Genomic DNA, 127,021 nt, shown 5'->3' on the forward strand with positions numbered 1-127,021 from the left:
TGCAGGGTGGGAACAATCTGAGGAAAGTGTGCCAAACAGGAAGACAAATTCTCAATCCGGTTTGGGGATTTAACTTGTAGTTTGGTGTTCAGGCTTTAAACTGTCTTCGGCTTGGAGGTGGGGCTTCACCAGGGACCTGCCCCTATCTGCCCAGGCGTTTGGCTGCCTCCTGCTGCTCTCAACAGTGAGCTAGGATCATGCCAGTGCACTCCAGCCTGGGCAACACAGTGAGAGCCCATCTCAAAAAAAAAAAGAAAAAAAAAGAAAGCAGTTTCCTCAGGAGAGAGCCACGTTTCGGGTACAGCAGGAGGGGAAGAGAATGGAAAAGAGGTTGAGGAAATGGTGAATTATGCTGATAATAAAACCAAGTTCCAGAAATTTCCAGATGGCACAGTAGAAGGGTTTTTGGACTTGGTGAAGAGTGAGAAGTGCCTACTCTGGCTGACTTAAGCACAGAATTTGAGGGCAGGATATGTGAGGGCCCTTGGGAGCTTGGAGAACTAAGCCTGGAAAACAAGAGCAAGGTCATTGCCAAACTCATAGCACAGACCTGGACTTGTAAGACACCACTGCTGCAGTTGGGCCTGAGGGCCTCGGAGCCTGCACCGTCCCTGCCAGCCAGGGACCCTGGCCGCTGCTGCTGCTGCCCTTGAAACTGCCGACCGACACCCTTCTCCTCTGGCCTGTTTCCTTCACCTGCTCCCACTGTAAAGGCTGGGTTGGTGCACCTGAGTTGCTGAATGGAGCTCACAGGCCTTCACTCTCACTTCCAGGCAGTCTGGGGAGTGGGCACAGGGCATTTCCAAATTCTGCAGTCGATGCAGTTCTTCCTTCTACCAACACTCATAAGGCGGGTATGCGTTATAGGGTTTTTATTACAACTACAGAACTTCCTCTCAGCCATATAAGCAGAAAGGGGCTTACTATAGGACATTAACAACACACAGAATCTCAGGGAGGACAAGAGATGCAGCTTTGGAAACTGTATAGCCAAGAACAGCACAGTGACCTCAGGCCACACCTTGGTGCAATTTTAACAAAGCCACCGCTGTGCCCCAGCGTGGGCACCAAGTACACTCAGGACCAGAGCGGAGAAGCTCAATCACAGCCTCCCCAGAAAAATTAGATGTTGCTGCTTCTGCCTTCGCCGAAAGAAAGTTCCTGCTCACACAGCTGTGGCTTTGGGCTGCCCATCCCCATTCCCAAATCCCTGGCAAGTGTGCCCAATTGGCAGAGCCTGTGCACCTGGCCAGCATTAAGGAAGCCTGAGCAACATGTTGTTTGTGGATTCTACTGTGAGAAAGTAGAACTCAAAACAGTAGTAGTTCTCAAACAGTGAGAACTATCAAAATAGAAGATGTTCAAAGGATGTTGTGTATCTCTGAAGCAGAACTTCATCACTGCCAGATGGAATCTTCCCTTCTCTTCTCTTCTCTTCTCTTCTCTTCTCTTCTCTTCTCTTTCTTTTCTTTCTTTCTTTTGACAGAGTCTTGCTCTGTTGCCCAGGCTGTGAGTGCAGTGGCATGATCTTGGCTCACTGCAACCTCTGCCTCCTGGGTTCAAGCAATTCTCCTGCCTCAGCCTCCCAAGTAACTGGGATTACAGGTGCGTGCCACCACACCCAGATAAGTTTTGTATTTTTAATAGAGACGGGGTTTCCCCATGTTGGCTAGGTTGGTCTCCAACTCTTGGCCTCGGGTGATCCACCCGCTTCAGCCTCCCAAAATGCTGCGATTACAGGTGTGAGCCACCATGCCCGGCTGGAATTTTCTGTATGTAAGAAAAGGTTATAGATGTTGGGAAGCTGGAAAATGACAAATAAGAAAAATGGCAAGTAGCCACCACCACTATTCCCAATCTCATTCTTCTCACTGCTCCAGAAGCCACCAGCCACTGCTATTTGAATTCATTATTCCACTAAAATGGAAGATCCTTGACGGCCCCTATATTTGTCCGATTTATTTAACAATTGATCCCAAGTGCCTAGAACAGTGCCTGGCACATAGAAGGTGCTCGATACATATTTGTTGATGGAATGAAAGACACTCGTTCATTTGCTGCATTGAAAAAAGGACAAAACTTCAAGTGGTTTGTAGGTTTAGAAAACTGCCAGAGGTAGCTTTACTTTGAGCTCCATTAAAGTATCTACAGTAGAGAGAAGCAGCAGTGTAAAGTCTTCCCTCTCAACCCCTAGTGGTTAAACAGATTTTATAAAATAGGGTTGGACAATCAAGGACTAGCAGGAAGTTGCAGAAGGCATAGGAATGGCAGAAAACCCAAAATAAACCTTAATGAAGTCACTGTACATTCATTATGAATTTAGTGATTGAAATCAGGTGTAATTTATAAATTTTCACTACTACATTAGCCATCTTTTATGATTCATGCTATCACCAAAAACATATTTCATAAATATTAAAATTAGAAGACATAGGGGTTAGGATTTACATTTCAAAAAGCCACCCAGTTCCCATAGCCCTGCTGGGTAAGCCCTTATCTCTCTGTACCTTAGTAGCAGAAAACACAGGAGAAGCATGACCATGAAAAAGGGCAAAGTGCAGTGAAATGCAATTGAGACCTTTAATCTTTGCCTAAGCAATTCAGCCAGAAAGTTCTGTAACTCACAAGGCATTATAAAATATTCCACACCAGAGCTATTTACAAGTTAACCGCTCCTGAATAAATAAAAGTCCATGTGATAGCTTCATGGCTTTCTCTTAACCAAAGAGGAAAGTAAAACTCATATTTCTATGTTTTTAAATTTTTCTTCTCAAAAGGGGGCTTTATGAAATCTAGTTCTGTAGGTATGTCGTTCCTCTACACTTTACTGCTTGTATAATTATATTTATGTATTCATAAGCAATACTGTGCCAGATGCAGAATTCAGATGCAGGCAACAGAAATCACTGTAGTTATTTTAAACAGAAAGAGAAGAAATGGATTTAAGATGAGAGACTGCAAGCCTACACAATCTTTGAACAGAGTGGAGGAGTGAGCTCCAGACTGGGCCTTTAGGAAGGACTCCCAGAAAACACCACCATAGAACTAGAAGCTGCTATCTCTGCCTCAATCAGCGGGCCACCACTAGAAACACGAACATATGGTTTGGCTGGGAGCCAGGGATCTGGAAGCAACTCCGTGGTCTCGGGACTGAGCCACTGAGTCAATGGGGATGCCAGTTTGTAAGACAGGGAACACACTAGGAGGAACAGGCGTGGGAAGTAGAAATGGAGCGAGAGTTCTGTTTTAGCCATGCTAAATTTGAGATGCCTGTTAGACACTCAAGAGAAGATGTTCAGTAAGAAGTTGGATATTGATGTTGAGCAAGATGTTGAGTAAGAAGTTGGCAAGTCTGGAGCCCAAAGGAAACTCTAAGTTGGAGATTTAATTTTTTTTTTCTATTTTTTGGAGGTAGAGTCTTGCTGTGTCACCCAGGCTGGGGTGCAGTGGCACAATCATGGCTCACTGCAGCCTCCACTTCCTGGGCTAAAGTGATCTTCTCACCTCAGCCTCCTGAATAGCAGAGACTACTGGCATACACCACCATGCCTAGCTAATATTTTATTTTTATTTTTTTATAGAGAGAAGGTCTTGCTTTGTTGCCCAGGCTTGTCTCAAACTCCTGGCCTCAAGCAATTCTCCCACCTCAGCCTCTCAAAGTGCTGGGATTACAGGTGTGTGCCACCAAGCCCAATCTGGAGATTTAACAGGTTTCATAGTATATAGGTCAGGCTGCAATTTGCTTTCTATTTTTTAAAATTAAATTATACCTTTGAGATCAACTAACTTCACGAGAAACTAGCTTGCTGTATTCCCTTCTCTGCCAATCTTTCAGTCTTCAAATCCAGAGTAATCTAGCTTCTACCACAAAGGGCCCACAAAAAGTATTCTGAAACATCCAGTGTCATCCAAGTCCAAAATTGGACAGCTTTTTTTCAGTTCTTCCTGTAACATTTGGCAGTGTTGGCCACTCTCTGCTTCTTTGGCAAGAATCTCAGAAAACACTAATAACTGCTCCAGGCAGGAGCCTGGAAGAGGTTACCAAGCTAGAGAAGGAAGCAACAGCACAGCTTGCTAAGGGCAAACAGCCCAGAGGAAACCCACGGCTCTGGTCAATCCTGTTGTTGATTGCTAGATCCAGAGACTGTTGTAGACCTCCCAGTTACAGTGAGGTATCTGACAACCTCTCACAAGGTTCTTCTTTGTTGTTGTTGTTTGTTTTTATTATTATACTTTAGGTTTCAGGGTACATGTGCACAATGTGCAGGTTTGTTACATATGTATCCATGTGCCATGTTGTTTTGCTGCACCCATGAACTCGTCATTTAGCATTAGGTATATCTCCTAATGCTATCCCTCCCCCCTCCCCCAACCCCACAACAGTCCCCGGAGTGTGATGTTCCCCTTCCTGTATCCATGAGCCCTCATTGTTCACTTCCCACCTATGAGTGAGAACATGCGGTGTTTGGTTTTTTGTCCTTGCGATAGTTTACTGAGAATGATGTTTTCCAATTTCATCCATGTCCGTACAAAGGACATGAACTCATCATTTTTTATGGCTGCATAGTATTCCATGGTGTATATGTGCCACATTTTCTTAATCCAGTCTATCGTTGTTGGACATTTGGGTTGGTTCCAACTCTTTGCTATTGTGAATAGTGCCGCAATAAACATACGTGTGCATGTGTCTTTATAGCAGCATGATTTATAAAAATATGGAACGCTTCACGAATTTGCGTGTCATGGTGGAGGGTGTCTTGGATATATCCACAGAGACACATTCAAGAGTAAATTCTCCACTGTTGCAGGCCTCACTCACTGTTTGGTCTCCACCAAAGACATGGTTTTTAATGCATGGAGCTGCACTACAACAGCTCAAGGACTCCCAGCCAAAGTTTTAGTTTTTCTAGAAACATAGATGAGCCAATAGTGTGGAAATCGGTGATTAAAAACCTCGCACATTTTAAGACAGAATTATTACAAGTAGCATGTACAAAAGGAAAATAATAGCCTAACATTTAGTTCTTCTAAGCCTCATTACACAAGAGATTGAAATCGAAGTATTCTGGGCTGGCACAGCATAGCTGGAACATCATATTTTATTCTAGAAACACATTTGCCTTGGCAAAGAAGAGCGTGCCTAGAGGAGTGGTCAGGATAGTGAGGGATCTGTGATCCTTCGTTCTGAATCTAGAAAAGTCACTGGATATGCCCCCTCCCCCCGACCCCCAACACGGTCTTATGTTCTGAATATAGAAGTCACTGGATATGCCAACACACACACGCACACACATACACGCACACATGGTCTCATGTTCTGAATCTAGAAAAGTCACTGGATGTGCTGACACACACACACACACACACACACACACACACACACACACACACGGTCTGTAGCCTCTTTCCCAGGCATTCCAAGTCCAGCAAGTTCGCAGGGAGCCGTCAGCCCGTCCAGGAAGGCCTGGGCCTGGGTTTGCCTCTTCAATCAGCTACTGCAGGGGCGTGGGGAGGGGGCATAGGCGACTTTGGACTTTCCTTTGAGACAGTAGAAGGCGTTACATCCAGAGGCGAGATTCTAGCCTGGGGTCTCCGCCTTCCCGGCCTCCTCTACCTCTCCCTCTGACTCCCTTTCCTGTGCCCCTCCCGCTGCCTCTTTCCCGGCCGGACAGAGTCCAGCCTTAACCCGGGCAGGGGGCGGAGCCCCGTTAAGGCTCCGTGGGGAGGAGGCGGGGCCAGGACAGGGGCGGGGCAGAGCCGGGCCAAGCTGGGCGGGTCCTGCGCCCTGGCCTTCGCGCATCTCCCGGGTTAGCTGCGTGTCCGGGTGCTAGGCTGCAGACCCGCCGCCATGACGCTGCGCGCAGCCGTGTTCGACCTTGACGGGGTGCTGGCGCTGCCAGCGGTCTTCGGCGTCCTCGGCCGCACGGAGGAGGCCCTGGCGCTGCCCAGGTAAGGGGGCCCAGCGCCGCCGCCGCAGTGGGTCTGGGCCTCAGGAGGCAGATCGCGCTGGGCTTGCAGCCCTGCTTTCAGATTGCTCCCGTGCCGGAGCCCTGCAAATCATGCGAATCATGAAACTGAAGACCTGGCCCTGAAGTCCCAGTGCATATGAGGAGGTCCGTTGTCTTTCCAAATATTCATAATTAAACGTTGCCAAGGACTCCAAAATTGCTTTCTGTGAACTTTTCCAAAAGGGAGAGGAGTTACGGAGCTTTATGCTGCTGCTGCGTCCTGTCTAATGGGGTGGCGCTTAAAAGATGCCAGCTGAGATTCAGGAGAGCAGAAATTCTCTCCCCAGGTGTGGGTTGCAGGTTTACTTGTGTAATAGCAAACTGCAGCAACCGCCCAAAGCCACATCACTGGGAAATGGTAGATGGGGTGTGCAGAGTGAGAGCTCAGGGACTTGGGAAAATACCTGTTCTACTACATGAAAAAAACAGCCCACCAGAATCTGAAGCTATTTATACAATATGGTTTCAGCTATGGAAAAAAGGTACATGCAGAAAAATGCCTGGAAGAAATAGGCCAAAGTACATCAAACGGGATTAGGAATAATGTAATGATTTTCTTTCTCTCTCTTTTTTTTTTTTTTTTTGTAGTTTCCAACTTCTAAATTTACAAACAATGTATTCTACATTCAGAAAGGAGAGAAGTATACTTATTTATAAAGTGAAAAAGAAGGCCAGGCATGGAAGCCATTGTTCATATCCTCCTTTTACATATGAGGAAACTGAGGCACAGAAAGAAACCAGCTGTCCAAATCGCATAGCTGTTAAAGAGCAGAGCCAGAAATCCAACCTCAGTGGTCCATGTCCGGAGCCTTTGCTTTTAATATAGTTAGGAAGATGAGATGGCAAGTAGCTTGAGGGAAAGGCCTGTAATCTCTGTACTTTCGGAGGCTAAGGTGGGAGGATCACTTGAGGCTGAGAGTTCAAGAACAGCCTGGGCAAAATAGCAAGACTCTGTCTCTCCAAAAATAAAAATAAAATTAGCTAGACATTAGTGCATGCATGTAACCCCAGCTACTTGGGAGGCTAAGGCAGGAGGATTGCTTGAGCCCAGGAGTTGGAGACTGTAGTTGTGTCCAGAGTTGGTTCCTGCCGGTGGGTTCGTGGTCTTACTGACTTCAAGAATGGAGCTGTGGACCTTCGCAGTGAGTGTTACACGCTTAAAGATGGCGCAGACCCAAAGAGTGAGCGATAGCAAGGTTTATTGTGAAGAGCGAAAGGACAAAGCTTCCACAGCATGGAAGGGGACCCCAGTGGGTTGCCACTACTGGCTGGGGTGGCCAGCTTTTATTCCCTTATTGTCCCCTTCCATGTTCCATTTCTGTCCTATCACAGTGCCCTTTTTTCAATCCTCCCCGTGATTGGCTATCTTTAGAATCCTGCTGATTGTGCGTTTTACAGAGCACTGATTGGTGCATTTTACAGAGCGCTGATTGGTGCGTTTTACAATCCTCTTGTAAGACAGGAAAGTTCCCCAAGTCCCCACTCGACCTAGGAAGTCCAGCTGGCCTCACCTCTCAATCCCCCCTCCTAACAGGACACCCCACCTGCTACTGGGACCTGGGTGATGACCACTGTAGCTACTTCCTGCTGGATGGGGCAAAGAAGGGGCCCTGCAGTTGTAGTGTCCTCCAGAGGGGAACTCTCTAGGCCAGTCAAAGGGCCAGTGGGTCAGTCTAGCAGTCCTTGGTAGAAGTTGTGAGTTGAGCTCATTTGGGGTTCCATTTGTAAGACCATCTGTAGCTTGATGACCTCGATCCTGGAGGAAACAAATTTGACAAGGAGGTTAAAAATACAGGGACCGAAGATGAGTAATAGCAAGATGGCTGTCATGGGACCTAGAAAGGGGAGAAGCCAAGTCACCCAACTCCAGAGGTTGGTATAAGAGTTCGAAAGGCGTTGTCTGGTTTCAGAAGCCTTTTCCTGTAAATGCCAGGCAGCGTCTTGTACTATCCCTGACTGGTTAGTTTAAAAACAACGCTCTTCCCCTAAGAAGGCGCAAAGTCCTCCTTTCTCAGCAGTGAGGAGGTCTAGGCCTTAGCGGTTTTGGAGAGTCACTGTTGCCAAATATTCTATTTGGGATTGTAGAGTAAGGATCGATTTATTTATTGCAAACTGTCTGAGAAATCCTTTGAGAGTGTGTGGTAGTAGGATAATGAATAGCCAGTTAAACTGGCTATTCCGGTTCCTGTAGCAGTGGACATTCCTAGCCCTATAAGTAGGGGTCTTAGTTGTATGGTCCTGTGCTGACAGACTTGAGCTTTGAGGGGCACTGATAGGGTCTGATTTCCTGTGGCAATGTCAGTGTTGAGACTTAGGAAAACTAAGGTGCAGGTGCCTGTCCAGCTGGCGGGGAGGCAGATATAGGTTGAAGTTCCATATAAGAAGAATATACCTTGGCTGGGTAGAATGAACTGGTTGTGTATGTTAAAAAGGTGTGTGAGTTTGTTGTTTTCATTTTCCCGCACTCCTAGAGTACTTGCCAAGGTAGCTCTGGTGAGCAGCTGGAAAGGGTGTTGGGAGCAGACTGAGTGGCTCCCTGTGTTCTGTTTTCCCACTGGAGAAAAAACCGTTTTGTATCTACTAGGAACCATTCAAGAGAGTAATTGAAAGGGGATAAGAAGGCATTCACTAGTGGTGGGGGCACTGCTGCAGGGAGTCCAGGGGTGAATGGTCATGCAGGGAGTATGTTTGACATTACAAAACCCAGACTGTTTGTTAAGCGAGAAGGAGGTGATGATTTTGGGGGGCCCTGAGAAGCAGACAAGCCATCTGAATGGAGCTGTTTGGGTGACTCAGGAGTTACTATGATCAGTTGGGGCTTGAAGTTATAGGGTATAATTACACTGATGGGATAGTAGATGCCTCAGGGGCAGGCCTGATAACAGGTTGTGTTGGATGCATAAAGGGGCTTGGAAAGTTAAGATGGTAGTCAGTATTGGTGGTTACAAGGTCTTGTATGGGCCTTTCCTGAGGATTGTGGCCTCCAGGCACAGTGAAGGTGATATTGTGTCCCTAGCATCCTGGAAACTCCCTGAGTTATCATGGCTTTAAAAGCCAGACCATTGTCACTTTGTAAGCTTTGGGGAAGCCCAAATCTAGGAATTACTTCATGAATTAGGACTTTAACCACTTCTTGAGCCTTCTCTGTCTTGCAGGGCAAGGCTTCATCCAATTTGTGAACGTATCAACCAGACCAACAAGTGTTGAAATCCCCTTGACTTAGGCATATGGATGAAGTCTAACTGCCAGTCTTCTCCTGGATAGTGCCCTATTCTTTGTTCCCCCAGAGGGGCCTTGTGATGGACCAAGGGATTATTCCTTTGGCACACCTCACAGGCTTTGACTACTTGTTGGATGGTCCGAAGGAGATTTGGCCCTGTAAATAGGGATTTGGCCATTTGATGAGTGTTCTCAATACCCATATGAAAAGTTTGGTGGAGGGTCTTAAGTATTTTCCACTGGCTGGCTTTGGGTATGAGTACCTTTCCCTCTTCTGTTGTTAACCACCTGAAGAGGAGAAAACTATGCCCCTGTGAAAGTCCTCATTCTGTTTCGGTCGGAGAATACTGGGGCTTAATCTCTTGCAGAGGGTTGTTCCATACCAAGGGTCCTTCCATAGGTATTTCTAATGAGAGGTTCCACTTGGCAGCAATTTTGGCCTCAGCGTCTGCCTGATGGTTTTCTTCTGCCTTTTCTCCTTCGCCTTTCTGATGGCTTCGGCAGCGTAAGACTGCCACCTCCTTGGGTTTTTGCACTGCGTGCAATAACTCCATGATTTCCTTGTGGTATTTAATGGGGGTTCCCCCAGACGTTAGGAACTCCCTTTCCATATTGCAGCATGGGCATGTAAGATTAGATAAGCATACTTGTTATCTGTATGCACATTTTTTTTTTCCTTTCCCAGTTCTAAGGCTCAGGTAAGCACCACTAGTTCTGCTAACTGGGTGCTGGTCCCTGGGGAAAGAGGCTTACTTTCAAGTACTGTTACATCACTAACTATGGCATAACCTGCCCTTTGTATCGCATTCTCCACAAATGAACTTTCATCGGTATATAGGTTAAGGTCAGGATTAGCTAAGGGGACTTCTAAGAGATCCTCTCGGGCGGCATAAGTCTGGGCTATAATTTGTTGGCAGTCATGCTCGATTGGTTCCCCATCCTCTGGGAGAAAAGTGGCAGGGTTCAGGGCCACACACAAGCGCCTGGTATCTAAGCAGGCAGTTGTCTGAGAGCCATAAATTTCCTTTGGGACCTAGTATGCCATTTACATCATCAGTAGTCCAGACAGTGAGATCCTTTCTTTGTATTATTTTGATAGCCTCCAATACTAAGATGGCCACTGCTGCAACTACCCATAAACAGTGAGGCCAGCCTTTTGTCACTACATCAATTTCCTTACTTAGGTATGCCACTGGTTGTGGGGTTGTCCCACGAGTCTGAGTAAGGACTCCAAGAGCTACTCCCGCTCTCTCTGTGATGTATAAAGAGAAGTCTTGTCCTTTGAGAAGGCTTAAAGCTGGAGCTTGTACTAGGGCCTGCTTTAAGGTTTTGGATGCTGTTTCTGCCTCTGGTTCCCATTCTACTAGATTAGTGTTTGCCCTCTGGGTCTCCTTGATTAGAGTGTAGAGTGGCCTGGCCATCTCACTGTATCTGGGGATCCATAGTCGGCAAAAGCTGGTGATCCCAAGGAACCCCCATAACTGTTTTAATGTCTTAGGGTGAGGACAAGCCAGTATAGGCTGTATTCATTCTTTGCTGAGAGCCCTGCTTCCTCTGGCTAAGATTAGGCCTAGATATTTGACTTGTAGGCAGAGCTGGGCCTTCAGTGTAGATGCCGTGTACCCTTGATTAGCTAGAAAGTTCAAGAGATCTAGAGTAGCCTGCTGGCATGAGGCTTTTGAACTGGTAACCATAAGTAAATCATCCACATACTGAAGGACCAGAGTGCCTGGACTTGAGAAGTGGCCTAGATCTTGGGCCAGTGCCTGACCAAACAGATGAGGGCTATCCCTAAACCCTTGAGGCAAGACCGTCCACGTAAGTTGGGACGTGTGGTCTGTGGGATCCTCAAAGGCAAAGAGAACCTTGGAGTCAGAGTGCAGGGGAATGCAGAAGAAGGCATCCTTGAGGTCCAGAACAATGAACCATTCTGCTTCCTCTGGTATTTGAGAGAGCAGGGTATAGGGGTTGGGTACAGCTGGATATAGAGGAATTACTGCCTCACTGATGAGTCTAAGATCTTGTACTAGTCTCCACTGAACGTTGTTTTTGTACCCCTGGAATTGGGGTGTTGCAGGGACTGCTGCGTTTTCTTACTAAGGCTTGAACTTTTAAATGTCTAAAAATATCCTGTAATCCTTTATGAGCTTCAGGCCTTAAGGGATATTGCCTTTGATAAGGAAAAGTGGTGGGGTCTTTTAGCCTGATTTGGACTGGGCTGGCATTTTTTGCCCTTCCGAATTGTCCTTTCAATGCCCAGACTTCAGGGTTGATTCCCTCCTCAAGTAGGGGACAACAAATGGGTAACTTGTTTCCCATATTTATATAGATAATAGCTCTAGCTTTGGCTAATATGTCCCTCCCTAATAAGGGTGTGGGACTTTCAGGCACAACAAGAAAGGCGTGTGAAAAGAGCAAAGTCTCCCAATTACAACTGAGAAGGTGGGACAAATACATGGTTACAGGCTGTCCCAGGATTCCTTGGATGGTAACAGACCTTGAGGACAGCCATCCGGGGCAGGAGATTAACACTGAGAAGGCTGCACCAGTGTCCAGGAGGAAGTCAATTTCCTGGCCCTCAATGGTTAAACTTACCCAGGGCTCAGTCAGGGTGATGACATGAGCTGGCACTTGCCCTGGGCACCCTCAGTCCTGTTGTTGGATCATCTGGTTGGGGGCTTCTGGCCCAGAGAACCTTTGTCCTCTGGGGCAGTGTGCCTTCCAGTGATTGCCTTGGCATAGTGGACGTGGGTGAGGGGGCAGCTTGTTTCTTGTTGGACAATCTTTTTTAAAGTGTCCTTGCAAAACACACTGATAACAAGCCCTACTGAGTGATTGGCCTGCTCCATTTTCTGTCTTCTCTGAACCACCAAGGTTTGTTTGTCTGAGGGCCATGACTAAGGCTGCGGCCTTTCTCTGATCTCGCTTTTCTTTTTGGGCCTGTTCCTCTTGGTCCCTATTATAGAACACCAAGGTTGCCAGGTTTAATAATGCCTCCAAATTTTGTTCAGGGCCCAGGGATAGCTTTTGGAGCTTTCTCCTGATATCTGTGGCTGATTGGGTAATAAACTTATCTTTTAGAATCAATTGACCCTCGAGGGAGTCAGGTGACAGGGGAGTATATTTTCTTAAGGCCTCCTGTAGCCGCTCAAGGAAGGCAGTAGGATTTTCTTCCTTTCCCTGAGTTATGGTGGACATCATTGAATAATTCATGGGCTTTTTCCTAATTCTCCTTAGTCCTTCTGGAACACAGGTCAACAGATGTTTGCGACTCCAGTCCCCATGATCTGAGTCTAGGTCCCAGTGGGGATCCATACTGGGGACGGCTTGTTGACCAGTAGGGAATTTGTCCCTTTCTTCGGCTGTCATTCTATCATGTACTTGACTAAGATACCGTTTACTTCACTAAGATACTAACCTCTCAGGCTGCAGCTAAAGCCACGTTCTTTTCATTAAAGGGCAGGGTTTGATCTAACAATAGCATGACCTCTCTCTAAGTGAGGTCGAAGTTTTGCCCTAGACCCTGTAGGACATCTATATACCTATCAGGATCATCTGAAAACTTCCCCAGGTCTACCTTGATCTGCTTTAAATCAGAGAGGGAGAAGGGGATATATACCCAGGTTGGGCCAAATTCCCCTCCCCCTACAGCTTGAAGGGGACATAACCGATAGCCTGGGGATTTTATGGTCCCTTGGAGATTTCTTTGCTTGTTTCCTTCTGAGTAGGGGAGATTAGAGGAGGCTTATCATTAACAGGAAGAGGAGCTGGAGCTAGGCTAGGATATGGAAGTAAGCTCATGTTTTCCAATACCAACAATGTTCTTGTTGTATCAAGTGGTTTTTTTTTAATGACCACCTGCCCTTGTTTTATAGATTCAGTGGTATCTTCTTCCTGTATAGTTATATTCTTTCCCTAGTTCCTCTTCTTTTATCATCCCCCATTCTCCAGGAAGAAGAAATAATTTTCCCCTGTTTTCCCACTCACCTAGTGTGTTGTAGTTATTTGTTTATACCTTGCCTCCCTTGTTCTTCTATGAGCTTCCTATGAATAGCATAATATTTTTCCACTTTTGCATCACAGCACATAGTACAATGCCTCATACACCTAAGGTGCTCAATAGGATTGTGAAGTTGAATATTGCATTGCTTCTTAATACTGAGGAGCAGATACTGAAAGGGACCAGGAGTCTTTTGGAGGAAGTGGAAATGTTCTAAAATTGGAATGTGGTGATGCTTACACAACTGTAAATTTACTGCAAATCACTGAATCATCCTACTACGTGAATTTAATGCTATGCAATTGTCTTAGTCCATTTTCTGTTGCTTACAACAGGATATCTGAAACTGGGTAATTTATAAAGAAAAGGAATTTATTTCTTGCAGTTATGGAGGCTGAGAATTCCAAGGTTGAGGGGTTGCATCTGGTGAGGGCATTTTTGCTGGTAGGGACTCTCTGCAGAGTCTCAAGGTAGCACAGGGCATCATATGGTGAGGGGGCTCAATGTGCTAGCTCAGGCCTCACTTCCACTTCTTATAAAGCCAGTAGTCCCAATCCCATGATAACCCATTAACTCATTAACCCATTAGCCTATGGATGAATTAATCCATCCATGAAGGTGGAGCCCTCATGACCCAATTACTTCTTAAAGGCCCACCTCTCAATATTGCCACATTGGGGATTAAATTTCAACATGAGCTTCAGAGGAGACAAACATTCAGACCACAGCAGTAATTATACCTTAAGAAAGCTGTTTTAAAAACCAAAAACTGTTGGCAAAGGTATGGGAAAACCATTGCTGACATTGAAAAGTTGAGCAAGGCCACAGATATTAGGTATATGTCTCCTTATAGTTGGTCCAGAGCTGACCACTGTTACCTGCAAGAGGGTGTCTGATAAAAGGTATACTTGACTATTATCAGAAATAAAGCTCCCAGGATGGGGATATTTGTTCTGTTACTCAGGGCTGGTAATTTTAACTGGCTTGCCACTTCAACTGGAATTCATCTGGAATTGGCAAGCCAGTTAAAATTACTTTCCAGACCTGAGTAATAGAACAAATGCATTTGTACACATAAATACATTTGTTCTGTTACTCAGTGTATTTATTTACTGGGGCTGCTGTAACAGCAAACACAGACTGGATGGCAACAATAGAAATGTTTTCTCTCACAGCTCTGGAGGCTGGAAGTCCAAGATCAAGATGTCAGCAGGGTTGGTTCCTTCTGAGGCCTCTCTCCTTGGCTTGTTTAACAGTGTTCTTCTCCCTGTGTCCTCACATGGTTGACCCTCTGGGTGTGTCTGTGTCCTAATCTCCTTATAAGGACACCAGTCCTATTGTTGGATTAGAGCCCACCTGTATGATCTTATTTAACTTAAATTACCTCTTAAAGACCCACTCTCCAAATACAGTCACATCCTGTTGGTATTGGAAGTTAGAACTTCAATGTATGTATTTGGGATGGGGGCATACAACCCAGCCTAAACACAGTGATATGGTTTGAATTTGTGTCCCCACCCAAATCTCATGTCCAGTTGTAATCCCTAATGTTGGAGGAGGGGGTTGGTGGGAGGTGATTGGATCATGGGGGTGGATTTCCTCCTTGCTGTTCTCATGATGGTGAGTGAGTTCTCATGAGATCTAGTTGTTTATAAAAGTGTGTAGCACTTACCCCTTCTCTCTCTTCCTCCTGCTCCAACCGTGTAAGACGTGTCTAGCTTCCCCTTTGCCTTCTGCCATGATTGTGAGTTCCCTGAGGCCTCCCCAGCCATGCTTCCTCTACAGCCTGCAGAAATATGAGCCAATTAAATCTCTTTTCTATATAAATTACCCGATCTGAGGTACTTCTTTATAGCAGTGTGAGAACAGACTAATACAGGAAACTTTTTAAAGGTTAGAAGATGAGATTAAGATAAAATAGAAACTAGACAGGCAGAATCGAAACCAGAAAAAACATATTCCATTCTTTTTGAAGAAGATGAACTCATGAAAAAGTTCTTCGAGACCATGCCTGATGCACACGAGGACAGTAATGGCCACGTGCCCACTCTTGGTTCTGACCGTTAAATGGTAAAGTAGGAAGCACCTCTGGTTGAAGCTGCTATCAGGTGTTTTCCCATGGGCAGCTTCTCCGTGGAACATACTGTGATTTACTGTATGGTCTCATGTCCTCAGCTGGATGGCTCCTTGCAGGCAAAGATCCCAATTTGAACTGCGTTTGCATTTTCCAGTTCCTGGCAGTACGCCTTTCTAGTAGCTGCTTCTCAATGAATATGAACAGTGTCTGTTTCCATGTGCTGCCATGACAAAATCCACAGAATGTTCCTGATGTGCTTTGTGTTTTCCAGAGGACTTCTGAATGATGCTTTTCAGAAAGGGGGACCAGAGGGTGCCACTACCCGGCTTATGAGAGGAGAGATCACACTTTCCCAGGTGAGGGGACATCACCACACAGAGCCCTTTGGATGGACGTTCTCTGCCTGCGTGCCCATCTCCCCGAACTTGGGGCCCACCATAATAGAAAACACCCACCTTTTCTGTGAAGGCAAATGTTGTATTAATGGGAGTATTGCAGTCACCTTAAAACATACTTGCTAATATATTGTGGCAAATGGTAAACGAAAACTGTGATGAAACTATTGGGAAGAACATTATTGAATTATTGACTTTTTATTTAATCCATAAAAAAACCTCAGTAATATTGTTGGAAGGTAAGAAAGAGGGAAATGCTGTATATTTTCTTATTATTATTCTTTCTTCTTTCTTCTTTTTCTGAGACAGGGTCTTACTCTATTGCCTAGGCTGGAGTGCAGTGGCATGATCACGGCTCACTGCACCCTTTACCTCCTGGGCTCAGATGATCCTCCCATCTCAGCCTCCCAAGTAGCTGGGACTACAGGCACACATCACCATGCCCAGCTGTTTTTTGTATTATTATTATTATTGCTAGAAATGGGGTTTCACCATGTTACCCAGACTGGTCTTGAGCTCCTAGGTTCAAACGATCTGCTCACCTTGGTGTTCCAAAGTGCTAGGATTACAGGTATGAGCCACCATGCCCAGCCTATATTTTCAATGAACATACAGAATTTAGAGTGAATTTCTAGTAATTGCTATGAAAATCCTGCTGTTTATGAGCCACCCAGCCTCTGGCCTTTTGTTATAGCAGCTGACATGGGCTAAGACAGGGAGGGCTCTTAGGAATAGCACTGCTATGACTGTGGGCGAATATAATACAGTCTATCCATTCTGCTGTTAGTGGGCATTTGGGTTGTTTCTGATTTAGGACTCTTAGGAAGAGTACAGCTATGAATATTTTTGGCCATGTCTTTTGGAGAACATATGTTGGCATTTCCAGTGGGTATGTGTCCAGGAATGGAATTGCTTGGACACAGGGAATGTATATGTTTACATTTAGTAGACCCTGCCAGAGCTTTTCTGAGTGGCCATACAAATTGTCCCCTCACTTCACTTTGACAGTGGATACCACTCATGGAAGAAAACTGCAGGAAGTGCTCCGAGACCTCTGAAGTCTGTCTCCCCAAGAATTTCTCTGTAAAAGAAATCTTTGACAAGGCGATTTCAGCCAGAAAGATCAACCGCCCCATGCTCCAGGCAGCTCTCATGCTCAGGAAGAAAGGTAAGGATCTGATACTGGCCAATCTCAGGCCTGACCACACAGAACCCTCAGGAGCATTAGGTCAGAATCCACTGAAGTGAGTTTTGAGATCACAGGTCTTCTGAGCCATGATGGAAATCCTCTTTAAACATGGCCCCAAAGCAAGTTTTATCCAATGGCAAAAGCAGCACTATTAGAAAAGCTGGAAAAATGGCAGAATTTTACTTAATAAAGCAATTGATGCCCATGACTGCCTTGTGAGCATCATTCTCCCCTTCAATGGCACTTTAGTAATGACCCAAATGACATGATCTTTTGTCACAGTGATTAAAAAACAAGGCCTTTTTAGCAACTGGGATTTTCTCAGCCTCTGGGTATCAGAGTGTCCAAGCTATGAGTTGGCTGACAAGGGCTCAGATTATGTCACATAGTCTAAGACATGTCAAGTTCATCCATAGGCGTTGACTTTGTGTGAACACCTGACTCTTGTCATAGGCATACTTGAAACTATTCCACCCTCTTATCAGCAGACTTACCTAGTTGTGGCTGAGCCATCCCATGTCTGCAATTCCTCCCTCCTATTGCGTGGGAAGAGTCTCACCATCAACTCTTCAGTGTCTTCTTTCCAGCATTGCCTAGTTCTCACCCTCGTTGGTTAGGCAGATAAAGCCAGGGGATAATCCTATCTCTATGTACACTTCTCCAGTTTTGAAATAGGAACCTAGTCCCTGATTGCCAAGGCAGGTATTCTGGAATTTAGTCAAGCAGTGTTTTCAGTAGCGTGGACTAGAAAGAACGCTGGACCTTCACCATGTGGCTCTGGGCGGCTTGTAACTTGTCTGAGCTTCTTTGCTGATCTGTGAATCTGGGAGGGTAGGATCGGCCTTGTCCACCCCTGAGGTGGTAGAGATCAAAATGAGCTGATGAATGTAAAAGTGCTGCTCCACTGTTGTCAAGGAGGAAGGAGGGTAGTTTCTCCATCTGGGCTTCTGAGGGCCTTGAATGAACCCAGCTCATGCTTGTGTCTGTGTCAGAGGTGTTCATGGGTCAAGATGATTCTTTTCCAATTTGTCGGTTGAAAGTTGGGCATAAGAGATTGATAAAAGTGAGCACAACCTGCTTGGCCCATCATTGGAGTCCCCTGGGGGTATCTGGAGCATTTCAGGGCAAAGGTCTGTAGCTGGTCCATCTACTGGTGGCTTTTTGCTCAGGATTCACAACTGCCATCCTTACCAACACCTGGCTGGACGACCGTGCTGAGAGAGATGGCCTGGCCCAGCTGATGTGTGAGCTGAAGATGCACTTTGACTTCCTGATAGAGTCGTGTCAGGTGGGAATGGTCAAACCTGAACCTCAGATCTACAAGTTTCTACTGGACACCATGAAGGCCAGCCCCAGTGAGGTATGGATACACTTCCTTATGGTGGAGAAGGATATTCAGAGATATTGCAACCAGAGAAAAACTGAGGAGTGAGCAGGTGGGATACATCTTGGGCCTGGCAGGACAGCTCTGAGTCCACTTCTCCCAGACCACGTCTTCTCCTAAAAGACTATTACCCATTCTTTGATCTAGAAAGTTCTCCCAGAGGTGGGCATTTGGCTCCATTGTATAGCTCTTACAGAACTTTGGTCAAAACAGGCATCAGCAAAAGCTGTTTTAGCCCAGCTGCCTCAGTTTACTTACAAAGAAATGGAGATCCTGGGAGACTTGCAAGGCCACAAGACTAGTAGTCAGGTTCATCCCCACAAAGGGTGAGTGAGGACAGGCTCTGGTATTGCCACGGTCTCCCACCAGACCCCCTGTGCCCTGAGCCTGTCTCCAGAGATCACCTATCCTAAAGCTCTCTTCTCTTCGTGTTTCCCTACTTTAATCTGCAAAAGGTGATTGAATGGAAATTAAATTCCTTTCCCTCACATATCCAGCCCCCCACCTCCCCACAAGCTGATCAGAGCAAACCCTGAACTCTAGCCTTGGAGTCCTTGCCATGCTCCATCCTGGGACCTCCCCTTTCTCCTCCTGGACTTTGCTTCTGCTCTTCTCAGTGCCTGGAGTCAGCCTGAGAGCAGGGCTCCCAATCTAAGCCTGCACAGGAATATATCAGTCTTCCTATTGTTGGCTTCCAGGTTGGATGAGCTGCTTAGAATTCTAGACTTCCCTTGTCCAAGATGGTAAATGCATGCACCCATGCTTTCTATGACTTCCAGGATTTTTCTTCTCTTTTTATTTATTTATTGTTTAACTAATTAATTTATTTTTTCTTAGAGACAGAACCTCACTCTGTCACCTAGGCTGGAGTGCAGTCTCAAACTCCTGAGCTCAAGTGATCCTCCTGCCTCAGCCTCCCAAGTAGCTATGACCACAGGTTCATGCCACCATGGATGGCTAATTTTTTACTTTTTGTTTTAACGGGGATCTCACTATATTGTTCATGCTAGTCTTGAACTCCTGGTTTCAACCAATCCTTCCAGTCTCCCAAAGTGCTGGGATTACAGGTGTGAGCCATCAAGCCTAGCATTTTCTTTCTTACTACCTATAAATTTTTGATTCATTAAGAGTCTATTTGGGGGCAAGATATAAAGTAAGGATCCATTTTATTCCCCCAAACAGTTAACCAGTCATACCAAGGCCATTAAACAATCTTCCTTACCAATTGGACATGACACTTTTCTTAGAAACTAAATTCTTATTTGTATTTGGGTCTATTTCATAGATATGTCTGTTTCCTTTCTAGTGCCAAATTTCTACCTTTTGTAGCTTCATCAATTGTTTGACTCCCTGCCCTCACTACAGTTCTTTTCCAGACACATTGTTTCGTCTACTTATGCCTGTTGATTTTCCCGGAAGAATTTTAATGTCACCTTGATAAGTGTGTATCCTCTCCTAATCCTCTTGCAATTTCAGAAGTGGCTGAAGCCAGTAGGTCTGTGTGGGGTCATATGTGCCTTTGTTTTCATGCGTATGTTGTGTAATTAAATGCTTTTCATTTTAGCAGTAGATGATTACAAAAGAAAAAGAGTTTTTAATCTCCTTATCATAAAATAGCCCCTGTTTGCATTCTGGTAAGTTTCTTTCTGGGATTCTCCCATGCTGTTTTGGGCTCAGGTCGTATTTTTGGATGACATCGGGGCTAATCTGAAGCCAGCCCGTGACTTGGGAATGGTCACCATCCTGGTCCAGGACACTGACACGGCCCTGAAAGAACTGGAGAAAGTGACCGGAATCCAGGTAACTTGACTTCCGAGCGAGCCAAGCTTCCTGCACTCATCTGTGGTTTCTGGACTCAGGAGAGAACCACGAGCAGAGAAGCTGCTGTCCATGGAGTCCGTGAATGACTCCCGGGCACTGCTGGTTGGGAGTCTATCACCCACTGTGCAGTCAGCACGATGTCCCTAAGGAGCGTCTTGCCTCTTTCTCTGCAGTCAGTGAACAGGGAGACAAGAATTTATACTAGTGTTAGTGCCAGGGCCAGGGAACTGGCAGCAAGAGTGGGATGTTCAAGGCCATCCTGACCTCGATTTTGAGAGTAATTGTGGAGAACGTTTACCCTAAGGATCAGGGCCCCTACCTGGCATGCCCGAGCATGCCTCTGGCACTCAAGTGCAGCCCTTTAGTTCCACCCAGCTCAGAGGGAAGCCTCTTAAGAAAAGCCTGTCCCTCCCTGAGGTGGTTGGGACAGCCGCCATGATGTCCCTGGGGTTGCCTGGGGATTAGCCTGCTCCTCCAGGTCTGAGGCACCTTTCTTTTTTGGAGTTGACCTAAGATCACTGATCTCACTGAGTCCACAGCCTTCTGCAGAAGTGCAGCACCCTCATCCTGTGGGCACAGGAGAGAAGAGGCAGGAGAGAGCTGGCATTCAGCTGAGCCTGCCACACGTCCAAGGATGCACAGCCATTGCCTCAAAGGGAAGTGGGTTAGTTTGCTCGGGCTGCCATAACAAAGTACTACAGGCTGTGTGGCTTCAACAACAGACATGCATTCTCTCACTGTTCTGGAGGCTGGAAGTCCAAGATCAAGGTGCCAGCAGGGTTGGTTTCTCCCGAGGCCTCTCTCCTTGGCTTGCAGATGGCCACCTTCTCCTTATTTCCTCACTTGGTTTTTCCCTGTGTCTTTCGCTTCCTAACTTCCTCTTTTTATGAGGATACCAATCAGATTGCACTAGGTCCCACCCAAATGACCTCCTTTAACCTTAGTTACTTCTGTAAAGGCCTAATCTCCAAATACAGTCACATTCTAAAGTATTGGGGGCTAAGGCTGGGTGCAGTGGCTCACTCCTGTAATCACAGCACTTTGGGAGGCCGAGATGGGTGGATCAGTTAATATCAGGAGTTCGAGACCAACCTGGCCAACATGGCTACACCCCGTCTCTACTAAAAATATAAAAACTTAGCCAAGCATGGTGGTGGGCACCTGTAATCCCAGCTACTCGGGAGGCTGAGGCACAAGAATAGCTTGAACCCAGGAGGTGAAGGTTGCAATGATTCAAGATCGTGCTACTGCACTCCAACCTGGACAACAAGAGCGAGACTCTGTCTCCAAAAACAAACAAACAAACAAACAAACAAAAAAGTATTGGGCACTAAGACTTTAACGTGTGAATTTTGAGAGTGATACAATTCAGCCCATGACAAGACTGATTTTTTGTCTTTAATGAATAAATTAAAATGTACACCCAGTGACTCCATAACCTTAAAGCATCTTGCCCAAGCTTTGTTCATTTGTCCTTCTACAAACCTGCAAGTCCCAGGCAACAGAGAAGAAAGCACATCAGACTTGGGCTCAGGGAACCCATGTGCCTGTGCCACTGGCTAGGTCTGTCCACTCAGCATACCTGAGCCACAGATACCTGTCCTGTGAAACTGGGAAAGTAAAAACCATGTCTCACTTCTCTTTGTCTCAGGGGTATGAGGAAGAGGAAGATAGAAGGAAAAATGAACATCATCCCCCTTGTATTTTTTCATTGTGGAAAAATACATGTAACATAAAATTTGCCATCTTTGTGTGTGTGTGTGTGTGTGTGTATGTGCGCACGCATGTGTGTGTGTGGACAGTTCAGTGATGTTAAGAACATGTACATTGTCGTGCAGTCATCACCACCACTCACATCTAGAACTTTTTCATCTTCCTTACATGAAACTCTGCACCATCAAACACCAACTCTCCGTTCAATGGCATGCCCTGGCCCCTGGCAACCCCCATCCTGCTTTTTTTTTTTTTTTTTGCTAGGGCTGCGTCTTGTATAACACCTTCAGCTGCTACCTACAGCAAGCTGCCATAGACTGTGTGTCCTGGCTCCTGGCAACCCCCATTCTGCTTTTTTTTTTGGGGGGGGGGCTAGGGCTGTGTCTTATATAATACCTTCAGCTGCTACCTACAGCAAACGTGCCATAGACTGTGTGTCCTGGCCCCTGGCAACCCCCGTCCTGCTTTTTTCTCTATGAATTGGACTTCTCTAGGGACCTAATGTAAGTGGAATCACAATATTTGTCTTTTTGTAACTGGCTTATTTCACTTAGCATAATGTCTCCAAGGTTCACCCATGTTGCAGCATGGGTCAGAATTTCCTTCCTTTTTAGGATAGAATACTAACTATTCCACTGTAGGGATAGATCACATTGGGTTTATCCACTCAGCTATCCAAAGATGCCTGAGTTGCTTTTGCCTTTTGGCTATTGGGAATAATGCTGCTATGAATGTGAGTGTGCATGTATCTCTCTGAGACCCTGTTTTCAGTGCTTCTGTGTGTATACCTACGATTGGAATTGCTGGATCATATGGAAATTCTATTTTTCTTTTATTTATTATTATTTCTTTTTTCAGACAGAGTCTCGCTCTGTTGGCCAGGCTGGAGTGCAGTGGCACAATATTGGCTCACTGCAACCTCCACCACCCAGGATCAAGCAATTTCTGGCTAATTTTTGTATTTTTAGTAGAGACAGGGTTTCCCCATGTTGGTCAGGCTGGTCTAAGTGATCCACCCACCTCGGCCTCCCAGAGTGCAAGGATTACAGGCGTGAGCCACCGTGCCTGGCCAAAATTCTATTTTTAAATATTTGAGGAAATGCTGTGCTGTTTTTCATAGCAGCTATACCCTTTTATATCCCCACAGAAAAATTACCCCTTCTTAAACAGGGGAGCCTGCATCTCTTTCTCAGAGGAAAGCAGTGGGCGTCAGTCATGAACAGACTTTGTAAATTGCACAAACATATAAGAGGATTATTAAAGTAGGAACCCCCCACTTTTCCCACCCCCAAAAGCAGGGGCATCCCCTGGCGTATGACCTAGGAAACTGAGGACACATGCCAGGAGGGACCCTAAGGGGCACCGGCCCTGCTCATGGGCCTTGGCTCCCCCCCAACCATGGGCTCAGAGCCAGCAGGAGACACCAGCTGGCCCTCCCCCGTCACACTGAGTCCCTCCCTGCCCCTGTCTTCTCCAGATGCCATAGAGATGGGAGGACTCACCTCCTGTGTCCCCCTCTGCAGATGCCCAGGCAGAGTCTTCCATGGTTATAGAGGAGGTAGATTTCTTAGCTTACATCCCCATTTTAGAGGTCACAAAACTGAGTCACTGAGGAGAATGAATTTTTTGTTGGGTTACGCCTTTAGGACTAAAAGTGACCAATCCAGCAGTAGGATTCACAGCGTGTGCAGCAGCAGAGTTGAGGCATAAGGCGATTTTCACGTACATATGCTCAGTAGTGGGCTCCTTGTCATTTCTGCCTCAGGGAACCTGAGTCCAGTAAGGTACAAAAGCCTCCATAAGGACTCCTTGTTCAAGAATTTCCTATTTACTGAGATGGGTTAGTCTAAGCGCTCACGGACTCCTGAGAACAGGCCTGGGACCTGCCGGTGGAAGGCTATTAGGGGCTAGACTGTGTTCCCCAAAATTAATACAGTGAAGTCCTAACCTCTAATACCTCAGGATGTGACTGGGTCTGAAGAAGGGGCATTCAAGGAGGTAATGAAGTTAAAATCAGGTCACAAGGCTGAGCCCTAATCTCATCTGACTGGTCTCTTTAGAAGAAGGAGAGATTAAGGACAGGAGCCGTGGCTCACTCCTGTAATCCCAGCACTTTGGGAGGCCAAGGTGGGAGGATCACTTGAGGCCAGGAGTTCGAGGCCAGCCTGGGCAACATAGTAAGATCCTGTCTTTAAAAAAAAGAAATAGCCGGCCGTGGTGGTGCACACCTATAGTCCCAGCTACTTAGGAGGCTGAGGTGGGAGGATCCCTTGAGCCAAGGAGGTCAAGGCTGCAGTGAGCTGTGATCACATCACTGCATGTCAGCCTGGATGACAGAGCAGAGACCCCCGAAAAAGGGAGAAGAGGCAGAGATTAGGACACACACAGAGAGGTACCCGGGGCACGAGGACACAAGGGAAAGACCATGTGAAGACACAAGGAGAAGGTGGCCATCTGCAAGCCAAGGAGAGAGGCCTCAGGAGAAACCAGCTCCACCAGCACCTTGACTTTTGACTTCCAGCCTCCAGAACTGTGAGGAAATAAGTATCTGTTCTTGAAACCACATAAACTGGTATTTTGTCATGTCAGCCAGAGCAAACTAACACAAAGGCCCAGGGAGTTTGATTTGGGCTGACTTGAAGGAGAGACCTTTCAACAAAACTGTGCTGGAGTGACTGCTGTGTGAGCTTCGCATGGTGTCCCACATGAGCCTGGGCAACCATCTGAGGAGCTGCCACAGAAGCAAATAATATTAATTAAAGTCCAAATTCTCTGGCTTAGAGCAAGTGATTTTTGCTTCTTGCTTATATGGAGTTCAGTGGGCAGTGGCCAGGGGCTTTACTTCATGCAGTCATTCAGAGACTCAGGATGATGGAGGATGCACTGTCTTCTACCTGTGCTTTTCGAGGTTACACTGGACACCTGGCTGGAAGATGGGGAGTTGAGAATGTAGAGAATCATGTGGGGGGCTTAATGTGCCAGGCAGGAGGCTGCACTCTTCCATCTGCATCCGTTGGCCAGAACTCAGTCTTGGGGCTCCACTCAACTGGAAGGCAGGAGGGAGAATGGAGTCTGGCTGTGCTGGCAGGAGAGGGAGATGGGCTGGTCAGCCACCAGGAGGGCCCAGGATGGAGTGGCAAAGGTGATTTCCGAGGCCTCCCCTGGCACCAGGGCTGAGGAGAGTCTCTCACAGAAGGAGGCTGCGGCCGTCTCTCTCACTGTACCTTTCCTGCTTACAGCTTCTCAATATCCCGGCCCCTCTGCCAACCTCTTGCAATCCAAGTGACATGAGCCATGGGTACGTGACAGTAAAGGTGAGTCAGTTTTGTCTCTCAGTTGGCTGAGTGCTTTCCCACCAGGTCACCTAAAACGACCTGCAGAGATACTCAGGAGGCTGAGCTGGGAGGATCACCTGAGCCTGAGCCTGGGAGGTGGAGGTTGCAGTGAGCCGTGATTACACCACTGTACTCCAGCCTGGGTGATGGAGTGAGACCCTGTCTCAAGAAAAAAAAAAAAAAAAAGTGACCAGCAGTGACATTTGTTAAATATCGAGGGTGGTTGAACATCCACTATTTATAAGGAAGTGGTATTTCCCTCAAATCTCATTCCTCAGAAATCAGTGAAAGACAGACCCTGTCTCGGATTCTGTAAAGCAGTGTGACTGATGTGGCCAAACCCCCATAGAACAGCAGGCTAGGGGGCTTGGGCAGCCTGGGAGGCTAAAGCATGCACACAGCTGGCCTGTGTTGGGGAAGAACATGTTTTCATTCAACAGGCATTTATCGAACGCTTCCTCTGTGTCAGGCACAGGCCAGTTACAAGGGGTGCAGTGATGATCAAGACAGACCTGTCCTCAAGGAGCCCACATTGCGGGCAAAGAGAGGGAAAGGGTCATTACAATGTTCTTTTTGTTTTAAAGGGTTATCGTAAGGCCAAGGCCACACACAGAGGGCCCTAGCTCATGGCCTGGCTGAGAGATCTAACTTGGCTCACTGACACAGAGCAGGGGTTTAGTAGGTCCTCATGGATTCACTTTGGGATCTTTCCTCTTTTGTCATTGGCCTCATTTAAATATGAAAGGATCTAAAGCAATGGGTCCTCTCATCAGCAAAAAAGGCCAGACAGCCACTGTGCAGGCAGATAAACCCAGCTGGAATCTTGGTTTTGCCACTTAACTGAGATTGCAGCCTTGGACAAGCATCTTATCCCAGTGAGCATCAGTATCCACACCTTTATAATGAAATGATGATGATATCTCTCCATGCCGTTTCTGTGAGAATTAAATGAAGTGTTGTATGCAGACCATGGGGCATAGTATCCAACAGCCACGTGCTCCATAAACAGCAGCTGACAAACAGGAGAGCTGGAGGCTATGGCTGTGCTGACCTTGGAGACCCTGGGGACCTTTGCTGTCCTGGAGGAGAACCTTCAGAGAGAAATTCTGAGATGAATGGAGGGTCTTCCATGGTCCCAGGGATTTTACATTCACAACCTCGGTGGTTTGGTTACAGCAAGGATGAGGTGCCTGCTCAGAATGGGATCTGTGCTCAGAATGGGTTCTGCCAGGGTTCTGCTGGCAGCCACCACAAATATAAAGTGGGCATCCAAGCACGAGTGGGTTTGCATAGTAAGAAAAGGCTTTTCTGGGACTTAAAGCTACTGCTCAGCACCACTGACATCCCTTCTATAACTCTGGGTTCTCCTGAAGGGGTGAATGTTTAATCAGAGCCTTCAGGTCTCATCTCTCTGGTGGAAAGAGGAGTGAGGGGCTTTTCACCCAGGGCTGGGGGCTGGGTTGTAACCGTGGACAGGGTTATTCTCGTAATTCCCTTAGGGTTTGCATATCCAGCCAGTTTCAAGAGATTCTTTATTTGACTTGAAGGAGTCTGATCAGAATCGCTTTACCCCGCCTTGTCTTTCCCCCACCCCATATTTAAGAGCTGGCAGTTAATTTCTGGGGAGTCCCAGCTGCGCCAGGCTCTCAGGGGCCTGTTGTATTGATTGCCACTGAATCCTAAACTGGGTTGATAATAGATCTTTCTGTGTTCTGGCTTTATGGACATTTTTCTTAACACAGAAAAAAAATGAGATGGGAAAGGACATGCGTTTGCTGGGCTACTCAGCTGAGTCAATACGAAGCTGTGAGCCTCAGTATCCACAGCTTCATAATGAGATGATAAAGCTCAAGAGTGAGCTGTTTAGTTGGCATCTGTGCTAGAACACAAGTGAACTAGGATCATTTTGATCAGACATAAGTGTGAAACATTTCTCAGTGTAAGGTAGATCAAATTTAATGTCAACTTTTGCCAAGTGCTGAAGGAAAGACTATGGAACAAACTTTGATAAACACTGTAGTCCATGAGAGGGTCTGCCAGATGCCCACCTAATGTTTTCTTGAGCAAAATAGCTTGTTGGGAATTATGAATGAAACTTCATGTGGGGCTGGGTGTGGTGGCTCATGCCTGTAATTACAGCATTTTGGGGGGCCAAGGCAGGAGGATCACTTAATGCCAGGAGTTCGAGACCAGCCTGGGTAACATAGTGAGACCCCCATCTCTAAAATTAGCTGGGGTGGTGATGCGCATCTGTGGTCCCAGCTACTGGGGAGACTGAGGTGGGAGGATTGCTAGAGCCCAGGAGTTTGAGGCTGCAGTGAGCTATGATCATACCCCTGCCCTCCAGCCTGGGCAACAAAGTGAGACCATGTCCCCCACACTGCCCAAAAAAGAAACTTCCAATGTGGGGCACAGCTTGGAGTCATCTAAGATACAGCCAAGTGGAATTGTTCCACATGAATTTCTATAATGTGACTCTGATTGTTCTCCTGCATTTCCTTTAGGATAGTGGAGATATGTAATTGGGGTAAGAACAGGGCACTTTGATTATTTGGTTCATTTGGCTGGACCCCACCATAATAGTCAAGGCTGCTTAGTGGCTGTAACAAACACCCTGTCCCTTTCAGTGGCTTCACACCAAGTGTATTTCTCGCCTACAGCACAGTGCAGTGCAGTGGACTCTGTCCACACAGCCATTCAAGCAACCAGGCTCCTTCTCTCTGCTGCCTCCACCTTCCTCAAGGCCCATGTCATTCAGGCAGAGATAGGCAAAGGGAGGGAGGCCACGCGCAGGAGGTTCTTGTGAGCCCGGGATACAGCACCTTTCCTCTGCTTGGGAGACAGCGGCCGGAGCTCACTTGTGCGGCCACACCAACTGTAGGACGGGGAGGTGCTCTGCGAGATGCTACCATGTGTCTGGAAGAAGATGGGAACACAGACTTTGTCAAGCCTTCACAGTCTCTGCCACACCCATAGCCCCCAAAAAGACTATGGGTGTGGCAAAGATTGAACAGATTTCGTATTTCAGAAGTAAACAGCTCTTAATGAAACACTCATGGTATTGAGACAGCCAGGTGGGAGGGGGTCCCCAGAGAAACTCCAAACAGCCTATGCACTGGGGTGGAGCCTCAGGAAGTTCTTGCCCTTTGCAGCAGGGAGGAGCCTGGCCCCTCCTCTTCCTGCGTGGAAACTGGGATTCCAACAGCGAGGCGGGAAGTGCTCTGGCAGGGAACTCTGGCCTTGCAGAGAGTCCCTGTTCCCCGCTTTTTTCCTTTTCACCTAATAAAACCCTGCTCTTTACTCACGCTTCAAACTGCGAGCCTATATTTTCATGACCTTGGGAACAAGGACCCCGTCTTTAGCTGAACTAAGGAAAAATCTTGCAACGATATTCTGCACGTGACCATGCATATTATGCTCTGCACAGTCTCAGCCCCATGTTTAATATACTGAAAACACATCACAACAGCACCAGAAACTGCGAGAGTATGGGGGCCTCGTAGAGAGGAAGGAGAAGTGTGTTGTTTTGTTGTATTTTGTTTTCCAACATCATAATCTTTGCAGAATTCTTAGGTTATGGTAAGAGCCACCTGTTTTTATTGAGTAGGTTGGCCAGAGCCTCTTCTCAGCCATTTTCATGTAACATTGGGGTCTTTCACTGAGAAATCTGGGTCATGCACAATCCAGCAATGGACGGAAATGGCCCTGGCATTCTGCAGACGCTGTGGGGCCTGGGTCCACTGGGCCTGGTGCTTGGTCACTGCCCGCTTCTCTTTCCCTTCCACAGCCTGGGGTCCGTCTGCATTTTGTGGAGCTGGGCTCCGGCCCTGCTGTGTGCCTCTGCCATGGATTTCCCGAGAGCTGGTATTCTTGGAGGTACCAGGTGAGGAAAGCTGGGGAAGATGCAACCGGTCAGGTTGAGGTCGGGGGAGTCTAGATGGTGTGGCCCGACGTGGACTGTCGTGAGGAAGCTGAAACCCGACAGTGGAGCATCGTCTCCAAAGTGTGACCAGGTTGGGGCAGGAGGGTGACTCCAGACCTCAGGGCTATGCTAGGCCATGAGGCACTTTTGCAGATTAGAAAAGGGCAGACTTCTTTAAGACACTCCATGCCCCCTGCTGGGAAGTCTCTGTAATGAGTATAGAAAGCTGCAAGAGCTTTGCCAGGGAAGATGCTGTCTTAGATGTGGCATTTCTCCCGTGCACAAGCCCCACCACTGTCCACAGCAGCCCTGTATAAATGGGCTCATCTCAGCCCCATGGCAAAGATACCGGGCAGTGCCCTGTGGCTCTTGGTTTGAGCCATTTACAGGAAGAAGGGGATGGAGGGAAGCAAAGAGGGAGTATCTGCCTAGGACTCCCATGCTGGAGTGTGCCTGTTTGTTTTCTAGATCCCTGCTCTGGCCCAGGCGGGTTACCGGGTCCTAGCTATGGACATGAAAGGCTATGGAGAGTCGTCTGCTCCTCCTGGTGGGTGCGCTGTCTTGCAGCTGTCTTGTGCTGGTCTTGCCTTCTACCTGCCTGAGCGCTCCATGCCTCGGTGCTTTCCCTGGTCCCAGATCGGAGTAGCCTTCCCCTTAAGAGAGTCTGACTTCACCTCTTTCCTCTCCTACAGTGCCCTGTGTCTCTGCACTTTGGGCCTCAGATGCCCCTGCCCCCCACACTCTGAATGAATACAGCAGCCCCAAAGGCTCATGCTCCAAGGGATCTCCCACTGACCATGGGGGATGGCGGACATAGAATGTACCATCCATCTCCAGAACATTCTTCATCTTGCAAAACTGAAAGGCTGTATTCAGTCCTCAGTTCTTCCTCTCCCCAGCCCCTGGCAACTCCCATTCTACTTTCTGTCTCTATGAATCTAACTCCTCTAAAGACCGCATATAAGTGGAATCATACAGTATTTGTGCTTTTGTGTCTGGCTTCTTTCACTTAGCATAATGTCCTGAAGTTTCCTCCATGTTATAGACGGCACCAAAATTTCACAATTTCCTTCCTCTTTTTTTTTTTTTTTTTTTTTTTTGAGGCGGAGTCTCACTCTGTCACCCAGGCTAGAGTGCAATGGCGTGATCTTAGCTCACTGCAACCTCTACCTCCTGGGTTCAAGTGATTCTCCTGCCTCAGCCTCCCTAGTAGCTGGGATTACACGTGTGCCACCACACTTGGCTAATTTTTGTATTTTTAGTAGAGACCCACTTTGCTGGGTACATTTATCTTTCAGTTCTTGTAACTTTTCATTAATTATTTCTTTGATAATTTTTTCTTGTATTTTCTCTATTTTTGTTGTTCTTTTTCTTTTTGCTTTCTGGAATTGCTATTGTTAAAATATTGTTATTGTTAAAATTGCTATTATTTTTTAAATCATACTACCCATTGATTTGGGTACTCATATGACCCAAAGTAATCTACAGATGCAGTGCAATCCCTGTCAAAATCTCAATGGCATTTTTAACAGAAATAGAGACAGCAATTCTACAGCTCTTATGGACCCACAAAAGACTGCAAGCAGTCAAAGCAACCTTCAGAAAGAATAACAAAGCTGGAGGCATTTGAAGCACACTTCCTGATTTCAAACTATATTATAAGTCTATAGTATGATACAAACAGTGTGATACAAACATAAAGACAGACGTACTTCAGTGGAACAGAATAGAAAGCCCAGCAGTTGATCCACATGTATGTGGTCAACTGATCTTTGACAAGGGTACCAGGAATACAGAGTGGAGAAAGGACACTCTCTTCAAACAAATGGTGGTGGGGAAACATGAATGAAATTGGACCTTTATCTTACACCACACACAAAAATCAACCCAAAATGGATGAAAGGCTTAGATGTATGACCTGAAACTGTACAGCTTCTAGAAGAAAACACAGGGGGAAAGTTTGACATTGGTCTTGGCAATGATTTCACAGATGGATATGACATCAAAAGCACAGGCAACAAAAGCAAAAGCAAACACTTGAGTCTACCTCAGTCTAAGGATTTAATAAGTTTTTGTGGGTTTTTGTTGTTGTTGTTTGGTTTTTGGTTTTCTTTGCAAAAGGGCCCTTTTGATATGTTGATATATTTTAAGTAACATGAATGAAATATGTTTCTTTTATTTTTAATTGCAGAAATAGAAGAATATTGCATGGAAGTGTTATGTAGGGTAAGAAGAATCTTGGGTAACATCTTCCCCATCCTGCGATTTTTGTTGCTATAAACCCGAAGCTGGGGTATCCATTCAAATTTTAGGGAAGCATCATTTCACAGCCTCTGGGTATAAATTCCTACTGAAAGTCGAACAGTATTTCCAAATGATAGCCAACATGTATGCAGCATTGACTGTGTGTCAGGTCTTCCTCCAAGCAACTGATAGAAGAGAAAACTGAGTCATGGGAAGTTAAAGGTAATTGCCTGAGGTCAGCAGCCGGTAGAGCCAGGTTGGAAGCCTGCAATACTGCATTCTATTGCCTCACCATCTAAAGCATTGAAAAAAGTCACTTTCTTCTGGTAAAGACATTGTTGGCCAGACCTAGGCCAGACCTGTGCAGACTGTGACCAGCATGGAGTTCCTGCTCTGAGACAGGTGTAAGCACCATCCTGGAGAGGGGCCCCTCACTTCAGTGCTGGCAGGGGAGGCCGAGGCCAACGTGAGGAGAGACTGGGTCCCAAACCTCCACGCAGCTCAGGAGCAAAAGCAAAAGCTGGGGGAGCCCAGGGGAGGAAACAGCCCCCAGGTTGGCTGGGGAACTAGTAATGCTGCTGGTGACACTAGGATTACAAAAGCCTCCATCTCTGTCACAGCCCTGTGGGGGCTCCTCCCCCTCATGTGTGCCCCCCAGCTTCATGCACTGGCTTTGGCATCTCAGAAGCAATCATGGGTAAAAGTTCCATTTCCAGGCAGGGCTGCTCCTCCTTCCTCAGTTTTCCAGTCTTTGCCTCTTGCACTCTGCTGCTCCTGATCCCAAGTGTCTCCCCCAAAGTCGTACCAAGGTCTCACCAATGACCCCAGGAGCCCCTATCCTGCTGTTGTCCTCTAACCTGGACCTTGCTTATTTCCATCAAAATCCATTCTTGAGACAGGGACATTGGGTCACTTAGGAGAACTGGTCTCTTGAAGAAAGTCCTTTTACCAAAAGCAAACAAGATGGTGCTCCCATCCTACTGTTCCACCTTTGAAAAATCACGAGTACATCCACAGCTAGGTATTTACCCAAGAAAATCAATGACATATGTCCACAAAAATACCCAGATACAAATGTTCACAGCAGCATTATTCCTAACAGCCAAAAATGGAGACAACCCACATGTCCATCAGCTGATGGATGGATAAATAAAATGTGGTCCATCCCTACAGTGGGACACTGTTCAGCTATACAGAGGAATGACGTGCTGGTGCAAGCTTCAGTGGGAATGAACCCTCAAAAGACAATGCTCAGCAAAAGAAGCCAGTTTCTGTGTCAGGACAGTGGGTGGTGGGGGCAGGAATGCATCATCCCCAGGGTGGAATGAGCCTCTCACTGCTCCCCTGCAGCAGCACGAGGGCAAGCTCTACAGGGCAGCTGTCTTCCATCCCCCTCCAGGGAAGAGCCCAGGCTTGCTGTCTTACAATGGTGATGGGATAGTTAGGGATATGTATTGGCGTACACTGAATAACTCACTGTGCGTGTTTGGAGTCAGCTTGGTTCCTGAGAGGATGCTGGGAAGGGAAGGGTGATGTCATGAAGACTGATGAATGATGGACGGCTGCACTGCTCAGCCTGGCTACTGTAACAAAGCACCACAGACTAGGCACTTCAATGATAGACGTTTATTTTCTCACAGTTTTGGAGGCTGGAAGTCTAAGATCAAAGTCTCGGCCTCCCCTGCCAGCACTGAAGTGAGGGGCCCCTCTCCAGGATGGTGCTTACACCTGTCTTAGAGCAGGAACTCCATGCTGGTCACAGTCTGCACAGGTCTGGCCTAGGTCTGACCAACAATGGCACAGTTGGTTCTCTGAGGCCTCTCCTGGGCTTGTAGATGCCACCTTCTTCCTATGTCCTCACATGCTTGTCCCTCTGTGTGTGTCTGTGTCCTAATCTCCACCTCTTCTGTTTTCTTTCTTTCTTTCTTTTTTTTTAATAAGCAACAGCATCTCCCTATGTTGCCCAGGTTGGTCTTCAACTTCTGGGCTCAAGGGATCCTCCTGCCTCGGCCTCCCAAAGTGCTAGGATTACAGGTGCGAGCCATTGCACCCAGCCTAATCTCTTCTTCTTTTTTTTATATTTTTATTTTCTTTATTTTTTTGAGATGGAGTCTTGCTCTGTTGCCCAGGCTAGAGTGCAGTGGTGCGATCTCAGCTCACCGCAACCTCCGCCTCCTGAGTTCAAGCGATTCTCCTGCCTTAGCCTCCTGAGTAGCTGGGATTACAGGCGCCTGCCACCGTGCCCAGCTAATTTTTGTTTTGTTTTGTTTTGGGTTTTTTTTTGAAATGGAGTTTCACTCTGTTACCAGGCTGGAGTGCAGTGGCATGATCTTGGCTCACTACAATCTCTGCCTCCCGGGTTCAAGCGATTCTCCTGCCTCAGTCTCCCACGTAGTTGGGACTATAGGCATGCGCCACCACGTCCAGCTAATTTTTATATTTTTAGTAGAGATGGGGTTTCACCATGTTGGCCAGGATGATCTTGATCTTTTGACCTCATGTTCTGCCCGCCTCGGCCTCCCAAAGTGCTGGGATTACAGCCTTGAGCGACTGTGCCTGGCCTAATCTCCTCTTCTTATCAGGACTCCCAGACCCATTGGATTAGGACCCACCCATATGGCCTCATTTTACCTTAATCACCTCCTTAAAGGCTATATCTTCACAAACAGTCCCATTCTGAGGCCCTGGGGGTAGGACTTCAACACAGCAGTTTTGAGGATGAGGCAGTTCAGCCCGTCATAAAGGCCGAGGCAGGCGGGTGCGGTTGCTGATTTTGCCTGTGTGTGTCTTCTTTCTTAGGAGATGGTAACCTTCCTGGATAAATTGGTAAGTCATTATTTTGAACTGATATCTTTGGAGAATTCCTTTGGGGCCTGGGTAATTAAAGAAAAGGCGTCAGCTTCGAGCAGAGGTCACGGGCAGGGAGGGCACATTTTTGGGGCAGTTTAGAGCAGAGTGGGCATGGGCAGGGAAAATCACAAAAACAAATGGCAAAGAGCAAGGATTGCTTGGAGAACAGGATGGAGATGAGCTCGTTTATTTGTCTTTTAATGAAGGGCAGGTTCCAGGGAATGGGACCAGGGAAGATAGCCTTGAGTATCAGGTAGAGAAGTTTGGAAAATAACCCATAGCCTAATATTTCTCAGCTCTTTAAACTTTCATCCCTTCTGACACTCCTAAAACCTCCTGCTTGCATTTGACATTGTCGTGAATGTCAAACCCAATGATACCAAATGAAAGCAAATCAGCAGTGGTGAGCTGAGAATGCGCTTTTGCAGAGTACACTTCCCACTCCCAAGACTGCATGGTATAACAGCCTCCCCTTCCCCCAAGTGAGGTCAGAGGGGCAGAATGGACGGAGGGGTCAGGCCCAGGCAGAACAGCAGCAGTGGAGGACAGAGAAGGACTATGGAGCTGTGGGACTTAGGGCCTCTTAATTGGATGTGGGAGTCAGAGAGGATCTAGGAGGCCAACCTCTGGTTCACCAGCAGGGCGCTGTGCCTGACATGGCAGGGAAGAGACCGTGAGAATATCATGGTCCCTGCCCTCCGCAGATTCCCAGTTTCCTGGGATTAGGTTTGGAACTTTTGTGTGTGATGGGGACAGGGAACAGGGCATAGCCCAGAGTAGCCACCCAGTCTTGACTCTGTACAGCCTTCTGTCTAGAAGCATGTCCCTTATTGTTAAGAGAGTGACTCTGGGGTTGCTGCCAGTGGGGTCAGTGTGGAGGGAGGTGCGGATAGGCTCTGCCATCTAGGTTTCACTTTGTGATGTTTGTATGATGAAACCACCTGACACATTTCTGAGAACGTGTCCCCCTTGTTAAGCGACACGTGGCTATAGCTGTTCCATAAAGGGGAGTTGACGTTGTCATTGTCAGTACCGGCAGCAGAGAGAGATTAAAGATGCTTTGGGCCTTTAATGGTTGTTTAAGGGAGGAGAGCTTCCATAAAAGTGGGGTTGTGGGGGGTAGAAGCATAATCATTTGATAAAAGACGCACATGGAACATGAAGAGGTAAGTTATACTTCTCTTAAGATAGAAGGGAGGAAAAAGGAGAAAAGAATGAAAGAAAATTTGATTTGAGAGAGGGTAGAGAGAGAGAAGGAACCCATGGTCTGTGGCCTCGGTCTCCTAAGCAGATGTAAAAGGCCGGCTATTTTTGTTAAGGGTCTGTGGCTGGTGGAGGGAGGAGAGACTTGAAGGGTGGGCATTTGGAGAGCTGCTGTGGGTCAGGGGAGGAGGCCCTGTTGTCAAGGGGCTGGCTGAGGGCTGAACCTCTCAGCACCCCATTCCAGAAGCCTCCCCACATTCGGCTTCCTTCTTTTTCCTTCTCTAGGGCCTCTCTCAAGCAGTGTTCATTGGCCATGACTGGGGAGGCATGCTGGTGTGGTACATGGCTCTCTTCTACCCCGAGAGAGTGAGGTAATTGGGCCTCGGGCAATAAAGATTTGGAGGAGGCTGGACTTGAACTCCTGTGAGAATTGTTCCTCAGATCTTTAAGCCCAGAAAACCTCTCAAAAACAAGTAGGTAATCTGGGAAGGTGATGTCTTCACTCTTTAGTGTCTGGTGACACATTAAAAAGAGGGCCTAGCTGGGCGTGGTGACTCATGCCTATAATCCCAGCACTTTGGGAGGCTGAGGCAGGTGGATCACCTGAGGTCAGGAGTTCGAGACCAGCCTGGCCAACATGGTGAAACCCCATTTCTACTAAAAATACAAAAATTAGCCGGGCATGGTGGCATGCGCCTATAATCCCAGCTACTCCAGAGGCTGAGGCAGGAAAATCGCTTGAACCCAGGAGGTGGAGGTTGCGTGAGCCAAGATTGTGCCATTGCCCTCCAGCCTGGGCGACAAGAGTGAAACTCTGTCTCAAAAAAAAAAAAAAAAAAAAGGGGAGGCGGAGCTTGCAGTTAGCCGAGATGGCCCACTGCACTCCAGCCTGAGCAACAGAGCGAGACTCCATCTCAAAATAAATAAATAAATACATAAATAAATAAATAAATATAAAAATAAAAAAAAGAAGGCCTAATGAGCTAATATGTTAGGAAGCGGCACCTGTTCCAATTACAGGCAGGGCCCTTCATGTCTAGGCTCCCCACTGCCTTTCTGTTGTTATTTTCCAGCATATCCCATTCCATGGCTGGCCTCTAGCCACGCAGACTCTGTGCTCCATTGAACACAGCCTCAAGCTTTGCCCCCTTCTAGAATTTGCTCAGGGTACCTTGTGTTGTTCCCCTCCCAGGCCTTGTTCCCCTCTCCAACTCTCCCCATTCTGAAAAGCCAAGTTCAAATGCTTCCTTTTCCACAGGGTCCTCCATGATGCCCAATTCAGGAATTCCTTATCTCCTTCCAACTCCCATGCTATTTTGTGCTATTCTATGGCTCATATCATAGTCATCTCGTAAGGTCATTGTGTGTTTTTCTATTTTTCCTTATTAAATTATAACGAGCTCCTTGAGGATAGAAACAATATTTTATTCATTTTACATTTTCTCTCCCCTAGTATATACCATAGAATTATGCTCAATCCAGAGGAGACACAATGAATGAAGGGAGGAAAAAAATGAATGCATATTTTAAAACTAGAGAGAGATTTGTGTCTCCATATTCTATTCAGGGTTGCTATAGTATGTGTAGTGTGTGTGTGTGTGTGTGTGTGTGTGTGTGTGCCTGTGTGTCTAAGGCAAGTTGGTGAGATATACTGCAGTTTAGTGGGAAAAAAACCACTGGACTAGGAATCAAAAATCCTGAGTTCTGATCCCATTCTCCCATTATATGACCTTGTGCATAGAATGTTCCCACTCTGAGCTTCAGTTTTGAACTGCAAAGTCCTTTCTGGCTCTTGCAAGACTGTCTTCTTACGGGGGCTATGTCTTGCTGCCTCTTATTTCTGTAGGGCGGTGGCCAGTTTGAATACTCCCTTCATACCGGCAAATCCCAACGTGTCCCCTTTGGAGAGTATCAAAGCCAACCCAGTATTTGATTACCAGCTCTACTTCCAACAACCAGTAAGTGTGGCACCAAGGGCAACAATGGGAGCATTAGTGTTTGCCTTTCCCCTTCCTGTCTCCTTCTTGTTTGCTTTATCACTGTCCCCTTTAATTTTATGTGGCATTAGTCAGAAACGATTTTACAAATGGGCACAGGTGAAACCGGCTGCCGTGCCCAGCTGGTCCTTCCCAGGCAATGGCACATTTCCGTGTGTGTTTGGGTGGTGAAGGGCCGGGGGATGTTGTACCCTGGGGGGATGGCTTCTCTGGTGTCTCTGCAATTGCAGAGTTTTGGGGCTCAGTGCTCAGGTAGAGCTGCCCCTTCTGGTTCTCTGGTTGAAAGGCTGGTGATTATGGCACCAGGATCTAAGAGTCTTGCAACAGGCCCCGTGTGTGCTCTGAAGAATCTGAGAAGTTTCTAAGTATCAATACACGTGCCACGAAGATGCCTTTCAAAGATGCCCCCAGATGTGGCTGATATGTGTATTGGGGCATCCCTGCCACTGTTAACTGGAATTCACTGAGAGCAGCATCAGGAGTCAACGTCACCTGGCCTGGTGCCCGCCTGCAACTGCCTTCTTCTGTGGGAGGCTTCTGCTATGCATCCACTTGGGGGCATTATCCAGAGAGAGTAAAAGATGTTTCCTGCACACTCCAGAGAGAGAGGAATGGAAGGAATTAATTAATCAGGAATGTGAGAGTGTCTCCCACGTTCCTCTCCCAGCTTCCACCTCTGCTCCTCTTAGGAGGGACCATTTCCAGCAAGACCACAACCATCCCGGTTTCGATTCAACGAGTAACTCTTCTCCAACAATTATTTTCATGGATGAGACAGCATCTGTGTGAAAGGAGCTTTGCGATTCAGGCAATAACTGGACTCATTCACCAAAAGCTCAGCGGCATTTTGAAGAGACCTCAACAGGTCGCATCCCACATCCTACGGGGAGGCCTGGGCGCTACTGTGCCACAGCCTGGTGTGTGGGAATCCATGAGCTTCCTTTGGCCTGAATGAAAGCACAAGGTCCTTCATTAGTGTGAGATAGTCTCGATGGTGAGACTATGGGTATGGTGTGTGGTGTAGAGGGCATATTATTTTGCTGGGGCTGCCATAACAAAGGCTAGGTAGCTCAACAGACTGGGCAGCTTCAACAACAGAAATTCACAGTCTTACAGTTTTAGAAGCTGGAAGTTCAAGATCAGGGTATTTGTAGAGTTGGTTTCTCTTGAGGCCTCTCTCCTTGGCTTGTGGGTAGTCCTCTTCTCCTTGTGTCCTCATATGGTATTTAGCCCACTAAAAAAAAATTTTTTTTGAGACAGGATCTCACTCTGTCACTCAGGCTGGAGTGCAGTGGTGTGATCATAGCTCACTGCAGCCTCGACCTCTCCAAGCCCAGGTGATCCTCCCATGTCAGCCTCCTGCGTAGCTGAGACTACAGGTGCATGCCCCCACACCTGGCTAACTTTTTGTGTGTGCATTTTTTATTTTCATTTTATTTTATTTGAGACGGAGTCTCCCTCTGTTGCCCAAGCTGGAGTACAGTGGCACAGTCTCAGCTCACTGCAACCTCCACCTCCTAGGTTCAAGCGATTCTCCTGCCTCAGCCTCTCAAGTAGCTGAGACTATGGTGCATGCCACCACGCCCGGCTAGTTTTTTGTTTTTGGTTGTTGTTGGTTGTTGTTGTTGTTGTTTTTGTATTTTCAGTAGAGATGGGGTTTCACCATATTGGCCAGACTGGTCTCGAATTCCTGACCTCGTGATCCACCTGCCTCGGCCTCCCAAAGTGCTGGGATTACAGGCGTGGATATATAGAGACAGGGTTTCACCATGTTAACCAGGCTGGTTTCAAACTCCTGGGCTCAGGTGATCCACATGCCTTGGCCTCCCAAAGCTCTAGGATTACAGGTGTGAGCTATTGCACATGGCCTAAAATATTTTTAATTTTGGTAAAATACATGTAATGTAAAATTGACCATGTTACGTATTTGTAAGTGTGCAGCTCTGTGGCATTAAGCACATGTACATCGTTGTGCAGCCATCACCACATCCACCTCCAGAACTTTTTCATCTTCCCAACTGAAGCCCTTCGCCCATTAAACACTAACTCCTCATCTCCCCTCCTCCCAGTGTCTGGCAGCCACCATTCTACTTTCTGTCTGTATGATTTTGACTCCTCTAGGAACCTCATAAAAGTGGAAGCATGCAGTATTTGTCCTTTTGTGACTAGTTTCTTTCACTTAGCATCATACCTTCAAGGTTCACCCATGTTGTAGCAGGGGCCAGAACTGTCTTCCTTTTTAAGGCTGAATACTATTCCATGGTGTGTATAGACCACATTCTCTTAATCCGGTCATCTGTCAATGGGTTACAGCTACAGCTGTTTTTGAGCTCTTATATGCCACGTGGTTCTAATCTTCACAGCAACACAAAGAATCCTCTCCTATCTTCTCAGCTGAGCAAACAGAGGCTCAGAGGGCTTAACCCCAACTGGCCCAAGACTAGGTACATGATTGGGTCAGGATATCGACCTAGGCTTGTTTGACTCCAAAGCCCATGCCTCCAGCTGTGCTGGAGGGGAGCTTGGGCTTTGTTCTGTGTGCTATGGGGAGTCAAGCAGAGAGAGGAGGGACAAATCGGGGTAAGCTCAAAATCCTGATCGCAAAAGTGACCTTAGGAGAAAGACGCTTAGTAATTACAGCCCTTGTCAAGGCACAGTTTTTCGTTTCAAAGGTTGTTAACAGTTATTGTGGAAAAATCATACCTCTATTCTGTTGTAGCAGCTGGGTTTAAAATCTGCAGTGAGAGTTTTGGGGACGGTTTTGTTCTTAAGAACAAAACGCCTTGGCAGGGAAATGTTAGATATTCAAATTAGTGATCTGGCCACAGGAAGATACCCAGCAACCAGGTTGGGCTGCATCCAGCCACTGGAACCACTCAATAGGCACAGAGCTGGGACTGGGGGAGAAAGCACTCACAGGGGTTCCTGCCAGCCTGCCTGGTACCTACTCTCTAAGGAACAAGTAGGCAAAGGTACTTCCCATCTCTGGCCCTCAGTTTCCTCATCTGCAAAAGGTTGGTTTTGGGTGGTTTTCAAACAGGTAATAGCTTCCAACTTAAGCTGATTCCAGGTCAGCAAATAAAGCCATTAACATGGAGAACAGCTCTTGGATGCATAGTGGGTGCTGGGAGTTCCTCCTTCCTGCCACCTCCTAACCCGCTCCCTCCCTGGCCAGGAGGAGGCATTTCTGACATCTCCTCCTTCTCCCTAGGAGCACTGAGATTGTTCCAGACCCATGCAGCCTAAGGAAGACTCCTTCTGTGCTGTGGGTGCACCCGTCTCCCCCACTTATTTTTTTTATTATTATTATTTGAGACAGAGTCTCACTGTATCGCCCAGGCTGGAGTGCAGTGGCACAATCTCGGCTCACTGCAACCTCCAACTCCCAGGTTCAAGCAATTCTCCTGCCTCAGCCTCCCGAGTAGCTGGGATTACAGGCACCCACCACCATGCCTGGCTAATTTTTGCATTTTTAATAGAGACAGGGTTTCACCATGTTGGCCAGGCTGGTCTCGAACTCCTGACCTCAGGTGATCTGCCCTCCTGGGCTTCCCAAAGTGCTGGGTGAGCCACTGCGCCCAGCCCCATCTCTCCCACTTCTGGCTCATCTCTGCTGAGCACTGCAGGGTGAGGCTTAGATTAACTCCAAGTTTAGAGTCAGCTCCAATATAGCTCTTTGAACCCTTAGCCAGCGTGCTGAATCTTGGCCTGGGAATCTGCCAAGTCTGCTGGAAGCAAACAAGGCTTGCTTTTCTTTCCTTCTCGGAGAAGAGGTGACAGCTTTCCATGTGTAGAGTGAGAAAGCATGAAGACTAGGCAGCTCTGGCAGCGAAGGCCAGTGGAATCGGCTGGGTCATTTCAGCTGAGCTGTTCCATGTTTTAATTCTGAGGATTCCCAAAGTCCTCACTTGGCCTGGGGGATACTCACACCCCCTTATGCCCCCCCATACCAGAACGTACCTAGGATATCCTGTGAACCCTGCCCTCTCCCACCTCACGACACTGGTCCTCTTCACTTGTCCTTAAACCGTGCATGTGTATTTTTATTTCTTTGAGGAAGACTGGGTGGCAGGCACCTGTGTGTGTGTCTGGGAACATGGCAAGCTAGAGGCAGATTTCAGGCAAAAAAAATGCTCTTTTGGGCTGGGCGTGGTGACTCACATCTGTAATCTCAGCAGACAGGCGGATCACCTGAGGTCAGGAGTTCGAGACCAGCCTGGCCAACATGGTGAAACCTCATCTGTACTGAAAATACAAAAGATAGCTGGGTGTGATGGTGCATGCCTGTAATCCCAGCTGCTCGGGAGGCTGAGGCAGGAGAATCTCTTGAAACTGGGAGATGGAGGTTGCACTACTGCACTCCAGCCTGAGCAAAAAAAAAAAAAAAGAAGAAGAAAAAAGGCCTTTTGCTTAAGTATTTAACCAGATGAGAAACTAAGGATCAGAGAGAAAATGTAGGAAAAGAAAAATTATAGGCAAGAAGTTTTACCTGGCTGAAAATCATCCAATGATTTTCTTTCTCCTCAAAACATTGAGTCTCTCTCTCTCTCTTTCTCTCTCTTTTTTTTTTTTCTGCTGTGTTGCCCAGGCTGGTCTCCACGTCCTGGCATCAAGTGATCCTCCCACCTCAGCCTCTCAGACTGCTGGGATTACAGGTGTGAGAGCCGCCATGCCAGCCTAAATGTTGAGTCTTTCTTAATCTCTAGAACACAGTAGCTCCTTCAGGCCATGGGGACAGCTGGTGATTAGTTACAGAGTTTGTTTTTTAGGTTTTGTTTTTGTTTTGAAATTATGAAGTAATTCATGCTTGCTATTAAAAAAAGTCCTGAGTTGTGTAAAGTAAAAAGCTGAATCCCCCTTTGCCCACCGACAAGCTACTAGTAGCTACTACGAATAGTCTGGTATTTCCCAGACATTTTTTGAAATATTTTAAAACTATTTTTGAATATTTTTAAGCAAATATATGTGTGTATGAGCACACACACATATATAATTTCTCATATAAATGGAACCATGCTGCTTTTTCATTTAATACATATTGCACAGATTTTTTTGTCAGCACATATAGATTTATTTCATTCTTTTTAATGGCTACATGGGGTTTTGTAACAGGTAGACTATGGATTATGTAATCCTCTGTTGAGGGACATTATTTTGATTATTTTTCACAGCTGAATAATATAGTTTAAAAGAAAGTGCCACTGTTTGCTACCTTACGCACCAAGCTATTGTTACTTCAACTTTTTTTTTTTTTTTTTTTGAGGTGGAGTTTTGCTCTTGTTGCCCAGGCTGGAGTGCAATGGCATGATCTCAGCTCACCACAACCTCCATCTCCCGGGTTCAAGTGATTCTCCTGCCTTAACCTCCCAAGTAGCTGGGATTACAGGCATGCACCGCCACACATGGCTAATTTTGTATTTTTAGTAGAGAAGTGGTTTCTCCATGTTGGTCAGGCTTGTCTCGAACTCCCAACCTCAGTTGATTTGCCCGTCTCGGCCTCCCGAAGTGCTGGGATTACAGGCGTGAACCATCATGCCCGGCCGTTACTTTAATTTTTATGCCCTTTATGGAGGAAACCCTTGGCAGGGTTATTTTCATTGTCTTAAATTAGCAGTGTTGTGTTAGGTTGTGGTGAAAAGAACCAAATATGGCAGGGTTTGGTGTCCAATGTTCTCATTTATAATCTGCCTGACCTTCAACGAGGCACTTACGGCTCCTGACCTGAGCATCTTCCTCTGTGAAATGGGCTGCCCAGCTCAGTGCTGTTATGGACAGAAAGAGCTGGCACCGTCAGCATGTGGCAGGCAGCCCCCAGTGCCCTGGGTCCCTGTAGAGCCCCCTAAGTCTTTGCTGTCCACCTCTCTCTCATCTGACCAGCCACGCCACAGAGTCTCAAAGGCCAACAGTTTGCTCTCTGCCCAGATTTCGGATGCTTCCAGCCACTGGCATTTTTGACCTCAGGGACAACTACCCCACTGTTTCTCCTGGCCTGTCTTGGAGAATACTGGCGCAGACTTCCAGAGGAATTGGAGTCATTTTTGTCAAGGTAGACGGAGCATGAAACAGAGTTGCTGGCCCAGCCCGGTGACCAGCGGAGGCTTCACCTCCCCTCCTGGATGGTGTCCTTTGGCGTTAATTGTAAAGGGCGGGAGGGATGAGTGGGGGCTTCGTGGACCTGCAGTTTGGCTTCAACAGCTGCCTCCATTGTCTCACCCACAAAACAATAGCCACAGTTAAGTGCAGCCTCTCAGCAGACCTGTTCTCTACCTTGGAAAGGACACAACAGAAGATTAAAGAGGAGAGACTCCTGGGATGGTGGAGGGGAGCTCTCCCTGTTTGGAGGGCTGAGCACAGGAGGCAATCCTGTGCCCCCCACCAATGTGGGGGCACCTCCATGGCAAATTAGGTGACTGACAGTGCTGCCCCTACCAGCGCTGAGTGGAAAGTCTAGACAAAACTCCATCTTCTCTGTGGCGTCCTGCATTTCTGGGGGCTCCTGACAGTGCGCTGAATATGCACATGGGAAGTAAATTGAGAGGATGAGGGAAGTCCAGGGCACTTTGGATCCTGGGACCCTCCAGACCCCCACCCTGCGGTTGGCACACCTGCTGCCTGTTGCTCCTGGGGGCGGTGCCTGGCCCCCCTGAGCCCAGGGTAGTGAAGATCCTGGCCCCTTTCCCTCCTCACCCTCTCCCCTCAGCTCCCACATCAAGATACTCCCTGGAGACATGCTTTAGTATAAGCTGGGGGCCAGAAATGGGAGGAAAATAACAGAAGATAACATTTGTCCTCTGCTTATGTGCTTAGCTGAGACCTCCTGACTCTTTAATCTACAAAGGTAAGACCGTATCTTTAAATCCTACAGACCAATGACAAATTTCCTGTCTGCTCTGGATAGGGGCTCCTCCTTTTGTGTTCCCACTCCCAGGGCTGCCGTAACAAAGTACCACAAGCTGGGTGAGTTAGAACCACAGAAGTGAATTCTCGACAGTTCTTGAGGCTAGATGTCCAATATCAGGGTCTCGGCAGGGTTGGTCCCTTCTGGGGGCTCCCAAGAGAGAGTCCGTTTCATGCCTGTCTCCCAGCCCCTGGTGGTTGCTGGCAATTCCTGGTGTTCCTCAGCTTGTAGACGCATCACTCCTGTCCCTGCCTCCATCTTCATGTGGCATCCTCCCTTCTGTGTCTCTGTATGTCTCAATTTCCCTCTTTCTCTCATAAGGACACAGGTCATTAGATCTAGGGCCCAATCTAAAGCCAAGATGATATCATTTAAAGAGCCCTAATTAGATATTAATTTAAAATTTTAAAAAATCAGCCAGGTGCAGTGGCTCACGCCTATAATTCCAGCACTTTGGGAGGCCAAGGTGGGAGGATCACTTGGCCAGGAGTTTGAGACCAGCCTGGGCAACATAGCCAGACCCCATCTCTACAAAAATGTTTTAAAAGTTAGCCAGGCATGGTGGTACGCACATGTAATCCCAGCTCCTCAGAAGACTGAAGCAAGAGGATCACTTGAGTCCAGGAGTTTGAGGTTGTAGTAAGCCCGTGATTGCACTACTGCGCTCCAGCCTGGGCAACAGAGCAAGACCCTCTCTCTAAACAAATAATAATAATAATGGAGATAATGATATTAATATTTATTGGCATGCCTCTTGCGTGTCAGGCACTGTAAGAAATGGGCATTATCTCATTTAATCCTTACAAAATCCCCATTTTACAGATGAGGAAACTGAGGCTGTAGGGAAAGAAGTTCCCCAGCTAGTAACTATCTGTACTTGGGCTTGAAGCTGTGTTTATTGGATTCTAAAGTCCATCCTTTAACTTCTATGTACAGGAACACAAAAGGAGGAGCCCCTATCCAGGGTAGACAGGAAATTTGTCATTGGTCTGTAGGATTTAAAGATACAGCCTTATCTTTTGTAGGTGAAAGAGAGTTGGAAGGTCTCAGCTAAGTGCATAAGCAGAGGACAAATGTTATCTTCTCTCCTTTCTGGCTCCCAGCTTCATCCTATTCTTTCTGTTGCTCTGCTGCACTTTTATGTGAGTGAACAGATTTATTTACCTTTTTTCTCTCTGATTTTTTTTAAGAGACAGGGTGTCACTCTGTTGCCCAGGTTGAAGTGCAGTGGCACAATCATAGCTCACTGCATTCTTGACTTCCTGGGCTCAATCAGTCCTCCTGCTTTACTCTCCCTAGTAGCTGGGACCACAGGCACGCACCACCATGCCCAGCTGATTTTTAAAATATTTTTTGTAGAGACACGGTCTCTATTGTTGTTCAGGCTGGTCTTGAACTCCTGGCCTCAAGCAGTCCTCCTGCCTGGACCTCCCAAAGTGCTGGGATAACAGGCTTGTGCCACCACACCCAGACTCTCTTTGATTTTCTTTACTGACTTTTTGACATCGTTTGCCCTTTTAAGGGTCATTTGAGGCAAAGCCCTGTCCAGGCTTCCATGAGTTCTTTCAAACACTGAAATGCACCCCTGGGCTCATGAACAGCAGCTGTTTCTGGGATAAGGACTGCTCTCAGTAAACAAGAATGATGACCGACAGCCACACACACAGAGCTGACCAGGGCTTCCATCCATTACTTAAATGTGCTTCTTCCCATGGCTGTTTCTTGCTGTGGGCATTCATCATCATGTTGTAGAAGGCCGCTACTGGCACCATTATAATTGAATCTTACAAAACGGAGGGAACTGTCATTAACAGGCAGACATGGCTTTCATCAGAAAATCTCCAACTCTAGATCCAGCACCGCCGGATGATCAATGTCTCCATTTCTTCTGTGCTGCTGCTGCACAGATCCAGAGCTCTCGTGAGGAGTGATGAGCAGAACAAAAAAGAGAAATGTCTCACCGGGCATGGTGGCTCATGCCTGTAATCCCAGCACTTTGGGAGGCCGAGGCAGGTGGATCACTTCAGGTCAGAAGTTCGAGACTAGCCCAACCAACATGATGAAACCCTGTCTCTACTAAAAATACAAAAAATTAGCCGGGTGTGATAGTGGGCCCCTGTAATCCCAGCTACCTGGGAGGCTGAGGCAAGAGAATCTCTTGAACCCATCTTGGCAGTGAGCCGAGATTGTGCCACTGCACCCCAGCCTGGGCAACAGAGCAAGACTCCATCTAAAAAAAGTAAAAATTAAAAAAGTAACCTCTCAACGTGTGCAAGCACTGAGGACTGCAGGTCGCTGCAATGAAAGCTTTGTGGATGTGGCTTTAGGATCTTCCTCTCCTCTGACTCTATCTCAAAGGCAGCCACAGATGCTGCTGAGAACAGGATGAGTCCCCACCACTAAGGGGATCCCAGGAGAGCACACTCAAGGCTCTGCAGCATCCAAGAAAAGCAGAGTTACCCCTTGGTGGTGGGAAAGGTGGAACCTCACAGAGAAGGCAGTGTTCCGGTCCGGTGTTGAAGGCCAAACTGATAGAAGTCCATGCTCTTGGCGAAGGTCACAATGTGTTAAACCAGGGAGGCCAGCAAGTAGGAAGCCCGCTCAGAAAACACCTGCAGAACAGTTCAGCTGATGTTTGGGTGCATGCAGGTGGGTGGTTAGAGGGAAGGAGAGGAGATTCAGTTGGCATCGCCACACTTAACTCAATTCCCTCCGGTAGCACTAGTCCCTCAGCAGCAGCTGTGTTGCAGAAATATTTTATTTTATTTTATTTTATTTTATTTTATTTATTTTGAGATGGAGTTTCGCTCTTTTTGCCCAGGCTAGAGTGCAATTGTGAGACCTTGGCTTACCGTGACCTCTGCCTCCCGGGTCCAAGTGATTCTCCTGCCTCAGCCTCTGAGTAGCTGGGATTACAGGCATGCACCACCGTGCCCGGCTAATTTTGTATTTTTGGTAGAGATGTGGTTTTACCATATTGGCCAGGCCAGTCTCGAACTCCTGACCTCAGGTGATCTGCCTGCCTCAGCCTCCCAAAGCGCTGGGATTACAGCGTGAACCACTGTGCCTGGCCAAGATTTTTATTATTTCTGAGTGGTTGCTCCTAGTGGATCTCTGCCTCCAGTACAGCTGTTTTCTCCTAAACTACGTCTGGAACAGCTTTCAGGTCCACCGTCTTTCAAATTCTGGAAACGACAGCTTGAATTAAAATTGTCCTCTTATGCTCCAAAAAGCCATGAATCAGGCTACCCCCACTAGGAGAGTAGGATCCATGGATAGATCTCTTGTCACCTTCCAGCCATGCCCCTGTTCTTGGTGTCTGCTTTGCTGAAGTGCTCCTGGAGGGGGTTGGGGTAGGAAGGAGAGGGGAAGCGGGAGAGGAAGACTCCACACCCTGAGTCTCCAGTAGGAATCTCCTCCCCAGCCCTCAGCACACGACATTCAGTGACCTGGACACTTCACTTTAGTCCTCATCCAAGCCCCTCCCCCATCCTCTGGTCCACCAGGAAGGTTCTGGAGCCTATTTTGTACATTGGCATCTGTTGGTCCAGTTTGCCAGAGAAGGAGCTCAGTGTCTGTGGAGCTAATGAAGCAAGTTCAGGCCAGAGAATTCCCACCATACACAAGCCAGAGACCTGGCAACAGCCAGAGAACTGTGTGTCGACTAGCTAATTAAACGCCATACTGCTCTCAAGAAATGGAAGGACCTGGTCATTTGTCACCAGGAAGGCTATGTGTCCCAGCTCTTTAACAGTGGAAACCTTGCTGCCCTGTCTGTGGAATACAATCCATTGGCAATCTAATGGTCTGTAACAATTAAGACCCAAATCAAAGGAGTTGGTTTTGAAGTTTCTACAGCAAAAAAAAAAAATTGTTTAAGTTTCTTTGTAAAGATAGGGTCTCGCTATGTTGCCCAGGCTGGTCTTAAACTCCTGGCCTCAATATAGCGAAATTTAGATGCCTGAATGGAAGAGCATTTGGCGTATAGTTTTTGGCTTTTCTGCTTGGTTTCTCAGAATCCTTGGAGCCCCTCTCCTTAGCACCAGTCAGCCTCCAACCCATTCCTCTACCAGCCCCCTCCCAGTTCCTTTCAAGAGATTATTATAAGTAGTACCTTCTCATTATAGGAATATTGAAAAACACAAAGAAAGTGGCATCTATAAACCTGCCCCCTGTGGGGAACTACGGTTAGCATCCTGTATTTTATGCTAACCTTTTTTAAAAACATGTTTTATGATGAAAATTCAAATGGATGCTATTCTGATGAAACTTGGGCTGGATGGGGCACAGGTAGGGGGCTTCTTGCTTTCAGTCAGATGAAGGAGGGGTACAGTTTCCACGATTTCTAGGGGGTCCTTCATTTTGCTTTCTTGATTGTTTTAGGGAGTGGCTGAGGCTGAACTGGAACAGAACCTGAGTCGGACTTTCAAAAGCCTCTTCAGAGCAAGCGATGAGGTGAGGGGTGGGGACGGGGGCAGAAGAACAGAAGGGGGCAGTTGTGGAGGAAGTAGGGTACCTAGTGTGTGGCAGGGACCAGGAGTAGCAATCTGGCCTCCTTTTCTTTCATTTCTGTAGTCAGGGTAATTGAGGTCCCCACTCTACTGGTCCGTCCTTAATGGGAAAATTTACATCCTCACTGACACACAAGGTCAGAGAACGATTATAATAATGATGGTTGGGAAATTATGCTATTACCATTACCATTTTAACATGCATAATTGGCTTACCCAAGTCCAAAATTAATTGATGTCCCCAACCCTCTTCTTGAAGCAGAGGAGTTTAGAAACCTTTAACTCTGTAACCTGCACCCTCCTGTCTTATGTGACCTGCACCCTCCTGTCTTATGTGTTAGGAGTCATCATCACTATTGTTGTTTTATATACAGTCAGTGCCTGCTCAAACTGTCCCATATTTTCCACTTTCTTTACTGATCACTTCTTGCATCTCACTCATTTGCACTGAGTTCAGTTTCTTTCTTCTTGAAGCATCCCCTTTAGTAGTTCTCTCAATAAGAGTCTGTTGGTGGTAAATTCAGATTTTGGTGCCTGAAGACATCTTAATTTTAATCTTGAAGAATCATTTATCTGAGTATAGAATTTTAGGTTATTTTCTTTTAGAAACTTCTGTCATTGCTTGTGAGTCAGCCTCGGGTCTAACCTCCTGTACGTTAATTGTCTTAGCCAATTAATTGTCCTGGACACTGCAGTGTCTGATCTGCAGTTTAACCCGTCTTTGAAGTTTTAATTTCAATAAATAGTTTTTTTTTAATTTGTGAAAGTTTTGTTTGATTCTTTTTCAAATCATTCTGATCTCTTTTGATAGAGTCTTGTGTTCTTATTTTTCAGTTCCTTTTATGTTTTCAATTATTTTAATTATATTCATTTCTAATTCTCTCTTTTTTCTCTCTCTCCCTCTTGCAAGCTCTATTATTTGATGTTTTTGGAGAGTCGTATTTTACTGTTTGCTGCATTTTTTGCCTCTTGCTGTGGAGCCTTGTTGTGTGAGTGTGGGTTTTGTAATTTTGGTTTATAAGCTCATCTTCAGCAGTACTCAATCTGTACCCATCTGCTTCAATTGGGCTTGAGGAAATGACCCCTTGAGTGGTTAAGGATTTCTTCTGCCAGGCATCCTGGTGGCATTACCAACCCAGGCTCACTTTATTGTTATTGTTGTTGTTGTTCTTGTTTACTTCACACCTTGGGGGTTTCCAGATCATGCAGAGAATGCAAACTCAAATCCAAGCACTTGGGAAGGCAGGCCTAGAGCTATGAATTCCCAAGGGGGTGTCTTTTGGTTTCCTCTTAGTACCAAGCTGAAACAGACAAACTCCTTTAACATCTTTATCATCATGAGGGGATTTTTTTTCTAATCAATTTTTTCACTGAGGGTATAGCATGTCAGAGACCCCAGATTTACTGGATTTACCATGGAGGGGCATGGAATATCACATCTCCAACTTCTCATCATAGGCCAAGGTCTCTTTTCTTGTTCCCATTGGCTGATAAACCTAGGTCTTCATATTACCAAGGTCTGCAAGAGCCCTGGGGCAGTCTCAGCCCAGAGCTTTGGTTGTGAGCTCCCTCTTTACTTGACTCCTGTGAGGGGGTCCCTGGCTGTCTTGGGAGTTCCACATGTTTGTTACAGTCTGCATGGTACTCAGAGGTCATTTGTTGCAACAGGGTTTTCAGATGAGCATATTTCCTTTGTATCACCCATGACATCATTTGTAACTCTTTTCTTTTCTTCCTTCAGACTGTTTTATCCATGCATAAAGTCTGTGAAGCGGGTAAGAGACATGCTTGGGAGAGCCATATCCGGAACCAGATGAATGTTAAGGGGATGTTTCTGTCTCTGACTGCTATGGGCAGAAGCCCTGAGCTCTCCAGCTCTGAACTTTAAGTTGCCCAACCAGGGTACCCTCGGCATGCATAGGGCTGACTGTAACCCCAGGCCTGAGCACACAGCCTGGAGTTCCTACCCTCTAGGGAGCTGTGGCTTCAAGATCTTAAACAGTAAGAGCTTGGAGGAGTCTTAGAGCTTGTCCAGGGCAAAGTCCACCCTCTACTGATAAGGACCCCAGGATTGAGAGCTTACCTCTATGGGGGTCACCTGGTGTATGCAGGCAGAGTGGGGGTGGGGCCCCTGCCCAGGTCTCCTCCATTTGCAGTCCACTGGCCCCTCTCCATCCAGGCGCCATGTTTCCAGTTCCCCCACGTGGAGCTCATCCTTGTCTCCCTCCTGGGTTGGGTATGAGTGAAGGGTCAGAGTTGAGATTTGATTTGAGCTCATCCCCATGGCCCCTAGATCCAGCACTCTTCCCACAAGACCTTATTTTTGCTGCAGCACTGTGGCCTTGACATCATTCACTTGTATTTTTATGAATAATGATGACCACTGTCACTTGTTTGGGCACGTGCTGACCATCTGTATAAAACTCTGGACTAACCCCCTTTAGATAAATTATTTGTGATCCTCGAAGCATTCCGAAAAATGCTACTATTTTTAATTTCCAAAGAGGAAAACAGGTCTCAGAGGGTTAAGTAACTTGTCTGAAGTCGCTGAGCTGGGGTTAAACTCCTCTGACCCTGCAGGCCATGCTCTTGTCACTGCTCAAAGAACATCTCCCTTCCCTCCCCCATACCCACATTCCCTTACTCCTTCACACCGTCTGTCACTCATTCATTCACCCATTCATTCATTCCTCAAATGCTGTGAGCACACGCTGAGTATGAGGCCGGGGCTGCATGCTCAGCTACCCAGACACACGAAGCAGGGTGGCCACCCTCAGTGAGCCCACGGTCTCACGGGAGGCAGAGCAGCTGGGATGCTCGCAGAGGGGCCCTGAGGTACAGTGAGTCTGGAGTACCCGCCTGGCGGGGAGGCTCAGGGTGGCTTCATCACAGGGTGTCATCCTCGTCACATACCCCTTTGATGTGTCTCACAAAAGCCTGGAATGACCAGTTCCTGTGCCTCCGGGTCTTCGTGAATCTGAAAATGCTGACGAGCCCTGTTCAGGCACCAGCATTGAGGCTGTGCCCTGTGAAATTGCAGTGGTCCCTGGACTGCCAGGGGTCATCACAGGCCATCCTCTGGGGGGACTGTGCAGCACCCTGAAGACAAGATAGGGGTCCACAGTGGGATACCACAGAGGGTCTGTGCGGCACGCGGGAGGTGACAGGACGCAGCCACCTGGCCTGGGTTCTCTTCCTGCCTAAGAGGAAAAACAGAGCAAATCCTTATGAAAATTCCAAGAATCTCTGGCGATATCTCCAAAGGGCCACAGTTAAGCTGGCTGGGAAAGGTTTAGACAAGGGGAGAGCAGGAGCTGGGGGCTGGCAGGGTCTGGGATATAGCTGCTGTGTGCCTGAAAAAGCCGGCGACTGTGGTTGGTCCAGGAGCTGTGATAATAGCCCGTGAAGTCGTGGCTAGGTGGGAGGGAACATCAGGCTCCAGTGTGACTGTGAGATCACAGCTTTGAGCTTTCGAGGAGATGGGCTCGATCTGGCAAAGGATAAGGGAACAAAAGATGGAGGCGCTCACAAGGCCTTGTGCAAGTTCAGATGGTCTGCGAGAGGCAATGAGGTGCCCGCCTTAAAATGCAGACACCTGGCCCGGGGATGGGAAAGTCAACAAGTGGCTTTTTTTGCAGGAGGACTTTTTGTAAGGAGCCCAAAAGAGCCCAGCCTCAGCAGGATGGTCACTGAGGAGGAAATCCAGTTCTACGTGCAGCAGTTCAAGAAGTCTGGTTTCAGGTAAAGACAGCACAGGGCCCAGACACAGATGAGAGATGATCGACAGATAGGGATCTTCAGCCCTCAGGGTGGAGGGTGAGGCCCAGTTCTCCTCCACCACAGCCCTCATTAGTGCCAGGCCAGCCTCTCCTTCAATGCCTCCAGTGTCGGGAGGCTCACTACTTTATGGTGCTCAGCCTGCTCTAGTTTGGGACAGGTCAGCTTGTTCTTCCTTATGCTTATGGGGTCCCCAAAGGGCATAGGGTTTTAACTACTTTTCAGTCATGGCTCCTCGGAGAATCAGATGGCAACTCTGGGCTCTTTCTTCAGAAAAACATAAAAATCCACATAAACTCAAAAAGTGCATACATTTTGGTGCATTTGCCCTACTTCCCGATGTCATATTAGGAGGGGGCATCTTTGCTCCACCTCCCAATGTCCCTCTCAAGTGGGCTCCCTGGGGCAGACGAGTGGCCTCTGGATGGTGAGGCTGCTAAACCAAGTTCCCCACCATCAGCAACCTCCCCAGCCTCCAAGGTGACACGATGACATTCCCTGGAGGGTCCTGTAGGGCCGGCTTCTATGTGTCCCAAAAGACCACCCAGAGGCTGCCAGCTCACTCAGTGGAGTCCTGTGTCCTTGCACAAGGCCTTGCTGCTAGAGCTTGGCAACTGCGCCCGACGGCAAGTCGTGGGTCCTGGGCTCTATTCTCTTGCCCCTGCAGGAGGCTTTGCTCTTCCCAGGATGACTGGCTATGCAGAGCAGGTTTCTGTTGGTGTCTGTAGCAGAGCCGTCTACTTACCGCCTCCCTCTTTTTACTTTCTGATCTCTCCCCAGAGGTCCTCTAAACTGGTACCGAAACATGGAAAGGAACTGGAAGTGGGCCTGCAAAAGCTTGGGACGGAAGGTGAGTGCCAGGTTCAATGTAATCTCCTCCGCACCCCAGGACCCACCCGCGGGGCTTCCCATTGGCCTGAGCTGATATGACCTGGGCCAGAGCTGGTCGTGGACAGACCTGCCAGCCACCTCCTTTCTCTTTGGGGTTTGGGAAGTGACTCCCTTCGGGGGTTTCCCTAGGATCTTTCTTGCTGGTGCTTCCCTTGGGATGGTAGAGGGTGACGTTGGGGATGGAGCTGGGGTGTGTCCAGGGAACTGCAGCATCCATCCGGAATCCCCAGGTCCCCTGGTGATACCCCAAGGCAGGGCTGCAGATGGCCCGGGGCACCTCCCAGAAGCGACATGGATACTGAAGCCCCCAGCCCGGAGGAGCGTTAGGTGCTCTCAGAGACGTGACTTTAGCCTCTGGTTGTGTCATCTTGCACAAGTCAATCTCTGAGCCTCAGTTTCCTCATTTGTCAAGCAGAAGATGAGTTTCCAATCTCTGGGTCTGCAGAAGGAGTAATGGAGGTTCCCAGTTTACATTCAAAATGTTAAAAAATCTAAGGGAAATCTGTTCCCCAGTGTGACTGCAGAGGTAGCCAGGCCTTCATCAGCTCACTCAGTAGCCATGGTTACCTTGTTGGTTCACTCTGTAAGTGAACACACTGCTACGTGCCAGGCTTCCTGCCAGACCCTGGGATACCATAATGCTTAAACAGACCAGGTCTTGACCTCCCGAAATTAGGTCTTGAGGCACTAGAGTATATAACATCGTGGTTAAGAGCAGGCTGGGAAGCACATGGGCTGAGTCTAATCCCTGTGTGACCCTGGGAAAGGTACTTAAAAAGGTACTTAACCCCTCTGATCCACTGTTGGTTCTTCTGCAATATGGAAGTGGCAAGAACAGTGCCTCCCTCATAGAGCCGTGTAAGGATGAAATGGGTGAAGGCACGTGACCTGTTACAAGCAGTACTGGGAACCTAGTAGCTCCATTAGCATTCCTTGTCATCATATGATTGATGAAAATGACCAAACTGCAGTTGGACAGACAAAATCTCTCAAAGCCTGGAGGAAAATATTGACAAAGGCACTGGAATGGTGAATCCCAATGGTGCTAAGGTCAGAAACCCTCCTCTTCTGCAGTTTTTAGTTTTGTTTTGTTTTTTTGGAGACAGTCTTGCTCAGTTGCCCAGTCTAGAGTGCAATGGCATGATCTGAGCTCACTGCAACCTCTGCCCCCTGGATTCAAGCGATTCTCCTGCCTCAGCCTCCCAAGCAGCTAGAATTACAGGAGTGCGCCACCACACCCAGCTAATTTTTTGTGTTTTAGTAGAGACGGGGCTTCACCATATTGCGCAGTGTGGTCTCAAACTCTTGAGCTCAGGAGATCCACCCACCTCGGCCTCCCAAAGTGCTGGGATGATAGGCGTGAGCCACTGCGCCCAGCCTCTTTTCTGCAGTTTCAGGCTGGATCTTCCTCTCTCCTCCCCCACCTCCTCCCATCCCGCCCTCCGCCCCCCGCCACCCCCTGCCCAGTTCACATTTTAGCTTAGAACATTCTAGAGTTTACAAACCTCAGAAGCCTCAGGGTTCGTTTTAGACACAAAATCATTTTTTATCTTCTCCTGGCTCCTGGTTGTGGGGGGAGGGAGGGATGTGGAGAGACACCCATCACTCTGTGTGTAAATGAAAATAGTGCAAGTTCCTCAACCAGGAATGGGTCAAAGCTACTTGGAAATTAGGGTAATGGTGGAGCGAGAACAACGAAAAAAACACAGAGGCTTTCCTGGCCTTCCTGTGCATGCCTCCCTGCGTTCAACTCATTTGCCAGCAGTTGGAAGTTACTTTGCTGCCATTCATGTCACATTGATAACTATTGTGGCTGCCCCCATTCTCTCTGAAACCTTGGCCGCCCCTTTTAAGCATCTGTTTAATTCAGAGAAGAGGAATCTTGATCTTCATTCAAGGGTGTCTTCTGCCCTCTTGGTGCCGTCAATTCAGTTCTCCCAGTTACATGCAGTTCAGCACACGTTCTCACTCACACACGTCTGCACACACAAGACCCATGTTAGCCTCTGCACTGCTGAAGCTGTCATTTTAAAGATCTCCAATAATAACCACTAGTCTGTTGTGCAAAGTTTGGCAGATACAACATCAGGACCACAGCAGGGCAGCGGACAGGGGTCTTTCAGGGGAGGAGGGAGGGCTTCCTTTGTGGAGTGCTGGCCACTCCTGTTTCCTATTCTCTCCCCAGATCCTGATTCCGGCCCTGATGGTCACGGCGGAGAAGGACTTCGTGCTCGTTCCTCAGATGTCCAAGCACATGGAGGACTGGGTGAGGGAATGGCCCTGTACAGGGGTCATCAGTGCACCCCGGGAGAGGGCACGGGTGCTCAGAGGGAAGATGGCAGCGGAAGATACACCTTGTCATGTGGATGGGACCATGATTGAAGCACTTCATTAGTAACATCACTGTCCCCCCCTTGCAAGCAGCAGCCATGACTGTACCTTCCTTTCCCCTGCATGGATGTGGGGTCTCATTGACTCATTATTCCCTTCCTAAATCATGCAGGGTTTGGGCAGGGTGGCCGGCAGGGAGCAGAGAGAAGGTGTCCATTGCCCTTTGCACTAGCCAGAGACACACCCATCCGCCTTCTTCCATTTACCTTTCTGCATGGGGTTTCCTTTCAGATTCCCCACCTGAAAAGGGGACACATTGAGGACTGTGGGCACTGGACACAGATGGACAAGTAAGGAGGTTGGGGGCTCCTGGGGTCGGGGAGAGTAGGGCCCCCTGTTCACCTTCCATAAATGCTTTCCTCGTTTCATTGTGGTGGCTTTGGCCTGGCTTAGCCACTCATGTCACTCACCTCTGCCTTCGAGTTGGCTGGGTAGGCACAGACAAGTGTGAATGGCTTTTTTTTTTCTTTCACTTCTCCCTTTCCCCCAGGCCCACCGAGGTGAATCAGATCCTCATTAAGTGGCTGGATTCTGATGCCCGGAACCCACCGGTGGTCTCAAAGATGTAGAATGCAGCGTGCGCCCATACTTAGCAGGTGCGCCGTCCTTCCGCCTGCCGGGGCACCATTCTTAGTACACAGAGGTGGCCTTACACACATCTCTCAATGATGGCAGCATTGTTCTGAAGGGGTTTGCAGAAAAAAAAGATTTTCTTTACATAAAGTGAATCATATTTGACATTATTTTAGATCCCAGAAAAATCAGGTGTGATTAGTTCTCCAGGCATTAATTCATCGTCCCTTTATCTCTAAGAACCCTTAGTGTCCTCAGGGGGGGACAGAATGGGGCGGCCAGGTGGTGATTTCTCTTTGACTAACCAATCCATAGTTTGGCAGAAAAATCAGCCGTTCATTTAGAAGAATCTTAGTAGAGATTGGGATGCCTTACTCAATAAAGCTAAGATGACTATGCTGCTGGCTGTCTTTGTTCTTGGAGAGGTGGAGTGACTGTTCAGGGAGAATGCATGGCGTGGGGATGAACCCTTTCCCTCTGCTTTTGAGCCCTGTTCTGGGCTCCAAGGTGCTGCATGATCTAGGCCGTGCTGGCCAGGAGACAATCCTAGGGGGATGGCAGTGGTCTCTTGTGCTCTGTCCCCTAGAGCAGTCACTGGCCACAGGTAGCCACCTGCCTTTCTCCCGGCTTCCCTAGCAGAGTTTGCTCAGGCACAAATGCGCACCTGGAGCATTTGAAATGTGCTAGTGAGGCTGAGGAAGTGAATTTTAAATTTCATTGAATTGTAATCAGTTTAAGGTTAAATAGCAGCAGCTGCCATGAGGCTCAGGCAGATCCAGCCCATCTTCCCCTCTGCCCCCTCCTCCCTATCTTCCCCTCTACCCTCTCCTCCCTCCTGTCACATCCAGTTAGGGGCCCGTCTCACTGATGTGTCTCCTGCAGTGGTCTCTCCCCGCCCTGCTTCTGGCCCCAGAGTCCTGGAGCAGCAGCCTCCTCACGGGTCTTGCCGCCCACATGGTTGGATCCTGAACCTTGCAGGGCCTCCCCGACTGCCCCTGCCCACCCCCAGCCTGGCCCCATCACCCTCCAATTCCTGACCGCCCTCCAGCAGCACACTTGCAGGTGCTGATCCTCCTTGACCCTCTGCCCGACTTACCCATTCTTTGCCTGGAATGTTCCTCCTGCCACCTCCTCTAAGCCCATAGGCTTGGTCCCGAGCCCTTTCTCCCTGCCTCCCTTGCATGGTTATCGGGCTCACAGATACACACACAACGGCCTCACTGCACTTGCGAGAGGAAGCAGTCCCTCCAAGCTGAGTTCGGCATGATGACGGGCATGAGTTGGCCAGGCCACAAGGGCCTGAGTATCTGTGTATGGGGAGAAAGCCAGTGGAGGTTTGAAATGGAGGCTGCTGGCATTTCTTCACTGCCCTAGTGCAACTGGAGTCTTCCATGCACCACCTCTGATCCTTCCAGAGAGTCCCTCCCATTTAACAGAGAGGGCAACTGAGGTTCAGATAATTTGCCCAGGCCTGCTTGGATAGATGGGGGCAGAGCCTGGATTCAGAAGCAGGCTCTCTGGCTCCTAAGGCTGAGCTTTTTCTACAAAAAAATGTTCTCCTCGCACCATTGCACTCCAGCCTGGGCAACAGAGCGAGACTCCGTCTCAAAAAAAAAAAAAATGTTCTTTCTAAATCTGGAGCCAGACCACCTAGGTCAGGCCTCCGGTCTGCTGCATACTTGCCGTGTGACCTTGAAAAAGGATATCTGTGCCCCAGTTCCTTCATCTATAAAAAAGGGGACGTTAGTAGGACCTAACACATGGGTGGTTGTATCAAGTATGTTAATATGCACAGAGTTCTAGAACACTGCTTGGCATGGAGGAAGTGCTATAGAAGTATCAGCTATAAGATTTCCAGTTTGTCTTAGGACAAGACCTCTAAGGGCTTTCCATTTCCAGCCACACCACCACCATCTCAATCCTTTTGCATCTGAGAATTAAAGGGCTCATTTAAAGGCAATCATGAGGCCTGGGGGAAAGGCTTACACCAGATCACATTATTTTCCTAACTGGGTGTATTCAAGCTCATTTGTAAGGGAGCAGTTGGGGGAAAGGAAATAATCAAAACCTAAAAGCGTCCTTTACCAGAAGGAGCACAAACAGCAAACCTGTCTTCCTGAAAGTCTCGCTTTTAATGTTCTATCCAGTCATCTCCATCAGCCATCAAAAAGGCCTCAGAAATTCTGCTCCTTTGGCAAATAAGAGTTGAATAACTCCAGTCCATAGCACTGCCAGAAAAATATAACCGCTTATACAAGATTGAGGGCTGTATCGGTCTGTTCTCCCATTGCCATAACGAACTACCGGAGACTGGCTACTTTATAAAGAAAAGAGGTTTAATTGGCTCACGGTTCTGCAGGCTTTACAGAAAGCATGGCTGGGGAGGCTCCAGAAAACTTACAATCATGGCAGACGGTGAAGGGGAAGCAGGCACATCCTACGTGTCTAGAACAGAAGGGAGAGAGAGAAGGGGGAGGTGCTACACACTTTTATAAACAACCAGATCTCATGGGAACTCACCATCATGAGAACAGCAAGTGGGAAATCCGCCCCCATGATCTAGTCGCCGCCCACCAGGCCCCTCTTCCAACATCGTGGATTACAATTTGACGTGAGATTTGGGTGGGGACAGAAATCCAAACCGTATCAAGGGCCATAAATGACAGTGGACTGGAAGAGGTCTTTAGGTTTTTCAAGAAGATAGCAGAATGTCCAGGGCTATGTTTCCTGGTCTGCTTTGAGGACCTTTGGGCCACATGTCAACTGTCGCAGTGGTGGTATCAGGGCATTCCCTGGAACAAGCAGGGAATTTTCAGATGCCATTTTAAGTACAAATGGCAAGGAGTGTGTCCAAAATGATTTAATTATAAAATGCTATATTTTGGGATTGAATTTAATTTTTTAATTAACATACTAGTTGTACATATTCATGAGGTACATAGTGATGTTTTGGTACATACAATGTGTAGCAATCAGATCAGGGTAATTACACCTGTCATCTCAAACATTTATCACTTTTGTATTGAGGACATTTAATAACCTCCTTCTGCCTATTTAAAACGATATATCATTGTTGACTGTAGTCACCGCTCAGTGCTATACAACGCTAGGACTTACTCCTCCCACCTAGCTGGAATTTGACATTCCTTAACAAATCCCCCCCATCCCCCACCTCTTCCCCCAACGCTTCCCAGCCTCCTATCCTCCGTTCTACTTTTTACTTCTAGGAAATGAACTTTTTTTTAGCTTCTGCATATGAGTGAGAACATGTGGTGTTTCACTTTCTGTTCCTGGCTTATCTCACTTAACAGAATGCTCTCCATTTCCATCCGTGTTGCTGCGAGAGACAAGATTTCATTCTTTTTTTTGTGGCTGAATAGTAAAAATATGTTATTTTTATGTCATGATTACAAAGGGAATAGATTACAAGTATATTCCCCTCTGCTAAAAGAAATTGGCGCTTTGAAAAGAGGTGCAGCAGTCTTCATATTCTCTCTCACACTCTCCAGCAGTGGGTTGTGCTGCTCCCGGGAGGAGGCTGAGATCATTCACATATTCTGTCAAGGAAGGACCACTTAGTGGCTGTCAATTAGCAACATCCAAGGTTTCCAGGAGACCCGTCTTCTAAAAAGTGAGTCTATTAGACTAGACAGGACAAAAAGCTATTTCTGTCTGTCTTGGGGTATAGGGAACCCATGGTTTTAGACCTTGACATGACTGTCCGCCAGTTTCCATATCATTCACAGCCACATTACCATCAACACAAATTAAAAGCAAACAATGGTTAAAATATCAGAGGCTCAAAGGGTTTTTTCCAACAGGAATTGGGTGACAAATATTATGCCTCACTGTTCAAAGGACTCCATCTGGCCACAAATGATAAAATACTTTCTTGCCTGAGTAATTGTAGAGTGTCAACTCCAGCACCCAAATGTGTAACTGTCTGTCTCCCTGTTAGACTGTGAAGGCCCTGAGATCGAAGGCTGCCTGTCTTAAGTAATTCGTCCTGAAACCCAACCCAGCACTGGCCTGGCATATTGAAAATGCTCATTAGACGTTTGCTGAATAAATTGGAGAGTAAATGCATAAATGGATGAATGGACAAATGCATTAGTTTCAAGTTAAAATAATTAAAATTTGGTCGGGCATGGTGGCTCACACCTGTAATCCCAGCACTTTGGGAGGCCGAGGTGGGCAGATCACCTGAGGTCAGAGGTTCGAGACCAGCCCAGCTAATATGGCAAAACCCCATCTCTACTAAAAATACAAAAATTAGCTAGATGTGGTGGTGAGCACCTGTAATCTCCGCTACTCGGGAGGCTGAGGCAGAAGAATCGCTTGAACCCAGAGGCAGAGGTTGCAGTGAACCGAGATCACGCCATTGCACTCCAGCCTGGGCGACAAGAGGGAAATTCCATCTCTATAAATAAATAAATAGCCTAATGGCCTCGAGGTTCATTCATGTTGTCGCATGTGTTGGAATTTTCTTTCTAAGGCCAAATAATATTCCATTGTATGTATAGACCACGTTTTGTTTACCTACTCATTCAGCAATGGGCACTTGGTTGGCTTCCATATTTTGGCTATTATGAATAATACTCTGAGCATCAGTGTACACATATCTCTTTAGGGCTCTGAATTCAGTCCTTTTGGGTATATATCAAAAAATGGAATGGCTAGATTATATTGTAATTTCTGTGTTTAATATTTTGAAGAACCACCAGATGGTTTTCCATAGCTGGTTTCCATTTTCTGTTTTTTTAATATATAGAATGGCCATGTGATATCCCATGATGGTTTTATTTGAATTTCCCTAATTATTAGTGATGTTGAATATCTTTCATGTGCTTATTGATCATCTATATATATCTTTGAAATGTCCATTCAAGTCCTTTGCCCATTTTTTGTTGGGTTGTTTTGTGGTGTTGTTGAATGTTAAATCTTGCATATTCTGGATATTTATCCCTTATAAGATATATGATTTACAAATATACTCTCCCATTCTGTGGGTTAGACTGTGTAGGGGTGGAAGGTATGATACTTCTTCTCACCCAACATAAGGGTCACGGCTGATTCTTCTATAGCAAAAGACAGTAAACAAGGGAAAAGCCTACCACATTTATTTAATCACAATTTTACACGACAAGGGAGACTTCAGAAACGAAGACCCAGGAAAACTGTCTATTTTCATGCTTACGTTCTATGAAGAATGGACAGTCCAGTGGAAAAGTGATTGGATGAAAGGCTATGACCTCATTGTAATAGACTAAGGGGGAACCCAGCAAGGCCTGTGGGTTCAGATTCTTCTTGGCCTTTCCGTATAGCATTCCTTCCTCCCAGGTATAGGGCAGGACCCCTCTGGAATGAGGGTCTTCGAGGGAGAGGGGAGAAAGTGATCTAAGTTTTATGGCTTGCTTTCGGGGAGAGGAGATCTAGAGTATGGCCGCCTCGGGGGAAGAGGAATTCTAGTTTCTGTGACCCCGTTTCAGGGAAGAAAGAGGACCAGAGACAGAAGGGCAGGAGAAGGTCCAATAGCCCATGCTTTAAGGCCCTTCCAATGTGACTATGTGGGCTTATGTCAGAGTTTCAAAGACAGAAACTTTTTTTTTTTTTTTTTTTTGAGACAGTGTCTCTGTTGCCCAGGCTGGAGTGCAGTGGCACAATCTCGGCTCACTGCAACCTCCACCTCCTGGGTTCAAGCAATTCTCCTGCCTCAGCCTCCCAAGTAGCTGGGATTACAGGTGCCCACCACCATGCCCAGCTAATTTTTGTATTTTTAGTAGAGACGGGATTTCAACCGTGTTAGCCAGGCTGGTCTCGAACTCCTAACCTCAGGTGATGCACCCGCCTCGGCCTCCCAAAATGCTGGGATTACAGGTGTAAGCCACCGTGCCTGGCCCGACAGAAACAACTTTTTATTTACGCAACTCAGAGTAAGCGAATTCCTGAGAAAGCCCCAACAGTGGTATTCATTTTCATTTGAATGTATTAAGGTATAAATATGTATTCATCCTCTTTATCAGTTATCTTGGATTCAGATGGAAAAAGAAATCTGGGTACATTAGGCAGCCTCGTCTACTTTGTCTCACATGTGCTGAAGGAATGTTATGCCCTACGTTGTATTTTAAAGAGAATGTGCTGGCAGAATGAGGCAAGGAAGGGAGACCTGCAGACCAGAAATAGTTAAACACCCTTCACGATGTCCACGGTAAGGACACGGGTGTTTCACAGAAATGCGTTAGGTTCCCAGGTACAAATGGTGTATTAAGGAGTGCGTTCTCAATGATTAACAAGTCTGGGAGGGGGAAAGATCTAAAAACAAGCCCTTCGGTGACCACTAAGGCAGCAACATTCATTTTCCTTGCCAAGAAATGTTTGTAAAAGCTAAGACTCAGCAAGTCCAGAACAGGCTGAGTCCTTCAGACAAGAGGAAATAAATAACCCCTCGATCACAATCATGGGACGGTGGCAACACAGATCGAATGAACTGATTCACACGATTTTTGCTGAGTTTCATATTCTCATGTAATTTTATTTTTTTCAATAAAGGCAGTTTATAAAATTGATGTGCTTGGCTTAGGGTGGGTGTAGAAGCATTCCATCCAAGGGCAGTAATGCCGGGGGAAGAAAGGAAACTTCCTGCATGGATCCAGGCTCTGGAAATTTCAGGGGAGGAGGGCAGAAAGTCCACAAGGGTCCCAGGGCTGTGGAATAGACCAGGCCCACTCACACCCCCCAACACTAGGCTCAAAATGTAGTCACGAAAAGAGGAGTGCTTGGACTGGACTATAGCTGAAAGGGGAATTTGTGGGTGGAGAGGAGGATGTACTTTCCTTGAAATTGTGAGGACAGGGTTTGATAAGGAAGTGAGGAGTTAGAAAAGAAAATAACTTTTATCTGAGGAACACAATCCTTTTAATGACCAGGCCCAAAGAGACATTAAAACGATACAGCAATCATGCCCTCCTCTGGCTTTGAGCTCTGTCTCCATCTCTTGCAGCTGCTTGCTTCTGCCACAAGTACCTATAAATTAACCTAACACTGCCACACTGGACACTCTGACCCATACCCTATAGCTTAACAATGTGTAGCTATTAGCGAACTAATCAGCGTTATTTCTGTAAAGCAAAGAGAAATCCTGACAAACAATTTTGTATCAGTCCACTCCCTGTCCCCCTTTTTTGCCTTTAAAAGATGATGGCCTCCAGCTGCATCCATGTTGCTGCAAAGGGCATGATTTTATTCTTATTTATAGCTGCATAGTATTCCATGGTGTATATGTACCACATTTACTTTATCCAGTCAACCATTGATAGACACTTAGGTTGGTTCCATGACTGTGCAGTTGTGAATTATGCTGCAATGAATATACAAGTGCAGGTGTCTTTTTAATATACTGACTTCTTTACCCTTAGGTAATACCCAGTAGTAGGATTGCTGGGTCGAATGGTAGTTCTATTTTTAGTTCTTGAAGAACTCTTGATACAGTGTTCCATAGAGGTTATACTAATTTACATTCCTACCAGCAGTGCATAAGTGTTCCCTTTTCTCTGCATCCTTGTCAACATTTGCTGTTTGGGACTTTTTACTTTTATTTTATTTTTGTTTTTATTTTTTTGAGATAGTCTCACTCTGTCACCTAGGCTGGAGTGCAGTGGTGTGATCTCGGCTTGTTGCGACCTCTTCCTCCTGGGTTCAAGTGATTCTCTTGCCTCAGCCTCCTAAGTAGTTGGGACTACATATGTGCGCCACCACACCCGGCTAATTTTTGTATTTTTAGTGGAGACAGGTTTTTGCCATGTTGGCCAGGCTAGTCTCAGACTCCTGACCAACTGATCCACCCGCCTTGGCCTCCCAAAGTGCTGAAATTACAGGTGTGAGCCACCACACCCAGCCAGGACTTTTTAGTAATAGCCATTCTAACTGGAGTATTACTGGCTTTTCCTGTAATAGCCATTCTCACTGGAGTATTACTGGCTTTTCCTGTAATAGCCATTCTCACTGTAGTTTTGATTTGCATTTTTCTGATGATTAGTGATGTTGAGCATTTTTTGTATATTTATTGGCAGTGTGTGTCTCTTTTTGAGAAATATCTGAGATCTTCTTTTCACATTCTGGCATTTTCAGAAGAGGCATTATCACCCACTAACCCCACCAATGTGGACAAATAGATGAGAGTAGCCAGGAGGGTGAGCGGGTGGGTAAGAGAAGGCTAGAGGAGGCTTGTGTGTCCTTCACCCTCTCCCCATTCAGCCAGAGCAGCCCCAGGTCCCATCTTCTCTCTCTGGGAAGGCATGAGGTGAGATTTCCTAATCATTGTCACATTGGGTTCAAAGTGGGAGATGTGGAGCCTCTGGTGTCCTCCAGCCTCCCTCAAGGGCCCTCGATCTGCACTGGAGGAACCTGCCACATCCCTGCCCTCCCATCTTTTACCTGTGACAGCACTGTGTGTGAGCTGAGGACAGCTGGGCTCTCGGGAAGCTGTCTCACAGCTTGTGAAGCTCCAGGCACCTGAGCCCTTGGAGGTCTTCGGAAAATATCTGTTTCCTTTTCCTTTAAGTTAGGGCTGAGATGACTCAGAAAGTTCCTGGAAAGTAAGATTTTTTAAACTCCTGATCCGCTCTTCGTCCTTGACCTTGAGATCAGCAGGTCTTTCTAATTCCCGCCCCCATGGTGCACGCCTCCCAAGGGGTACTGCGTTCCTTTCATGATCTTGTCCTCCCGTGTACATGGAAGCCTCCTGTTATTCCTTCTAGGGCCTGGAACGCCAGGCTGAGGGATGAGGCCTTTCTCCTGGAGCCGCTGAAGGTTTCTGAGCAGGAGAGGTGACAGGGCCTCCTCCTCCTCCTTTCTCACCTCCCCAAACCTTTCTGGGATGTTTATTTGTGAGATTTGAACCAGGCTGGTTCCACGAGGACGTTGCAGGCCTTGGTAGGCTGGGTACCTAAGAGAAGTCTTAGCAGGAGCATTTTGGCCTTTGATTGGTGGAGAGGGTATTTATTGTTGGCGGATGGAGGTTGGAGGAAAGGAAGAAAGGGGTGTTGTGGGCTGCAGAGACCCCCAAAGCCAGGAAGGCAGGCCTCCCCTCAGCCCTGAACCATGTCACCACTGGCTCATCTAACAGGCCACTTAGATGAGGAAACTGAGACCCTGAGAGAAGACAGGCAGGCCACGTCACACAAGCTAAGTCATGGCAGATTTGGGATGAGAACCCAGACAGCACTGAATAAACTTTTCTGCCCTGAGAGGTCTCGCACCTCAATCTGTTGTGCCTGGGAGTGTGGCTGCTGCCCCGGGAAGCCTAACTGGCCTCGTGTCCTTTTTGCTTCTTCTTGCTGAGCCCAGCCTGGGCATGGTGGTAGATGTGACTGTAGCTGGCGTCGTTGGGTCTGGAATGCAAAACATGGGAATCGGGCCTGGCACCCCGGCCAGCCAGGTGACTCCACCTGCTTCCCCTGCATTGCTGGCTCAGCTCTGTGGGGGCCTCACACCCAGCCCAGCTGGCCCCCTTTGGCAGAGATGCAACAGGTGCCCTCCAGGTGTGTCACTGCCTTCTCTGGCTGACAGTCACGATGAGGAAGGGGCCCTCCTGCATGTTGGTGCTCTGACAGTTGCACAGTGCCCTCCCACCTTTGCCTCTTAGGAGCCTCACTGCCACCCTGTGGGAAGGGATGGGCAGGGATGGGGTGCAGGGAAGGGGTGCCATCTCCACTGAAGATCTGAGCCAGAGCTGTGCAGGGGATGGGGCTGTCCAGGTTAGCAGGTGCAGGGAGGGGTCAGGATAGGAGCCCAGTGCTTGTGGACCTGGAACCCCTACTTTACAGTCATTAAAAAGCATTTCTTACACTTCACAAGAGACCATTTGGGGAACCAGTTAAGAGCACAGGTCTGAGACTCGGCCCTGGGTTCAAAGCCTGGCTCCACCACTCACTGGGTGTGGAATGCACATTTGGTTGCTTAGCTTCTCTGGACATCCTTGTAAAAAAGCATCACCCCCAATGGGGAGAGTAATCCTCAACTCATTGAAGAGGAACTTAGATAGCACATGTTACATGTGTGGCCGACCAGAGGACAATTCAGAGGATGCCTGTGTCAGGAGCCACCCTTTGGAGGGCAGTCACCTTGAGCTTTCAGTATTAGGAGGGGCTTCCTCTCTGCCAGGCTGGGCCTGCCTGGAGCAGGCTGCTGGGGTGCTTACAGAGGCTGGCTGCTCATTTATCGGGGATGTACAAGACACTCCTGTGCCGGTGCAGTGGTGCACACACTCAGCTGTGCTTTCTTTCTCCTGCGTGAGCCCATTTGCACTAGGGGCCATGTGGCTCTGGCCCCTGGAGCATCGTGGCTAAGCACTGGGGCTCCACCACTATTGTCTGTGTAACCTGGGGCAGGTCTCTTTACCTCTGACTACCTCAGTTTACTTACCTGGAAAATGGGAATGCTCATGATAGCCGTGCATGTGAGGGACTTAGAAGAGTGTATACAGTTAGTGCCCAATAAATGTTTGTGATGGCTTTGCTTGTAAGACAAGGCCTTTTCCAGAGCCCACACTTGGTGCTGTCTTAGAAGCTTCAGCATTGCCAGGGGTTAGACCACATGGGTCATCTTAGTTTCCTCTCGACTACACAAATTTCCTCTTGGCTCTGCATACGTTTCCTCTCAACTAAGCACACCCTGCCTTCTGCAGGGGTTCTGATGAAGGCAAGCAGCCAAGCAAACACTGTTTGACTGACTTCTAGGAGTTTGACCCCAGGTAGTCCAGGCTCAGAGCAGCACTGAGACCAAAAGCAAACAGCCCAAGGCTGGGCATGATGGCTCACGCATGTAATCCCAGGATTTGGGAGGCTGAGGTGGGCAGATCACTTGAGCCCAGGAGTTTGAGATCAGCCTGGCCAATATGGCAAAATCCCGTCTCTACAAAAAAAAAAAAAAATTTAAATATTAGCCAGGTGTGGTGGCACATGCCTGTAGTCTCAGCTACTTGGGAGGCTGAGGTGAGAGGATCACTTGAGCCCAGGAGAGTGAGTGCAATGAGCTGAGATCACACCACTGCACTCCAGCCTGGGTGACGGAGTGAGACCCTGTCTCTAGTAAATAAATAAAAACAGCCCAAAAGCAATTTCTAGGAGACACACTTTGTTTTTATTTGTATTTCTTGAATTCTGTGAAGGGAAACCTAATACCCAGTGACTGCTCCTTAAAACTCACTCTGCTTTCTGTTGGGCATCACATACACACCCTGGTTGCTCCTTGCCCTTCTCCTCCTCCCTCTTTTCACCACAAAATCCTCAAAACATCACCAAGTAAGATGGGAGCATCTGAGGGGATGGGGCTGCAGAAGGGGAAGGACCGAGGCCATTTGCATCCATCATTCTTGCGCCCTCCCAGGTAAGAAGCTTTGCAGCAAAGCATAGAGGGATGTGTGGGTCCTGATTCCCCAGAGCCCAGCATGGACATTCTCATTGCCTCCCCAAAGCTGGGTTCACTGCCCGAGGGAGCCCAGTGGTAACTGAGGGTGAAGGATGACATGAGAGCCACCCCCTTCCTCAAGACTTGGCCCCAGTCCTAGTCCACTATCCAGGACTCATGTCAGACCAGTTGCCTCAGTTTCTACAAAATGATCAGCAAAGTATGAATGTGATTGAGGCTGGGTGCGGTGGCTCACCTGTAATCCCAGCACTTTGGGAGGCCGAGGCGGGCGGATCACCTGCAGTCAGAAGTTCGAAGCCAGTCTGGCCAACGTGATGAAACCCCGACTCTACTAAAAATACAAAATATTAGCCGAGTATGGTGGCGGGCACCGGTAATCCTAGCTACTCGGGAGCCTGAGGCAGGAGAATAGCTTGAACCCAGGAGACGGTGGTTGCAGTGAGCCGAGATCTCACCACTGCACTCTAGCCTGGGCAGCAAGAGCAAAACTCCGTCTCAAAAAATAAAAAAATCATAAAAAAATAAAAGAAAAAGAAAGTCATTGAGTGGCCACAGATCAAAATGCACACAAGAGTTTCCGGCTTTTCTCAGGAGCACAGCTGAGCAGGCCTGGAAACCAGTGGAAGGGGCCGCTGTTTTTTTTTCACAACTTACCCTGATATTCCCTTATTTTATCCTCACCTCAATAGTTATAACTATTATCCCCATTTTATAAACGAGGAAACAGAGAGGCTGAATAACACACCCGAGGTCATACAGCTAGCAAAGACAGTGCCTGTTGTGCATTGGTTCCTGGATCCTGTGGAAGTGTTTTGCAGGCCAGCCCTCGTTTGCTTCTCTGGATCTTAGACAAAAGCTAGCTTTTGTAAAACTCATTCTGATGCCCTCACCCCGCTCCCCAGGTGCCCCATTTCTGCCAATTTCCTATCTCTGGTCTTTGCTCACTGTTAATGAGAATTAGTTCAGCTTTATGTGTTCTCTCACCCCAAGCTCCTGGCCACCAACTGCACATATCAAAAGCAATTTCCATCAAAATTAGCAGGTAGCGGAGTGTGAAGTGCTTAAACAGCATCAAGAGAGGTTTCCTCTGGAGATGCCAGGGGAAGGTGTAGAAGTCAGTCATCAGATTTCCACTGGGCACCCTGGTCTTTGCAGAAACCCAAAGGCATCTGGCTGGGTGTGGCTGAATGGGAGGATCCAGTTCCCCAGGTGGATGGGTCCGTGGATGAGGGGAGGGACAGCTTGGCCAACACGTTGCCCAGGAAGAGCAATAGGCAGAGAAGTGCCTGGGACCCTGGCTCCTGGGCTGGCCTGACCCCAGATGCACACACATCCTCATTTTGTCTTCCCAAGGCCATTCCCCCAGGAACCCATGGCTCCTTGAAGCCTAGTCTCCTCTTAGAGCTGCCCTGGGCAGAGGAGGCTTTGCTGCATCCTGACTGTGAGGCCCACGGGATGCATGGGCAGCGGTTCTGGGAGGACAACCCAGGTCCCCTCATGCAGTGTTGGGCCCACTCCCTGTGGGGAACTGATGCCCACTTAAGCATAGCCTCCCTTTCCCCATCTCTACTCCTCTTTCCCATGACAATGAGACCCCTCAGGTTGTGACAGTAGACCCTGGCTCTTCAGGCCCCCTGAACTGGGGCAAGGGAGATGACCTCACCACCCTTTCCTTGGCCGTAGGGACACTGTGGCCAGGACCTTTCTGAGCAGGTCAGTGAACCTGGAGGAACTGCAGGAGGTAGCAGAGGTATGGGCAGGAAAAGGGGTTGAGTAGAGACTTGCCACAGGAGACATGGGGCTGGTGTGAGCTGCCGCTCCTGGGAGGGTGTTAACCCTCAGCTGCACTGAGCCCCAGAGGATATGCCTGGGATTCCCTTTATAATGGTTTCTTCACAGCAAGGTGGGTGGAGTCATTTTCAGGCTTATTTGGCTGTTTAAGGTTATATGCAGGGTATTTGGATCTGGATAACAGGGGGCTTTTAATTTAAAGCAGTGCTTTTTGAATGAATGAAAAACAGTGTTGTATGGACAAATGGATGGATGGTTACATGGATGGATGGATGGATGAAGGACTAGATGGGTAGAGGGATAGATAAAGGGATGGATGAAGGGACGGATGGATGGTTGAATGGATGAAGGGATGGATGGATGGATTAATGGATGAATGGATGGATGGATGGATGGATGGATGGATGGATGGATGGATGGATGGATGAATGGTTGGTTGGTTGGTTGGAGGGATGCATGAAGGGATGGATGGATAGATGGATGGATGGATGGATAATGGATGGATGGTTGGATGGATGAAGGGATGAAGGATGGACAAAGATGGATGGATGGATGGATGAGATGGATGGATGGATGGTTGGAGGGATGGATGAAGGGATGGATGGATGGATAAAGGGAAGGATGGATGATGGATGGTTGGTTGGATGGATGAAGGGATGAAGGGATAGATGGATGGATGAAGAGATGGGAGAATGGATGATGGATGGATAGATAGATAGATGAAGAGATGGATGGATGGGTGGGTGGTATGCAGCATACCTGAAGTGCCTGGAATCCTAGATCCATTCTTCGTATTCACTAAGCTATAGAACTCAAATCTATGGTTTCAAGTTCCTTGAAGTTTGGGCTCTTCACTAGTCATATTGAATAAGGATTCAATATGAGCAGATTCTCTGTGCAGATGGAGTTGGCAATAATGTGAGCAGTACTGACTCAACATGATGAAGATCACGGGCTTTGAAATCAAATGAACCCGATCTTGAATGCTGGCTCTGCAACTCCTAAGCTGTGAGCGTGTGCCAGTCATTTAATCCTGCTGAGCCTTAGTTTCCTCATCTGCCGAGAGTGTTAATAATGTCTACCTTAAAGTATTGAATCTGAGGATTAAGCCAGATAATACACGTAAAGCATCTAGTTTGGTGTTCAAACATGCCCCCCATGGCACTCGGTAGGTGATAAACAGAAACTTGTTTTCTAGCCCCCAGTCTAAAATCCTTCCCGCTGGAATTTCTAATACTTTAAGACTTGGAGCAAAGACCTTCACTCCAGAAGCCCCATCCTCAGAGGCCTGAGTTTGGGGAAAATCTTTACCCAGAACTCCCAACTGGTGATTGAAGAAGTGATTCCACAGTTCCCGGGGTACAGCATGGATCCCTGAGGTGCCAATGCTGGGCCTGCAGAAATCATTTAGCAAATGAGATGCCTGATTTCTTAGCCCAAGAGAGTGGGGCAAGTTCAGGACAACGGCATTCCGTAGAATTGCTGGGCTGTGAAAAGGCATGCCTGAGCCAAGGAGCCCCGTGAGGAAAGGGGCAGGGAGGAGGACACTGGAATGAGGAAGGGAAGCTGGATGTTCACTGGCCCACATGGCTCCACCTGGAGCCATCCCAGACTCTGAGCTTTTTGGGGTGACCTTGGGTGTGCTTCAACCAGCCACAGTCCCTCAGAGCAGTGCTAAGGGGTTCACCAAGGCCACTTGTTCACACCAAACAGGGTTTAAAAGGCATTTTCATATTCTGCCCAGTGCCAGGCATGCTGATTGAGAGGGATTGTGGATTCGGCATTTGGGGCTCATATGACCCATGGGCTCACCTTGAGCGCCATGAAATACCATTCTGAGCTCCCACCATGAAAATAGAAGAGATTTTCCTCCAGCTCTCATGCCTCTGTTGATCCTGGCCTTTCCCCTCTCTGTCAGGAGTGAATGCTCCCTCCTGGCTACGCAGCAGAATGTGGCAAGGACTCCCACAGAGGTGCAACCCAGGGAGGGACCTTTGTCAGGCCTGTGCTGGGCAGCCCAGTGACCCTTTCTTCTCTTCAACAGCCCCCTCCAGGACAGCCTGCATCTCTTCCCCTCAGCAGCTCCTGCCATAATCTCTGCCCCTCAGGGTCCTTCTGGCCTGGACTGGACTGGCTGCAGAAGTGATAACAGGTCCTTTGCTTGGCTCATTCCTGCTGTCTCTGAACCAAGTACACCAGCCTTTCTCAGTTAAACGGTTTCTAACATACAGGAAATTATGGAAATAGCATGCAGCGAGGGGTCCCAGAGCAGCCCGTCTTGGTCTGTGCGCTGAGGTTAAGCACTGCGCGTGGACTCGTGGAGGAACGGCAGCCTTAGAGCTGGGCCTCCAGGACCAGCAGAGGAGCCAGCCTGCCCTTGGGGCTTGAAGTTGAAGGCAGTATCCAGTGCAGAGGGCCTACCCAGGAACCAAAGAAATAATTCAAGCCTGGCAGAGACGGCCGAGGCAAAGACCATGCCTCAAGTCCGGAACATGGGAAGGAGGTGTGGACGAGGCTGGGCAGAGTGGGCGTGGCCTAGAGAGGATCCAGGGGGCTGGAATACAGAGCCAAGTCCATTTTCTCAGGGTCCATGTTCAAGAGATATTTAGGATGAGGAACCAACAGGACTCGGCAACTGAGTGTGTGGTGAGGTGGCAGGAAGGAAGAGTCAAGGATGATGGGGCCACCATCAGTAGAGAATCCAGGAGGCTCGGCAGGGGGAACAAGGTGATTGCTTCCTTTGGGAACTTGAATTCCAGGAGTCTCAAGTGGAGGTGTCAGGGCAGCTGCTTTAAAATTCAGGAACTCAGGGGCTGGAGGTACAGATTGAGATGTCATATTCACCAGCTAGAGAGGCCATAGCAAATACCACAGGCTGGGCAGCTTCAACAGCAGATATTTATTCCTTTGTGGTTCTGGAGGTGAGAAGTTCAAGGTCAAGGTGCTGGCAGGTTTGGTTTCTCCTGAGCCTCTCTCCTTGGCTTGCACATGGCCACTTTCTCCCTGTGTCCTCACATAGTCATCTCTCTGTGTGCCTGTGTTCCTAATCTCCTGTTCTTATAAGGACACCAATCACATTGGCTTAGGGCCCCTTCATATGACCTCACTGAACCCTAATCACCTCTTTAAAGACACAGTCTCCAAAGACAGTCACATTCTGAGGTCCCAGGGGTTAGGAACTCAATGTAGGACTTTGGAGGAGGCACAGTTCAGGCCATAACAGGGGTCATCAGCTCCAAGACAAGTGACCACAAGAGTGGAGGGGACACCCAGGGAGAATGGGTTTGGGTGACAAGAGGGCCTTAGAGGACAGAGGCATTCCATGGATGAGAGGACACAGAGGCTGCCATGAAGGAAACGAAAGGGATGGTGAGAGAGGAATGAGGACCACAGGAGGGCGGTGCTCTGGAAGCAATGGTGCCAGGTGCCCAGGATGGAGGTGTCAATGCTGCAGGGAATCAGGGACCCGCACCTGGAGCTGATTATTCACAGCCATTGCTGACCTCTCTCTGTGAGAACAGCTGGAGTGGGGCATTGGGCAGGGTGAGGGGTGAATGACCATCACAAGCCAGGAAAAGACAGGTAGCAGGACCTCTTTCAACCAGAAAGGTGCCAAAACCCTGCCTAGTTATAGAATCAATTTTTCTACTTCACTCTCAGATCAGAATTTATTAATCTTTAAGCTGAATCTTTTGACCCAGAGATAAAGGGATGCTTCTTTTTGCCAGATGATTGGCTTTGCCCCCTCTCTCCTGCTAGGATATTAGAGGTGGGTGGAAGATGGACGGTCTCCTGGTACCTGCCCACCCTCTCTCCGCCCTCTCTTTGACCTGGCTGAGATGGGCTGAGATTGATTACAGCCAAGTCCTGTTTCTATCAGAGCCTAAGCTTGGGCTGCCATGCACACACACACACACACACACACACACACACACACACACACACACACACACACATATAACTGGCCTTTCTGTCTGTTCAGAGCTCAAGATTGTGGCCTCCAGGTCATCTCAACATGGACGCTTCTCACTTAAACATGACATCCTTGAAAACTCAAAGTGACTCTTAGGCAATAGATTACCTTCCCAAAATTTCCAATTTCTTTAACTTTAGAAGGCTGTGATGCATGAGAAACAGCAATTATAATCTCCCCCACAGAAGACAAAATACACAATTGCATGCATGTGTGCACCTACACACAATTGCACAACCAAAAACTCTCAGCAAGGTGCAACGGCAAGGACTCTGGGAAGGGAGGCAGGTGCCCGAGCCCTGCTGTGCTGCTGACTCTGTGTGACCTTGATCAAGTTCCTCCAACTTTTGGGGACTTGGTTTCTATGTCTTTTAACAGTGAGATTGGATTGGATAATTCCCTGAGGTCACTTTCAGCTCTGACCTTCCATAAGCCAGCACAGCACTAGGATGCAAAACTGTCCCCCCAACCTTGTTGCTCCACCCTGGAGACAAGGCCATCTCTGGCATTACTGTTTCTCTTCCTTCAAGGATCTGGTGAAAGTTCTTGGGCTACCCCTGAGGAGGACGTGAACCCTGTTGGGAATGTCGCTGCAGTCCCCACTGCTGACCCCAGCTCATCCCAGGGGGCTTATGGAGCAGGACTTTGCTCTCCTGCTCACTGATCTGTGCTTCAGTGCACTCTGGATGGATTCTCTTCCCTGCCCTGAAGTGGCAGCTGCTGCCATACCCTGCTTTGCAGACCCAGCACCAGTCTTAGAGGCCATCCTTAGTTTCTGTCACCGCCCCCCCCCCCACCTCCATTGGCAGGCCATAAACAAGGACTGCCACGAGAGTGGGTGGCAATTTCAGCCCTGTGATTTACTGCAAAGGGTGTGTGCAATAAATAGCTCTGTAGTTAATTGCCTTTTGCTTGCCACTCAGAGCAGCCTGTAAAGGGCAACTGTGAGGAGCTGAGAGTGCTTGGGATGCACCAGGGCGGGGGCGGGGCAGGAGTGGGGAGAGCTAAGCTGAAGATGGACAAACACAGCACAGGCCTTGCTCCCGCAAAGGAAAAAACTCCATAGAGGAGCGGGAAGGATGGGTTTCTAAGTCAGGAATCAGAAAATTCCTATATGCGCTCTATCTAGGGGCTGCTCCGGGATGCATACAGCTCCCCAGCCCCAGGTCCCCTGTTTAGCGTAGAGCTGCTCTCTTGACAGTCAAGCTCTCCAGGCAGGTGGGTCCTGAGTCACAGGAGGAAGTTGTGAGGAGCACAGACGCCTGGACGAGGAGGCATGGCGATTGCTTCCTGCGCATGTAGTTAGGGTTGAAGATTCAGCTCTTCGGCCATTTATCCTTCCCTTATATTCCCTTCCTTTCCTTTCCCATTTCCTTCCTTCCATCTAACACATGTCTATAGAATCACTACAGTGGATCTTCCGCACCAAGTTCTGGAAGTGCCCCAGGAGACCCATTAGGAGGGTTGACCCCTTAGTGTAGCAGTCGAGGCAGGGGGAGATCGCATCTCCAGAGTCAGACCATCTGGTCCCCACCAACCCGCTGTCACTCTGCACAAGTCCACCAGCCTCTCTGGGACCTGGATTCCTCACCCACGTGGTGGATGAGAGCTCCGCTGTCCTCCTGGGACTCTGGTCAGGCTGAGAGGGAAGACTACACAGAGATCCTTTGTCTCGCTGCCCTTTACAGACAGCCTGAGAGAGAGAAACCTGCAATTCTACTTCTGACTCTTTCGGGAGATAATGCCAGACACCGGGCCCAGGCTCTGTGGGGTTGTGTGGGTTCTAGGATCAGAGTCAGTGCTGGGCTTTCCTGGCTGGATGTGCTGGTTGCGCCCATTTTGCTCATGAATGTTGTCATCTCCTCCTGGCGTTTGTCCCTCCCTCTTCCTGCTGGATGGTCAGTTTCTGGGGGATGGAAGTCTTCTCTGAGGCAGTTTTAGCTCTCCAGGGTCCACTAAGTACTCTTAGTCTAAGATGACTCAATGGTCAGTTGATCAAGAATTCAGTAAAAATCCATCCTTTTCTGGGACATTCCCCATACACTCCCACCCATGCTGTCTGTGGTCCACGTTCCCCAGTACTGAGTCTATTAAATGCATCTCACTATGACTGTGAGTGCTGCTCAAAGCCCTGTTAAGGAAAGGGATCATTCTCAGACCCCAGAGAGAATTGGGATTCGTGCTTCAAGATGCAGGGCAGTGGGGTGAAGACAGACATCTAGTTCAGTTTTGTGAAGGTGGTGCTGAGATCGAGGCTGCCTTGTGGCTTTTTATGACAGATTCTCAGCATTACCAGTTCTTGGTGGTCTGGTCAGTATGGAATCACAGCTGGAAGACGAGGATTTTAGAAATCATTGTCAACCTTTATGCCACCCAAACCATGACATGATTCAGCGAGTGTAGCTGGCTGCCTGAATCACCCCCTCCCCAGACCCCAGAAGTAAGATTGGAGCTGGGGACACACCAGCTTTGTTGGCTCATTCCCCTAGGAATCTCCCTTGATGATGTTCCCAGGAGATACAAGTCAGATCCAGGGACTCCATGAGCCCAGGGAATGCCCTTCCCCAGACAAGACAGTTTGTGAACCCCGATGAGAGGGTGTTGAATTCACAATGGGATGGGCCTTAGCAACCACTCGGTGGTAGGTCAGGGGCCGTGGAGGGCACTGTACCTCATCTAGCTCTAAGTGCTTATCACATGGTGGAACCACCCAAGTAGGAAGCTGGACATGCCTCTCTCAGGAACCGCAGCTGAGAAAGGGGCACCCTTATGGTTACTGCTGGGATCCTAGACCTGATTCTAGAAGTTATTCCAAGACCAGTGCTCTTCTCCAACCCCATAGCAAGCCCTAAGTCTATACTTGGGCTCCACCCTCATCCTGTAACAGATTGCTGGGTTTCAGGGAGGCATGATTTGCTCTGTGATATTATGTGGATGTGTGCAGTGATTAGCTCTAACACAGCAAGACTCTCCTGTTCATTTTATTAAGGACCCACTATCTGTCAGGGGATAAGAGATGATGATTACAACGTAAGAGGGATAGTACTACAGAACTGGGTACAGTGGCTCACACCAGCAGTCCCAGCATTTGGGGAGGCAGAGGTGGGAGGATCACTTGAGCCCAGGGGTTTGAGAACAGCCTGGGCAGCATAGCGAGACCCCATCTCTACAAAATAAAAATAAAAGTAGCTGGGCACGGTGGAGTGCACCTATAGTTCCAGCTACTCAGGAGGCTCGGGCAGGAGGATTGCTTGAGCCCTGAAGGAGCCCAGGAGTTTGAAGCTTCAGTGAGCTATGATCACGCCTCTGCCCTCCAGCCTGGGTGACAGAGCAAGACAGGCCTTTCAGAGAAAAAGAATAATAGCACTAGAAGCAGTAGCTGATGCCTATATATTGCTTACCATGCGCCTGACCATTGTAAACACCTTCTAGGCATTAGCTCATTTACTCTCCATAACAATCCTGACATGGGTACTGTTATTAACCCCATTTTACAGATGAGGCACTTGAGGCCCAGAGACATTAGATAACTTGCCCAAACTCACACAGCTAGTACTTACTCAAGCCAGGACAAAGAAAAAATCACTTCTGTCCTCTAAGCTACTCTGGGAAGTCATCGTGTAAGTGGACCATTTGAATACCCATCGTCTTATAAGACTCATTCCATGCTATTTGCAATGTTATGACATCTTTAAGTATTCCTTTTGATGAAGAGAAACTGAGGCACACCCAGGCTCTGGCTTCCATTACTCGCACCACCTTCTATGGCCAATGTAGCCTCTCCCTTTTCCTCCTGCTGAGGTCAGGTCCTCCATATGCTGGACAGCATTGGAAGAAATCTGAGGACTTCTGCTTCCTCTGGTTCCCACACAGCAAGAATGTCAGTGCCATCCACCAGGACCACACCAGCAAGGCAGCTGCAGTGCCTGCCTGCACCTGTTTGTATTCTAGTTTTATGAATCCCCAAATAAGAAATGTGTTAGTTTGGCTTTGTGAGTGAGTTTTATCCATGTTGCTGAGAGGGAAGACTGTACTGTTCTAATTATTTATTTTTCACTGTATATATTTACCACGGTGTATTTGTCCATACTCTTGTTGATGGACATTGGGGATGCTTCAGGATTTTTTTTTCTTTTTGCCGTTACATATAATGTCGCGGTGAGCATTCTTGGGAACTGTATGGCATATTCTCTGTCTCAAGGACATACTCAGAGGACATTCTTGGGCCATCAATCAGGAGCATCTTTCAGTTTTATCAGAAACCAAATTGTTTTCCAAAGTGTTTACAACAAATTAATCCCCAACACTACAAGCTTCCCACACTTGTCAAAATTGGAGTTGTCAGACTTTCAGATTTTCATCTGGTGTGTATTAAACAATATCTCATTCTGGTTTTTCACTCTTATCTCCCTGGTGATGAACAAGGTATCACATCTTTTCAGTTTATTGATCATTGAAGTTTCCTCCTCTGTGCAGTGTCTATTTATGTATTTTGCCCTTTTAAAAATTGGGTTGTTTTTCTTGTTCTCACTGTTTTACAGGGTTTTATTTACATATATTTGGAATACTAGTCCTTTGTTGGTTGTATGTATTACAACATCTTCTTTCTGTTTGTGTTTCGTCTTTCATCTTTATGGTGTCTTTTGGTGTGCAGATGTATTTGATTTTAATACCGTCAAATCTACCCATCTAATATTTTATCTTTGGAAATTCGGGGTCTTATTGAGAAATTCTTCTCTAACCTAAGGTCATAAAATATTGTATTTTTCCCTAAAGTTTTAATTGTGCCTTTTCATGTAAGTCCTTAATACCCCTGGAGTTGATGTATGCCTGTAGTTTAAAGTAGCAAAGCAATTTCAATTTTTCCAAGTGGCTAACCTATTGTCTTGACACTATCTATTTAACAGTTTTTTTGTTTGGTGTTTTTGTTTTTTTTTTTTTTTTTTGAGATTGAGTCTCGCTCTGTCACCCAAGCTGGAGTGCAGTGGTGTGGTCTCAGCTCACTGCCAGCTCCGCCTCCCGGGTTCACGCCATTCTCCTTCCTCAGCCTCCCGAGTAGCTGGGACTACAGGTGCCAGCCACCACCCCCAGCTAATTTTTTGTATTTTTAGTAGAGATAGGGTTTCACCATGTTAGCCAGGATGGTCTCGATCTCCTGACCTCGTGATCTGCCCGCCTCGGCCTCCCAAAGTGCTGGGATTACAGGTGTGAGCCACTGCGCCCGGCCCTCCCATATACTTTAAATCATCTCTAGATGATTCAGAGTGCCAACACAATACCTACACGTCACTTCACGTGCATGGCTTCAATGTAGTACTTGGTGCGTGGTGAATTCAAGCTCTGCTTTTTGGACATTTGTGGAATTTTTTCTGAATATTTTCTATCTGTGGTTGGTTGAACCCATGGACTCAGAACCCGCAGATACAGAAGGCAGACTGTAAATGTATAAAAAGGCTTAAAATCTGCTAGAGCAAGTCCCCCACCCTGTTGACTTTCAGAAGCACCTTGGTTGCTCTTAACCCATTGCTGGAACTTTACCTTGCATTTACATCCCTGCCTGGCCCTCACCTCTCAGTTTCCCTCAAATTCTCCAACCACCATGGTCCAGTCCCGCCTGGCAGGTGTTTGCTGCAGCTCTGGGAACTACAGTGTGAGTCCTTGTTTTGTAAGAGACGATCCATCTCTGAGGGCTGAGCCTACATTCTCCCACCCTGGGCATCTCAGAACCTTCTGCCATGGAGAGCCAAGTCCTAACCCCACTCTGCCATCTCTCATTCCCAGCACTTTTCCAGCCAGTCCAACTCCCTGGCTTTAGGTTCCTGCTCTACCACCTGGGAGGACTGGGGCAAGCTGTACAACCTCTCCATGCCTAAGTTCCCTTCTCTGTGAAACAAATCATAATAGTATCAACCTCATAGGGTTGCAAGGACTCAGTGAGATCACATGGAGCTCTTAGCACAGCACCTGGTGCATGGGGGGTATCATCTATGCTTTGCTACAAGTGTAGCCATTTGCATTTCTCCCATTTCTCCCAGCTCTTGCCTCCCCTGTGTCTCCTCTGGTGGAGGAAAGCTCTAGTAGGACCCTGCAGAGCCAGGTCTGCTGTGCAGGAGCACACCTGCAATTGAATGGTTCTCAAGTCGGATCCAGCCCATCTGCCACGTGGATCTGAAATGCATGCATTTTTCCATCTCTGCTGCACACTGGCTTTGTTCTCTCTTGGCTCCCTGTGGCCTCCCACAGGGAGGCTCCTTCCCCGCCTCCCACCTCCACTCCTGCACTCTCCACCGAGCAGCCAAGGTAATCATTCCAAAAGACAGATCAGATCACGTCATCTCCTAACTAAAGGCAAACAGATGCTTTATTAAGGTATAATTTGCATACCTTATGTTCACCCTTGTAAATGTACAATTCAGTGGTTCTTCCTATGTTCACAGTGTTGTACAACCATTTCTGCAATCTAATTTTAGAGCATTTACATCACTTAAAAAAAAAAAGCCCTAGCCCATTAGCAATCATTCCCCATCCTCCTACCCTAGCCCCTGGCAGCTGCTAATCTGTTTCTGTCTCTATGGATTTGTCTGTTCTGTACATTTCATAAAAATAGAATTAGGCAATATGTTGCCTTTTGTGACTCGTTTCTTTTGCTTTGCATAACGTCTTCAAGATTCATCATGTTGTAGCTTGTGTGAGTACTTCATGCGTTTTAATGGCTGAATAGTATTCCATTATATGGATAGATCACATTTTGTTTATTCATTCAGCAATTGATGGGCATTTGGGTTGCTTCTACTTTTTGGCAATACTGAATAATGCTGCTGTGAACATTCACAAATAAATTTGTATGTGGGCATATGTTTTCAATTCTTTGGATATGTGCCTAGAAGTGGAATTCCTAGGTCACATGGTAACTATGCTTAACATTTTGAGAAACTGCCAGACAGTTTTCCAAAGGGGCTTACCACTTTACAACCCTACTAGCAATGTACGAGGGTTCCAATTTCTCCTCAACCTCACGACACTTATTGCTGCCTTTTTTTTTTTTTTGAAGCCATCCTAATGAGTGTGAAGTGGTATCTCATTGTGGTTTCGATTAGAATTCCCCTAATGACCAATGATGTTGATCATTTCTTCACGAGCTTATTGGCCATTTGTCAGTCTCCTTGGGGGAAAAAATGTCCATTCAGATTTTTTGCCCATTTAAAATATTGGTTTGTCTTTTTATTACTGAGTTGTAAGAGTTCTTTATACGTTCTGGATACCAATCCCTTATCAGAAATAGGAGTTGCAAATATTTTCTCCCATTCAGTGAGCTGGCTTTTCAGTTTCTTGATGGTGTCCTTTGAAGCACAACAAAATTTAATTTTGATGAAGTCTTATTCTCTTTTTCTTTTGTCTCTTGTGCTTTGAGTATCAATTCTCAGAAACCATTGCCCAACCCAAGATCATGAAGATTCGCACTTGTGTTTTCTTCTAAGAGATTAATAGTTTCTGCTCTTACATTGCTCTTATTGTACATGATGTGAGGTAGGGGTCCAGTTTCATTCTTTTGCATGCGAATATCCAGTTGTCCCAGCACCTTTGTTGAAAAGACTTCTTTGCTCATTTGTCTTGCTACTCTTGTCAAAAATCAATGGCCACAAATGTAAGGGTGTATTTCTGAACTCCTAATTTCATTCCATTGACCTATATGTCAGTCTTTAGCACACCACCCCACCATCTTGATTCCTGTAGCTTTTCAGTTAGTTTTTACATCAGGGAGTGAGTCAATCTCAGCCTACACCCTATCCATCCATTTCCCCTCCTGCCCTGTGAGCCTTGGGACAAAATCAACATTTGCTGCTGTGTTTCCTTCTGCCTGGAAGGCCTTCCATTCTTGACCTGGTGAATTCTCAGTTATCCCAAAATGCCCAGCTCAAACTTCCCAACTTCTTGGCACCTCTCAAGTCATATGGTTATCTCTCTCTGTTTCCCACCTTTGTAGTAAACTAGTAAACCACAAAGCCACCCACTGCACCAAAGTTCTAGGCCTTTCCTTCCAGCTCCTCAAGGTCAGTGAGGTAGCCTCCTTCATCTTGGTATTGCCAGCACCCAGCACAAGGCCTGGCACCAAAGGACCACTCAGAGAAATGGAAGAATAAACAGATGAAATGTCTGGGACCCATGGAGGAAATGGATGTGCAATGGGGAACACTCCAAGGGGCCTCAACTTAGGAGGAGCTTCCAGATTTCACTGAATAGTCAGTGTCAGCTCAACAGATTGAATCTTAGCTCTGGAATTTAGAATGATGATTAGAAAAATATACAGACAACCACTTCTTTGTGGCATTGTCACAAGTGCCACCCTGTGAATTTAGAAAGCCAGGGTGTGACAAAGCCAGAGAAGGTTCTGTTGAGGGTGGCAGGCAACAGTATGCAGTTGTGTTGTCTTCAGAGACACCACAGCCCTGCCTTGGGAGGCCTCTGCCTTCGGGTTCAGTCCCAGATGCTACTTGGCCAACATGAATTTAACCCAAAGGTCCTCCAATATTTTTTCGCATAAATCCAACTAAGAAGCTCCTGTAGATGACAACGGACCTGCACCCTTGCGATGAAACAGAGCTAGCACACCCTCCCCCAGGGGCCTGGTCTACTGCATGATACTGTGCTTCTTCATGTTGCCACAGCCTCAAAGAAATGTGGAATCAAAGGGGATAGGCCAAAGGCCAAGGTCTGGGCTCTGATCTAGGGGAATTCTCCAGCCAGAGTAGAGCCCCTTTTCCTTTCTCCTCTACTGAGACCCAGACACTGCAAACCAGTGCTCCCCTGAAGCAGAAGCCCAGTCCAGCCCTGAAGCTCCGAGCCTGGTGGAGAAGAACACATGTCGTAGTTTCCTTTTCACAAGATCAACTCAGGCTGCAAACATCCACTAAGCCCCGTTCTTGTCCCCACCCCTGTCCCCCACACTCTACCAGTGGGCAGCAGTCATCAGCAGCAGTAAAGGTTTTATTTTTTTCTTTTTATGTTGTTATTTTTAAAGGGTCTCACTCTGTCACCCAGGCTGCAGTGTAGTGGTGCAGTCATAGCTCACTGCAACCTTGAACTCCTGGGCTCAAGCGATCCTTCCACCTTGGCCTCCCCTGGGTAGCTGGGACCACAGGCGTGTGCCACCATGCCTGGCTAATTTTTTGTTATTTATTTATGTATTTATTTATTTTCTTAGTAGAGACAAGGTCTATGTTGCCCAGGCTGATCTTGAACTCCTGGCTTCAAGCAATCCTCCCACCTTGGCCTCCCAGAGTGCTGGGATTCCAGGCGTGCACTACTGCACCCAGCCAGCAGCTAAAGCTTTAAATGTACCGAGTGTTCTTTGTATGCCAGGCCTGCACTGGATGTGTCACTCCTTTTAATTTTTGCAGCATCCCTAGAAAGTGACACATTGCCCTTACTTTACAAATGAGGAAACTGAGGCTCAGAGAGGTATCTCCAGAGGGTCTGTGATGAGCAGCCAGGATGGGATCATAGGCCTCCCTGGCTCCAGCTGAGCCCTGGGCTGGGCTGTAGTGTTTTCTCCCAAGCCAGGCAGTCCAACAGAGTCCACACCAGCAGCAGAACCTGGAGGACCCGCTGGAAGTTCATGGCATTTCTGGGTGTGGCCGAGATTGTTCCGCTTTAGGTCTGAACCAGGAATCAAGGGACAAGTCGCCCTGTTTCCTTCAGGGGATCCGCCACTCCCCAGGGGAGGGGGACTACAGGCGGCACCAGAGGGACCCCACTAAACAAACCATGAGGAAGACTAACTACCTGAAAGGTGCTGGAAAGTGAAACACAGGAAGCCACGTATGGGATCTGGGCAGGGAAGGGCCAAAGAGCAGCGAAGGAGACTAGCCCAAAGGCCCTGCTCTGTCTGGGTTACAGATTTGGGGTGAGAATGGAAAGTGCCCCACAGGCTTTCTCTCTGTGGCCTCAGCTCCAACACAGCTAACAGCTTTATGTGCCTGTGTCTGTGGAGCCAGAGCTGAGCCAGGGAGCGTCCCAATAAATTAAACTCTAAATCACAGCTGCCACCTTCCGGCGAACAGCCAGAAGCTCCAAGAGAGCTCCAGGGCCTCTGAGCTCAGCCCACGTGGCTCCGGCTTAGCAGCTTCAGCAAACTGTCGCTGGGGAGTGAGCCAGGGCCAGAGACACACTCAGCACCTATGGTTAGAATAACCCTGTGCCCTGGGGCCTGTGGAAGCTCTGCCATGGCCAGGCCGGTCTCCAAGACACCAGAGAACGTCTGCCTAGAAAGAGGCAAGAGCCCCTCCCCAGCGTGTACTCTGCGTATACGCAGACCTGATGCCCGGAAACTCTGGCCCCTTAGGACAGTGGAAGATGCCCAGGCTGTGGATTCAAGTGGACCTAGCCTCTGATCCTTGCCCCTCACTTACCTGCTGTGTGACTCTAGGTAAATCGCTCTGCCTCTCTGAGCTGTAGTTTGCCCATATGTAAAGTAGAGCTGGTAGCAACAATTGGGGTTGGGAGGATTCAGTGTCTAGTCCGCATGAAGGGTGCTCACCCTATGTGCCCTCCCTTCTCATGATGGTAAACAAAGATTCTTCATTCTCCACACAAGATCCCCACCTCTGGTGTCATCTGAAACCCCACAGGAGGTGCCCTGGGCATCTGGTTTATGGCACACAGAGAGATGGCAGGGATGGGACAGTGGGAAAGGCCTGTGGGGTGGGAGGGGGCGAACGAACTCTCCAGTGAATCCAGAGGAGGGGCTGGGCACTGGCGATGCAGGCCCAGTAGAGGCAGCAGCGCATTTACACGTTAACCAAGCCACGGAGGCCACCAGCTCCAGTCCCAGCCCTATTAGGCAAGGTCATCAGTTGCTCCAGGAGAGGCAGGAGCTGTGATGGGAAGGGATTAGTGCCAGCTCCACTCAGCAGGCCTGAACTAGCCTTTGTCCCCACGGACTCCCCCAGGGCCCAGAGCAGACAGAAGCTGAGTTCATGAATGGGATGGCTGGACAGGCCTCCTCCCAATCGTCCCTCCACCCAACCATCCCCAAAACAAGCCACTGGACTTTGTCCCTTCTGTCGCCTGCCCCTAGAGTTCCTGGCTGCAGATCTGAGGCTGGCCTTCTCTGAGGCTGCCTTTTAGCCTCTCTGTTCACGGCCTCAGCTCTCTGCCCTTAATATGCAGAAGATGTCACATTTTCAAGGACACAGCCGTGAACTGTTCACTTCCCTGGATGATCCTCACCATGTTTCCCATGTCCCTGTTCCCTGAGTGCATGTACAATAGTGCAAGAGCCTGGACTTCTGGATGTCAGCCAGACCTGGCTGGGATCAATGCCCTAGTGACTCCATCCATCAAAAATGCAGCTACAAATGCTAGGTCTGATATTGCACTGGCACTGAGAATGCTGACTTTATGGTCTTGGCTTTTCAAAATATCTATAATGAACATTTAGTTCTTTTATAAAGGGGGTAGGGGGAGAAGAGCTTTAGTGTGTGTGTGTAGGTATAGATTTGAATGGTGGTGCTTTGGTAAGTGAGTTCCTTCCTGGCCCAAGAAGCACGGAGCCCTCCCTTTGCAATTACTGGGGCAGTTCTGCCGTCATTTCTAAGGATAAGAATCTGTGACCAGAGACCCCAACCCAGAACACTGGTCCCCATTGGCCATTCAACCCTTACAACAATGAAGGCTTCCCAAGGTGTGGAAGGAGGTGAATTTGCACAGTCTGTAAGGTAATTAATCTGGCAAGAACCTGCTGAAGTTAAAACTCCACTTTCCCTTTGCCCCAACAATCTGGAAAGGCTTTGGGACTAAGACATTTGCTATAGTGCAGCGTGTGGTGGCACGACACTGAAAACATCCCATATAGACACCGAGAGAAAATGGTGGAATAGCCTGTGGGCCCTCCCCAGCCTGGACTTCCACGCAGCCACTGAAAGAATGACCTCCAGCAATGTCTGCATGGCCCGGAGGGACTCCCAAGCTACAGGGGAGCCGCAAAGGCGAGCTAAGGGGCACAGTCTGCTGAGAATGAGGCCCTGGTTTGTAAAGAACTCTGCTCAGAGCCTGCACCCAAGCAATGTCAGGTGTCACAATGACTGTGTCCCCCATCCCCACCCTGCCCGGCCCCACACCCTCTTCCACCCTGTCCCCTGTAGCATCTTCTTGCAGTGCCTTGTGGGCTGGATCAATGGCTTTTTGTTTCTGACTCCTGTTTGCCTGCCAGGAGAACAGCAACCTCAGCCCCAAGATCTCCACCCATGTGTGCCACTTCAAGCAGCGCGTCCAGCACTGGGCCATCCCCAGGGGGGCTCTGCCCTGTGGCCAGACTGCAGGGAGTCAGAACCTGCTGCCCTAACCATCCCTCCCTGTGGACCCACTTTACTGGGTCAGCTCAGGCAGTCCTCAATGTGACCCTAGCAGGCAGAGCACCAGGTCTCATTTGCAAACCAGGCTCCGAGAGACCTGCCCATTCTTCATGGGTGGCCACTGGCTCTGAGTCCTCTCGCAGCACTCCTGGGACCACACCTCTCAGCATCGTGAGGAAAATAGACACAGAACCCGTCCCTCTCCCCACCCAGAAGAGCCGACCCAGCATGCTGGGGTCCGGGTACTCTGTGTTGGGGGGGACCCCCCAGCAAAGACCTAAGGATAGGCCTGGAGCCTGGTTCCCCGTGGCTTTCTCTCTAAATTCTCCTCTCCTTGTCTCTCTCTCCAGAGAAGGAGAGGGTGGTGCCTGGGACTCTCAGGGGGTGCCTCTGTCACTGTGTTCAAGGGTGAGGCTCTCCAGATCTTCAGGTGGGAATATTTGGAAGAAGGAGGATTAGAACCAGAGGGACTCTCCTCTGAAGAGGAGGACGCCTAGGGATATGAGACAACTGTGGCCAGAGATCTGAAGGGAGCCCCGGATTCTACGGGGCCCCGGGGGCCAGACGAGCAACAGGTAGATCTTCAGGGAGACACCTCCACAGGCTCCGCTGCTATGAGGAAGGGGCCTCGGAAGAGCTAGGAGCCCCTGTCACAGCCACATCCAAGGGCAGCTGAGGCCTTCTGAGGCTGGGAACCTGCTCAGAGTCTGGAGGGAGGGCTCCCAGCGGTCCCTTCCCACCCTGAGTTCTGGATTCTGTTCCCCTGAGCTGAGTGCAGAAAGAGGACCACGGAGGCCCTGCTGGAGCTGAAGGCCATGCTGGAGACCCACCCTGAGGCGGTGTCCCACTACCCGATGGGGGTGCGCTTCACCCGGAGGATGACATCCTGCTGAGCCCCTGCGTCCAGCGGGACAGCCGCTACCTGAACATCACCCTGTGCAGGTGACAGCTCACTGGGCAGTGGAGATGGGCCTGGGAGCCAGCCCTCAGAGTTGAATGGACCCCTCTCCTTCTCCAATCTTTCTATGTCACTTCTTTTTCTCTTTTGAGACAGTCTCACTTTGTCGCCAAGGCTAGAGTGCAGTGGTGAGATCTCGTCTCACTGCAACCTCTGCCTCCTGGGTTCAAGCGATTCTCCTGCCTCAGCCTCCCTAGTAGCTGAGATTATGGGAGTGCACCACCACACCCAGCTCATTTTTTGTATTTTTAGCAGAGGCGGGGTTTCGCCATGTTGCCCAGGCTGGTTTCGAACTCCTGAGCTCAGGCAATCCTCCCACCTCAGCCTCCCAAAGTGCTAGGATTACAGGCGTGAGCCACCGTGCCTGGCCTCAATGTCACTTCTAATGTCACCTTCTGTAGGGGAACTTCGCTGATCCTGGCAGCTGGGGACAGTCTCTCTCTCTCTTCTGAGTTCCTATAGCTCTTCCGCTCCATAGACCCTTCCTGCACATACCATTTCCAGCCTGTATTGTGTTAATATAAAAATTGTATGAATTCATAGATAATAGGAATAGCTACCGTTTATGAAGCTGATATGCTTGAATGATAAATGTACTCTATCTCATGTACCTCCTCTAGTCAGTGATCCTGACAGCCTGGAATGCTGTGTTGAGAAGGATTCTGGGGCCAGATTGAAGTTCAGCAAAAGAGACCATCATACTCAATGCCAGGTGCCCGTCATGGACTCATTTGCCCATCAGCCAGCCTTGCCTGCCTGTGTGCTATGCCCACGCCCTTGACTGTGTTATCTCTTCCCAGTTGGTTAGGCAGTGGTCTCCCAGATGAGGCTTATATACCTGGGTCATTTAAGAAGTTGATCTTGGCTGGGCACCATGGCTCACACCTATAATCCCAGCACCTTGGAAGGCTAAGGCAGAAGTATTGCTTGAGCCCAGGAGTTCGAGACCAGCCTGGGCAACATAATGAGGCCCTGTCTCTAGCTGGGCATGGTGGCTTGCACCTGTAGTCTCAGCTACTCAGGAGGCTGAGGTGGATCGCTCAAGCCCAGGAGGTCAAGACTGCAGTGAGCCATGATTGTGCCACTGCACTCCAGCCTGGGAGAAAGAGCAAGACCCTTTTTCAAAAAAATAAGTTGATCAAGAAGAAGGCAGGGTTGGGGAGCCAGCCCCACTGCGCCCAGGTGGGGCTGCGGGTGAGCTGCGGTGCACCATGCACCACCATGTCCGGCAGAGGGCACTGCACTTCCTTGAGCCTCTGCCATCCCCCCACCCCGGGCTGACCTAGGAGATGCAGGGCTGAGCCCCAGCTACCCATCTACCCTCTCTTGCGTTCTTGTTCCAACAGTGCAGTGACTGCGATGCACTCAGAGTTTTCAGAGAAATTTCTCATCTTTCAGTCTATTTGATTCTCATAGAAACCCAATGAGCAGGATAAGGCATCATGAGCCCATTGAACAGATCGAAAAGTGAAGGTCTCTCAGAGGGGACAGGACTTACATATTAATTAGCAGTGGAAATGGGGCCAGAGCCTCCTCCACTATGTATCACACTGCTGGTTGCAATAGAAATAGGGAGGTCAATGCTGCATTTTAACATCCCCCTTCTTTACTGTCCAAACGCTCCTCCATTCTATCGGGATCTCTACATTGTGTGTGTGTGTGTGTGTGTGTGGTGCACACGTTTATCTCAGGGTACTAGTGTCACACATGGAGGCTCCTGGACACAGGTGTGCCTGGTTTGCAGCCCTGCTTACATATCAACCCTGGGACCAGGCCCGTTGCACCTGGTTGCTTCTACAGGTGCCACACTCTACCTCAAAGAACTTTTAGAAAATGCATCCTGCCTTCCCAAAGTTCTGTGCCATCTGAGAAAAGCTAGAACCCACTGGGATGTTCCTAAATTTGTATTTGGAGAAAGGTGTTCTACTGAAGTCAGAGCAGAAAACAAGCCACCCTCATGCCTCTCCCCAGGCCTCCCTTGATGAGGGTGGAGCCCCAGCATCCCATTGGCCCAATGATGGGGGAGCAGATGTCCCCTGCCAACCCCACAGTGATGAACTAGGTCCTGGATAGGGGCCCCCTTTATCCTCCCAATCCCCGCAGCTGGAGGTGGCCCAGCACTCACATCTCTGTTTACATCTTCAACAGGCACCCCATCCTGCAATCACCTGCAATTACCACATCCTGTTTTCCCAGGAGAAAGAGGAGCCCTGATGTGTTATGTTTATCTAGGAGGTCAGGGGTTCAGTCACTCACAGATTCCACCTGGGTGTGAAAGTAAAATTTGCAGGGTCTGTAGCCTTGGGGGTTCCCTCTCCAGCCCTCTTTGGAAGGGGGCTCCTTGGCAAATGGGGCACAGGGGTGGTGTGCACCCTGCTCTGATATCTCTCACCCTTGAGGGTCTCTCAGGTGCTCAGGTGAGAGCCCACTCGCCCGGAGCTGCCCTCTCCTAGCAGGGTCTGCCTGGACATCAGCCCTCCCATAGCCTGACCAGCAGCATGTCTATTTCGGAGGTGTTTGGGGAATGGGACTCTTCTCACCTTCTTCTTAATAAAGACCAAGAATTGATTGCCTCCCTGTCTCCTCTTCTGCACCTCCAAGATTATTCTTTGGGAGCACGAGGCTCACTGATTACCCCAGGAGGCTTCCCTCCTAGAGTAACCAGTCTTGGACTTGCCTAGAAAATGCTTTTCGTATCCCTTTTTTCAAGCCTCGTTTCAATTTGCCTCCGACCTACCATGCCTTGCAGACTTCATGGAGTGCATTCCTTGATCATAGGCCATGCAACAAGTGCTTGAGGGGAATAAAAAGAACCTTAAGCTAGGCTCCTACCCTCAAGCAATGCATATTTTAATCATTTATCTCATGAGGGATTCATATCCAAAATACACTGAGAATTCCTACAATTCACCAATGAAAATACAAATGACCCAATCAAAAAAATGGGCAAAAGATTCAAAATAGACATTTCTCCAAAGAATGTAAACAAATGATATTTAAAAACCACATGAAAAGATGCTCAACATCACTAGTCATTAGGGAAATGCAAATCAAACTACAATGAGAGACCACACCCCTTAGAATCAATTAAATAAAAAAACAAAAAACAGAAACTAACAAGTGTCTGGTGAGGATACGGAGAAACTGGAACTCTTTTGCTTTGGGGGTTCCCTCAAAGTACAAATGTAATGGAAATGTAGCAGAAGTGTAGAATGGAACAGCCACTACAGAAAATGGCATGGTGGTTCCTCAAAAAATTAAACATAGCAATCCCATATGATCCAGAAATTCTATTTCTGGGTATATACTCAAAATAACTCGAAACAGGATCTCAAAGAGGTGTTTGTACACCCATCTTTATAACAGCATTATTTACAATAGTCAAATGTCTATCAACAGACAAATGGAGGAACAAAATAAGGTATATTCATACAATAGTATTATTCAGGCTTTAAAAGGAGAGAAATTCTGACACATACAATAACAAAATGAACTTTGAGGACATCATGCAGAGTGAAATAAACCAGACACAAAAGGACAAATACTGTGTGATTCCATTTATATGAGGTATCTAGAAGAGTCAAATTCAGAAGCAAAGTAAATAGTGGTTCCCACAGGCTGGAGGTGGTGGGGAAAGAGGAGTTAGTGTTTAATGGGTACAGAGCTTCAGTTAGGGAAGATGAAAACGTTTTCTGGAGAGGGATGGGGGTGATGGTCGTGCAATAATTGTAAGGAACTTAAAGTCCTTGAACTGTACACTTAAAGTGCTCACGATGGTAAAATTTAGGTTCTGTATATTTCTATATATTTCTCTATTTCTTTTGGGGCAGTAGGACTGGCTACATAATTTGCAGGCCTGCCCAGTGCAAAATAAAGATGGAGAAGCCCTTGTTCCAAAATGTTTAAGAATTTCAAGAGCGTGACAGCAGGGCATTAAACTGAGTGCAGAGGCCTTTGGAGCACTACCCAGGTCATCCCCCATGAAACCGAGCACAGAGTCCTTTGGAGCATCTCCCATGAGCACAGGGTCCTTTGGAGCACTACCCAGGTCATCCCCCATGAAACTGAGTGCAGAGTCCTTTGGAGCACTACCCAGGTCATCCCTCATGAAGCCAGCCCAGCTGGGAGGTGTGTAACAGTTAGTTTTCTGTGTCAACTTACCAGGCTACAGTACCAAGTTATTTAATCAAACACACATCTCCATGTTGCTGTGAAGATATTTTGTAGATGTGGTTAACAATCAGTTGACTTTAAGTAAAATAAATTATCCTTGATACTGTGGGTGGATCCCATGAAATCAGTTAAAAGGCCTTAAACTCAAAAATCTAGATTTTCAGGAGAAGATGAAATTCTTCCTCAAGACCACAGCAATAACTCAGTCTGAGTTTCCAGTCTTTGGGGCTGCCCTACGGATTTCGGGCTTGCAAGATTATGTGAGCTAATTCCTAGAAATAACTCTCTTAATAGAAATATATATTGGTTCTGTTTCTCTGAAGAACCCTGACTGATACATAAGAAAAGAAATGGATTGGTGAAGTTAATAAAAACAAAAGCACAGCAGGCTTTCAAAATCATCAAGTCCAAATCACCCTGATGTTCTGCAAATGAGGAAACCAAGGCTCAGAGAAGTGATGAAACTTGTCCAGTGTCACACAGCAAGTTAGGAAAGGCAGTGTCTTCACACTTCTCCATCAAAGAGCGCCTGGTAGCCGTGTGTTTTCTATAGCTTATATTTTAATTTATAAACGTCTATGAATTTTGCATTTTATTCCATTATATAATTGTGTTTTCCATTTTTAAGTAGTGTTTTATTTTCAAAATCGTTTTCCCTAATATTTCTGCTCTAGGAAGGAGTGTCACACCTGTTCCGCGGACTTCTGACCCCGCCCACCAACCCGATTGAAGTAGTGAAGACAGTAGGGACGCACAGCACAGTGAATTAAGCCTGAAACCCTGAGGCTCAGTAAAACTTCAATTTCTAGAAGCCTAAAGCAATCGAATGTTCTAGAAATAGACTTTCCAGAACCAATGCACTTTTCGGTTCAGCTTTTAGATGCATATGATACCCTTTCTTTGATGTGGGATTTTTTGGTGCTTGAGATCGTCTTTCCCGAGAATTCTCCTTGCAGAGATCTTTTGATATGGAGCGGCGTGCACAGAGCCCCAAGGTTGGGCGCTGAGGGGCATCGCTGATGCGATCCACGTGCCTCCCCGTCCTCAGGCCGCTTCCTTTCCTAGTTTCCAGGTCCTCGTTTCTCCCAGCGCTGCCGTCTCCATCTAAGCCCAAGGTGCCGTGAGCCCGCGCTGCCCCCTTGTGGCCAAAGCCCTCCCCAGCTCAGGAAACGGGAACGCGTGGCGGCCAGGCTGGGAGTCGGTGCGCGTGACCCGGCTTCTGCCCGCAGCGTCCAAGAAGTTGCAATCGCGTGGAAGGATGGGGAACGGCGCCTCCCTGGCTAGCGTGAAACTCAACCACAGCACAGCACTGAGGCTGTTGGCCGTGAGCGGCTCTCAAAGCTGAATTTGAGGTGAGAGTTCGCCTGCCAACAGGGCATGCGCAAATCTCACCATGTAGAGTGAGTGGCTTTCCGGCAGCTTCTCCCCTCCAGGCCGCCACCTGGCCCCACACTCCTCAGGTGCAGGGCCGAGAAAGGGAGGGGTCCAGGTGAGCTCTGAGCGTCCCAGGGGATACAGCACCTGACCACCACTCAGAAAGCCCCCCCAAAAATACAGAGAATTGAAGACAGATGCCACCTCACTTCACTAGTGGGGGTTGGGTGGGGATAGCCCAACATCGGCAGAGCCAACCTGGCCGCCTACTTGGGAGGGGCCCCGGGGTAAGATGAGGCTTTGTGACCTAAGGAAGGTGGGTAGGTCGGGCTGACTGGGGGAGAGGGGCCAGTGAAGCCCCCATCCCTAGGGACACAGCTCAGCTGAAGGAATCTCACTCTGGGCCTTCACAGGGTTAGCATCCTGTCAGCCCCTGCGCGGGGAGGGGGTATTCAGGTGGCCCCAGGTGGCAGCTGTCTGAACCCAGGCGAGGCACACAGGAGGACACCAAGCCCTGGTCTCCGACCTCAGCCCTGCACAGCCTGCTAGTCCCACGCTAAAGTGATTGAGGAATGGCACGGAGACGGGAGCGGACCCCCAGAGAGGCACCAGGAGAGTTACCGAAAAGGAAGAGTTCGCTACAGGACAGACATTTGGTTTCAAACCGGAAGGGATGCCTCCGAGTCCCCTGCGAGAAAGGTCTTATCCTTAGGTCTGCGGTTACAGTTTAGTTTAGTTTAGTAGTTTTAGTTTAGTTTAGTTTAGTTTAGTTCAGGTCTGCGGTTACAGTTTAGTTTAGTAGTTTAGTTTAGTTTAGTTTAGTTTAGTTTAGTTTAGTTTATAGTTTAGCTCAGCTCAGCTCAGCTCAGCTCAGCTTAGTTTTTTGAGACCAAGTCTCACTCTGTCGCCCAGGCTGGAGTACATTGGTGTGACCCTGGCTCACTGCAACCTATGCCTCCCGGATTCAAGCAGTTCTCCTGCCTCAGCCTCCCAAGCAGCCAGGATCACAGGCGCCCACCACCATGCTCAGCTAATTTTTGTATTTTTAGTACAGACGGGGTTTCACCATGTTGGTCAGGCTGGTCTCGAATTCCTGACCTCAAGTGATCCACCCGCCTCAGCCTCCCGAAGTGCTGGGATTATAGTCGTGAGCCACCGTGCCCGGCCAAGTTTGCGGTTACTAGAATGAGCCAAAGTTGGGAGCTATTTCCAAAATGGAAGACTGGAAGACAGAAGAATACCTATGAGTACCCTCATCCCAAAGTCCAGGTGGAGCCTTGAGTCAGTAAAAAGGAAGAATTTCAAGGCAGTATCTCAGCAAAGATGCACTAAATATCTGAGCCTGGTGTATCTTAGTTTCCACCCTGGTTTTCTTCACCATATGGCAGGGCTTTTCAGAGATTAAGAGAGGTCCAGACATTTCCAGAAAATTCTTTTTTTTATTTTTTATTTTTTTTTGAGACGGAGTCTCGATCTGTCACCCAGGCTGGAGTGCAGTGGCGCGATCTAGGCTCACTGCAAGCTCCGCCTCCCAGGTTCATGCCATTCTCCTGCCTCAGCCTCTCAAGTAGCTGGGACTACAGGCGCCCACTGCCACGCCCAGCTAATTTTTTTGTATTTTTAGTAGAGACGGGGTTTCACCGTGGTCTCGATCTCCTGACCTCGTGATCCGCTCGCCTTGGCCTCCCGACGTGCTGGGATTACAGGCGTGAGCCACCACCCCCGGCCCATTTCCAGAAAATTCTAAAACAGACTTACTGACATTTTTGGTTAAAATTTTTGACACACACAAAGTGAGATTATATTGCATTGTGCTCGAGATAATGGCAGTTAGAGTTTTAAAAACCAATACCCCCAGGCATGGTGGTGTTCACCTGTAGCCCCAACTACTAGGGAGGCCGAGGCAGGAGGATCACTTGGGCCCAGGAGTTGGAGGCTGCAGTGAGCTATGATTCCACCACAGCACTCCAGCCTGGACAACAGGGCAAGAACTCATCTCTATTTAAAAACAAACAAACAAACAAAAATGCCTCGTGTTCTCTAAGCATGTGGGCTGGTGATGGGCACAGGTTTCACTGTGGAAAACAAACACCTTCCTTTGACAGTGTCAGTGCATCTCTGGTTTTATACTCATGAAGTCATTTGTAAATGTGTTGAAGTCTTCTTATGAATGTGAGGCTGGAGTAAGTGTCCCCCTGTCACCCCCTCCTCGTGATGAACCTTAAGGATGGGGGCTAGTCTTTATAGGATTGGGCACCTGAGCAGGACTAGGGGTGAAGGTGGGGTCCTGGGAGAATGTCTGGCACCAGCTCAAGGTCATGGTCTTTTTCCTCTGGGTGCTGGTGGCAACAAATGAGGACAGGCAGGTAGTACTGCTGTACCTCTCCCTGTCCCCTTTCCTACCCTGAGGAAGTCCCCACCCTGCCTTGGGCTGGCCCAGAGCTAGCTAGCGGCAGCTGTTGGACTTCCAGTGAGCTAGCCCTCAGCGTGGCACGGTGGGGGCTGGGGCAGGAGGAGCTGTCCACACTGTGATGTGACCCTGGCCAACACTGAGAGATGCCATCATCTAGGAGGATTATGACCAAAGGGCTGGGATTACAGGTTAACCAGATCAGCGTAGGAGAAGAGCAAACAAACAGTTCATTATTAACCTTGTAAATGTGTCCCCCAGGCCTGGCCTTTGCTGTTATCACATCGGCTGACTTAGTAATCATTGGTTCTATAGTAAACCATGGAGACCCAAGTCCTCTTTGCATTGTCTCTAGAACTACTGGATACTTCCTGGGTTTGCCACTATCCTGTTTTCTAGTGGGCCCTGTGACCCCCAGAGTCAGACCTGGGTTCATTCTTAGCTTCAGCACTTACCACTGCAAAAAAGTGGTCCCTGTTATTCCCACAGCCCAGCCTCTCTCAAGGTGACCTCGCCCTGGGATGCGTCATGTCTCAGCCTCACGCTTCATTGTGGACAACAGCTCCTGGAACCGGTTTATTGTGGAGGCTCAGCTTATTTGAAGACACAAACGTGAACCTTTTATTCATTCTAACCAGTGTTCCATCACCTGGTAACATCTCAAGCAGACTCTATTACTTCCAGATAACTCCACAGTTAAAAGAACAAGCGGTTTGCTTGAGAATGTCAGGCATTTCCACATCGAAGCACTTTGCCTCCCGCTCTGCTGCCACCTATTCTACACCAGAGCTCTGCTCTGCACACCTGGGTGGCTTCCTGGCTCCCACCCCTTTCCTACTCCAGGCTACTTCACAGTGAGGGATGGGCAACCCTGAAGTCCCTTCAGCAGCCTCCATGGGCCACAAAGGCTTGGGGTGGCTGCTCCCACATTCTGGCCTTCCTAGCCCCAAGACACTTACCTGATGCAGGCTATTCTGGGAGGCCTTTGTAATGTGGGGAAAATAACCCCTGCCTTGGAAATAATTATTGGAACCTAGTGAGATTACATGAAGTAATTGGCCCAGGGCCACTGTTTACAGTTGTACAAGCCATGCAGAGAAGGGGTCTCAGGAAGCTTCAGAGCCAGCTTTAGGATCTGTCTTTCAGGGTGCTAGTATTTAAGACTGTAAAAAAAAAAAAAAAAATCCAAAACAGTGGATATAAAGGCCTGGCACGGTGGCTCACGCCTATAATCCCAGCACTTTGGGAGGCTGAGGCAGGCGGATCACTTGAGGTCAGGAGTTCAAGACCAGCCTGGCCAACATGGTGAAACCCCGTCTCTACTAAAAATACAAAAATTTGCCAGGCGTGGTGGTACATGCCTGTAGTCCCAGCTACTCAGGAGGCTGAGGCAGGAGAACTGCTTGAACCTTGCAGGTGGAGGTTGTAGTGACCCGAGATTGCACCACTGTACTCCAGCCTGGGCAACAGAGTGAGACTCTGTCTCGGGGGGGGGGAGAAAAGCAGCAACCAAAAAACCCACTGAATATAGTGAGTGCCAGAGTCTAGCAACATAACAATGGAAAAGAAAAAGTAACTTTTGAAACAGTGTGACATTAATGTGACAATTAATGTGACATATACTTTACTATTATGATCACTTAAGCAAATACCTCTGACCCCATAATCCTAATTAATGTATATCATTAAGTCAGTCACACTGACTTTACTCTGAATTTCCTTGACAGCCAGACTAAAATACTTACCTTGGACATAAGCTAAGCTTTAAGTTTGTTGTTTATAACTTCAAAGAGAGACAAGGGACAGTGACTTAAGAATATTCTAAGCTATAAATTTACATGTGGACTTTGCTACACACCTGGGATGCAGCCAGATGAGTTTTGTTCCATTGCAGTACATCCGATGACCAAAATTCTATGATCAGAGAATATTAATGAACGAAAAGCCTCAGCTTTAAGACTGAGCTTGGTACCACGGGTAGTCATGGCCACCTGCTGGCAGCATAGGGTACTGCAGCCCAGCTATGGTTCAGACTAAAAGCAGAGAAACGCCTGTGGTCCAGGGAAAGATATGAAGATCACATAAACTGGCAGTGGACAGGAAATGCCACAGTCAAGAAGATGCCCCTGGGATGCTGAGCTCTTACAACTCGCAATCAACAGCTCTTACAAATAAAACTGCTGCAAAAGCAATAGCTCTTACAAATAAAACTGGTCATTTGGACTTCTGGGCACCAAAAACATCAATTATGCGTTATAATACCAAGTATACCTTACACTTACTGCTTCTTCTCCTTAACTTTCAGTGTATTCCTTTAGGAGATTGTCGCACCTTGGTCAGAATACATCGACAGTTTTATAATAGAACAGAAAAGCTTCAATTTTCAGCAATATATTTTAGTTGGATTGTTGAAACACATCTCTCTTTCTGAAAGCAAGCAATTCTTGAAGTGGATCAAGCTTGTCATCATATCCCTTTTATTCCCCACCGTATGACAGTCCCTATACCATCTTAGCCACTGCTTTTTTGTTTCTACTTATTTTCCATCCCCCCCGCCCGCCCCCATAGCAAAATGAAGGCATGCCGGGAAGCAGCAACTCAACATAAAAAGAGGACCCTCCAAGCGTTCAGCTCACAAGACAGTTTTATTGAATTAATTGCATGCAGGAGCAATTCTGTTCTTCCCATGAGCAGCAGAGTCGAGTGTTAAGAGTGCAGGATCCAGAGCGGGGAGAGGCTGGGCGGAGTTGGGGGCCTGGAGGCTGGGGCCTGGTTACTTGGTGACGTGCAAAGCTCTCTCTGGGGGGCTGCAGCTCATCTTGGGGGGAGCTGGACTCAGATGCCCCCGTAGGTGCAAAAGCAACATTCACATCTCACTCCTCCCTGAAATAAAAAAGAGTTATCCAACAAAGTAAAACATCCTCCAAAGGAAAAATAAAATTCCCCGTAACTTCCTGGCTTTGTTCTTGGGCTCTGGCTCCAGGCGGAGTCATTCCCACCAGGCTACAGAGTCTGCGCTTTGTTTGTTTTTTTGTTTTTTTTTTGGCTCCCAGAGACTCACTGGGCCCTGCAGGCCCACAGGAAAGGCCCGCCTGCTTACAGGTGCTTTTTGCGGTATTCCTGCAGCGCTTTCTCCGCCACGGTCTCCATAAATTTAGGGTTCTTCCTGGAGACTTCTTCAGGGACCGTCACAGTGATGGGATCAGAGTCAAAGAGCTTCACGACCACCTCAGTGACACCAGAAGGAACGTCCGAGTCAGAAGTGTGGGAAGCCACCTAAAAGGAACAAAAGAAAAGAGAAGAGCTGAAACACTGTGGTCAAAATGCATGCGTTCTGCAACACAGGTCAGGCTTCTGAGGTCCTCCTGATCCTCCAGTAAAACCTAGAGAGCTGATCCCATGCTTCTTACACATCTAGACATCAGTACAGCTCAGTGGACAGAAGTGACCTGGTTCACAGACACTTATGTGTTGGGGCAAATGCCATCTGCAAATGACCAGCCCAGGGAGCACCCCAAAGAATAAAAGTGGTTTCCAAACACTTGCTTTAGGCAGCCATTGGTCAGACTAGGGTAGAAAAGCAATCCAGGGGACCCGGAGGGAAGAAAGAAAAGAAAAAGAAGGGTTCCCAGTACTAGAAATAAGTTTTATTTTATTTTTTATTTTATTTTATTATTATATATATATATATATATTTAAGAGGCAGAGTCTCACTCTGTCACCCAGGCTGGAGTGCAGTCACAGCTCACTGCAGCCTCCACCTCAGGGCTCAGGCAATCCTCCCACCTCAGCCTCCTGAATAGCTGAGACTACAAGTGTGTGCCACCACACCTGGCTGATTTTTGTATTTTTTGTAGAGAGGGAATCTTGCTATGTTGCCCTGGCCTCAAGCAATCCTCTTGTCTCTGCCTCCCAAAGTGCTGGGATTACAGGCATGAGCCACTATGTCTGGCCTAAAGAGAAGTTTTTATCACTGGCAGAGAATGATGTACTAATTCATAAGCCATTTTACACGCCAGAGGGCAGCCATGTAGCTTTGAGAAAAGAACAGAGGCTTCTGGTTTATTCATAGATTTGTGCACCAAAACAAAAACAACAACAGCAACAACAAAATACAGGCTTGGCAGCCAGGCAGTCAGGTTCAAATACCCATCCAAGTCACCTGTGAGCTATCACACCTTAGCCAAGTTATGGAACCTCTCTTACTTTGCTCCTTTGTAAAACAGGGTTATATCTTCCCTGAGTGGGTGATGAGGCTTCAAGGCAACAAGGGCACCTAAAGTTTTCTGTTTTCTGCCGTGTGATAAATGCTCAGTCAAAAGCACACGTGCCCCTGCTCCCGATTACAGCTCGGGCTCTCGAGCCACAACATGTGGCCGGGACACAGCTCACCGTGGTGACCCGCAGATAGTACTGGTCTTCGCCTTGCGTGAGGTTTGCCAGCCGGGACACCCAGTTAAACTGCTCGTTCAGCTGCTCCAGCAAGGAGGAGGTGTTGAGCATCTTCCACTGGTAGGACTTCAGCAGCTCGTTGTATTTCCTGGTCAACCTCTCAGCGACCTGGAGGGAGTCGTCGAGCTCCCGCCGCAGCTGAGCCTGGGAGGGGTTGTTGGCCGAACAGTCTGCCCAGAGATGGAAGAAACGCAAGGGAGAAGTGTGAAGGGAAGGCTACAAAGGGATAGAGCCATGAATGAATGAAGTCAGCACATGCAGCGGGAACAAAAGCAGTGCTTCCCCAAGGGAAGGGCCACAAACTGGAATTGTCCAAGACAAAATAAAGGTTTTGCCTCGGAATGTGACTCTAGACACTGCTTCCATCATCCAGAAAGTCTTTTGGGTTTTTTGTTTTTGTTTTTTTGAGACAAGAGTTTTGCTCTGTTGCCTAGGCTGGAATACAGTGGTGAGATCTCGGCTCACTGCAGCCTTGACTTCCCAGGCTCAGGCTATCCTCCAACCTCAGCCTCCTGAGTAGCTGGGACTATAGGCACATGCTACCACGCCCAGCTAATTTTTGTATTTTTGTAGACACGGGGTTTCTCTATGTTGCCCAGGCTGGTCTCGAACTCCTGGGCTCAACCGATCTGCCCAAAGTGCTGGGATCACAGGTGTGAGCCACCACGCCCAGCCTGAAAAGACTTGCTCTGGAAAAATACGTCAACTGACCTAAACAGTGTGCTTCATAACATCATTGATTTATCTTTGGGTGCCAGACCCTTATCTCTTTGATGACAAACTGTGTTGACCACACTTCCAAAAGCACTGATCTCAAGTTCTCCACGTTCTCAGACCTGCAGTGGCTCTCACTGCCCTAGTCCCTCCCAGGAATCATTTCCAGAGAGGAGGAATATTACTCACAGCTGCCATTCGTGTGGCACTGCCTGCGTCCCAGACACCACAGAAAGTTCTCTCTGGATATCCTTTTTCTCTAAGAATTGGATCTGTTCTGACTTAAGGATTAGGACTCCTATTTTACCAATAATGAAACTGAGGCCCACAGAAGTATCAATAAATAGCTTACCTAAAGCCATAGAATAAATGATCTCTGGGCCCAGGATTGAACCAGGGTCTTCAGCTCCTAAGCTTGGGCTCTTCCTACCCTGGATCTGTGGTTCTGGACAATCCTCCAAGCTTGTCTTTTTTTTTTTTTTTTTTTTTTGAGACAGAGTTTCGCTCTTGTTTCCCAGCCTGGAGTGCAATGGTGCGAGCTCAGCTCACTGCAACCTCCACCTCCCGGTTCAAGCAATTCTCCTGCCTCAGCCTCCAGAGTAGCTGGGATTACAGGTGCCTCCCACCACCCCCGGGTGATTTTTTTGTATTTTTAGGAGAGACGGGGTTTCACCACATTGGGTAGGCTGGTCTCAAACTCCTGACCTCAGGGGATCCACCCACCTCAGCCTCCCAAAGTGCTGGGATTACAGGCATGAGCCAATGCACCCGGTCCAAGCTTGTCTTTTGAGCGTGTCTGCAGAGGTGGCAGTTCCGGTGCCAAAAGTTCATGCAGCTGATGCACTGGCACCTGGTGGCCAGGGGTCCTTGCCCACCCACCTGCCCGCCCATGGCTGGTCACTGAGTTCATCAAGAGAGCAGGGAAAAGAGAAGTCATTCCTCTTGGCCCTGGGCTGCAGGTTGTCAGATTCATTAAGAGCTGGAAAACTGCCCACTAGCTCTTAAATCTACTGTTTTTCTCCCCCTGCGTTATTTCAAAAATATCCAGAGGCAGGTATATCAAACGTGAGTCAGGGGAAGGGAGATTTTGCATATGCTTTAGGATGATGACTGCAATCATTTATAGTAAAACAAAATGTTAGGTGGGGAAAGAAACAGAATTACTAACAAGATGCCAGGTTGAAAATAAGTAGGTAATAAATAATCTTCATTATTTTACCAAAAAATAATTTAAAAATAAGAAAAATCAGCCAGGTGTGGTGGCCCACACCTGTAATCCCAGCACTTTGGGAGGCTGAGGCAGGCTGGTCACTTGAGGTCAAGAGTTTGAGACCAGCCTGGCCAGTATGGTGAAACCCTGTCTCTACTAAAAATATAAAAATTAGCCAGGAGTGGTGGTGCACGCCTGTAATCCCAGCTACTCAGGAGGCTGGGGCAGGAGAATCGCTTGAACCCAGGAAGCAGAGGTTGCAGTGAGCAAAGATTGCGCCACTGCACTCCAGCCTGGGTGATAGAGCGAGACCCTGTCTTTAAAAAGTAATAATAAAATAAGAAAAATCTTTGAGAGCCGAGGCTTAGTCTAGAATAGAGGTTCTCAACTGGGGTGACGCTGTCACCCAGGGAGATTTAGCAAGTTCTGAAGCTGGTTGTCACAACGAAGGGAAGGGAGCTGCTGACCTCTAGTGGGTAGAGGCCAGGAATGCTGCCAAACACCCTGAACTACTCAGGACAGCCCCCCACGACAAAGAATGACCTGGTCCAAAATGTCAGCACTGCTCACACCTGTAATCTCAGCACTCTGGGAGGCTGAGGTAGGAGGATCACTTGAGCCCAGGAGTTGGAGACCAGCTTGGGCAACATAGCAAGACCCCATCTCTACTAAAAATAAAAAAATTAGCCAAGCATGGTGGAGCACACTTCTAGTCTGTTACTCAGGAGGCTGAGGCAGGAGGATCACTTCAGCCGAAGAGGTCTAGGCTGCAGTGAGCTGTAATGGTGCCACTGCACTCCAGGCTGGGTGATAGAGAGAGACCCTGTCTCAAAAAAAAAAAAAAAAAAAAAAAAAAATCAACAGCGCCGAAATTGAGAAATCCTGGTCTAGAGTTCCCAGGCAGTACATGCTTATATGGTTGCAAGCACCTTAAATAACAGTAGGCAGTCCTCTTCAGGATAGACTATTTAGCTCAACTTAGAGAATTATTCTTACCAATAATTCTCTAAGAATCTATCTCAGGCCAGGCACAGTGGCTCACACCTGTAATCCCAGAACTTTGGGAGGCCGAGGCAGGCAGATTACTTGAGGTCAGGAGTTCAAGACCAGCCTGGCCAACATAGTGAAACGCTGTCTCTACTAAAAATACAAAAATTAGCTGGGTGTGGTGGTGCACACCTGCACTCCCAGCTACTTGGGAGGCTGAGGCAGGAGAATCACTTGAACCCGGGAGGCAGAGGTTGCAGCGAGCCGAGATAGAGCCACTGTACTCCAGCTATAATCAATGACTGTTAGGACTGGCGCCGGCTGCACTCTCAGCTGTAATCAATGACTGTTAAGATTGGCGCCAGACCTGAGCCCAGCCTGGGCAACAGAGTAAAAATCAGCATAAGAGGTCCAATCTGGGCACAGGCATCTGGACATCTTTTCTTCAGGCCCTAACATGACTTTCTTGTGGTGAGGTACCATGTAATTAATGCCACTCTATGATATTGTTATAGAAAAAGCCCCAAGGCCTGGTTGTGCACTCATCTACAGCAACTTATACTTCAGCCTGTTAAAGCACAACTGTTTATTTTGCAGTGGCTTCTAAAATTACAGGAGTGAGGCTAGGAATGTTTAACTAGACCCTGGCGGCCTGCCGTGGCAAACTCAAACTAAGCATTAAGTAAGAGCAAAGCCACCAGATCGATAAGCTGTTTACAAGGGGAAACACTTAACTCTTTGTGTGTATGAACTGCTGTGTACCAGGAACTATTCCAAATACTGTCACAGCTGTTATCTCTAAATGGAAAGAAGTTAACCCATAACCAGAGCTGGTGAAATGGAGGGGGACAGTTGAAGGGAAATATTCCCTTCGCCTAGGGGACCAACCAGCCAACCAAAGGGACTATTGCTTGGATCCCCAGGTACTGAGACCTGTGACTTCTGTGGCCAGAGGCTGTGAGGGGCCCCGGGAGAGAACACAGCGCCCTAGGATTGAAGCCCAGCTCACCCATGTCGGGGTCAATCTTGGATAAGTTATTAACCTTTCTGTGGCTCAGTTTCCTCAGAGGGTCATTCTGAGGAAAAGAAGAAATGTATGTCGAGTGTTTAGAACAGTGCCTGGCCTCTGGTCAGTTTTGTTAAACTAAACGTATACTGTTTGCAATTTCATAATTTGCAGAGGAAAATGAAGATGCCTACTATGCTTAGCACTTGGGAACAGAATCGCTAGGGAGTCCCGGGGGATGACTTTTTTCAACAAGCTTTTTTCAACAGGGGGCCGACGGGGTGGAGAGCACTTTTACATCTCTAACAATATCTCACCGACTTCAGGGACAGCCTCGCATCATCATCTCATTCGAAGATGAGGAACCCAAGCTGCATGAGGCTCAGGACCTGCCCCAGGACACAGCTCAAAAGCTGTAGAGCTGGAATCCAAACACTTATCTGTCTGACCCCGTAAAGGCAGCACCGGCGAGGCCCCGGTGGCCCCAGGACACAAGGGATCGGAGGGGGCGGCTTGTGGTCTGGACCCCAACTCACCCACAGACAAGATCTCCCGGCACTTGTCACACTGGTCCTTCATCCGCAGGCAGCCCGTGGAGTTGTGGCGGATCTCCCGGCACACAGTCCGGTCATCGTCACCTTCTGGGGACACACGAGGGAAGAAGAGTCAGTCATCCAGCCATGCAGAGATGGACCCCACTGATTCCTATTGTTATTTTTATTTATTTTTTAATTTAGAGGCAGAGTCTCACTCTGTTGCCCAGGCTGGAGTGCAGTGGTGCAATCATAGCTCACTGCAGCCTCCAACTTCCAGGCTCAGATGACTCTCTTGCCTCAGCCTCCTGAGTAGCTGAGACTACAGTTGTGCACCACCACACCTGGCTAATTTTTTAAGTTTTTATTTTTGTAGAGACAGCGTCTCACTATCTTGGCCAGGCTGGTCTCAAACTCCTGGCCTCAAATGGTCCTCCCACCTTGGCCTCTCAAAGTGCTGGCATCACAGGCATGAGCCACCATGCCCAGCTCAGTTTTTTTCATCTTTAAACAAGGATAATATCACCCTTGTGATATTGCTGGGGAAAAATCGAGATGACACCCGCTGAGCCCTCGGCATGGTTCTCAGCATCTAACAAGTTGCTCAAAAGGTCATGAGCTTCCACCCCTTCTCACCTCGTATGAATTCTGTGGGTGGGTGCTGGAAGGCTGGGCTGTGGAAGTGGATGTCCATGGCCTGCTGAGCCTCGTGTATCATCTCAAGGAAGGGCTGGAACATGGCGTGGAAGTTCAGGGGCTCGTACGGAGAGAAGGGCATCAAGCTGCGGACGATGCGGGACTTGGGAAAGAAGAAGTGAGGCCTCCGGTGGGGCAGGCTGAAGGGCAGGTAGTGGTAGGTGTCCTGGGGCTCCCGGGCGAAGAACCTGTCCTGGAAGAGCTCGTCCATGATGCTGGATGCGCGGCTGAAGCGGTCCTGCATGACATCCAGCATGTGCGTCTGCTGCCGATCGTTCTCCAGCAGGGAGTCGATGCGATCACCGTTCATCCAGAAGTAGAAGGGCGAGCTCTGGTTCAGGAACTCCTCGAGCTGGGACAGCCAGCATGGGCACAGTTAGGAGAAGCTCACCAAGGCCACGGCCTCCTGGCCTCCCACCCCCCGGTGAGCCAGGCCAGGCCCTGCCCATGGCTGTAACAGTCACACAGCAAGTGACCAACAGCCCAGCTGAGACCAGCCCCCAGCACCCCATCTGTCAGGTCCATGCTCTTTCCTTTTATCTCCCTCCATGGGGGACAGTTTTGAGACACCTGGGAGGCCATAAGAGTCACAAGGCCCAACATTTCAGGTTCATCCACTGTCATCTTTGGCCACCAATGATATCCACCCCCTGCTCAGTTAAGGGCCAACTGATGTGACTTCAGGGATTGGAGCAATTCACTGAGTCCCAATCAAAAAAGCCCTGCAGCAGAGGAGAGGACCAAGACTGATATACTACGAAATCTTACATTGGCTGGGCATAGTGGCACACAGCTATAATCCCAACAATTTGGGAGGCCGAGGTAGGAGGATTACTTGAGCTTAGGAGTTTGAGACCAGCCTGGGCAACATGGCCAAACCCCATGTTTACAAAAAAAAAAAAAAAAATAGAAAAATTAGCTGGGTATGGTGGTACGTGCCTGTAGTCCCAGCTACTTGGGAGGCTGAGGTGGGAGGATCACCTGAACCCAGGAGGTCAAAGCTGTAGTGAAACATGATAACACCACTGCACTCCAGCCTGGGTGACAGAATGAGACACTGTCTCAAAAAAAAAAAAAAAAAAAAATCCTTAAATCCTTCCACATAAGTGGACACAGGGCTCTGCCATCCCATGAAGCGGTTTGTTATGTCATGCAGCTAAGCACTGCTGCATGAGTTTTCTAAGAGAAGGTAGATACCTGGCCTACATCCTTTTGATGACTCCACTCTCTCTACTCATGCCAGATATTACCAATGGAGCATGGCACTCTGGGCCCCAGTGCAGCCAGCCAGTACTAATCAATTGCATCTGGCATGCGGAATGAAGCATATTTCACTAGGCTCCCCTCCTTCCCCACTCGGAGCCTTGGCCACTCATGTGTCCCCTTTTCACCTGGCGGCCAACCAGGCCCGAGCCACTTCTGCAGACGCGTGCGTAGAACTTCATGCAGGTCTGTTTCAGGCAGGGCTTACACTCTTCCCAGAGGGCCATCATGGTCTCATTGCACACTCCTGGGAACTCCTTCAGCTTTGTCTCTGATTCCCTGGTCTCGTTTAGGGCATCCTACAGGAAGGCACAAGGCTGGCTGAGCCACACCGAGACCACAGGCTCACGCACTCAAGGAGGTGCTGGGTGCCAGGCCCTCTGCCCCAGGGCAGGCCTTCCCACAGGCTGGCCACCCAGCGTGCAAGTGCCCACCCCTGCTCCAGTTCAAGCTTCCCCTCATTCGCCCACCTGGAATCCCCTTCCCACCCGGCTTGAAGAATCCACTCATCCTTCAAGATCCAACTATTCCCTAACTCCTAAAAGCTTCCCAACTCCTGGAACCCACGTGGACACCACCTCTCTCTGATCACCTACTCAATGACTACCCTCTCACTGAAGCCTCATTTCCTATTCTCTGCTTCTGGTTTTTAAGTTTCATCTTCAAAAGCAGGCTGCAGACTCCCTGAATCTTATCTTTCTATTGCAACCATGCATCCTGGCATGCAAAGGGAATGGCAGGCTTTCAACACCAAAGCCACACCAGCTGTCAAAATTCTCTAATGGGCCCTTGCCACTTGACCCAATAATTCTCTAAGAATCTATCTCAGGCCAGGTGCGGCAGCTGACACCTGTAATCCCAGCACTTTGGGAGGCCGAGGCAGATATATTACTTGAGGTCAGGAGTTCGAGACCGGCCTGGCCAACATGGTGAAACCCCATCTCTACTAAAAATACAAAACTTAGCTGGTGTGGTGGTGCACACCTGTACTCCCAGCTACTTGGGATGCTGAGGCAGGAGAATCGCTTGAACCTGGGAGGCGGAGGTTGCAGTGAACCAAGATTAAACCACTGCACTCCAGCCTGGGTGACAGAGCGAGACTCTGTCTCAAAAAACAAAACAAAACAAAACAAAGACTCTATCTCAAAGGAATCCCTTGACAAAGAAAAAGATGCTTAAAAATATTTGGCACAGTATTAGCTTATGGCAAAAAAAAAAATCAGAACCAACCCAGATGCTTAAAAGAGACAGGTTAAACAAACTGTGGTTCATATAAAGGGTAGATGGTACATCATTACAAAGGATGTTTATAGTCCATTTTGAATATTATGCTAAAAATTCATAATTTTAAATATAGCCACCGTCAAAAAAGCACAGAAGAAAATAATAGGAAGAAATAGATCAAATGTTAACAGTGACTTGTCCTTGGGCAAAAGGATTATGGAAAAACTTTTCCTCTTCTACTTTTCTATATTAAAGTCTCTATGAATGACTGTGTTAGTCTTCAAAAAAAAAATAGCCTATCCACACCCCAGAGTTACGTGAGGTCTTTGTCCTGCTCCATCATCCCCTGTCCCCTGCTGGGCAAGGACAACCCACCTCCCACTGAGCCAAGACACAAGTGCCACCCATGCTACCTACTTCCTTTCCTTCTGGCTCACCTACTCCTCAACTAAGAAGTAGCAGGCTCTTTTCTCCAAATGTATGTGATGTGCTTTATTATAAAACCCAAATTGTTGAATGTCAAACTCCAGTGATAACCACAAAAATGTGAGAATGAGTCGTGCCCCTTCCTCAGGAGCTATTTGAGGATTCTCATAGAATGGTGAGAACTGATACTAAGGCCAAGAAAGGGCATGAAGCTTGAAAAAAAAGTAGCGCCACATCCAGGCCAGCATTCCCTGAAGTGGCTCTATGGAGCTGTGCGCAAAGCGGCCAGGAAAAAAAAAAAAACAAACAAACGAATTCCCTGATCAGTTTGGAAAACTCTGGGTTTCATGGAGTTACACAGGTTTCTTTACTGCAGAACTTCTCAGAGCCTTTGAAATGCTTTTAACATGCATGATGGATCATGAAGGTGGCAGGTAGCTACATCTTAGCATCTGAAGTAGGGCGACCGTGAGAGGAGGTTTGTAGGATACTCTTAAGGAGACTTGATTTCTTAAATAAGTTGTTCATTGAATTATAGTGTTTTAGTTTTGTCGAATCATTAAGCACAGGCTGGACCTGCTATATCCACTACTGGGCTTAAGATGTTTCCTTATGAAGTAGTCCAGAACTCTAGGAAGATGTGGGGTGCAGTGTGCCTGCCTTAACCCTAACCATATCAACCCTGCTAGATAAGCTTCCTGAAGGTTGGACGCCACCCCCGTCTGGGCCCCTGCCGCCACCCCATCCAGAGCCTGCTTGGAACTAGCATGTGATCAGGGCTTAGAAACATCTATTGAAATGAATCTGGGCATTAGGCCCTGGGCCAGGCTCATAACAAAACCAGATCCAAGATCTCACTCCCTGATGCTTTCAGAAGCAAATGAACCTTCCCTACTTCTTAACTGCAGCCCCAGCATCAGCTGACACAGCCTGGGAGGACTGCAGGTCACCATGACAACCCAGCAAGGCACCGCGCAGTGACCCCCTCCCTCCACTCCAGTGGGATGGTCAAGGCAGGGCGGCCGTCGCGGCTCCTCCTGACCTCTTTCTTCTTCTTGGCTTCCTCTAGGTTGCTAAGCAGTGTCTTGCGTTCTTCGTTTGTTTTTTCTATGAGAGTCTTTATCTGTTTCACCCCGTTGACAGCATTTTGAATTTCCTTATTGACATACTTACTTCCCTGATCGGACATTTCTGCAAGAGAAGTGCAAGAGGCAGCATGAGGCGAGAGGAAGAGGTGGCCTCGGGACCCTGAAATGAGCTGGAATGGCCAGCAAGGCCTGTTCAGTTCAGGGGCTGTCAAGGCTGGGACCCCCACCCCTGCCAGCAGACAGCAGCATGGCCCCAGCCTTGCCCTGGCACAGGCTCCCATCACAGGCTCCTTGCTGACTACACCCTACTGCTTAGAAATGCAGACCATGGGAGTCGGCACACCCAGAGCTATGCCCAACCACTGCCACATGCCCCTGGAGAATAAGCTGGGTGCAGAAGAAATTGGCAAGGAAAAAAAAAACCCAGAAGTGTCAGCTTTGAAGCATCAAAATATAAAATATTGTTCTTTTGGACACAAATCCTTCTACAGTTCAGTTTAACCACACATGTATGTTTCTTTGTTCCAATGCAGTGCCAGGCGACAGGAATAAGAAGATGGGTAAATGATTAAGGCGTAGCACTAGTGACAAATGCAGCGAAACACTGTGTCATCTAAGTGCTACTTCACTGGTGTTTATCCCATGCCAAGCACTGTGCCAAACACTTCATGTGCAGTTTACATAATGCTCCAGCCCCCCACCATGCCCGCTTCGCAGAGGGAGACATGGGAAGTGTGATATGATAAAGGGTCAAAGTGTCCATCAGGTAGGAGGAGTACGTTCTGGAGGTCTAACATACAGGTGGTGCTTATAGTTAATAACACCATATCATAACTGGAAATTTGCTAAGAAAGTAGATTTTAAGTCTTCCCACCATCCCACCATAAAAAGTGGTCATCATTTCAATGTATGTGCATTTCAAAACATCACGTCATATACCTTAAATATACACAATTTTTATTTGTCAATTATATCCCAATAAAATGGGGGTTGGGGGGAGTGTCATGAGATCAAGATAGTGGCCCAAAGTCATCCAGCTGAGAAGAGGTGAAACAGACTCACACCCGTGTCTGATCTGGGTTTTTAACAATGATCCTGCAGAAGCCGTCAGCTCACAGGAGGGACAAGCTCTGGGCACTCCAAAAGGGAGAGGGATAAGAGCTCCAGTGGTCCAGACACAGCTTCGTGGAGGAGGCCTGGGAGCTGGGCTAAGGGGCCTGGGAAGGGAACAGCCAAATGAAATGCAGCAGCCGAAAGTGCTTGGGAAATGCCTGCAAATGCCGGCAGTCTAATGTAGGCAGAGCCTGAACCAGGGGCCTGGGAGCTGAGGCTCGGAGGGGGCCCAGACCCAGGCACCCAGACCCAGTGCACAAGACAAAAATGGTCTGTAACATGGGGGCCTGATAGAGAGGCACTGAGCAGAGTCAGCTACCCTGCCCTCTGACCTCATCACCCTGTGGCCAGAGGAACATCACGCTTGTTCTACTCACCCTGGAGCTCATTGTCTGAGACCGTCTGGTCCCCCAGGACCTGCCCACTCTCCCAGGTCAGCAGCAGCCCCACAAACAGCAGCAGAGTCTTCATCATGCCTCCAATTCTGGAGTCCTCGCACGCCTCTGTTTGCAGAGAACAGGAGACCGTCATGGGAACAGCTAGACAGCCTGCTGGCATCCCACTCACCCACGGCCTGCAGCAGCTCCCCAGGGCCTCGCTGCCCTTAACTGTCCCCACAGCAGGCACTGCTGCTCTTTGATTCCTGAGGAAATAGGGGGAAATGGCCAGACTTGCCATGGACACCTCGAATGAAAGCGAAGGCAGGAGGTGCAAGGAGGGAGGGACTGCAGGACAGCAATGCTGAGTGGAAGAAACAGGAACCCTGGCATCGGAGGAGCCAGGCTCTTGTCCAAGCCACATCCTCCCCCACAATCAGCAAGGCACACAGGCTTTCTGCATCCTGGCCTCCTTGTCCAGAGTGGTATCTCGATCATGTCTGACACTGAAAATTCCCCCCTTGGGTCACGCATCTGTCCCTCCCCATGCCACCTCCACAGAGGGACTGCATCCCAGAGATCAGCCACGTCCTCTGCAATGTGCATCGAAATCTTCACCCCAGCAGACGCTCCCCATCCACCACAGCGCTGCAGCCCCCAGGGAGTCTCAGCAGCACCTGAACTTGACTTCCAAGAGCCGGAGGCAACAGTAGCCAGCCCTTCACACCGAATCCATCTGCATCCCTAGTGGGAGACTTGGGCCGGGCTGCCTGTGCATTCAGGGATGGAAGTAGTGGAAGCCAGGAAGGACAATTCCCTTCGGAGAGTAGAGAGGGTTCGCACTGGCCCCAGGAGCAGGCTTCCCAGAGAAAGTCCCTTTGGAAGGATGAGTCCTTTTGCTCTGCAAGGCCCTCCACACGGCCCCTCCCCTCTAAGCCCACAGCAGGCTGCCCTGCCAGTGTTCCTGCCACCACTGGGCTGGCTGCCCTGAGCCAGGGGGCACAGGCCACAGCCCCGGTCTTACACAATGGACCCTTTCCCAGAAGCTGAGGCTGTTGCATAAAACAGAAACCCCTCCTCCTGCACTCCACCCCCACCATCCCCCTCCCAAGAACTGCTTATCTGAGCTCACCCATTTCCTATCATAGAACCAACAGGAAGGTGGGGTTCCCCTTCCTGAAATGGTTCACATCCAAAGCCTGCTCAGCCCAGCAGGCCCATCTGGACACTCGGTAGCACATTAACAAGGAGTGCCTCTCATGAGAAGTAATCAGGCGCACAGAGCTAGGGAGCAGCGTGGGAGACGAGATGGGGTCAGTACCTTCCCCAGAGACGGGGTGGGTGGCAGACACCGGGCTCACCAGGAAGGCTGTGGTCTCATGGGCTCTGCCCCAGCTGCCCACTGAGCCCTGAAATGCCCCCAGCAGGAACAGAGCCTTTGTCATGCCAGAGAGACAAAGCCAGCCAGAAACACCTCTCTGCCAGGGGCCCCTGAAAGCAGCAACTTCTGGAAAAACCCATTCAGAACTAGGTTCTAACCAGAAGACAGTGTGTTGGGCCATGAAGAATGGGGCAGCCAAAGGCAAGATACAGGAAAGGAATTCCAGACTCAGCAGCGGGCACAGAGTCTGCTCCCGGGAGCCTGGGGTCCCTGGTGAGCCATCCAGCTCAGAGCTGGGAAAGAGGTCGTTCTCTCACCCAACCCCTCCACCCTAGCAGTGAGGCTGAAGCCCAGAGAGGGCATGGGACTCCCTACGGCCCACAGCATGCTCATGGTAACCCCGGGATGAGAGCCCAGCCCTCCCGACCCCTAGTCCAGTGTTCTTTCCTTGATTCCAAGTCACTTAAATATCTGAGCCTCAGTTTCTTCATCTGTAAAATGGACCTAATCCAGACCTCAGAGAGGGGAATGTGTTCTGTAAACACGAGGGTCTTATGTAATCATAGTAAATTCTGACTACTTCCAAATTAGACTGAGGTCTGAGGCTGGGCATTGGCAGTGTCTAATCAACATGTCTGGAGAGGGGCAGGAGAACCGACACAAGCACACAGAGGCCACCTGTGGTCCCCTGGACTGTGTGGCTCTGCTTTGCTGAAATGATTGACCACTTTTTAAAGTACTTATGAATCACTGCAGGGCTGGTTATAATGTTGGTTCTGAGACTGCTTTTCCAGCCAGTCTGCAGGTGATATGGATGCTGCTGATCTGAGGAATGTTCTAGAACCGTGACTGCACAGCCGACCTCCTTTCCTTTGCTCGGACTCACCTCCCCCATCATCTCCTCTGCTTCCTGGGAGCCTGGCTGCCAGCTGCCCTGGGTGGAAGAGCCATGCCAAGGCCAAGGCCGTCAAGTCCCCAGCACTACCACGCAGCCTCATTCCCCCTAAGAAGGCTTAAACCACCTGGCCTTGCTCCTTCTACCAGAAAAGGCCGATTCTGTGGACAAAGGGGCTGCTCAGGGGAAGAGGAGGAGGAGATGGAGGGGGAGCAGGCTGACTTTGAGAGCCTGTCCCTCCAGGCACACCCTCCTGGGAGCTTTGAACTGAGCAGCTTCCCAAAACATTTCCAAGCAGGGCAGGGCTGGAGGCTTAAGAAAATCAATAACCTGGCAGGGCGCAGTGATTCACGCCTGTCATCCCAGCACTTTGGGAGGCCAAGGCAGGCAGATTACTTGAAGTCAGGAGTTCGAGACCAGCTTGGCCAAGGTAGTGAAACCCTGTCTCTACGAAAAATACAAAAATTAGCCGGATGTAGCAGCATGCACCTGTAGTCCCAGCTACTCGGAGGCTGAGGCATGAGAACTGCTTGAACCCAGATTGTGGAGGTTGCAGTGAGCCGAGATGGCGCTACTGCACTCCAGCCTGGGCAACAGAGTGAGACTTGGTCTCAGGAAAAAAAAAAAAAGAGAGAAGAAAGAAAGAAAATCAATGACCGTGAACAGGGAGCCGTGGGGAGGATGGGAAGACAGTGAAGAGGGCACACAGATGGTGAGGGTTTCAATCCCAAAGCCCCGGCTTCTATCTGCTTCTTCAAATGGAGAAAACTAAACCAAAAGGAAAATAAGAAAAATAATCACCGGTAATTCATACCACCCAGAGACAAATGTTAGCACCGTGGTATATTTCCTTCTGTCTTCCGTGCAGTTTATACAAGATCCTTCACATTCACCATCTTCAGATATTCTTTAAGAGCATACTTTTGCAGCTATGTAATACTCCACTTTCTCACAGACCCAAGTTTATTTTACCATTCTCACAAGATTGGCCATTTCAGTTGTGCCCAATGCCCCACTATTATTATAACTTAACATTCTCATAGGCATCTTTTTTTTATATAGTATCTGTACTTTCCTTTAAATTCCTAACCTCTCCCTTTAAAAAAAATAATAAAAATCATATATATATATATATTTTTTTTAACTAGGTCCAGAAATTCTGGAAGGTCAAGAGGCTTTGGCTCTAATCCCAATTCTGATACTTATTTGCTGTTTAGTGTTGGCACCAGTCCTAAACCTCTCCAGGCCTCAGATTATCATCTGTAAAATGAGACCGTGGAATCAGAGGTCTGAGGCCTGGTGGATCTTGTGTGACTTTTCTCTGATGCACCTCAGATGCATTAGGAGGCAGAAAAAGTCGGATTTCGGTGGTTGCAGCATATACTGAAATCCGCAGCCTCATACTTACAGGCACAGTGTCCAGAGAGCTAGAGAATTTAGAAGAAAACTGGATGACTCGTGCATGCAAGCCGACAGCCACAACTGAGAGATCCGCATCTTCGCAGAAGATCTGCTGCAGGAAGGAGCTCCGTGCAGGCCAGCTCCGTCACCTGCTAGCCTGGGTCTCCCGCAACGCGGCAGGTCTCCAGGTCTCAGTTTCCCCATCTTTGCGAAAGGATGATCATTATATCTGCTCTATTTACCTCCCCCAACAGAATTGTGGTTGGAGCTCGTGCGCTCAGGCGGCGGTTGCGCCAGGGCCCCTGGCTCAGCCGCCTGATGATGGGGCTCCGGCCACCTCCCCTCCCTGGCTTCCTGGGCTCCGTCGAAAGCGCAGGGGTTGTGACTGCGAGCTGTGTCATCCCTCTCTGCCTGGCTGCCATCCCCTGCCCGCCCATCCATCCTGGTGTGGCTCTGCTCAAGGGTAGGGAAGACAGGGACATCTCACCGGTCAGCGGCACCCGGTGCCCGCGCGCTCCTCCTGGCGACGCCGCGTTGTGAGCACGGGGAGGCGCCGTATTTATAGAGCTCCGCTTGCGCACACACCCCCTTTGGGGCTGGCTGCAAACCTGCATGACTCACGCCCAAAGAATGCCGCGGAAAGCAAGGGGAGCTTTCTGGAAGCAGGGAGGTGGGGGCCGGTGCAGCACCGGGCTGGGGGCGCCGGGGGGCGCATCATCACCACGAATAGCTGTGCTGGCTCCAGGAGAGACCCTGAGGTGCGCCCGCTCGGCGCTCCCAGTAGGGAAGAGCCTGAACTCGCGTGCCCAGCTGGGAGCCCCTCTCACGCGGTTAGCCCGGCTGTCTGTCCCAGTCCAAAACACGATCTCACAGTTCCCTGGCCCTATTGACCTTAACCTTCACATTACACACGCGCCACTTCTCTTGGCCCATTTAAATACTAAAGAGTCAGACATAATGAGGGTGGGATGGAGAGGGGCCTTGTGCTGGAGAAGAGAGCACAGGAAGTATTGAAACGCCTACTCCTGGAAACATCACACTGATGAGGTCCCTGGACTGACCCGCCAGGCCTGGAGGAAACAGAATTGTGTTTAGGACTGATCAGAGAAGATATGTGGAGAGCCAGAAGGCCGCTCCGGGCTCCTTGATCCACGGAGCTTAAGCAATCTTTGTCCCCATCCTCTTGGAACTCAGCCAAGCAGGGTGGGCTTCATGGGTGTGGGACCCTTGCAGATCCACGTTTGGTTTAATGGGCTACTGTGACAGTCTTGAAATTCTTCATAGTTTTTGAACCAGTGGCCCTGAATTTTTATTTTGCACTGAGCCTTCCCAGTTAGGAAATCAGATCTGTGTCCAGAGGGGTTTGCTGTTCTCCAACTGCTGGAGTTCCTTCTGCTGAGAGCAGGGAGAATCTCCTGTAGCAGCCACCCCACCCCCTGGCAAGGAGGGGGAAATCCAGGAACCCCGGAGATGCAGCTACTTCTTTGGGAAGAAACTGAGCTGCCCATTTTGGAGCCAGGGATGTTTGAGCCCCAGGAGAGAAGTCAAGGGGCTGACAGTTGGGACGATGGGTGGACAGGGCGGGTACAGGCAGCCCTACTGTGGGTAGCGGACTTAGAAAACCATGTGAAACAAAGGGGCTTAAAGGAGAGCTGGTCAGGGGCTGAGTTTTCCAGTTCAGGATCAGGACTATGGAGGCACAACATGGAGGCCCAGGCCCTTGCTTGCCCGATGTCCAGGGGCCACTAGGACCCCAGTCCTTTTCAGGAGGCAGCCTGGGGGAATCTTCGAGGCCCATGAGGAAGTGGGAGAACCCAGGCCAGGTCCATGAAAGTCTGATTACAGTCCTAGGTGTGCCCCTAGACACTGGGTGATCTTGGACCAATCACTTTGCCCTTGGGCCTCAGTTTCTTCCATCTGGACGATGAGGAATCGGGAATGGATCATCTCCATGGCTCCCTGCAACCTAACCTAGAGCCAAGCCAAGTATCAGAAGGTCATTAACCCAGAAGAAGAAAAAAATGCCCCAGAAGGGGCTTCACCTTATTTTTCTTAAAAAAAAAAAAAAAAAAAAAAAAAAAAAAAAAAAGTCTCATTATCAGTAACAGCTACATTTTCTGTGGACAGTGCCTCCTCCTTATCAATGCCTGAGGTTAGAAGAATTGTTCTTTGAGCTCACTCCTTGTAACTTTTCTGTTCCGTAGCTCCCTCAGCATCCAGAACAGAAGGCATAAATCTAGTTATATTTTTAAAAATTAGACTTTGGAGGTCAGTCAGTGAGATCTGCCTTAGCCAGCTGAATTGGGGGAAGGGAGGAGAGGAAGAAAGGATTTGGGAGAAAATAGCATGATTCACAGATTCACAGTCATGACTGTGATCCCTTGGGAATAATTACTTGATTATTCCCACTACTAAGCAAACAAGGTTCAGAAGATCAAACTTTGAGGAAAAAAAAGTGTGAATTTTGAAAGCACCATAAATGCATCACCAGATGTTTAATATTCTAAGTAGATCATAGAGGTTGATTGGTTCAGGACTTGCACACTGCTTGATTCCTACCCCATCCCCAGCATCTGCACCGGATGGTCATCCTGCCCATATTTGAATGCCACCAATAACAGGGAGCTCACTACCTTCCATGCAACCATTTATCTAGTAAAGCTGTTGATAAAGTTAGGGCCTTCTTTGGTTGAGTCACAGTCTAGCTTGTGTATGGGCCAATCCGGAGCCCAGTTCGGCCCTCTGGAGCCACACAGAGAAAATCCAGCCTATCTCTCCCATAGTGTCCCTTCTGATATTTGAAGGCAACGTAGTCTGCTTTTCCCAGTGACCTCCAGGCTTGCAGCTCCTTGCCTTGCCATGGTTTGCAGACTTTTCCCCAGCCCTTTGACATTCTTGACCTCATCTCTCTTGAAACTCTTGGCCCAGCCCCTGACCAGCCAATGCCAGTGGGGAGCCTTGGGTCAACCAATGCCAGGGGGCCTGAGCACACAAGGCAGAACAGGACCACCCCTTCCCTTGCCCTAAACACTCCAAATAAGCTTTATCAGATGCTGAGTCACTGGGCTGATTCATACAGAATGCATCATCTTCTTGGCAGGTGCTGCTGTTTGATCCTGTCTCCCATCATGCACTTACACAGCTGGGGTTGGGGCATTAGCTTGATTTATTTTCTTGGAGAGTCAGGGCCATGGGGAGGGCCAGGGAGGGATGAGTAAAGACCCTTGCATTTATCTGTTTATCTATGCTTTGTGCACCATCTCTGGCTGCCTGAATGTCTCTGGGGCTGCTTCCCTACGCAGTGTCCTTATTACACATCCCCAACCAGCCTTTGTCTGTTTCAGCACCAACAGCAGGACAGCTAGCCGGCAGTTTGATATAGCTGGAACAAACTAGGAATGGGCAAGAGCAGTATCCTGCAGCCTGTAATTAAGAATCACTCTCAGATGGGCGTGGTGACTCACGCCTGTAATCCCAGCACTTTGGGAGGCTGAGGTGGGAGGATTGCTTAAGCCAGGAGTCCAAGACCAGCCAGGGCAAAATAGCGAGACCCCATTTCTACAAAAAAATAAATAATTAGCCAAGCACGGTGGTGCACGCCGGCAATCTCAGCTACTCAGGAAGCTGAGATGGAGGATAGTTTGAGCCTAGGAGGTCAAGGCTGCAGTGAGCTATGATTGCACCACTGCACTCCAGCCTGGGCAATAAAGTGAGACCCTGTCTCTCAAAAATAAAAATGAAAAAAAAATAAGAGAATCACTCTCCAAGGGGAGCGGGGAGGGAGGATAGTGAGAGATTGGTCAACCAGTATCCAGTTAAAGTCAGATGGGAGGGATAAGTTCTGGTATTCTATCGCATAGTAGAGTTGAGTATGGTTAACAATAATGTATTGTGCATTTCTTTTTATTTAACTTTTATTTTAGGCCCCAGTGTCTATTACTCCCCTCTATGTGTCCATGTGTTCTCATCATTCAGCTCCCACTTATAAGTGAAAACATGCAGAATTTTGTTTTCTGTTCCTGTGTTACTTCACTTAGAATAATGGCCTCCAGCTCCATCCATGTTCCTGCAAAAGACATGATCTCGTTATTTTTTATGGCTGCATAGTATTCCATGGTGGTTATGTACCACATTTTCCTTATCCAATCTGCCATTGATGGGCATTTAGGTTGATTCCATGCCTCTGCTATTGAGAATAGTGCTACAATGAACATATGAGTGCATGTGTCATTATGGCAGAACAATTTATATTCCTATATATACCCAGTAATGAGATTGCTGGGTCAAATGTTAATTCTGTTTTTAGCTCTTTGAGGAATCACCACACTGCTTTCCAAAATGGTTGAACTAATTTACACTCCCACCAACAGTGTATATAAGCCTTCCCTTTTATCCACAACCTCACCAGCACCTGTTATTTTTTGAATGATGTATTGTATATTTCAACATAGGTAGAAGAGAGAACTTACAATGTTCTCACCACAAAGAAATGTTTGAGATGGATTTGCTAATTACCCTAATTTGATCATTACACAATGTGTACACGTATCAAAACATCACACTGTACCCCACAAATATGTACCATTCTTGTGTCAATTTTAATTTTTTTTTAACTTAGTAAAAGGCTGGGTGCAGTGGCTCATGCCTATAATCCCAACACTTTAGGAGGCTGACGTGGGGGAACCACGAGGTCAAGAGACCATCATGGCCAACATGGTGAAACCCCGTCTCTACTAAAAATACAAAAATTAGCTGGGCATGGTGGCATGCGCCTGTAGTCCCAGCTACTCGGGAGGCTGAGGCAGGAGAATCACTTGAACCCGGGAGCTGGAAGTTGCAGCGAGCTGAGATCGCGCCACTGCACTCCAGCCTGGCAACAGGGCGAGACTCCATCTCAAAAACAAACAAACAAAAGAGATGGATTTGCTAACTACCCTAATTTGATCATTACACAAACGATCTTAGTAAAAAGATCACAAATGATTCTTAGTAAAAAAGAATTACTTTCCAAGCTGTAATTATTTAATGGGTATATACATTTATTTAATCAATTACAGGCCCATGATAAAATGGTGGCTAATAAAATCATATCCAGTGAAATCAGCCCATAGATGATACAGAGGTATTCTGAGTGATTTTCTCTGGACCTCCATAAAGTCCAGAAACATTCACTCCATCAGTGGGTGTGTCTCATCTTCCCATTCAGGATCTTCTTGGGGAAAGGTCTGAGGCTAGCCAATCCTGAATTGCTTAGCATGTGCCTACAAGTAAACAAATGTTGCTTATGCCACCTTCACTGTCCCTCATGCTGTTGAGTGGCTGTGTGGTCTATATTTCACTCCAGAGTTGCTTTACTGTGACCTTTAGCTCCAATTCTTAGGTGAATGAGCCCTTCAAAAAATGGTGCCAGATCTGCCTTAAGTCAAACCTACTTTTTCCACAACTACCCAGATGGCAATTAATAATTATTTTAGATCAATGGTTCTCAGTGGAACTACACAATGGCTATACAATGGAATCGCCTGGGAGCTTTAAAAATTATCAGTGCCTGAGTCCCACCTCCAGAGGTTATGAATGAATTAATTGTGGGTGCAGCCAGAGCATCAGGATTTTAAAACTCTCCAAATCATTTTAATGAGCACCTAAAGTCAAGGACCACTTCTTCTGAATTTACCCCATCTGCTCCTCACTGCACCTCTGTCATTATTAGAGCATCTGATATTGTTCTCATTTTATAGAAAATGTAAAGGGGTGCAAAGGAATCTTAGCAGGGTTTTGTTTACACGGAGCTAAAGTCTGCCTCCTTATAACTTCTTTTTTTTTGGTTTTGTTTTGTTTTTTAATATTGGAGCTCACCCTGTCGCCCAGCCTGGAGCACAGTGGCGTGATCTTGGCTCACTGCAACCTCCTCCTCCTGGGTTCAAGCAACTCCTGTGCCTTAGCCTCCTGAGTAGCTGGGATTACATGTGTGCACCACCACACCCGGATAATTTTGTATTTTTAGTAGAGACAGTGTTTCACCATGTTGGCCAGGCTTGTCTTGAACTCCTGACCTCAAGTGATCTGCCCACCTCCGCCTCCCAAAATGCTAGGATTACAGGTGTGAGCCACCGCGCCTGGCCACCTCCTTATAACTTCTTTGTCCCATATCTTATTTCTAAAGCAATACATGATAAGTTGGTCCGTCTCCCACAAGAAAGCCCTTCAGACATTTGAAAACCAAGATTGTATCTCAACTTAAATGTATTTCCTTATAGTGTAAGGTCCCTCAACCTCCTCGCATAAAGTGAAGTTTCCAGATAACCTCACTCTCCTCATCCCTGCCCCCAAGGATGCCACATTTCTTCGTTGTCCCTCTGTGTGGCTTTTACACCAAACACAGGAGAACTGCTTTGACTGGCCAGGGGAGAGGGTGGCAGGACACTTACTACTTGTGATTTGAGAGGTGTCACTCCCTGTGCTCCCAAGGCACTCTCTGCTTCCTTTTGTATTATATTATACCACACTGGGCTTCTCAGACTGGCTTGAGCTGACTTCTGAGGAGGTTGTACTGTACACAGAGACAAGGAGGCCACTGGCTCTGGTATTACTCAGAGATTCAGGGGGGAAAGTTAATGTTTAGTGAGTAAACTTCCTTTTCCCTTCCCTCCCTCCCTCTGGCTCTCCCTTCCTCCATTCCTTTCTTCCCTACTTCTTCCCTTCCCTTCTCTTCCCTTCCCTTCCTTTCTCTCTGTCTTATTTTCAATTCCTCACTAAATCTCCAGCTTCTAAAGTAAAGTGGATGTCTATTTATATACATACATATACATGTATTTATATTTAGAATATGTGTGTGCGTGTTCGTGTGTGTATATATGTGTGTATGTATATATATCTATCTAGATATTGATATCTACAAAATGGATTTTGCCTTTTTATCTTTTCCAAAAAATAAATTCAAAATTATATGATACATATTGCTCTGCTATCTACTCTTTTCCACTTAATAAAATATTATGGACATCTCTCTGAGCTAATGCACAGATAGATCTAACTCATACTTTTTAATAGCTATATAATATTCCATGGTGAGGCTTAACATATTTTCTTCAGCCATTCCCCTTGTCCAAGTTTTTCCTGTCACTCTGAGCAGTGCCAAAATAAACAGCCTTCTGCATGCATCCTAATTAGTTAGAGCCTTTATTGCTCTATATGAGGTAGATTGTCCCACTGAGATGCCTGGATGAAACAGAACATGTATTCCTAATGCTCATATATCTTGCCTGATGACTTTCCCCAAAAGTGTCTGTGGCTTCCACCCTGTCTGAGAATGTCCATTACCATATGATCATCAGGCTGGTGTTGATCCTTTGAATTTTTGCCAATCTTGTGGGTGAAAAATGACATTTTTACCACCTTAATCTCTTTGCATATTTTTTGTTTTCAACTATCTATTTTTAAATAAAATTTCCCCTCTGTCACTTGTCTATCCATATTGTTTGCTCATTTTATCAAGTTATTCATCTTCATCTTTTTTCTATCAATTTATAGGTGCTCTTTAAATAAATAGAGAAAGTGACCCTTTGTATGTTGACAATGTTTTTCCAACCAGATTATCATTTTTTTTATCTTTCATTACCAAGGACTTTTAAAAGTTTTTATATTACCAGGCTGGTCTTGAACTCCTGGCTCAAGTGATCCTCCTTCCTCAGCCTCCCAAAGTGCTGGGATTACAGGCGTGAGCCACCACTCCCAGCCGTAACTACATAGCTTAAAAACAATATTTAATGTTGAGAAAGTAATCTTCTTCACTCTTCCTTTTCAAATTTTCTTGACTTTTCTTGGACATTAATTCTTCTATATAAACTTTCAATTAATTTTGCCCCATTGAAAAAACATGGCATTAGGCCTGGTGCATTGGCTCATGCCTGTAATCACAGCAATTTGGGAGGCTGAGGCAAGAGCATCACTTGAGGCCAGGAGTTCAAGACCAGCCTGGGCAACATAGCGATAACCCCATCTCTACAAAAAATAAATTAAAAAATGAGCCGGACGTGGTGATGTATGCCTATGGTCCTAGCTAGTTAAGAAGCTGAAGCAGGAGGATTTCTTGACCCCAGTATTTGAAGCCTGCAGTAAGCTATGACCACACCACTGCACTCCAGCCTGGGCAACAGAGGGTGACTCTGTCCTAAAAAGAAAAAAAATAACTAAAAGGAAAAAGGAAAAACGTGGCATTGTAATTATAATTGCATTAAATTTCCATATTAGTTTTAGAAGAATTCATATTTCTATTCTTTCTTCCTGTGTAGGACAATAACATATGTCTAGAGTTAATTCAAACTGTTATTTTTATTTGTAAATGCATTTTTATACAATTTTAAAATATCAGCTCCTACCCTCAATTCAGTAAAACTGTTATTATTGAATATTAAAATATATATTTTTCATTGTGATATGGCACGTAACTCTTATATAGTTTTAAAAAATAAAATGAAAGACTTCAAAGATATGTTTGCTACTTCTTTTCCATCATCATGGCAATGGAAAAATTAAAGAAATCCTGACTAAGCATTTTATATTGAAATTTATCAGATGATTGTTCACACCTTTTTCTGTCATTCAGCATTCAGCTCCTGTCTTAGTCTGTTTTTTTTTTTTTGTTTTTTTTTTTTTTTGCTTATAATAGAATATAGCAAACTGGGTAATATATAAAGAATGAGAATTTATTTTTTACTATTACGGAAGAGGAGCAGTCCAAGATTGAGGGGCTGCATCTGGTGAGGGCCTTCTTGCTGGTGGGGACTCTCTGCAGAGTCCCAAGGCAGTGCAGGGCATCACATGGTGAGAGGGCTGAGTGTGCCAGCTTAGGTCTCTCTTCCTCTTCTTATAAAGCCATCAGTCCCACTCCCATGATAACTCATTCATCCATTATCCCACTAATCCATTAATCCATGAATTGATTAATCCATTTATGAGGGCAGAAACCTCACGACCCAATCACTTGATAAAAGTCCCACCTCTCAACACTGCCACATTGAGGATTAAGTTTCAATGTGAATGCTGGAGGGGACAAATAATGAAACCATAGCAGCTCCCATTCTTTAAGACACAGTTTAGCGTGCAGTAGGTGCTTAATAAATGCTTGTTAAATTACCTGAAATAACTTTTCCATTAGTGCAATCTAAGATCCTATTTATTTTTGATTCATATCAAAGCTATAATATCCATGAGGATAGGAAACATATCTCTGGTTCATAGCACCTGGCTACACAATCAAAATACATTAATTTAATAAATGAACAAAAGCCACGCATGACCAAATACAACTAGATCTTTTTCTGTGAATTACTAAGCTTCATCCTTTACTAGTGAAAATGATGTGACACTAAATGTGGGGCTTTAATTTATCTCTCTTAAATTTTATCTTATCAGTGCACTATAGCTCTCTGTCAAGATTGTTCTGAATTTTGTCCTTCTAGTTTTGAGTCAGAAACAAACAGGTAAGCTGGACCTCTGGGTCTCCATCCAGAACATGGACAGAAATGTCCATCAGCACACTTGTTGTCATGTTAAAAGCCCAAACTGATGCAGGGTTCCCATAAAGACATTTCTGTGTACCAAATACTTTGGAGAATACCTTCCCCAAAGCAGTCCCATCCCTCCAGCTCTGATCGTTCTATTTTAATATGTCTAATTCCTCAACACCTGAAGACAGAGATGTTTCCAATCCTATTTGCAGTAACCTAAAATCGTAGGACTTCCTGCAGGGATCCCTTTTCATTGTCCAGTGGATCATTCCATTAAAAGAAGCTTCCCCTTCCCACATATCCTCAAGCCTCTTTCTTTTTTCATCTATATCCAGCCCCAAATGAAGTCAGCCACTTTCTCGCTGAATTTATAATTGATTCAGATGAAGAACCCAGGTAGTTTTTCTTTGCTAAGATGTTATTATATTAATCTGGAAGGGTTAAGCTCTGAAATATCCTTTGTAATTAAGCTACTTTTCTCAGAACTGTATCCTTACAGAGTTCATGAAATAAGGTTCATGAACCTAATTAATGAACCTAATTAATACCTAAGGTTCATAGGTATTAACTTGACCCTATTAAGCCCTCTTTAAAGATTTATCAGGCTACAAGAGGCCATGTTATATAGCATCACCCACTTAAGAGTGGTATTGCAATACACCTCTTGGCCATTATAATACTCAAAAATTCCGGTATTGGTAAATGTACAGTGAGGCAAGAATCCATAGACATGGGAGATATCATAGGGGAAGTTCTGGGAGGAAGTAAAAAAAGAAAGGAGACTCTTGAATTGTGAAAATATCACACAGTTCAGAGAATGGCCTTTAAAAAGTCAATTTAACACTTACTGGACAAGTCTTCAATTGAGTATGTTGAAGGACTGTTTTTTTTTTTTTTCAGGGCATTTTATTTCTTATTGTAAATTGAAGTCAATATTAGAACTAAATTGAAGTTTTCACTTTATAGCCAACTTTGCTGGAACACAGTTATGACATTCCCTTGACTAGTCCTCTGTGTCCTCTCAAAAATATTTTGCTCTTTAACTTCCAAAGGATTGATTTTCGGGGGAGAAACCAAGGCAGCAACACTGCATGAAGCTCCAATTCATGACATTAGAAAGCTCGTTACGGAGAAAAGGTAAAAATTCTGCAGAGGTCTGGGTTGGAGAGGGGTTCGTTAATGAGTTAGGGTTCACCAACATCTTTGTTTCCCTTTTCTTCATGGTAACAGAGCTAAGGGATTTTTTTTCCCAGCCCCCTTAACCTCTAGTTGGAGCCATATGACTGAGCTAAGGTCAATGGAACAAACGTACCTGATAGCAATTGTGTGACTCCTCCAGGCCTGTCCCATGATTTTCTCCACTGCACACTCCTCCTATCTCTCTCCTTTCTACCAAATCTTGGAGGCTACATATTGAAGATGGCAGCGTCACGAGATGGAAGGACACTGGATCCTTGAGTCAACATTTATAAGACAGACACCCAACTTGCCATGGATTGTGATATGAATGAGAAGTAAATGATTATTGTGCTGTCACTAAAATCTCAGTTATTTGTCAGAGCCAGGCATGACTATGTATGGTGCTACTTGCTCTAACAACTCTAGAAATTGAGAGCTTGAAATGACATGCTGCCATACTAAAAATGGAAATATGGAAATATTGCATAGCAGGAGAGCAATATTGGGGGCTGAAGATGATAATTGGTGTTATGATAATTGGTAAACTGGGCCTATGATATTGAGGATAGCAGGCCCCATGCTATCTACTACTGAGTCAGCATGCCTAGCGGCATCTGTTAGAAAGAAGCAAAGTAGTGATGTGTGTTCTCTGCTATTGCCTGTATTTAACAAAGGAACACAAGGAAGAGAAAAGTGAAATAATTGACTGGTTTGCAAAGAGAAGTGAATTGGAACAAAGTCCAGAAAATTTAAGCCTAAAGGGAAGGAAAACACCAACTGCCTCTAGATCCCAGATAATAGAAGTAAATTGCAAAACTTTCCAGCAGCCAAGGCCCGCTTAGACCTAGCCAGGTGGAATGATTAGATTAAGGATGTGGCTTTTCCAGTCAACCCTTGTAGCATCAAGGTAGCTGACTGGCCTTAGGGAGAGAGGCCTGGGGGAGAGGAAACCAATTAAAAGAGTAGGTTTGTAAACTACAGCTAGAAAAAAACTCTGGGTGTGGTCACTGGCCCATGGAATGGACTAGAAGCAAATAGATGAGATTTTGCTAAATGTTGAGGGACTATCATTGCCCAAAACCCCTACACGTCCAGACCTTCATCTGTACCTTTGAGGTAGGAGGTGGGACTTGACTCCAGAGATGGGGCTTGAACACCAGACCAAATTGAGGACTAGCTAAAACAGGGGCATGGCAGAAGGAACTTTCCATAAGACATGCCCGTCAGTATGCCATGTCAATTTACCACTCTCATGCCAACACCCAGAAGTTACCACCCCTTTCCATGCAACAACCTGCAACCCAGAAGTAACCATCCTTTTCCTAGAAATGTCTGTATAAACCACCCCTTAATTTGCATATAATTAAAAGTGGGTATAAATATGACTGCAGAACTGCCTCTGAGCTGCTAATCTGGGCACACTGCCTGTGTGGTAGCCCTCTTCTGCAAGGAGCAGTCCCTCTGTTGCCAATGTGCACTGCCACTTCAATACAAGTTGCTGTCTAACATCACCGGCTCTCCCTTGATTCTTTCCTAGGTGAAGCCAACAACCCTCCCAGGTGACACAGGAGAGGGGGCTCGCCTGTCCTGTGTCACCCTGACTCGTGGAGCTAAAAAACAACCTTGCTCCAAAAAGAAGTGGGCTGTGAGAAGTGAACAGCCCTCAGGAATGGCTCATTCCCCAGCATCCACTTTAGATGTGCACAAAGATGGTGATACACCAGGAAGCACCTTCCGAAGGGCATATCTAAGGTGTCATGGACAAGAGAATTCTTCCAGAGATCTGCATCAAGGCCTAAACAAAGAATTTTCCCCACCCCAGGGTTAGACATCTTTACAACATCTGAGGGATCTCAACATTTCTGCAGACCAGTAGCAACTCTGTGTTTTCATTCTTCCATTTTCTAAACGGGCATTTTGATTGTGATTATCAGATCCATATTCCTCCCATTTTATATGGGAGCTACAGGCTGACCTGATGAATAAGGATCACACAGACAGCCTGGGCTTTGAGCTCAATGCAATGACCAGATGGGACTTTGAGTTGCCTCCACGGTGAGTGGTGAATGTGTTTTATGTATGAAAACAAAGGAGCAAACAGGTATTTGGTGACCAGGAAGGCAAACTGTGTGGAGAATGCTGGTACCCCCGATGTGTGTTTTTTCTCTCCTTCCAGGGCATATGGCTGCCTCTATTTTAAAGCCCTCTTGCTGTTAGGTTGAGCCCAGTTTAGTGGGCTCTGGCCAACGGAATGTGGGTAAAAGTGCTCTATCCCAATTCCAGCCCAGCCCATAAAATTCTCCTATGCGTGATCCTCCATTCTCTCTTCCATTTTGCAGCAACCTTAGGGGCCATTTGTTACAGATAATGGTATTACAAGATGGAAGAGAAATGCCTAACCCATATTGAATTGCAATGTGAGTGAGGAATAAGCTTTCATTGTATTAAAGATAATGGGGTGTGGGGATGGTTGCTATAGCAGCAATGGTTACTTACACTGACTAACATAAGGGTAGGGAATTCCTGTATATAGAAAATACACCAGCTGGGCATGGTAGCTCATGCCTGTAATCCCAGCACTTTGGGAGGCCAAGGCGGGCGGATCACCTGATGTCAGGAGTTCTAGACCAGATTGGCCAACATGGTGAAACCCCATCTCTACTACAAATACAAAAATTAGCCGGGCATGGTGGTGCACGCCTGTAGTGCC

At 47.7% G+C, this 127,021-nt stretch overlaps 2 protein-coding genes across 8 annotated transcripts; one reads left to right on the forward strand and one right to left on the reverse strand.

The window, feature by feature from the left end:
- Window positions 1-5,782: 5,782 nt before the first annotated feature.
- Window positions 5,783-91,941, forward strand: EPHX2 (epoxide hydrolase 2). Of its 6 annotated transcripts, none has more exons than XM_032144138.2 (19): window positions 5,783-5,949; window positions 15,576-15,660; window positions 16,708-16,867; window positions 18,058-18,248; window positions 19,950-20,072; window positions 25,046-25,120; window positions 28,929-29,024; window positions 29,532-29,610; window positions 31,255-31,289; window positions 34,107-34,133; window positions 35,646-35,731; window positions 37,207-37,318; window positions 48,639-48,710; window positions 50,508-50,541; window positions 52,405-52,507; window positions 53,324-53,393; window positions 55,620-55,700; window positions 56,057-56,115; window positions 56,316-57,439. In XM_032144138.2, exons 1-19 carry the CDS (start codon window positions 5,849-5,851, stop codon window positions 56,392-56,394), a joined length of 1,668 nt encoding a protein of 555 aa, XP_032000029.1. In that variant the 5' UTR covers window positions 5,783-5,848; the 3' UTR covers window positions 56,395-57,439. The 6 variants fall into 6 exon arrangements, with proteins under 6 accessions (XP_032000029.1, XP_032000030.1, XP_058289559.1 ...); XM_032144139.2 differs by lacking the exon at window positions 56,316-57,439 and adding an exon at window positions 91,748-91,941 and having other exon boundaries at window positions 5,792-5,949; XM_032144140.2 differs by having other exon boundaries at window positions 5,863-6,113; window positions 56,316-56,777.
- A 5,542-nt stretch (window positions 91,942-97,483) lies between these two features.
- CLU (clusterin) lies at window positions 97,484-114,273 on the reverse strand. 2 transcript variants are annotated; one of them, XM_032144141.2, is made up of 9 exons: window positions 114,111-114,273; window positions 109,947-110,072; window positions 108,411-108,559; window positions 105,847-106,017; window positions 104,396-104,807; window positions 103,763-103,867; window positions 99,250-99,479; window positions 97,958-98,133; window positions 97,484-97,740 (listed from the first exon to the last, which is right to left on the reverse strand). In XM_032144141.2, the coding sequence occupies exons 1-9, from the start codon at window positions 114,235-114,237 to the stop codon at window positions 97,731-97,733; spliced, it is 1,506 nt and encodes a 501-aa protein (XP_032000032.1). In that variant the 5' UTR covers window positions 114,238-114,273; the 3' UTR covers window positions 97,484-97,730. The 2 variants fall into 2 exon arrangements, with proteins under 2 accessions (XP_032000032.1, XP_032000033.1); XM_032144142.2 differs by lacking the exon at window positions 114,111-114,273 and adding an exon at window positions 110,624-110,765.
- Window positions 114,274-127,021: the final 12,748 nt, after the last annotated feature.

The sequence above is a fragment of the Hylobates moloch genome, unplaced genomic scaffold (assembly GCF_009828535.3).
Source record: "Hylobates moloch isolate HMO894 unplaced genomic scaffold, HMol_V3 SCAFFOLD_22, whole genome shotgun sequence".
Lineage (NCBI taxonomy): Eukaryota > Metazoa > Chordata > Mammalia > Primates > Hylobatidae > Hylobates > Hylobates moloch.

Excerpts from the sequence above, each read along its gene's own strand:
- CLU (XM_032144141.2), bottom strand. The coding sequence starts at position 114,237 with ATGCAGGTTTGCAGCCAGCCCCAAAGGGGGTGTGTGCGCAAGCGGAGC. Across the intron at positions 108,560-109,946 it reads CTCAGACAATGAGCTCCAGG|AAATGTCCGATCAGGGAAGT; the intron begins GTGAGTAGAACA and ends CTTCTCTTGCAG. Across the intron at positions 106,018-108,410 it reads AAGCCAAGAAGAAGAAAGAG|GATGCCCTAAACGAGACCAG; the intron begins GTCAGGAGGAGC and ends GCCTTCCTGTAG.
- EPHX2 (XM_032144138.2), top strand. The coding sequence starts at position 5,849 with ATGACGCTGCGCGCAGCCGTGTTCGACCTTGACGGGGTGCTGGCGCTG. Across the intron at positions 15,661-16,707 it reads GAGAGATCACACTTTCCCAG|TGGATACCACTCATGGAAGA; the intron begins GTGAGGGGACAT and ends TCACTTTGACAG. Across the intron at positions 35,732-37,206 it reads TTCTACCCCGAGAGAGTGAG|GGCGGTGGCCAGTTTGAATA; the intron begins GTAATTGGGCCT and ends TTATTTCTGTAG.